Raw genomic sequence first — 141,957 nt, 5'->3', positions numbered from 1 at the left:
CTAAAAATTAATTTTAAATAAAAATCGATCAATATGACTGGTATGGTTCAATTGAAAATCGACTGGTATGACCGGTTTCGACCAATATGATTGTATGACCAGTATAATTATTATACTGTAGTGGTATTTGTGACTGATTTATCGGTTGAACCAACTGACACGAACCAGTTTTTACAACACTAATGTTAAATATGACAATGATCATTTATTACAACTTAACGGAGAAACTAAAATTCAAGTTTCATTGAACCAAACAACATGTTTTCTATCTAATTATTATTATATCTTAAACATTTTCAAAATGTATTAATAATAGAGGATAACAAATATTTGAATAATAAGATAAGTAAAATGTTTTATTGTTTCTTAACAATGATATTTTAATATAAAATACACCATTCCTACATTATTTATAATATTACCAGATTTTATACAAAATACAATTTTTTTATGATATCGAGTTGTCTAATGAATCTTCTATCATCTCTAATAAATTTTAAAATAATGATGATGAAATGACTATACATGTTGTATTGGTTTATTTAAACCATTTATTGATTCTAGCTTTATATTGTTAGTGAACCATTATTTATTGACTTTGAGTTTTTAGGTATTTATGAACCATCATTTATTTTACAAACAAATATATTTTACAATGATCATCGAGAAGAAACGATACATATTTGTATAATGCTACATAAGATTTTTGCAAAATATTCCAAATAGTATAAGATTCATGTATCTTCATTATTTTTCTTTATTACAATATACATCAACAATTATAAGGAGATGTTACTTAAATTAGGGGTGAGTAAGACCCGGTCCGACCCGTATACTCGTCTCAACCCGATGACTTAGAGATGAGTCTGACCCGTCCAAATAAATAAATAAAGACATACCTGATTAAAATGGATAGACCCGTTGTTAAAAATGATGGGCTCAGGTCTATGTCCGGGTCATCCGGCCAGCCCCTTATAATTATATATCAAGAATAGTTGAATATGTACATATCAATATCAATTGTGTTCAGCCCACATAACTCAAATACCTACAAGCTCACACAACATATCCACATCACTTATCATATGATCCTTATTATTTCCCATTTTTTTCACTGTTTAATTCTCCTCGATAGTAAATGACTGCTGCAATGAGAGTGAAGGACATTGCGGCGCTTAAGAGTTAGTTATTTTTCTCATCCATTGTTTGTTTTTCTTCTTTGAAGTTGTTTATGCTTATGCTATTGCCTTTGATTGTATTCATCTTTGAGTATAGTTGCGTTGTTGTCATTTCAGTTCTCATATGTTTTTATCATTTATAAAAACACTTCAGCTTATGTTGACAATTTAAATTGTTCTAAAATTTTCAATGTCTTCTATGATTTTCAGTCTTGTGATTGTGATAATTAAGGACGGGAAAAAAAATATACGTTTGTTATTTCATCATTTTCCAACCCGGACTCGTCCCTATCTTGATCCGTCTTATTTTAGACTCGTCCCACTCTAATTAAGGACGGGTTCAGATTCAAAAATTGACCTGATCAATATTTAGGGATGAGTGAAAAATATATTTAACATGTCTCAACTCGTCTCATGCTCACCTTTAATAGTTTAAATACATAAGAGAATAGTGATTTCATAATAAACTTGTATATGCAAATTAACAATAATCAATTTATCTTAACTGATCTATAATTACTTAAGAGTGATTACATCGGCACTAATTAGAGTTTAACTTAAATTACATTAACCACGACTTTTTCTTCAAAAGATTACAACTCATTTGAAAAATGAACATAATATATAGAGGGGAATTCTACTTAATTCACATCTCAGTCTTCAATTATAGAAAAATTCAATGATTTAGATATACTTACTAACTCAAACTATTATATTTTCTTAATATTGATGATTAAGATGTGAAGTTAAACTTATTCTAGAGTAAGTGGACTCCCTCATATTATATATAGGGATTAACTCAAGTGAAAATAATTCTCCTATAAAACTTGTGAGAACAATAAATTTAAGCCCCACAACTCATAATGGATGATTAAAATTAAAAGTTAGTTATTGACTATGTGATAGTCATTGCATGTATTTTTTAACATTGACTATTCAAATAAAATTCGATGGGCTATATTAATTATTCTTTATTTCTCTTAATTGTGTAATATTTTCACATTAGTAACTCACTGTATATATATAATCTAGAAATGAGTAAATAAAGGAGAGGGTGTGACTTTTATAATTTTATTGCAATCCAAAAAGCATAATTTAGTCATTATACAATGATATATCCATTTTTATCGGGAAAAAATGTATACACTAATATTATTTGTGTTTTATACATTATTATTATATCATCACCAATTTATATTAAATTATCATTAATTTATAATTTTTAAAATAAATAGTAGATGTATATAAAACTTTTGAGTTTTTACTCCTAGTAATAATAATGATAGGTAGCTGTGTAGCTGACAAATCTTACATAACCATAATGGTAAAAAAAGAATGAAGTGTAGAGAAGAAGACTTGAAACACGGAGAAAGAGAAGAGAGAGATCGCGAGGTGGAAACTACCGATCACCGTGTCAAACACTTCCGAATCTCAATTCAATCTCCTTCTCTTTCTCCACGATCACAATTTTAATATATAATATCACACTCTCTACCATCAAATTCATATCTATCAACTTTTCATCTTTCAAAATGTCGCTAAACATGAAAACCCTAACCCAAGCATTAGCCAAAACCGCCGCAGTCATCGAGAAAACCGTCACAACCACCGTACACGAAGTCACCGGACCCAAGCCCCTCCATGATTACGACCTCCTCGACCAGATCGGTTCCGCGGGACCCGGTCTCGCGTGGAGGTTATACTCCGCGAGAGCGCGTGATCCTTCTCGTAAGCATCAGTATCCGGTTGTGTGCGTTTGGGTGCTGGATAAGCGTGCTTTATCGGAGGCGCGATTGCGTGCTGGATTGACGAAGGCAGCGGAGGATTCGTTCTTGGATTTGATTCGGACCGATGCGGCGAAGCTTGTTAGATTGAGGCATCCTGGTGTGGTGCATGTGGTTCAGGGGTTGGATGAGAGTAAGAATGCGATGGCGATGGTTACTGAACCGTTGTTTGCTTCGGTTGCGAATACGCTTGGGATTTTGGATAATGTTGCTAATGTTCCTAAAGAGCTTAGGGGAATGGTATTTGATCTGAGCTTTCGTTCATTTTGTTATGTGATCTAGTCATTGTATTTGGATTTATATGCCTCATGTTTGTAGAATGTTATGTTATTTGAATTCACTAGTTGGAGATAGTGATGGAAAATGTATTGTTTTGCAGCAAATGGGACTTTTGGAGGTGAAACATGGTTTACTTCAGATAGCAGAATCCTTGGACTTTCTCCACAACCATGCTCATCTTATTCATCGAGCAATATCACCTGAGGTAACAAATTTTCTTTATATATTATGAGGGGATTTGGAAGAGCTTACATAGAGCTTATTTGAGTTTATGAGAACAAGTTATGAAGCTAAATAATGGAAAAATAGTTTATACTTCATATAAGTTTTTATAGCTTATTAAAAAATATATTGAATAAGTGCCTGATTAAGCTGTTTGCCCGAACACAACCATGGCCTTGGAAAAATACATGGAATGATTATATATTAAGGACTGGTTGAAGAATTAAAGATAAACATTTTTATTGGAAAGTGGCGTATTGACTATATTGAAAATTCAGTTGTAAATATAATTAATAAAATCAAGTGCTGCAATTGAATAATACTACCAGTGAGTGGCATCTAATTAAAATTGTTTAGAACACTTAATTGTTTTGGAGGTTTACTTGTAGTTAGTGGCATATATTTGTATGTGAATTTCATCTAATCTAACAATTATTTGTCTCTTTGGAACTTTCGCTGTTGTATCATGTTGCACCTATCACTGTTGATACACATTCCTTTTTTGGTTTGCCAGTTAACCTTTGATATTAATCCTTTTGTACTCCTCTATCATAACGTTTCAGTTAAATACAAATTTTATACTTTGCAGAATGTTTTTATCACCTATAGTGGAGCCTGGAAACTCGGTGGATTTGGTTTTGCAATTTCAGCTTCTCAGACCACTTCTGACGCATCTAATTTCCATTATGCTGTGAGTGGAACATTGCATAAGATTAGGATTTACTATATTGACTTTTTAGTTGACATCTTTAATGCTTTACATGCCCTAATATTGACATTGCCAGATAGTTGCATATATTGGGTCATCATTTTTTATTAAATATTAGCTCATCTCTACAAATCTATGTATTTGGTTGACATGGCACAAAGTCACCAATTACATAACCTTGTATAGAGCACTTCTATTAAATATTAGAAAGAGCGAAGATTATAAGGAAAAGGGCGGCCCAATGTACTAGGCTCTCACCTTGTGGGGTAATAGGGGTAGATGTACGGAACCTTACCCTCGCAAGCAAAAATGTTTACAGGAATTTATGATTCTCTTGATAATAATACTTGCATCTCGGCTATGGTTTTTAAGAAGGCCAGAGAAGCCATTATTCCTAAGTGGTTACCCAAAATTATTCTATTGTATATTTGTATTTTATTCTCATGCTCTGGAGCAAAGTAAATTTTGCTTAAAGGACCTGTATCTTATTTCACTATGACTCCTGTACAGGAATATGATGTCGAGGACTCAATTTTGCCAGTTCAGCCATCACTTAATTACTCTGCTCCTGAGCTGGTGAGGAGCACTGCGCCTTCAGCTGGGCCCTCTTCTGATATTTTCAGTTTTGGATGCCTTGCCTACCATTTAATTGCTCGGAAGCCTCTGTTTGATTGCCACAACAACGTGAAGATGGTATTAATAGATCCTTTTACTTTCCAATTCCATTTTCATAGGCTTCAGCTTACTTGTTGCTCTGAATTAACTTGTCGAAAAAGATTAATAAAGGGTTTGACATTTGTCTAAGTATTTGGGATATCTGGTGATCAATAATCAATAATCTATGAATTATGTCAAATGCTTGACTTGGTGTGAAGTTGCTGCACTGGAGTCTATTTGACCTTTCATTTTTCTCTGAGGGTTCTTCAATTAAATTTGATGGTGATATGATTGTTTAATGATATAATCATACTTCTCTGTGTAAAAAAGGACATAACTGTCCATATCTTCTGCCCTGTTCTTTCTTGTTTAATTGTAACTTATAAGGCAAAGTGATTAGTTATTAAGAACTTTTGGTTCATAGTGCTGATTTCCTGATATACTCTTAATATTCATTCCTTGTCAAATTATACTTTATCTGTAGCTTTCACTTAATACATAGTAAAAGGGTAGGTTCTTGAAGAATGTCTAGTGGTTCTTAAACTGGATTTTGCAGCTTTGTATCAGTACTCTGCATCCTGAATATTATGCATGTCCATAGATTAGCATTAGATCTACTTTGAGCTTGAAATTAGGGAAGTGTTGAAGAAACTGATAGTGGCATCTAAAACCAATGAGCTTGATATCTGGAAAAGAAACTTGAACCTGCACAACTTATGGAAAGAGATTTATTAATGATGGCCTAAATTGAATCTTGTTATATTTTTATATGCAGGACTTGAATGTGTAATAAGATGTTCTCCATATGATGATTTTTTTAAGCTTCTGTTACATGCAGTTTAGGTTTTTATAAGTAGCATAACTGAGTAGAGACATAATGGTAGTATCATGTATTTTAGGTGAATCAATTTCAATCTTGGAACTAAAAAAATGATATACTGCAAAAGTTAAAGTGAATGCTAAAATACTGAAAATAAGTTACTACATGTTTGAAGTTATCCGCGTTCTTTCAAAATTTCCTAAATAGGCATTTATTGCAATGAGAGGGTGAACGCGGCACAATGGTAATGTTCTGCTTAGTGACTAAGAGGTCACGTTTTCAAATCCCGAAAACAACCTCTTCGTTTGCTGGGGTAGTACTGCATACATCTGCCATTCCCAGACCCCACTAGGTGGGAGCCTTGTGTACCAGACCTTTTTTTGGAATTCATTGCAATGGTTGCATGTGTTTAATCTCTAAAAGAAAGAATGTATTTTTGTCAACGATTGAAGACATTTCACTGGATGCCACACATGCAATTGAATATACATACATCACCATTGCAAAAGTAACGGTTCACTTTTTTCTTTACTAATTAGATTTTTGTAAGTTGTACTTTATATAGTTTAATGAAAAGAAGGAAAAGAAAACAATTAGAATTTGTTAGTTATTACTTGATGATAATAATGCAGGCTATACGGTTTCATTCATTAGGAAGTAAATGAAATTCTGGTTTTCTATTTATGCAGTTCACAAATACCTTGACCTACTTATCAAGTGATGCTTTCTCATCTATCCCACCGGAACTCATTCCAGACTTGCAAAGGATGCTCTCTCCAAACGAGTCTTCCAGACCAACAGCGATGGATTTTACAGGTTAAGGTTTTTATTTATTTTTGTTAAAATAAATTACAGGTAAAAGGTGGCTTGGTGAATTCAAATGGTTTTTTCATTTCCTTTGATGAAAAATAGGAGGCAGCAGGCACCAAAAAAACGATGAAAAGATTTGGTTGAAGAGTAATGGGTGTTCATTAAAAAAACTTTTGATGTGTGATCTGAAGAGAAAGGTCATTATGACATTATCTACTAATCATGTTACATTTTACAATTCATGACTCATGAATTAGCTACCTAGGCCACCTTGACACTTGACAAGCAACCGTTAGGAGCTGTTTGAACATAGAATTTTAGAATATTTTACTATGCAGGTGTTTTGTTAGGTTATTATTTTTACAGGATATATGCCCCCTTTTATTTGCAGGCTCACCATTTTTTCGGACTGATACTAGGTTGCGTGCTCTGCGCTTCCTCGATCACATGCTTGTAAGAATTTGTGCTTTGCTTGTTAGCACCACAAAGGTGAAAACTTGCAGAATTAGAGTTGTAGTTCTTGATTATGTTTTCTTTTCCTTTAGGAAAGAGATAACATGCAGAAGTCGGAGTTCTTAAAAGCATTGTCAGATATGTGGAAAGATTTCGATTCCAGAGTATTGCGTTACAAGGTATGATGTTTGGCTATGTAATTTATGTGTGGTTTCGTCTTTTATCTCAGCTAGATAATTTTATGTCGACTCTCTTTCTCTGTACATAATTCAGTACACTCTGTCAAATGCTAGCTTTGTGTCCGAGCTTTTATGATTATGGGTTTGACCCAAGTTGAGTATGAGAATATGGTCTCACAAGTCTTTCATGCAATTCGAAATAATATTGCATATGTCAATACTCATGTCACGTATTTCTTCCTTGTTTCATTTTTAGCTTATTTTTCCCTAATATGTGATTAACTTCTGATGCTTGAGTTTGAGGTATTCTTTTAATATTATTGTCTTGAAAGTAATTTATTTCACATAAATTTTCATGCAGGTCCTTCCTCCACTTTGTGCAGAACTTAGGAATGTGGTGATACAGCCCATGATTCTACCGATGGTTCTAACTATTGCTGAGTCTCAGGTAGCAATCTGTCTGTTTTTTTCGTCACTTGCCTTGAATGCCCGAAATACTAGTCATTATGCTCGTGTTTACAGCAGTGTATGCCAAAACCAACGTTGCACCAACAAAAATGTTTTTTTAGGGTGAATATTTCACATAATCCACCATTGTGTTGAATGTATACATCATGCACTGGATGTTGAAATTAAACACAGTGCCGTTTTTTCTTATATAAACTCATAGATTATGTAAATTTACATATTTATTTATTCTTCAACAATTGTTCATGTTTAGATATATTATTTAACAACTGTACATATTGATGATCTTTTATCTTTTGCTTTTTTGAATCTATATTTATTTTGAAGTTCAGATTTCAATTTATTAGCTAGATAACGAGTTGATGCTAGTTGTAACAATGGATTTCTTTTTGGTTTGTTTGATTAGTAAGGATAGAGTATAACTAGTATAATAAATCATATAAGGACAAAAGGGAATCCTATTTTAAGGTTTTTTTGGTAACAAAAATTAAGTTCATTGAAACGAATATGATAGAATATATGATATATAAGTTTTTTTTCCAGGACAAGAATGATTTTGAGCAATCAACACTTCCAGCCCTTGTGCCTGTCCTGAGTACTGCTTCTGGTGAGACACTGTTACTACTTGTGAAGCATGCTGATCATATAATAAATAAGGTAACTGTAAGTTTATATGCAGTTCCTTTATTTGGATGATTGGCAGATCTTTTGTATCTAGTATTTATGTTTCTTCTAACTTTTGTACTGTCGTCATTGTTCATTTAGACCACTCAAGAGGATTTAGTTTCACATGTTCTTCCTATGGTTGTGCGGGCCTATGATGATAATGATGCTCGTTTACAAGAAGAAGCCCTGAAAAGATCTGTATCCCTTGCCAAACAACTTGATTCCCAGGTGAGTGCTATACTCCTGCTAGACTTATAGAGTAGGTATGAGTTGTTTTAAAATAGCAGACGTTTGCTATAGATTTCTGTGTGAACTTCGATTCACACTTTACGTGCCATTGTTTGAAGTTGTGTGGATTTCTGATAATCATAAACTGTGAAACTATTTTCTTTTATGGATTGAAGTCATTTATTTTGATAATTGAAAATTCTAACAGTAATGGTTTGTGCATCCATTATTGGGTTTGAAACATTGGTAAAATTCTATTGTTCTCCTATAAAATTTCTGTTGCTAGACTATTATAAGAATTGGGGAAATCCTGATAATCCCATGCGTTTTGGTCCATTTTCACTTTACGTTCCTCTTTTATAGATTAGGAAGCTGTTACAACCTAAGGTTCATTTGCTAGCTTATCACCCCTTGAGCTTTATATTATCATACAACCCTGCTGTTGTTCAGGCTAGCCCATTATCAGACAACCCTTGTGTGGTTGGGCTTATCATTTCTTTCGGTTAAATATTAGTCTAACTAAAGATAGCCAATGTTTTTTTGTTATAAAATGTGGAAAACAACCTCTTCGTTTGTCATGATAAGGCAATGTACACCTACCCTCCCTAGACCCCACTAAGTGAGAGACTCATGCACTAAACCACCTTTTTTATAGGTTCTGGACTTCTGGTTACTTAAATACTTGGTCTTAAAGCAGCAAATATCCATCACATTTCTAATATTCGTGTATAATGTATTTTCATTTCAGCTGGTGAAACAAGTGGTTTTGCCCCGTGTGCATGGCTTAGCACTTAAAACGACAGTTGCTTCGGTAAGTTAGTATTTTGTTTTAACTTTTACCTTTGGTTGCAATGCATCAGGTTAATGCGGTGTATTTGATGTCGTTCAATAATCAATACACAAAGTTCCTCTTGGCCAAAATAACTAGAGCTTTAGTTTACTTAGAGCAATATAAGAAACTAGTTGGTAGACTTAACTATATCATATGATTACATGAGACTTTATTTTGTATCACCACACGAAATGGATGCTGCACCACTCTACTTATGCTAACTGTTTTGCACAATATGCTGATCTTAGGATATATAACTTCTTTCTAATCTTGAATTATTTTATACAATAAAATATAATTTATGAAATGATTTCATTTTTCTACTAAATCCATACTTGTTACTGAAATTGTAACAGTAAAAAAACGAAGATTTACTTTGTTCATGTCCCAAGAATTCTGCTGAGTTCTTTTTTTTTTGAGTTCCACATGCTAAACAACTATATTCGGTTCCACATGATTTCTGCTACACATTAAGAAATACCCACTCTGCTCCTAATCGTTGATTATTCCAGGGGCCCCTGCTCCCTGCTCCCCACTGGGAACACTGTGGTTGTAAACCTGTAATCTTTATGTTCCTCTTTGGTTTGACAGGTTAGAGTCAATGCTTTACTGTGCCTAGGAGACATGATTAACCGGCTTGATAAGAATGCTGTCGTGGACATCTTGCACACTATTCAGCGATGTACTGCAGTTGACCGCTCTCCGCCAACTCTTATGTGCACACTTGGGGTCGCAAATTCTATTTATAAGCAGGTAATATTCACAAGTACGGGCCAGACACATGAATTGCAGTATGTTTGATTATTGCCTCCTGCAGTAGATGATATATGGAATTGTAGCTAAGTTTTGTTTGATTTCTTTTGTTCAGTATGGAGTAGAATTTGTTGCTGAGCATGTTCTTCCATTGCTTATGCCCCTCCTGACCGCTCAACAACTGAATGTCCAGCAGTTTGCAAAATATATGCTCTTCGTCAAGGACATGCTCCAGTAATTTTCTTATTACACCCTGTCTTTTGTCATTACCTCTATCTCCCCCTCCCAAACCCTCTCTTTGAATTAATTTCTTAAGTGTTGTTCATACAGGAAGATAGAAGAGAAGCGAGGAGTAGCTGTGACAGATTCTGGAATCCCAAAGGTACAAATGTCTCCTGCGGTTAATGGACTTCAAAATGAAGCCCCTGGGACAAGAAACAGCACTGTCGCTTCAGCAAAAAATAGTGCCTCTTGGGATGAAGATTGGGGGCCTGCAACAAAGGGTACTGCCACTTCTGTCCAGAATTCTATTCATACAACCAATCAATCTGTGCCAGGCAACCCTGTTGGTCAAGTAACATCTTTACAAAACCATGTGTCGTTATCTGGTGTATCTAATCAGCAGGCTACCAAATCATGCCCCTCCGTGGATTTAGAGTGGCCACCTCGTGCACCTGTTGGTGTCACCCTGCAGTATGGTCATGCTGAAAAGCATACGGTAGCAACAGGAACCTTATCCACATCTAACCTTCAAGGTGGTGATCCTTTTGCTGATTGGCCTCCACGTCCTACTGCCTCATTATCAGGTGGATCTGGAACTTCCATGAATGGTAATTTTTTAATGCCACTAAACAACTCTGGGTTTAATTCAATGACTAGCACTTCAAACAATATCAGTCTCCAACCCAGCAACAATTGGTCTGTTAATTCTCAAAGTTCTGCACAGTCTCTCAGTTTCAACCAAGGGAATGGTAGTTCAACCACCGGTAACCTGAATATTGGTCTCAAACCTTCAAATTCTCTTGCATCTGTCAAACAGGGTCACCAGTTTCCATCATCAAATGGTTCATATAATAGCGTCAACTCAACAGATCTTGGATCAATCTTTGCTTCCAACAAGAATGAACAGATTGCACCCAAACTCGCACCACCACCTTCAACCACAGTGGGTAGAGGAAGAGGAAGAGGGAGGGGAGCTGGCTCAACCACCCGGTCCTCTAATACCAAGTCACATTCTGAGCAACCACCCCTTATGGATTTGTTGGGGTAGCTTCCTTTTTATCACTGTTCAAGTGTATCAGGGTGATGAGTTACTGCTGAGATTGTATATTTTTGTAACATCCATCCTATGGCGTGTGTTTGGATTCATTTATTGCGAAGGGAGAGATTACAGAAAATATTGCCAGACAACATTTGCTGTAAGGGACCGCTACACTATGTAAAGGTTTTGTTATATGTTTAGCCTATAGTGATCTTGCAAAAGTTTGGTTTAATTTTTTAATTTTTATCCTTAGCACATCAGGCAAAGTGTATTCATAGAAGTCCTGGTAACTGTGACTGGGTTGAAAATAATAAAGGCAAAACTATGATGTTTCTCCTGAAGGAATGATTTGAATTCCACGATTTGAAGGTTGAGGAAAGACCGTGGGGGTGAAGAATCATCTATTTATTTCTATCTTGCCTTTTATTGCGTTCAACTGTTGGAATCAAAATGGAAAGGTTCTGTTTTGTCACTATTAAAGTTGACTTCAGCCTTTTTGTAACTGTAAGTACTTATATAATGTTACTTCCCCCCTATGGCATAGGATACGGAGTCAGCACTTGGGAGTGAATAAGTTGCGTATTTTTTTGTCTTCTAATCTAAGCTGAGTAAATGTAAATTCTACAAGATATTGCATAAAAGTGATCAAGCCACTTTAAGAAAAAATGATTTAGCCACTTGTAAAATAATTGTCAACTTGTATACATTAAAGCAAAAGAGAGCAAATATTTGAACTCTGAAGTATTTTTTAATTCATCTTTTAAACTTGTCTTTTAATTCATATTTGAACACATTCGGCTAAAAGAACAAATATTATTTTTAGTTTCTGTGTTCATAGGAAACCCATAAATATCGTGGAAGCACATTGGTCAAAGAATGTGTTCGGACACTAGATTTTAGCTGGCATGGTTGTTTTCTTAAAGACACCTATTTTGGTGTTATCATTAAAATGTTGCTAGAACTTGCACGCTGGTTGGTTTCCCAACAATTGGAGCACTGTAAGAGGAATTCTAGTTTCTAATTTTATAGACCGTATCATTAATTTAATCATGATAATATTTTCTCCGGGTTAAGGAGTATATGTAAGAAAATTCTCTGTTATCAAATTGAGTGTGGCGCACTTGAATTGACACAATGCATAAATTCAAGTGTTTGCTGCTATCAAAGACTGGAGTTATCAAACACTGGAGCAATGCATGGTTGATGTTTTCAACATTTGATGTCTAAAATATGTGATTTTTAAATTATCTCGTCATCTTGGATTGTTTTGGAATTTAGAGGTGGAGCACTCAGCCGCTTAAAGCTTTATACAGTCATCTAAAAATTAAAAAAATTACCATTAAAACTTGATTGGAATTTATAAGTTACAGAAGCAAGATTGTTGGAAACCTAACAATAACTTCACTGATTCAAGCTACCTAATTCAATTTGATCGATTCAACAATATTTGGGATTCTAAAAGCCTAAATTTGTAGTCCAATCTTCAGCATAGCAGAACAGTTGATAATGGTTAGTGCTCATCTGTAACTATGTGTAAAACTGGGTTTTGCAACTTCATTCGATTGAAAGAAAGTTTGTGATAATTGATGTATGTTTTGATGTTTGCTAGAAGTAGTTTTGATGGAGTAAATATGGTTTGAATCTTATGCCCCTCCTGACCGCTCAACAACTGAATGTCCAGCAGTTTGCAAAATATATGCTCTTCGTCAAGGACATGCTCCAGTAATTTTCTTATTACACCCTGTCTTTTGTCATTACCTCTATCTCCCCCTCCCAAACCCTCTCTTTGAATTAATTTCTTAAGTGTTGTTCATACAGGAAGATAGAAGAGAAGCGAGGAGTAGCTGTGACAGATTCTGGAATCCCAAAGGTACAAATGTCTCCTGCGGTTAATGGACTTCAAAATGAAGCCCCTGGGACAAGAAACAGCACTGTCGCTTCAGCAAAAAATAGTGCCTCTTGGGATGAAGATTGGGGGCCTGCAACAAAGGGTACTGCCACTTCTGTCCAGAATTCTATTCATACAACCAATCAATCTGTGCCAGGCAACCCTGTTGGTCAAGTAACATCTTTACAAAACCATGTGTCGTTATCTGGTGTATCTAATCAGCAGGCTACCAAATCATGCCCCTCCGTGGATTTAGAGTGGCCACCTCGTGCACCTGTTGGTGTCACCCTGCAGTATGGTCATGCTGAAAAGCATACGGTAGCAACAGGAACCTTATCCACATCTAACCTTCAAGGTGGTGATCCTTTTGCTGATTGGCCTCCACGTCCTACTGCCTCATTATCAGGTGGATCTGGAACTTCCATGAATGGTAATTTTTTAATGCCACTAAACAACTCTGGGTTTAATTCAATGACTAGCACTTCAAACAATATCAGTCTCCAACCCAGCAACAATTGGTCTGTTAATTCTCAAAGTTCTGCACAGTCTCTCAGTTTCAACCAAGGGAATGGTAGTTCAACCACCGGTAACCTGAATATTGGTCTCAAACCTTCAAATTCTCTTGCATCTGTCAAACAGGGTCACCAGTTTCCATCATCAAATGGTTCATATAATAGCGTCAACTCAACAGATCTTGGATCAATCTTTGCTTCCAACAAGAATGAACAGATTGCACCCAAACTCGCACCACCACCTTCAACCACAGTGGGTAGAGGAAGAGGAAGAGGGAGGGGAGCTGGCTCAACCACCCGGTCCTCTAATACCAAGTCACATTCTGAGCAACCACCCCTTATGGATTTGTTGGGGTAGCTTCCTTTTTATCACTGTTCAAGTGTATCAGGGTGATGAGTTACTGCTGAGATTGTATATTTTTGTAACATCCATCCTATGGCGTGTGTTTGGATTCATTTATTGCGAAGGGAGAGATTACAGAAAATATTGCCAGACAACATTTGCTGTAAGGGACCGCTACACTATGTAAAGGTTTTGTTATATGTTTAGCCTATAGTGATCTTGCAAAAGTTTGGTTTAATTTTTTAATTTTTATCCTTAGCACATCAGGCAAAGTGTATTCATAGAAGTCCTGGTAACTGTGACTGGGTTGAAAATAATAAAGGCAAAACTATGATGTTTCTCCTGAAGGAATGATTTGAATTCCACGATTTGAAGGTTGAGGAAAGACCGTGGGGGTGAAGAATCATCTATTTATTTCTATCTTGCCTTTTATTGCGTTCAACTGTTGGAATCAAAATGGAAAGGTTCTGTTTTGTCACTATTAAAGTTGACTTCAGCCTTTTTGTAACTGTAAGTACTTATATAATGTTACTTCCCCCCTATGGCATAGGATACGGAGTCAGCACTTGGGAGTGAATAAGTTGCGTATTTTTTTGTCTTCTAATCTAAGCTGAGTAAATGTAAATTCTACAAGATATTGCATAAAAGTGATCAAGCCACTTTAAGAAAAAATGATTTAGCCACTTGTAAAATAATTGTCAACTTGTATACATTAAAGCAAAAGAGAGCAAATATTTGAACTCTGAAGTATTTTTTAATTCATCTTTTAAACTTGTCTTTTAATTCATATTTGAACACATTCGGCTAAAAGAACAAATATTATTTTTAGTTTCTGTGTTCATAGGAAACCCATAAATATCGTGGAAGCACATTGGTCAAAGAATGTGTTCGGACACTAGATTTTAGCTGGCATGGTTGTTTTCTTAAAGACACCTATTTTGGTGTTATCATTAAAATGTTGCTAGAACTTGCACGCTGGTTGGTTTCCCAACAATTGGAGCACTGTAAGAGGAATTCTAGTTTCTAATTTTATAGACCGTATCATTAATTTAATCATGATAATATTTTCTCCGGGTTAAGGAGTATATGTAAGAAAATTCTCTGTTATCAAATTGAGTGTGGCGCACTTGAATTGACACAATGCATAAATTCAAGTGTTTGCTGCTATCAAAGACTGGAGTTATCAAACACTGGAGCAATGCATGGTTGATGTTTTCAACATTTGATGTCTAAAATATGTGATTTTTAAATTATCTCGTCATCTTGGATTGTTTTGGAATTTAGAGGTGGAGCACTCAGCCGCTTAAAGCTTTATACAGTCATCTAAAAATTAAAAAAATTACCATTAAAACTTGATTGGAATTTATAAGTTACAGAAGCAAGATTGTTGGAAACCTAACAATAACTTCACTGATTCAAGCTACCTAATTCAATTTGATCGATTCAACAATATTTGGGATTCTAAAAGCCTAAATTTGTAGTCCAATCTTCAGCATAGCAGAACAGTTGATAATGGTTAGTGCTCATCTGTAACTATGTGTAAAACTGGGTTTTGCAACTTCATTCGATTGAAAGAAAGTTTGTGATAATTGATGTATGTTTTGATGTTTGCTAGAAGTAGTTTTGATGGAGTAAATATGGTTTGAATTAGTCCCCATTAAAAAGGTGATAGTTCATTAACTTTTTGTGCCCTTTCCGAGTCATTCGAGGTGGTTGTGGAGAATGTAAGCTCCTGAAAAAAGTAAAAGTTTTGTGCTGATTATAAGAGGAACATGACAATTACTTCTGCCTGTAGTCACTGCAAGAATGCTATTGAAGGCCTACTCCATACCATTAAAGACTGGACAACTCTACTCTCTTATGATATCATTTGAGCTTTAACGATCAAGTTTTTTGGGATAATCAATCCTTTATGTCTTGGGTGGGGGAGAATAATTGTTTAGGAATAGTCTAGACGGTTTCTGGTGGATTTGGAGGTGGCCCAACAATATGATATTTGATACCATTACTTGGGGCTAGCCTATATCACTAGAAACAACCATTTTGATTTCGGGATTTGTGTTCCAGATACATGTTTTCAAATGAAGTTTTCATGCCCAACATTAAGTGGTGCACATTAGGAATTGGATGGTTAATGTGAATAGAAGCTATAACTTGGGAGACAAAACTATTGAAGGTAAAAAAGTTATCAACGATTACGAGGGTCATTGGTTATTAGGATTCGCATTGGAACTCCCATTCTAGTGGAACTTTTGGCTATTGAACATGAGTTAAGGTTAATTTGGAGTTTGGGTCACCAGAAGGTAATTTTGGAGAGTGACTGTCTGAAGGTGATCGGCATTATTTTAGACAGGTTTGCATATTCATTTGGAGTACTTATGTTAAGTTATTCGTAACATCAATGATTTGCTTAATAAAATTTGGGATGCGTCCAATATATATTCAAAGAGAGAAACATGCTGACATACTACATCTCTAACTTTAATTTCAAGATACATGATATTTGAAATTATGGGACTCTCTACCTATAGGAGCGCTCAATATCTTGTAGATGGATCTCACCTCAATATTTTGACCTTTTTCTTCTGTCTTTTTTCCACTGCAGCAAAAAAAATAACCACTAACATAAAATTATGAATCATAGTAAAAAATTACATAATTTATACAAATAATAAAGAATGAAGTGAAAAAAGAAAGTATTTAATGAAAGGTACTTTTACTTTGACCATAATTATTATTTTTTATAATGTGATTATTAAGTTATGTATTATAACTACATCAACCAAACATTTTCATAGCTTAAAACATTATTCAAATTATAAAAAAGTAAAAGTCACATTAAGTAGTTTCCTTCATTCCATATTAGGAAGAACCATATTAGGTAGTTGAAGATTTATATTACATTTTTTAATTAATTTTTTTAGTCGTTGAATTTTCAATCTTCCTACTCTTTTATGTTAGGAATAATCATTAAGTAGTTGAAGACTTATATTACATTTTTCAATTTACACAAAAAATATTTTATTTTTTCATTAATTAATTTTGTGAATCTCTGAATTATTACTCCACTCAATGATCAACATGAGTATTAGAATTGAGAAAAAGATGTATATACTAACAGTATATGAGTTACACTGTCATTTTATATACTATTCATTTCCAATTATATTTGATTTTTCAGAAAAAGTAATCTAAATGAAATGGGTATAATGCACTAATTGTGTATAATTCTTTATACTATTAATACATCAATATTACATTTATTAGAATAATATAGAATCTACCGGTTACTAAGTTAAAATTTAATTAGTAAGTATTTTTTAGAAAAAAATTATAAAAAAGAAAATCAACTCTCGAATCTATATATGAGATTTACAATTATATCATATTAGCACATTATACATTTAAACTAGATTTAGATTTATTATTAGATATTTCGTTTATATCATAATGTAGTTCTTCTTTTGTTTTATTGTTTTTTCCCCTCTTAATTCCATTGTACCAAAAAAAGTGAAGTTAACTTTTATTTGTCTCATTAGTCATTAATATTAAATGTCCTATACAAAACGAAACGGGTGCCGTTTACTTCAGCAGCTATCACTCCCCACTTCTCTTCTCTCAGCGTTTATACTTTATAGAGAACCCATTCATTATTCATCAATGCCCATGCTTCAACGACACCGTTTCAAGCATTAATTCATAATGACCAAAATGACCCTCCCCGTCCGTTACCTAATCGTGCTCCTAACCTTCATCTGCACCTCCGTCTGCTACATCGAACGCGTCGGTTTCTCAATCGCCTACACCGTCGCCGCCGACGCCGTCTCCGTCAACCAATCCACGAAGGGCGCCATCCTCTCCACCTTCTACTACGGCTACGCCTGCTCCCAAGTCCCCGGCGGTTACGTCGCTCAGAAAATCGGGGGCAGAAAGGTCCTTTTACTCTCCTTCCTCTTATGGTCTTTCACCTGTGCACTCCTTCCTCTAGATCCAAACCGTGTTTCAATTCTCATCATCGCTCGTCTACTCGTTGGTGTAGCGCAAGGTTTCATATTCCCTTCAATCCACACCGTTCTTGCTCAGTGGGTCCCACCTCATGAACGGTCCAGATCCGTTTCGTTGACTACTTCTGGAATGTACCTTGGTGCTGCACTTGGTATGCTTCTTATTCCAACTTTGGTTAAGTTTAAAGGTCCACAATCTGTTTTTGTTGCTGAAGCTGGTTTAGGTCTTGTTTGGTCTTTGCTTTGGTTTAAATATGCTTCTGATCCTAAAGGAGAATCACTTTTACCTGTTAATAAGAAAATTGATATTGTCAGTAAGGATAGTAATGTAGTGTCTCCTTCGAATTCGGCGAAATCGGGGAGTATACCTTGGCTGAAGATTTTAACCAGTTTACCTGTTTGGGCTATTGTGGTTAATAATTTCACATTTCATTATGCTTTATATGTGTTGATGAATTGGTTGCCTACTTACTTTGAGTTGGGGCTTAAGCTTAGTCTTCAAGATATGGGATCGTCGAAAATGTTGCCTTATCTCAACATGTTTGTGTTCTCGAATATTGGTGGTGTGGTTGCGGATTATTTCATTACCAGGAGGATTTTGTCGGTTACGATGACGAGGAAGTTTCTGAACACGGTTGGGTTTTTGGTTGCCTCGCTTGCGCTGGTTGTGATTCCGAGTTTTAGGACTTCTGGTGGTGCGGTGTTTTGTTCGTCTGTGGCGCTTGGTTTCTTGGCGCTGGGAAGGGCTGGGTTTGCGGTGAACCATATGGATATTGCGCCGAGGTATGCTGGGATTGTGATGGGTGTTTCAAACACTGCTGGCACGTTGGCTGGTATAGTTGGAGTTGATTTGACTGGGAGACTTCTGGAGGCTGCTAAAGTTGCTAACTCTGATCTTTCGACTCCTGAAAGCTGGAAAGCGGTGTTTTTAATTCCTGGGTTATTATGTGTTTTTAGTTCTTTCATATTCTTGCTATTTTCGACCGGGGAGAGGATTTTTGAATGAGGTTGGCTTGTTTGATTCATGAGCCTTATTATCTGTGGGGATTTAATTTTTATTATATCTCCCACATTGTATCATTCTTGGAAAGGAGAGATTACCACTGTTGATAGTGGTTTGTCATTACTGGACTTGAAATTTTAATTATTTCTCCAACTTGTACCATTGCTAGTTAGTAAAAGGAACAACTCATATTGTATTAGAAATTATTATCCCGTGTTTCTTTTTGCCTCATATTTTAGTAATGATTACCTAATTATACATGTTCTGATTTTTACACATTAGATGGACTAAATTGGTAAACGTGGTTTAACAAGCATTTCCCCCACTTCCTTCTTACCTCTTTTCTCCCTTCCCCACATTTATTGAATGTTTTTTTAATCACTAGTTTTTGTTGGATGGATTTTCCCCTTCCCTTTGTTGGATTTTCTTAATCAGTTATCAGATTAAGATTGCTGGCAGTTATTAGCAAAACATGCAGTTGAAATTTGAGTCTTTGACTCTAGGAAAAAATTGGGTGCACAGTAGTCAATAAAACAGGGAAGCTTTGCTCTTCAAAGAGAGATGGATTATTGGTGACGTTTGGCGGTGTATGCTCAGGATACGGGGATATGTAATGGAAAGGGAAATGATTGGTGAATGTGGTTATATAGCCTGCAGGTGTAAGAAAGGGAGCAATCGAAGCAGGACTTGGATATGTAAGCATGATGTAGGAAATGCTAGGCTGCTATGTGGGTGAAATGTGAATGATGCTGCCACTATGGTAATTATCCATATCATGAACTGTAAGTTAGGCATAGAATAATGGCATTGTTCCTTAGACCGGAGGTGTGTGACTATGATATGATGGTCCTAAAAAAATGTATGCTTTCTAGTAGTTGTATTTTTATGTTGCTTGGCAAGTTATTTGGTACATGATGCATAAAAACTCATGAAGAGCTGCATTAAAATATACATTTCAAGGTTAAATTCTTTTTGCTGAATTACTCTCCTTTGAGTTATTTTGTGGAACACACTAGATTGCACAAAATGATCACCAAGACAGCATCATTACTCATAGTTTATGACACAAACCAGAAGTGGTAATGGCAATGTTTCCATATGTAATAATAGTTTCTCTTGTTGGTTCATTTTTTGTGCTGATACTGTGATTTCTGTGCTTGACTTTGGTGTATGCTAATGTAATGGTATTGTTTGTCTTCTTCAGTCCTATTGCTCTATCTCTTTTAATTTTATTTTTTTCCTAAAAAATATATCTGTTGATGCTATTGCTAGTCAGTAATGACTGCAATGAGCTCATGGAGGATCAGGATATTAGAAAACAATGGCTTAGTTTGCCTGAATAAAGGTGATGACCACTTTATTCGCCTTCACTTTATTTTTGCAATGTTTTATTCTTCTGAGTTTCAACTTTTTATGACTTTTCTGTAACTATTTACTATTAACATATCAAGCTCTTGTTGAAAAGTACTAAGTTTTCCTAGTAATATTTACATTTTTTGGAATTTTTATAATATATCTCAGATGCTCCATATAATATCTGTAGTTCTGTACTATACATCCAAACCAAAGGAATTCAGCATCATTTTTATGCATCCCATCCTAAGACATTATAATGGAAATGATTTCAATGCACCTAAAAAATATTGGTGCATAATGGTGTTGGAAAACAATTTTTTTAACAGGATGCACTATCAGCCTCTGATTATGATGAAATTTAGATCAATGACTCAAACTCTTCACATGCAACTTGTTGAATAGGTTATCCATTTACAAGAATCTTTCAATATCTTTGCTTGGTTTTAATTTTTTTTATTTTAACTTTTAGTTTGGTGGGTGGAGTAGAGTGAGTTTTTTTGCTCTTGAAATGCCAGTTTCTAATCTCCTGTTGATGTAGTTGATACATAATCAGCTGCTCAAACAGGGAAGGGTTTCATGATCAATTTGAATCCACTGATAAGGAGAGTATTTAGGAAGGCATTGGCTTGTTTCTGAAACATTGTACTGAGTTGTTGCAGTGGATCCAGCAAGATTACCAATTGAATCTAACTATCTCAATTTACTGTGTCACTCAAATGACTGGTTATATATTATTATGAGTAATATTATATCTTTTTACTAATCCTTTTGCCCATAAGAAAGTGACACATGTCACTTGTAAACCAATCATTAATAAATAAAGTATTTCCTTATGATATATGTCATTTTCTTGTGAGTAAAAAGATTAATAAAAGAATGTAGTAGGATGATATACCATTTTCCATAAGTTATAGATTTCACGGGATCAATTGTAAAACTTTCTCTAGTCCAGTGTCTAGGCTTTAGCCAATAGGACAAGACAAAGAGGGCCAATCAGCATTAAGGGGGAGGAAGGGATGTGCAACAGCTAAGGAATAATGATGAATTCACCTTATAAATTAATTATTAATTAATGATGTGTAAATAATGCTGTGCAACACATGTCATCCAATCCGGAATACTAAATTAATCACCTCTCTTTTTTATAAATAAAAAATGTATACTGAATAATACATTGATTGTATAAAAAATTTATATTGTTAATGCATATATATATATATATATATATATATATTTAAATTTAGGATTAATACCTCATGGGGCCGACAGTCTCGATTATTACAAAGAATGATGCAACATGGAGACCAATTTTTCTTATTTTTTATCTAATTTTAGTAGTTTTTATTTTTTTATTTATGAGTTTAACTTTGTAATGAAATTAATTTTTCCAGGTATTCTTCATTTTTTGAGGTATGTGGTGTACCACCTGATAATTAGTGGTTTATATATATATATGATATTTTTTTTAAATGTATTAACTTACAGCTCCATAATACATCCTCAATATATCAATTTAAATTCCAAATGCAATTATTATATGAATGCATGTATTTATGGAAGTGTAATTTCTTTTAAAAATGTCACGTATTTGCATTCTCACATATAACATTATATTTTCATATATTAGTATTTTCGTTCTTAGCCTAATACCTTCACTTTTTATGGATGTGATTAATTTTATTGTGATGCAAGTTTGGGAAAAGTTAAGACCAAACTCACCTTATATCATCTATTCTATTCACATATCTAAGCATAGAACAACAGAACACATTATATATTCTAAAATAAGTTATGCCACATAAGTCTTATAAACACATAGGTTATATATTTTATATCATATATATAGAATCATTGTTATTCAACATAAAACATCATCTATATTATTGCTACATATATGATCCTTCTCTATTTAGAGTCTCAAGCAGCAAATGAGAGTGGCGATGATTAACCACCCTGCAATTTCTCCTAACCTCTCCAAGCTTATCAGATTTCAAGTCACCCATTTTCAACATCCCTTCAGCAAATGCTTTAAAAAACTCACTTTGATTCATACTATATAACTTCACAAACTCCTTTGTCTCAGGGAAAGTGAAAAGAGTTTGATCAGAGTTAAGAAATCCCCTTCCACCAACCAAGTCCTTGAAATATTGGTTATCAAACACCACCGGCGTGGCATCGAGGTTCCCGGTTACATTCTGGTCTACATCAAGAGGACATAGCTTGTTGAGTTCTCTTCTGTAGTCTGGGTCAATAGCAGGGTCAGGTTTTCCAGTTCCAGATTGATTGTATAGCCTAAACATGATGGAAAAACAACGAGCTTTGCCTATAGAGTGTGACCCTGAGAGTGCTACAAGGTCTTTGACACTAAGGTTATATTTTTGGAAGAGGTTAATAAGTGCACTTGCATTGGCTCTTGGGCTAGGCATTATGTTGTTTGAGTCTTCTTGATTAGCAATTAAGCTATCTAATCTTCCCAACCTCACCTTCCAAAAGGGTCCTCCTGTCTGCAATATAGAAGTAAATAAATACGTTATGAGTATAATATTTATGTATTATTGGTGTAAAAAAATTTTATGGTCAATATATCATTCATCATTTATTTGTAGGAACTGAATTGGAGGAAAATATTACAACATTACACAAAGGTAAATAAATGAAGTCACTATGTTATTGTTAGAGATGAGAGAGTACAAACCAGTGCAACAGCATCTCTAGAAGCCATGATTATGATATCAGCACAAGAAACAATTCCAGGGCATGCCTTCTCTAGAGCCTCCTTTACTTCATCAATAACTTCAAATGATCTAAGTGAATTTATATTTGAGAGTGCTAGTTTCTCACCAAGCATGGTTGGTGTATCATCAAGCAACATAGATGCATCACAACCCTACACCAATCCAAAAAAAGACATATACATGTGCATTTAATAGGAGATTTATTTCAATACTAACATTGGTTGAGTAACTCTTATTAGTTAGTTGGTGTTAGAGTGAAATATTTTTATGACATGTGAAATTACACTCACATGTGAAATTATATAGATTATTGTCCATTTTTTAACCTACAAAAAACCCTTCATTTTTATACATATATTATATTATTATATTGACTATGATTGTATGAGAAATAAGTGTGAATTTTTAAACAAAAAATAATGATAAATATAATTAAGTTAAACAAAGTATGGTATATTATGGAAACAAATACAAATAGTATATGGGCCAATACATTTTCATTATTTTTTTTGTTCAATACAATATATAAAAGTGATTTAAATAATATCTTCTTAAAATTATTGATGTATTTTGTAATGAACCAAAAATAAAGAAAATGTATTGACTGGTTTACTATTTGGATTTGTTCCTACAGTGTATTATATTTTGTTTAGTTTAATTACATTTATCGTTTTTTCTTTAAAAAATCACACTTATTTCTTTTACAAGAGAAGTCAGTATAATATATGTATAAAGATCAGATGTTTTTTGTAGGTGTAAAAATGAATGAGTGATTTATATAGTGAATATAATTTACTCTATTTTTATTGACATGGTGGTATATGATTACTTGAGCGAGAAAAACTTGTGAAGAAATATACAACACACTTTAAAAACAAATGTATCTGTGATGTGTGCTTCTATTATTTATGACAAAAAAATTATTTAGAATTACATTTTTAATATATTGTCAAAATTTATTAGTTCTCTCCGCATTTAGCACAAGTATTGGTGTGATTCTTTTTTGGCTGTGGTGCATGAAAATTAAATTCCAACTTAATAATCATGAAATTGAATTTGATAGAAACAGTAAAATAACTTACATTGACAAAACAGTCATGGAACTGGAAGCGCATAATAGAGGCAACACTTCTGGGTTCTCTTATGAGGGCCTTCTTCATGACATTTCGGACTATGGATTCAGCTTTTGGACATGTATTTGAGTAAAACCCAGTTCGGAGATCCGATGATGCAAAATAAGGTATGTGTATAAGGAAGATCAGTGACATGAACATAGTCATGAGTTTGTTAGAAGTGGCCATGTCAAAAAATGGTCCTAAAATTTCACTCTACAGCTTCACCAACAAATGCTCTCCACTCTGTTAAATACTCTGAAAAGTGATGAGAATTAATAAATGAGAATTAAAGAGTACCTCTAGAAAATATAAATTTAGATACATGTATATAGAAATTACCTTTAAACTAGAAAATACATGAATCTTTTTTATAAAGAGATATATACATGAATGTTAAATTGATTAAATAAACATATTGTATTTACATGCTTTTCATCCTACATGATGACTTAGTCCCATAAAAATCATATATCCATGTATCTATAGCTAATTAAATTCCAAAAAGTAACATAAAAATGTAGTTTATGACTTTTATAATTATTTGAGTGTCACTTTCTTATTGGAAGGTGATACAATTGGGGACACATGATCTCAATTAAGTGTGAGCAGGAATCGGTCCTACCCGCTCACCTGATACGGTCTGATCATAATCGGGCCCAAATAGGGTCAGATTTGATTGGGTCTATGACCATGTTCAGGTTCAAGAAATAGACCCGGTCAATATTTAGGGTCGGGTAAGGACCAAACATGACTCGTCCCGTCCCGTCCCATTGTGGCTCATTCATCATGTTTGTATGTGTTTCTAGTCAAATATGTATAGACTAATAATATCTTTTGGTCGAAAATATCATTGATTATATAACTTTTAATCATGTGTACATCATTAATAATATATATATATATATATATATATATATATTATATGTCAAATAATAATAAATAATATTGAGAAGTCTTTGTCTAAAATGAGTGTGTTTTATATTTAATCGGGTCTAGCGACGGTCGAGTTTAAATGTCGATCCGATCGATATTTTGGGTCGGGTGTAAGGCTGGGTCTGGATTCAAAAAAATGACTCAGCCAATATTTAGGGCGAGTAAGGACAAGCCTTAACCCGACCCTACCCAGCCCATGTTCGCCCCTAATCCTTATCCTTTATCCCATTGGTCATGTATTAAAAGTTCGACTCGATCTGTTTAAATATAAAACAAATGATTCAAGTGGTTGAACGGTTTCAGTCGGGAAGTTTAATCATTTTTAAAAATATGATGTTGTTTTGAGTTAAACCTTTTAGTATTTTCAACTTATTTGTAATTATGTTTATTATTATTATAGTTTTATTTTGTTATACTATAACAAAGCATTAATTGTTTATGTAAAAAAAAGCATTAATTGTTTATGTACACAAAAAAAACATTAATTGTTGAATTAAGTTTTAAATATATTTGTGCACCTTTGTACCGATTAAAACATAAAAGTTATCTTATTTAATAATATTTTCAATAAATTGGTGATACTTTTTGGTGTACTACATTCCTCATTGGTTTTTTTTTATTAAATACATGTATAATAGTATATTTAAAATAAGTGAAATATATATGCATTATAGTGTAATGATTTATATACAATTAATATATCATTCATTTGAATTATTTTTTTGAATAGTCAATAATAATTAAATATAAATGACAAATGATGAAATGACAATATATAAAACTCATACACTGTCTGTGTATAATTTTTTTCTCATTTAAAATTTAAAGTAAAAGTTATTAAGTAATATTAAATAATAATTTTTTAATGTATATTGGATAAATGATGGAGCTAATGACCCACTGGCCGAATAGATATCCTAATCAAAATTAGCTAAAATTAAAAGGCTTATTTTTAATTTCAAAATTAAAACAGTTCTAACATGATTGTAAGAATTAATAAATGGGGTTACATGATAAACAAGTTTTCGCTTTCTATTTCATTCGGAATCTAGCTAAAATTATTTTATTCAAACACGACTATAAATCAACAAAGTATCAATCTATTAATATAAAGTTTTGTTAAATCCTAAGAATAAGTAAAATGTCAACGATTCAATTTCTGATATAATAAAAAAAATACCTTTGGAGCACACTTAATATAATCACTTAACTCTATAAACAAATTTAAATATTTTAAATTGCACTCCAATAATGTAGTTTTGAGATTTTTTAGAAAGGCATCATGAATATAAGTGTGACCACATCAACCATATATTACAACAATTCCCCCCTATTACACTTAATACAATGTAACTGCAGTTACCATTTAAAACAATATTCAAAGTAAAAAACACGGGACACATTTGTTGTCTCACAATGCATATCATCTCATATATCATGGGCTTGTGATTGATCGAAAAATATTTAATAATTAAATTTTAACTTAAATATATTTGTTATGATTAATCACAATAGCACATGGAGTGACAAAAACTATATATGATAAAAGATGTGATCCGGGAAAACATGGCTAGTATATTTCTAAAAGCAAGCGAAGTTCTGCAATTCAAGTGAATAATAATAAGACCACCTCCTCAGCTTGACCAGAAGTACTTTCTTAGTGAGATTCAAACAAAAATTCTAATAGAGTAAAGAACCTTCTACTCTATGATTATGATGTTTGAGTAGTTGATTCAAGTGAGAAATATTTGTTTATCTAAGACAAAAAAATAGACTACTGATATGCATGAGGCTGTCATAAATACAAAAAATACGACTCAGTGCACGAGACTATCAAATACTCGAGGTGTTACTAATTAATGAAAACAACTATAATGAAAACATGAAACACAGTAACAGCACCTTGAAGAGTTATTGTTGTGTAGAGAGAGGAAGAAATTGTTTCATCAAACTGGAATGGTGGGTTGGTGGAAAAGAAGCAGCACCTTAAAGTCCTGTTTGATTTGGTTAAAATTTCATTGAGAGAGGTTATGTTTGTTTGGAGGTATAGAAATAGTGTATGCTTAATGCTTGCAATGATAGCAGAAGAAGGAGGGGGACAAGTGCGTTTGGTAAATGTCAACTTCTCTTTCTATTAACAGCAAGAGAAAATTATGCTTTTGAGTGAGGAATATTACCTTTTTTATACAAATCTTATTTTTGGTAAATGACATTCCAATTGTTGCTCTTAAGAATTAAACTTTTGATTTTTTTGTTATTAAGAATTTAATGAAAATAAGACCTCATATTACTAAACCAAACATTTTTTTTTTATGAATACAAATATTGTTTTTGACATATAGCTGGTGAGAAGACAAGCAAACAAGTAAAATTGTTAAATATTAAAAAATAAAGATTAAAGTGATACATTTTTATTGGGGTAAATAAAAACAAGATAAAGGGTAAAATAATATTTTAAGCTACATTAAAAACTGATGAATTCAAAATTAAATGTTGTCTTTTAATTGATAAATTTTCCATTGAATGATTATTATTCTTAAAGAAAGAAAGGGAAAGGAAAGGTAAGAAAAAAACGATACAGAGAATAGGTAAAGTTTTGTGATGGTAGGGACAAATTTTATTCTGTCAGCAAATTACATGTCTTCATTTATTCTGTCTAAGTGTGGAAAGCAACACGATTGGTGAAGGAAGGAAAGGGTAACAAATAATATCTCGTCCATCAAAGTGTTCCCCACCCTTGTCGTGTTCTACAATTCGTCTATCATTTTCGATTCTTACCATATATATGCCATACTGATTTATAGTTCGGATGGATATGACTAGTGTTGCTAGGGACACACATCTATCTCATCTTCTAAAATCATAAAATAACATATTTGTATTATTTGGAGAAATCTTATTAGATAGGGACATTAGAATAAACTCATTTTAGGATAGGATCTCATTCGTGTTGCTGCACTCATGAAAGCAACTAGACTCAGAATAAAAAATCATCATCCAAACTAAATTAGTTATTTAACTTTTGTAAATCTGACTTATTATAAATGAGTTGAATTTTAGTCAAAGATAATTTGATGTGTTAGATTTATAAGCTGACTAGATTAATTGTGACTATACATGAGAGTGACTCAAATAAAAAAAGTCGTCCAAAATTTATAAAAACATTGCATACAAATATACATAGGTGATTGAGATTAAAAGTTAGTTAATAATCATATGATTACTTAAAAAAAGTTATGTATACTTAAATTTTAATACTAAAAATTTGTTTTTACTCGAGTGACTTTATTTATTTATATATATATATATATAATCTTTACTATATAAACTTTAATTGGTAGTTATATTTATAAGTAAATTAGACTGACACCCCAGAGTTTTAGTGAAATTACACAACCTACCTCTTACTTTTCTACACCTACATAAATCCCTAATTTTTATACTTTCATTACACTAACCACCACTGCATGAGAAATAAGTGTAATTTTATGAACAAAAAATGTGATAAATGTAATTAAGTTAAACAAAACATGATATATGGTGGAGACAAATCCAAATAATATATTAGTCGATATCTCTTTATTATTTTTGGTTCGTTACAATATAGTATAAGAACGATTTAAACAATATCTATTTAGAATTGTTGATGCATTTTGTAACCAAAATAATAAAGATACATTGATTTGCATAATATTTGCACTTTTCCTCACACTATACCATATTTTGTTTAACTTAATTACATTTATCACATTTTTTGTTTAAAATATTACACTTATTTCTCATATTGGGGTGGTCCGTGTAATGAAAGTATAAAAAACTAAGGATGTTTGTGTAGGTGTAAAAAAATGAAGGATGATTTATGTAATTTCACTAAAACTCAATGAGTGTTAGTGTAATTAAATCTATATTTATTATTAACATTCATAAATTGTTTTATATGTATATATATAATCCACTAATACTTTGTACTTCCTTTAAATTTATGATGATGGACAACATAAATTTGAACTCATTAACTTACTTGAAAATTCATGAATTTAATTGAGTCGAACTTTAACTAGAAAAATAGTTTGACATTAAACTTGACTCATGTTAATCTTTAACGAGTCGTGCTGATCTAACTCAAGTTTGACTTGACTTGTTTTCACCCATAGATAGACATGGCAAAACGGGTCGCCCGACCCGTTTAGCCCGTGCCCGCAATAATTTAAACGGGTCGGGCATGCCCACATTGGCTTAATGGACAAAATTCAATGCACTGCTCGTTTTAAAACGGACTAACAGGCTTGCGGGCGGCCCATGGGCATAGCTGAATAATTAAAAAAATTAAAAATTTCATATAATAAATAAAATAAAGTAGTTGAAGATAAAAAATAACAAAAACTTTGATATTTTTTATATAAAGTTGATCAAATCATACTATATTACAACTTTGTAGGGATTAAAAATCACATTACATAGTAGTTTATTTAAAATTTTCTTAATTTTTCCTTAAATATTAAATATTGTTTGTGGGCCACCTGCGGGACGCCCACATTGCCCAGTGGAAATGCACGCAGACTTGGCGGACAAAACGGACATGGCGAAATAGGTAAATAGACAAAATTTGTATGCCTTGTCCGCAAAAAATGCGGACTACGTGGGCACGCCCATAGACAATGCATATTTTGCCATCTCTACCCGTAGAGGCATCTCACCCTTTCAATTTTGATATGTATTTTCACTTATTGAATTTAATGTGAGAATTAAACATTCTCAAGCTATTCTATAGGAATAAAAAACATTGAAGTATGAGAATAAGAATATTTTTTACAACTTGAAATAAACACATGTATATATTATTCCTGGGAATATTTTTTATAAACTAAAATAGCCCCTAAATGTTCAGTAATTAAATTGCATGCCGGTTAAATAAGACATATATGTTTATATTTATATATATAAACATATAACAGTTTTTTTAAATAGGTAGATACTCAAATTTATAATTCATATTCATAATCTACTCAAAATTCACATAAACAAACAACTTTAAGTCTTCAACAAATTAAAGGTCTAAATTACAAAACATATATCAATCTAACACTTAACAACCGCAAAATATAAATAAATGACACAAGTTCACAACTCATTATATAAAATAAATAAATTTGAAGTTTTAACATTTAATATTAAAGAGTCAAAGTTGTCTCATATCGAGATTATAATTTTGCACCAAATCCTATATCAGACAGTACTCCAAGATTACACAAATATGTCAGTGAGATTACACACGAACGTTAGGAACCAAAAGGTGTAATCTAAATATATCTTGGAAGCATGTGTCTTGAAGTGTTGAAGAAGAGTTGGAAAGATGAGTCACCTTGTAATGAGTTTTTAAGTTTTTAAAAAAAAAATATATGTGTATAAACCGACCGGTTTAGTCAAATATCGATCGGTTCATCAGTTTTGACCGATTTTAATACTTGACCGGTTCAATATCTATAATGTGCTGGTTAGGGGTCCATTTTATTTTTCGGTTGAACTGATTGGTAGAGTACATTGTTTACATCATTGGATGAAACTAATAATAAGTGCAATATTTGAAAGCGTGTGCAAGAATGAATCAAAACCCAACAACAAATTTTCTCGTTCTTCTAATGTGTTCTTAAGAACATATTTTAACTTATCTAAAAAATAAATTTGCATTAAGAATTTATAAACACTTTTATTATAATATCATTATATTGATGTACAATAATGTAAAAAGATGTCATCATTAAGTACTATATATGAGAAATAATGTAATAGTATATCACATTTAAAAAACAAAATGTAGTTTTCTATTTTAAATAAGTAACATATATGAGAAATATACAATTGGTCTATCAACAAGACGTTGATATAGTGATATAAGACTTAGCTAGGTCTCAAAAATAATTAAAAATGTTAAAATTTTGATTCATAAAAGAAATATTTGTTGAAAGAGACATTTACACACCCTAAAAAGATTAGTTATTCACATTATATACAAGAGGAGAGGATGTAATATAAAAAAAACAATACATGTCTAACCTTTAATTAACAAATGTCTTCTTATTTAAAACTTTAATTAGATGATTTTATTTAATAAATGACTTGATGAATCATTTATCTTTTTAAGTTTTGCCATATCCATCAATTTTTGCTATAATAATATATTACAATTAGGAAAATGGAACCAATGGTTGTGATTGAGTGGGTTGCTGGGATATGTCTCCATCATTTACCTTAAAACATTACCCAATTCATTGAACTTGACCCTCATAGGGAATATAATATTCATTTTTAATTTAAAGTAACTTCACCTTCTCTTTCTCTCTATTCTTCTGCTTTTCTCTTCTCCCTCACTTCCTCTCTCATCACCATCACCCTGTTTCATTCCATGTAAGTACTACATTCATATATCACACTAATACTTATCTTTTCTATTTTCAATTATATATTTTTATCCATAGAAAAAAAAACCATATACCCATATCTATTTCTTCATATTTTGACTACTATGGAGTTTCTTTATTTGCTATAGCTGATAAAAATTGTTGCTTTACATGATGTATATGTAAAAGGGAGTTTTTAGTATTAGAGTGTTCCAAAGCTTTCAAATTTACTTATCTGGGTAAGGCCTATGTTATAAAGCATATAACTTTGTTCATATGAATCAATTTCCAATTACATGATCAATCCTGTAAAGGTTCTACATAACTTCATTCAGATTTAATCGATTTTTTCAAGGATGTATCATTGCCCATAGCCCCATTTGTTCATAATGTGATAGGATTGTCTTCAGCATTTTTCTTAGTGCTATGATCATGATTGTTTGAAGTGAACTTATAGTATTTGTAAATGCTATGCGTAGTTGTTGGACAATATTTTTATTGGGCATGCTGTTTTTTATTTTCTTATTCTTCTTTTATCAATAGTAGTAAAGATTGGTATGGATTGATTGAATGACTCATCTTCATAAATTTCATTCTGTATATAAACAACAGTGGAAACTCTTTAGATGGTATAACCTGTAGTACTAAAATTGCATTTTGTTTCCTCTCTTTAAAAAGGGAACATTGAAGCTAAGTAGTCAATAGCAGCGTTATAGCGGTTTAGGGGTGTGATGGAGGGGGTTTCATGATGCTATACATCCAGGGTCGCCAAACCTAATACTATTAGGGTTAGAAATTGAGAATGGTTCAACACTTTCCCCCTTCTCACGAAAACACAGCCGCCACACTTTCTCCCTCACTCTCTTCTGCTCTCCGCCCTTCAACATTCCGTATCGAATTTTAGGCCATTTTCTGGTGACCTTGACCTAGCAGTGACATTTTCTGTTTACTCCCTATGTTTTCTTTCTATTTTTCAGTTTGTGCACTCTTTCCTTTGAATTAAGTTTATCTACATATTTTGAATTAAATCTATGTAATTACTTGAATGCTTAATAGACTAGCCACTTTTAAGCCTCGGAGGTGTAATCTTATTTGACTTATAGTTTAGACTTGGAGCTATATTGGATTTGAGTTATATTATTATTGGAATTGACCATTGAGTTATGTCAATGATAATGAGCTTGAGTTATAATTTTGATTATTTGGGTTGTATATTAGATTTGAGTTATGATTTGATTTTTGTGTATTTTTATATTTTGAGACTTAATATATCATATATGTATAGTATAAATGAGTTTTTTTGTTTCCCTAAATTTTCTAATAGCAGTCATCCCACTATGGCACTACATGCTATCCTGCTATAATGTTTTTGAGGTCGGATGCTCCACCCTGCTATGTGGGATTGACTACTTAGGAAAGAAGGAAGATAGACATTTTGTTTCTTCATTGTAGTTTATGTTACACTTAAATCTTGTATTTTTTTTTACTTTTCTCTTTTATCTCTGTTTTGAATCATAGATGAAAAAATTATAGGGGGGGATTAAAGGAATGAATGTTCTGATATCAATATTTAGTTGACAGTTGTTTTCTCTCTGTTATTAGTTTTTTATTCTGTTTCATTCCCATCTTTCCGATGCTTTAATTTTCCATCTTTTAATGTAGTTATGTAAAGGAGGAAGAACAGGCTAAGGTGGTTTAACCAATATGGAGTCCTGCAACTGTGTTGAGCCACAATTGCCAGCTGATGAATTGTTGATGAAATACCAATATATCTCTGATTTCTTCATCGCTGTTGCTTATTTCTCAATCCCTCTGGAGCTTATCTACTTCGTTAAGAAATCAGCAGTATTTCCATATAGATGGGTCCTCGTTCAGTTTGGTGCTTTCATTGTTCTATGTGGAGCAACACATCTAATTAGTTTGTGGACCTTTACAATGCATTCAAGAACTGTGGCAATAGTAATGACCACTGCTAAGATTTTAACTGCTGTGGTATCGTGTGCGACGGCCCTTATGCTTGTACATATTATTCCCGATTTATTAAGTGTTAAAACTAGAGAATTATTTTTGAAGAACAAGGCTGCAGAGCTTGATAGAGAAATGGGACTGATTCGCACACAGGAAGAAACTGGACGACATGTAAGGATGCTAACTCATGAGATTAGAAGCACTCTTGATAGACACACGATACTCAAAACGACTCTTGTTGAACTGGGTAGAACTTTGGCACTGGAGGAGTGTGCTTTATGGATGCCGACACATACCGGGTTGGAGCTTCAACTCTCTTACACATTGCGACAGCAAAACCCAGTCGGCCACACAGTACCCATACATCATCCTGTGATCAACAAAGTATTTAGTAGCAATTGTGCGCTACCAATTTCACCAAATTGCCCAGTTGCTAGATTACGTCCTCATGGTGGAAAATTCATGCCTGGGGAAGTGGTCGCTGTTCGGGTCCCTCTCCTACATCTTTCTAATTTCCAAATATATGATTGGCCAGAGGTTTCAACAAGAAACTATGCTTTGATGGTCTTGATGCTTCCATCAGATAGTGCCAGACAATGGCATGTACATGAGTTAGAGCTGGTTGAGGTCGTTGCCGACCAGGTTAGCAATTTGCCATTTTATTAAATAACCTTTCTAACATATTTCTTTTCTAGTTCCCTTACACTCAATTGTTATGTGTTTATGTTTATCAATTATCATCATTACCTTTAGGTTTCTAGGTTTTGTACCTGTGAGAAAGGATTTTAATATTTTTTGTTATTATTTCTAATTGACAAACTTAAGTTCTTTGTATACTTCTCTGAACTTGAATGTGTTAGGTTTCAATATTTTTATAAATGGTTAAACTCATAGTTTCTTGTCATTTTTATAAATGGTTAAACTCCTATAACAGGTAGCTGTTGCTCTTTCACATGCTGCAATCCTAGAAGAGTCAATGAGGGCAAGGGATATGCTTATGGAACAGAATGTTGCACTTGATCTGGCTAGAAGAGAAGCAGAAACTGCAATTCGTACTCGCAATGACTTCTTGGCTGTTATGAATCACGAGATGAGAACACCCATGCATGCAACTATTGCACTCTCTTCGTTGTTACAGGAAACGGAGCTGACAGCTGAGCAACGTCTGATGGTGGAAACAATATTAAAAAGCAGCAATTTGTTGGCTACTCTTATCAATGATGTTTTGGATCTTTCACGGCTTGAAGATGGAAGTCTCCAACTCGAAGAGGCAACATTTAACCTTCATTCTGTGTTCAGAGAGGTAAAGTTTTCATTATAGATCCGAAGATTCAATTCTCTAAATCTGATTTGTAGCTAATGATCCTGAGTTTAAGAAATTAATTTTGTGAGATCTGTTGTTCTGATTGCAGGCCCTTAACTTGATTAAGCCCGTTGCATCTGTGAAAAAATTGTCACTCACTTTACAGATAGCTGCAGATCTGCCAGCGTATGCCATTGGTGATGAAAAACGTCTCATGCAAATTCTTCTGAATGTTGTTGGTAATGCTGTGAAGTTCTCAAAAGAGGGCAGCATTTCCGTCACTACTTTTGTTGCAAAGCCTGAATCCTTCAAGGATGCCAGAATTCCCGACTTTCATCCAGTGCCTAGTGATGGCCATTTTTATTTGCAAGTACAGGTTTGTTTCTTCAACTTCAATTAGTAGTCTTCAATCTTGTGGCATTGAAACTTTGTTACCTGATTTCAAAGATGGAGTATAATTTTCCCCCTGTTATAGGTAAAAGATTCAGGAGCAGGAATTAATCCACAAGATATCCCAAAGTTATTTACTAAGTTTGCACAAAGCCAAACACTAGCAACTAGAAATCCTGTTGGAAGTGGACTTGGCCTTGCAATATGTAAAAGGTATATTCTTGTTTATTTGCCACCTTAAACTAGGATGCCAATGCGAAGCATAATAGTTTGTTTGCTATTCCTTGGAACCTTTCTTGCAAATTTAAATTAGGCTCTCTCTAGAATTCCTGTTTTTGATTTCGTTGTTGATCATGTACTATTGTTTTAAATTGTAAGCAGATTTGTAAATCTCATGGACGGGGAAATTTGGATTGAAAGTGAAGGTACTGGCAAAGGATGTACGGTTACTTTTATGGTAAAACTTGGAATACCAGACCAATCAAATGAATCTAAGCTACCTTTTGCTCCTAAAAATATGGGAAGTCATGTATCTACAAACTTTCCTGGGCTCAAGGTTCTTGTCATGGATGATAATGGGTCAGTCACAGTTTTATTTTTTTGTACCTTCAGCTCTAGAATTTGTTACTATGTCCTAATAATTAGTATTATGGTGATTTCATAGAAAAATTTAAATTTTGTCAGAGTTCTTATGTTAAACCCCCAACTTCTTGGGTCCCTGGTATTAAAAGCATGATGCAGTTGGATGCTAATATTGCTTGTTTCTAACCCATGAGAGATAAGGCTAAACATCTAGGTTTATGTTGTTAAGCTTTATAGTTTGCAACCTCAATTTGTTATTCTTTGTTCATTTTAGATATTTTTCTATTGTGGCTTAGTTTATAGGACTTCAGCTGAACATTGCATGGGTTTATTGTGGAAGATGTAGGCTCACACATAGATTTCTAAAATCAAACTTTTTTGACTACCTTCAAAGTGTACACGGTCCTTCTTTTTTAGTTATTATGTTGTAAGGATTGAATAGCCAAATTTATCACATTCATGGCAGTAGCCACATCACATGCCTATGTGCATATCCTATGCACTTATTGTTAATTTTCAATTAAGATCTAAGACATAAGGATGTGTATTTGTTAAAATTGTTTTCTCAATGGCATATTTGTGTGTAAAGCAAATTAAGTGGTTCATGTTTTTACTGTTTTGTTTTAATTCTTATGACTGATGGTGAAACTTAAAATGCAGGATTAGCAGGTCAGTAACAAAGGGTCTTCTAATGCATTTAGGATGTGCTGTCACAACCGTAAGCTCGAGTGAAGAGTGCTTGCGTGTTGTTTCTCTCGAACACAAAGTGGTCTTCATGGATGTCTGTACAGGGTTGGATGGTTATGAACTGGCAGCACGTATACATGAGAAGTTCACGAATCGTCTAGACAGGCCACTAATAGTAGCTCTTACCGGAAATACCAACAAGGTAACCAAAGACAAGTGTATGAGGGTTGGCATGAATGGCCTGATATTGAAACCAGTTTCTGTTGAGAAAATGAGGGGTGTGTTATCAAAACTCCTAGAGCGCCAAGTTCTATTTGAAACCGTTTAACAAGCCGCATGACTGGCTTCATTTTCTTGTGTACATAGCCAAATTAAATTGGGAGAAATACAGAACTTAGGAAACAATGAGGCAATTGGCATGAATTGTCATCCTTATTGCAGTTATGAAGTCCAGGCAAAAGGAACAGTGGTTGAGTTTGCACCGATAAATCCATTTTTTGGAACAGAATTTGTTCTATACTCTGAATTTTTATGCCATTTCAGACTCTTGATGTTTTACAGTGGAGGCAAAATTCAATATATGGTCCTAGATTGTTTCAAGCTATGAACAAGTTTTTTTCTTTTGGTGAAACCAGGAGTTAGGTGTTTCACTACTAATTAGCTTACATGTTTAACTTGTATAGGGCCAATGCCTATTTAACATTTTCAACATGTTTTCTACAAGGGCAATAATATATAGTGAGTGCTCTATGATTCATTACACATGAGTGGGTTCAGTTTCTTGCTGCACAAATGTACAAAGAGTTATTCCTAGTTAATTGTTTTCACTGGTATTTATATTCCTTGTCACATTTTTTTAAGATGTTGAGGTTTGGTGCTAGTCTTCACTATTTTTTTTTGTACTACCAAGGTATCCCTTATCTTTTTTAGGTAAGGAACTAATCCATCTTAAAATTCGTGGCTGTATCTTCCAACAAGTGTCGCTTCCAAATATCGAACCCTCAATTTTGTGATCCAGTGGAGTCTTACCCTACAAGACCGACGTCTTGTTGGATGTATTATTATTATCCGTTGTTTTTAATGGAAATTATTGCAGATATTGTACTAAATCAGCAATGTGAATTGTATTAAGTTTATTCAACAAGGACATATACTATATTTTCAAAAAGTACGTCAGACGTATTGATGCTTTTTGGCATGCACCATGTGGAACGTTTAAGTTGAACAATTATAAGAGGCCAGTTGGTATTATAACATGCAAAAAAATAAAGAAAAAAACTAGTCACATGGTTTGATTTTGAGATTCGGTATGCCTCACGTTTCTTTTATCTTTTTCTGTGCCTAACATTTGTTAACCAAATAAATAAAGGATTTTTTAATGTTACTCCCTAACATTATATTAAAAATGTCATTACACAATAAGACTAATTGAGGTTAAAAGTGGAAGAAAGAAAATAGAGACCTAATAAAAAATGGTGAGTTTCTCTACTTTTTAAAGGAGCACATCATCATAAAAGTGTGTCATTTCAGGTATCGCTGTTTGTAATTGGTTGAAAAATATATTTAAGTTAAAAGTTTAATAATTAAGTATTTTTCTAACCAATCACAAGTATCTTCCTTTTTACATTCCCCACTCTCATGAGTTAAAAGGAGAAAAAGTGAATGAGTTATAAGGGCTTTAACTTTTAAAAAAACTAATGTGTTACAAAGGTGGCTAAACTCCTTGAAATTTGAAAAAAATGACACTCATAATAATGTTATCATTTTTTTTCTTTAAACTATCTTTTCCTGTTAATTTCTTTCTTTATTATATTAAATAACTAAAAAATAATATCATCTTCAATGTTTTTATTTTCATAATAATTTTTTTCTTATCTCACTCCAACCAAATACACAACATAAATGTTTAATACTCTTTCTATATCTTTCTCCATGGATCCTTTACTCATACTAAAAAATTTTGGATTATGGATCCAATTCCAAAAAGTTATGTTTCATAATTTGTAAATTAAATTTGTCAATTTAGAATTGATTTTTTTGGATACAAATTACAATAATGAATATTTCTTCTTACTCTTTTTCAAATTTGATAAATATTAGTTGATCGTGTATTTCATTATAGTTCTATGATTCAGAGTATCATTTTCTATTTGATATTCAAAGTTAAGGATATAACAAGTATTCTCCTAAATAAATTATTCATATAAGAAGAAAAAGAAGTAATAATGGGTAAGAAGAAAGAGGAAATGTAATCAACCGAGTAACAACTCCCTCCAAAGTTGACAAAACTTGATTCAAATACCCATCTTTACAACCTGAGACAGATAGATACATTGATAGATACGATCTCTTTCCATATTCAGCAGAGTAAAATAAAGGAAACGTTTAAACACAGATCTGATCTACATTATTAGTTACGTCAAAAACCAGAAACATAGTCAATAATATTATGCGACTGAAAACAACGCAGATTTGTTCTTTCTTGTGTGAGAGGAAAGAATAGAAAAACGTTTCTTCCTCCGTCACTCACTCTTTTTCCTTTATTTCCTTCACCCTCTTTTTCAGATCTGCTCTCTCTGTAGAGCGGTTATCATTTTCTCACATCATATATATAATAAGTTAGATTATTCATTATTATTAAGAAGAAGAAGAAGAAATAGAAATTGTGTTGTGTTTTGGAAATGGAGAACGAAAAGAAAACATCGTCGATTTCAAATGTAGGAGCATGGGGCATGAACATTGTCAGCTCCGTTGGTATTATCATGGCTAACAAACAACTCATGTCAAATGGTGGCTACGCTTTCACCTTCGGTTAGTTACTTCGCCCTCTAGATAGTCGGGTCTGGGGAGGGTAGATGTATGCATGCTTACCTTACAAGCCGAGATATATTTTTAATACATATTCGATCTCTGGCTTTTTAAAAGCACCTATTGTTTTGTTTGTTTTATTTTATTTTATATAGAATTAAACTATGTGTTATTGTTGTTGCAGCTACTACGTTAACTGGGTTCCACTTTGCTGTAACTGCTCTGGTGGGTCTGGTGTCGAATGCCACGGGTTATTCGGCGTCAAAGCATGTCCCTATGTGGGAGCTTCTTTGGTTCTCACTTGTTGCTAATACTTCTATCACTGGCATGAACTTGAGCCTCATGCTTAACTCTGTTGGATTCTACCAAGTATGACCATCAATTTCTCCCTAACTATTTGTTTGATTCATGAGTTATATAATTAGCATATCATGTTTTTTGTCGAATTGGTAAATGTGTGTACCTGATCTACACTTAAGTTACATGCTTTTTGGATTGATTCGCGTAGTGATAGCTTAGAGGTTTCGATTTAAGAAGATGGTGAGATGAGTGAGTGTTGGTCATACAAAAGTGCATATCCTCTTCGCGATAATTTGCATGGTCTAGATTAAAAGTTAGTTGAAGATCATGTGATTTGAGCATCTAATCCTTCGAATGTATTTATCTTCTAGTATTGATTATTCAATGCTTCTAATTTTGAAGTTTTAATTCTCCTATTGCATATGTGCACAGATATCAAAACTAAGCATGATTCCAGTGGTTTGTGTGATGGAATGGATCCTTCACAGCAAGCACTACTCAAAGGAAGTGAAAATTGCAGTCATGGTTGTGGTTGTTGGTGTAGGGGTCTGCACTGTAACTGATGTGAAAGTTAATCTTAAAGGTTTCGTGTGCGCTTGTGTAGCAGTTTTGTCGACATCTTTACAGCAAATTGTAAGTGTCATATAATGTTTCTGCTCAACTAGGCCGTCAATATTGAATTTACTTTGATTTTTGTCATGATTTTCTTTTTCCATGTCATTTTATATATTATGAGTTTGAGTAATTGAAGGTGAGTGTTGGATGGGATTTAATTAGATGTAGAGTCATAACTGAAAGCATCGTTTAATTCTTTGAAGATCTTGTAACTTGTGTTTTGCCTATGATTGTTCAAGTTTTAGACCATATAGACTTCATTAACGAACAGAGAGTGTGAAGAACATTCTTTCTAATATAAAAGCACTTCTTCTGTTATATTCTGGTGATTATGCTATTTGTGAGATTGATTCTTTTCTTTACCTCACTTTCTTCTTCCATTGCTGTGACAGTCGATAGGTTCTCTACAAAAGAAATATTCAATTGGATCTTTTGAATTGCTGAGTAAGACTGCTCCTATTCAAGCCATCTCTCTTCTTGTTTTTGGTCCATTTGCTGATTACTACCTTACTGGCAAATTGATAACCAACTATAAGTTATCTTCTGGTGTCATTGTAAGTGACCACCCTTTTTACCCTGTTGAATCTAATTTGTTTCTCTCTCTATTTGTCTTTAATTATACAAATAGTGTTGGGTGGTTTATTTAGTGTTTTTGTATATCTCTGCAGTTCTTTATTCTTCTTTCATGCTCCCTAGCTGTATTTTGCAATGTGAGCCAGTACCTCTGCATTGGACGCTTCTCGGCTGTTTCGTTCCAGGTTTTGGGCCACATGAAAACAGTATGCGTGTTGACTTTGGGGTGGCTGCTATTTGATTCGGAGCTAACTCTCAAGAATATCATGGGAATGGTTATAGCAGTTGCTGGCATGGTAATTTACAGTTGGGCTGTGGAGCGTGAAAAACATGCAAATGCCAAGACCCATTCTCATGCGAAAAACAGCTTAACAGAAGAAGAAATCAGACTATTGCAAGAACGAATAGAAAAGAATCCTTTGAAGGATGTTGAACTTGCTGAGGCTAGAAGTTAGGTTGACTCAGGTGGTTAAATTTGATGAGAAATGATAAAGTGGATTCTAATGTGCATTACTTCAATTCGATTTGTTCGTTTGTTCCTTCGTGTCTAGTTTACTGGGTGTAAAACTTGTCTATCTGCTTAGATTGGCAATAATCCATTTTAGTTGAGGTTATTTATTTGGGTTATTGCTAGATGAAGAATATGATTGTGGTTTTAAGGTAAAAAATGTGTAAACAGACGAGAGATGGTATCAATACCCTCCCATGATTTCTTCTTCTCCTTTGCTTTATATAAAATTCCATGATCTATCTTTGATTAAATGCCTTTTGTTAATACTTAAACATATGGATTTAGGTTACCCTCATTTCGGTACATGATCTCTCCAAACTGTGAGTTCAAATCCTCTTCTGCATCTATTATGCTGTATTTGACTTTCTTTTTTGGTTCATGAAGAGGGGTAACAAAGAAAGCAACAGAGAAATAAAACTACTGCTTTAAGTAAGATAAACCTATGGTATCTGCATACATCTAATCAGAAAAACAAATCAAGCTTCATATTCTCCTATCCCAAACAATATTCATGTCATGTAGTATTGCAAGAAGTTCCACATGAAGGATATGGAAATGCCGAAAATAACCCGCAAAACCAAACACATAGATGCCATAAGTGTGCTGGATAAGACCCCATAACCAGTCCTTTGTGAAACCTGAGACCTGTGACTGTGAGGATTCTGACTGACTTTTAGGAATACACTTACCATTGTTGATGCAAGGTGAAATATGTTGCTACCATCGAACAGCGGAGATGGAATAACGCGCTGCAGTATACTATAATTTTCTCCCTAATCCAACCTCGAGCTTTCGCAACTAGGAAAAACCTTGAGCCCGAAACCACACTGCCTTAGTGATGGGTCCTATATGCAGTGCAGGAACATGTTGTCCATTACATCTTATGCAAGAACTGACAGTAGATAAACCTTTGTGAGCTCAAAGAATTGATAGTGATGAAGACATATAAGCCAAATGAGAAAGCATATTTTCTCAGGAGCTTTAATCTTCAAAATCCAATCTTATCTTCCAACATTATTAATATCCCCCTTCTAGATGATTTTCATAAATAATCGTGATAACTTGTTCTCCTTAAATGGACACTTAGGTTTACTACCACCATTATCTACTCAAACACGAAGTCACGAATACCAAGATCACCATGTTTATTTCATGTCTAATGATGGTGTTCCAATTAACCAAGTGGGGTCCTTAATCGATGTTGTTGTTCCAAATAAAATGCATAACACTATGAGGGATCCACAAAATCTGCATGGGGTGACTAGGAATAAAAGCTAGGATAGACTTAGCTGAAGTAAGATGTTAATGCTTGTTCAACATTTTATTCCTTCCTGGTTCTAGCTTTTAATGTACCTAAATTAGGAGTAAAATAGATTTTATATATATAAATGTGTGTGAGAGAGAGAGAATTTGTCTTGCTTTCTTGGACAAGTCCCAAAAGAACAAAAAGCTTTATCAATAGGAAGGTTTATATTTGCAAATACCTATATTTTGAGGACAGTGGCATTATCATAATCAATTCCAATGCTACATTAGTAACATCCCAAATCGAGAATTCTCATTGTTGAAAAGATGACAAATATGCAAATTAATTAGGATTTACCGCAACCATTTCATATTAAGGAACATCTCAGCCATAACACTATTTTTAGGATGAATTATTGGGGAGAGAAATCATTCGTAAAATATCAAATATTTAATGATTAACAGCAAATTCTAACATCAAAAAATGACTATAGTGAATTGAGGTGCCTAAGCTACACTAAAATAAATTATTATCTCCGATAAAATCTTAAGATACATTTATGGCACCATATTTGTATCTAATTTATAAGAACTTTTATTAAATTATAACTACCAATGATTTAAAATATTCGGGAGCTCATATTTATTACGATCTAGTATATCGAAATTTATTTGATCACATGCATATTTATGTTTATCTCTTGCATATTTTTATTTTCTTTGTCTACATATTTACCTAAAATACATGGAGAAAATATTGGACACTGTTAAGACAATTTCCTATAAAAATTAGTTGTTTTTTTTTTGTCTCAAGAAACATTAAAGGCATGATATTATATAATTTATAAATATTACAATTATATTTATAACTACTAGAGTAGGAGATCGGTACTCCCAGCAGGTTACTTTTCTTTTGAATGAGTAAAAACAGGTGTTGAATATTGGACTTTTTAGTCTAACTCATAAGGCCTTGCACTACTAAATTTATCTATTGTTGGTATTTTCAAATAATTTGAATGTACTACGTCTACTAATATTAGGTGTCTGTAAATTCTAAAAAACTAAAATATTAAATATTCAATTTGTGAGAACAATATTTATTGAGAGAGATAATTATATCTTAAAAAACAATTAGTTTTTTATCTAAAAAAGATAAAGAAGTAAACTTAATAGTACAAAAAAGACGTTAAGACAATAGGAAGAAAAATTCAATTCAAAATAAAATAAAATATAGATGTGATAATAATATATTTAATTAAAAATATATTTAGTTCTCATTATCAATAAAAACAAAAATACTTGTAAAAAAACCTTTTCTAAACTTTATATTTAACTAGTGTGTACAGACACTTCGTGTTTGCCGGTAAACATTGTATGATATTACATATTCAATTTTTATATATTTCATTTTTTAGAATTATAATGTATTTGTTGTATTCAGTGTACTTTATATTATATTTTGTGTGTTTATGATAATATTTAATTTAAGGTGAGATATGTGGTTAATTAAGATTTTTTTGTAAAAATTAAATAATATCAATGGCAAAACAGGAAATGAAAATTACACCGTGATAAAAATTATTTCAAGTTTTGACTTTATATATAGTATAGATAATGAAATTTTATTCTTAAAGATATAACTAATTACCTTTAATTCAATTTCCTTAAAAAATATTATTATTGAGTGCTAAAAATAATGATTATAAATATTCTGAAATTTTAAAAAATATTTATTCAAAATTATTAAACATAATTATCATTGAATTTCCATTTTAGTATATTCTATATATTATTGAATAATAAATACCAAATATTTATTTATATATATAATTAGAACATATAAGATACTTAAAGTCTTAAAGTATAGTTTAAGAAGCTTGGCTCACTTTTTCAGATTTTAACATTAATATATAAATATATATGACAAAGTATATGAGTCTAATTTTTAAATAATAAGTTTAATGAATATGCATTGATCATATAGATGTATTTCATATTATTAGTATATAATTAACTACTCATTTATAAAAATATTAAATTTTAAATAAAAATCACACATTGTAAATGATAAATAATGTATTTATAAGGAAAAATCTTACACATAAATCTCCAGTCTCTTTTCTCTATTTTAGTGTGTCTCAAAGATTATCTTTCCTAGCATTTAAATACTAAGTTTAATAAATGAATAAGTATATATAATAAAGTATATGACTGTAATTTTTAATAATAACATTGACAAATATGCCTTGATCGTGTAAATAATTTTTATACTGAGTCTGTATATTATTTACTATGAAAAACAATGTATTTACGAACAAAAATCTTACACATAAATGTCTAAATTCTTTTCTCTATTAGAGACGGTGAAGTTAGGATGCCATAGTTCAAGTATAAAATCCATTTTTATTATTTTATATCAAACTTTATATATTAATTATGTAATAATTAAATTACACTTAATAATCGAATGAACAATCTCAATACCCATATGTTTACCTACCAACTGACATCAACATGAGAAAATATTTGCATTCTAAAATGCAAATATCACCATTGACTAGAAAATCAGCCGTTGAAATTATGATAAAACAATACCATGCACATGCATGATAAATTATAAATTATAAATTATCAAAATCCCAATAATTAATGAGAAAAAAGTATGTATTTATGGACTAGAAGTTTTTTCTAGAAGGATTTAATATGTATACATTAACATTATCATTTTTATACTATCAAATAATCATTTACTATTTATATCTTAACTACTATTTATATGATGAATGATATATAAATAGTATAAAAACTTTATATATGGACACTAACATTTATAAATTTTAAACTTTTTTTTACAATAGTACTATATTAGCTGACCTTTATATTTTAATTATTATTAACTTTTAAATAAACATAAATATTGAATAATAAATTGATCTTATATAAAATTATTACACCGTTAGTATAAATATTATTCTTACTAGTGTGTCTGTCGACGAATATTGTGTGATACTACATATTCAATTTTTATATATTTCATTTTTTCTGAATTAAAATGTATTGTGTGATTATGATAATGTTTAATTTAAGGTGAGATATGTGGTTAATTAATGTATTGGTGATAGTTACTTAGGATTATATAGTTTTTTTGTAAAAATTAAATAATGTTAAGGACAATATATGAAATGAAAATTACACCATGAGAGAATTTATTTCAAGTTTTGACTTTATATATATAGTATAGATAATTAATTATTAAATTCAAATTATAAGCAAAATCTTAAGCTATGTATGTGTACTTCTACTAGTTTTCCCTTCTTATCCTCTAAATTTTTCCGTGTCCCTTTTTTCTTTCTATATCTTCATCAACCTGAATCCTTTTTCTCTTTTGTGATTAAATTGTTTTACTTTTCTGACATAAATTAAATTAATTAATTCCCTAATGTTCTCCTTCTTCTCCTCTCTTAACATCAAAACTTCCATTTCCTTATTATGGTGTCACGTTTTGAAGAAAGAAATGTTATTGAGTTAGTGTGAAGAGAAGAACAAAAAAAAAGATTTATCTTGTGTTGCTTATTTAAGCTTATTGAGAGTGTAACAACGATTCTTCAAAAGCTATTATCCTCATCTAAATGGGTTCTGAGCAAAATCGATTCCCTCAACAGCATGAAAGGGTATATCTTTTTTATCTCTCTCACTTCCTCTCTGCATCATTTTATTTAATTTTTGTTTATAAATGACTCAAAATTGTGCCTTTGTATGAAAGTTATTTGCTATGTGACTGAAAGATTGTGTTTTTGGTGTTAGATCTGAGGTGCCTTGCACATAACCTAACTGGGTATCACCAATTTTCTTTGTGTTTGTTTTTATGTTCATGTCTCTTTCTCAGATCTCACATAAAAAACAACCTTAATTGCTTACTGGGTTTCTGTTATCACTTTTGTATGTTTGTTTTTTACTACATTATGGTTTCAGGATTTGATCTTGTTGTTGTACCTTAGACATATGTAGTGGTCCATTTGTAACATAACTTGGTTGGATCTGATGGCCCAATTATTAGTTTTTACAAATTTGCCACATTTGATCATCAAATTGAAGCTTTTTAGAGAAATTCTTTCCAGTGAAGAAAGAGGGATCTACTTTAATTCCCTTGGTACCAGTTAATCACTTTTTCGGTTTAATTTCAAGTTTTTGGTTATAATCTATATCCGTAGTACTTAAAACATATAAAACAATTTTCATTAGTAATGCTTTCAGTCAGCTTGTGTTGTATTTTCATATGTAACCACTTTTTCTTGTATTAGCAATCTCCCGCCAGAATTGTTAGTAACATCTCGTTCACAATAACGAACTCGTGAGAATACCACTGCTGTGCTATATTGTGCAAGGTAAACCTCGAGTTTTTTATGCCATCGAGAATCCTCTATGTCGAAGCCATGTGTACCGTTATTAGTCTTGTGCGTATCAGAGTTTGATATCCACTATGTGATAGACATAAAAGGCAAACCTATTATTTTTGTAACTACTAAATAGAGTTTCTGTATCTTTGTTTGGCATAGTGTTTTAAATTGCGGTTGTGGTTACCACAATTGTGGGAAATTGCGGGAAAATGTGGCAGTAGTTGCATTTGTTGAGAACAATTTAAAACACTGGGTTGGCATATAGAGAAAACCTGCCACTTATTATAACTGATAGAATATTTAATTTTATTTATTTATTTTAATAGCCAATGGTTTTATTTTGTACTTTTAAAAAAATTCTGCTTTTTCTTCCTTTGTGTTTGAGGGAGGTTTGTCACAACCCAATAACCTGGATTTCGCATTATGATATGGTAAATCTCATTTTATGGTATGTCATGAATACCTAATTTAGTTCGGTCATGGAATGGTTAGCCGATACTGTTAAAATTTAATAAAATAATAATGATTGTTATGTGCATGGAAAAGAGCAAAAATGTGTAAAGATTTTTGGAAGGTTGAATTATTATTACAAGCTCAAATTTCCATTCAGATGCTATTGTTTCCTTTTGTATCTACCTGTCATTGATTTCCTTTTTCCTTTGAGTAACTCTATATTGCTGGACTTGACAGCGAAAGAGATGGGGAGGATGTTTGGGTCCATTTTCCTGTTTTGGTTCACAGAAAGGAGGTGGGAAGCGCATTGTACCTGCATCTCGCATTCCCGAGAATAACGGGTCGGCCACTCAGCCAAATAGGCCTCAAGTGGTTGGATTGGCCAATCAGGGTGCAGGAGTCACTCCCTCTCTCTTAGCTCCACCTTCTTCACCAGCATCCTTCACACAATCTCCCCTTCCTTCAACTGCACAATCACCTAATTCTTACTTGTCACTATCTGCTAATTCGCCTGGCGGTCCTTCGTCTACAATGTTTGCCACCGGCCCATATGCTCATGAAACACAACTGGTCTCTCCTCCAGTCTTCTCAAACTTCACTACCGAACCATCTACTGCTCCTCTCACTCCCCCGCCAGAGTTGGCTCACCTAACAACTCCCTCATCCCCTGACGTACCTTACGCCCGGTTTCTTTCACTATCTCTCGAGAATGGAAAATATGGAAGGACTGGGTCTGGGAGGCTGTCTGGGCATGACACAAATGGTAGCACGATAGCATCCCAAGACACAAATTTCTTCTGCCCTGCTACCTATGCACAATTCTATTTAGAACAAAATCCATTCCCTCATAATGGTGGGAGATTAAGTGTTTCGAAAGATTCCGATGCTCAATCTACTGGTGGAAATGGACATCAGAATAGGCACACCAGAAGTCCTAAGCAAGATGTGGAAGAAATAGAAGCCTACCGAGCATCATTTGGCTTCAGCGCAGATGAGGTTATCACTACCACACAATATGTGGAGATTTCTGACGTAACTGAAGACTCATTTACTATGCTGCCCTTCACTGCTGGTAAGTCGACAGTGGAAGAAAACATAGACCCTTCATTGATGAAAGAAGGATTCAAAGCTCAGGAGATGCAAATGGCATTCCCGAGTTTGAAAAGCCTTAGATTAGATCCAGGTCCCGCTGGCAAGGAAGCCTACAATCAGGTCGCAGTATGTCACAGATATGAAGGTATGCGGTAAACAGATGATCTGAAATATGATTTGTTTCACTACATGCTGCGAAATCACGAAAATAGAGAGAAACTAGAGAAGCTCACTATTAAATATTTATAATTTGGTTTTGAAACATACATATATAGAGGGTTTGCCAACATGACTCTACCTGATATTTAGAAAGTGTATGTACGCAAACATGTGCCCATGCTTTTGGACAAAACATCACGTTAGCAATATATATCAACTGTTTTGGACCAAAAACAAAAACTTTTTTTCACATAAACTACTTTCGGGGTATTTTTATCTATTAAATTTTAAAACTTGCATTTTTCAGTCTACCCTCCTACCAGCCCACCCCTTCACTCGCCTATTTTCTCTTTCACGCATATTTCGTTTTATTCTCTCTCCTCCATTTCATTGCTGCGCCACCCTATAGTTGCACCCACTGTGTTGCCATTCAGTGCCTATGTGTAAATATTTTGATCTCCTGCATTGTTGTATATTTGCTTTAATGATCTGCATGTTTATACGATACATTGTTTTATTTTACGGGGAAGTGAAATAACGGTGCTCTGTTGTTTCTTATTGATAACATCAACCAGTTGATGTATGAATGTTTAGCTAAACAAAGTTCCTGAAGGTAGTGTCTGTGTTAAGAGTTCATGATGAGGCCAGAGTGCCAAAAATCTGAAAATCCAGTAATTCTTGGAAGAGTTCAAATCTTCACATGCTTTGTTCAGCTTCATTTATAGTAACTGGTTTGAAGAATGAGAAATAGAGCAGTCATTTCACTTCCCGAGAAAGAGAGAGAAAAAGGACTTATGTAGGGGTGATGCTAGGAGAGGAAATAGAAATGTGAGTTTTTTTGTGAAGTCGAGTTGTGTCAGCAATACAAAATAAGTTACATAAGTTGTATGATTTTTTGTTTCAATGTGAGCTTTTTGGTCTAAAAATCATGGTTTAAGTTGCTAACATACATCAAGTGGGAGTATGTTAAATCACAGTTACTGCTTAGATCGAAATGTAAATACTTGCTCCTCACTCGATACATTGTATGTATATATCTGTGTGTGTGGGTCTTGCTAACTACTGCCCTAAGGGTAATTTTTAAGGAACCCGAAATGTAAAGTTGAACCTGGAAAACTTACATATGGTTGTCTTATCCGTTCGAATTTTTCTCAATATGTAAATGAAACTAGAACCTCGGTTTGCTGTACATACATTGAATGGGTTAAGAAACTTATAACATTGTTTTCGTCTGGTAAGACTTAAGAAATATTGGTCATTTTTCCGTTCAAGACTTTATAATAATAGAAAGAAGACTGGAAATTTTGGAGGGTAATTTTGTTTATAATAGTTCTAATGTTTTGCTATGTAGGATATGTCCAATCTATACATAAATGTTTTCATGCTGTTATTTAATCTGGCTGTAATGAAGTATTTTCTATTCTTGCACCTCTCAGATAATAAATCACAAGGGCATTGTAGCAACAGCTCTGGATTAAGTACACCAACCCTCACAGATGAAGAGGAGATATTCTCAAAAATGAGTTCATCCAGAAGCTGCAAGAAATATAAGACAGGGTTATCGTGCTCTGATGCCGAGGTCGAATATAGGAGGGGAAGAAGCTTAAGAGAATGTGTGATTTGGCATGACTAAAAGGTAGTGAATCAGTGCAAGAACATATTGTCTCTTATGTGTATTAATTTGCAAGCTTCCTTCAAAGAAAAGGGAAGAAAGAAAACTCATTACTCGGGGTTCTCTAATAGATGGAATGGTCTAACCGTAGATCTAACCGATTCTGTGTCCCTCGAATTTGACCAGATCATAGTGATCAATGAATGTAATCTCTTATATTTTCTTGAAACTGAATCCAGATTCATGTTTTGAGTGAATGAAGTTTGGTTTTAACAAAGGGCTAGTAGTGGCCTGTGAACTAATGCAAAACCCATGTCATTGTAACCTGGTGTATCAGATGTATCTTTTGCATTATACAAATCTTATTTTCATATTGTGCATATGTTTGAAGATACTTTGTAAGAATAATATTTTGTAAGGAGTGTTAGGTAATTACCATTTTCTTCCCAATGAATATGAATTGAAATATCTATAGAAAGTGATTTTGAAGAGAGAGAAAAAGTAGAGGCTAGATAGAAGCAAAGAGTTGCTAAGAGAGACTTCTGTTAATGTGAAATTGGTGATATTGTGTTATTGCAAGTTTTGCACTAAGCATGTGGAAAGTCACTTTTTAGTGCCTTATTTGGATTTCATTTGGTCGTACGAAAACTTTTTTCTTGTTTTCAGAATTATCATATCGGATTGCCATGGGTTAACAACAAAATAACAGAGAAGTGAGTGCAATAATACGAATATAGGTTTTATGATAGTGCAAAAACTATTGATTTTATCATAAAATAATCACTATATATATACATATAATGACAGTGTGCAATGCAATTCAATAAAATAGTATGAGAAAAAGATGTATCCATGTGTAAAAGTAATATAAATAAATCTTTACATTATATATTAGCCTCATAATATATCTTATAATTCGATTCACCTCATCTATCCTATCCCAAAAAATGGTGATACCACTTCAGTTGAACCGATTGGACAATGAATCAATTGTCTCTAGTTCAACACTGAATGCAACAACTCTTTACAATGTATGATCCAAGAATCTGACCGATTCAATCTTCATTTTAATTTTTCAAATGTCGCTTTCTTGACAATCTTTGGGGAGCTCACAATCTAAATTGTTCATCCACATTTCCTAATAATCAATCATATATAAAAAGTTATTGCCTTAGTTAATAAAGAATATTATAAAGTTTAAGGAACAATTAACTAGAAAATAGATTATAGTATCTTTTTGAAAAACTGGACACAATTTGTGTAAACCATCTTGTATGTGGACATCATAGAGCATCAACTAAATATCTCCTTACTAGATATATAAAATGGTTGCATACCCAAAGTATTTGTTTGAGAGTTAAGTTTTAGAAGGGAAGGAAAACAAAACGAATACTTCAGAGTTATCTCAGTGTGTATTTCACTGCTTCTGAACCTTCTATTTTTCTTCATTCCCATGCATTTATACACATATAGGCTTTTTATAACTGTGTTCCCTCCCTGGTTATAGCTTATCTGAAGTTCTTGGATACTTAACGTTCTAAGCTTTCCTATTTTCCCTGTGTCATCATACTATAAAGGGCGTAACCAAGACTTCATATGATATTTATTAAAGCATTCTATCATGTTATAAAAAAAGGCAAGAACAGATTTTCAACCATTAAATTGCAAAATAGCCCTTCTTAATATGAAGCAAAATTCTGAAACACTAGAAGAATATATCAGAAAAGTCAATGAAAATCGAAACTGCTGTAAGTGGACACTATTTTACATGTGAGCACACACTAGTTGTGAGGACAGGTGACCGATGCTTGTCACTTCATCTTAGCCGCTGATCGGAAAGGTCCTTTGAATTGTCCTGCTCCTCCTTGATGGATGGTTCATCCACTGCCATTGGAACCACTACTGGCACCTGAAAACAGGATTTTAACACCTCCTAAGTAATATGAAACAATGAAGTTATTTTGAAAGAGGAAAAAAATATTCAACCTTGGAGCTTGCATTCTCCTTGAAAGGCATATCAGAATCTCTACCACGGTCTAGATGTTTATGATAACTTCCCTGAAATTTAACACAAGTTCCCAGTTTGTCACCCTTGAAGGAACAAATTCCTCTTAAATTGGTGGAACTCGACAAATCATTGTATAAGCATCGTGAGCCATAAGCATTAATCATATTAAAAGTTTGTACTACAAACTTTAGAGTTATAACCCTATCTTCTAACCATTTTACATTCATGTCATCATTCTTCTGGTACTTATCTACAATTATGTCTACCTCATTTCTCAAATTTGCATTGTCATGTGCCGAAGCTTAAAATCCGAAATGTCTCCTTTGCCTTTTCTCGTGACCAATTAGTTTCTTGAAGGTGCATAAATTGAATCTCCTAATCATGGTGTCTATCATTTCCATTGATTTACCCGTAAGTGTGTCTACATTCCAAAGTGAATCCTACCCTTGTGAGCTAACTTTCCAACCCATGCTCTTTTGATGCAGGAACTCTTGTTTATTTTTCACTTACATCTAAGGGTGGATATAGCAGCTCTTACTCATGTGACGTTGTAGTGACAAACTTTTATGTGGCTATCAACTGCCTATTACAACCCTCCTCCATTACCTAGGCTTGGGATCAGCTACGTAACAATTCACAAGGAAGCACAACATAGACAAAAAAAAAGTATTAAAGCTTAAAAAAAAATAAAGGTATACAAGCTTATCCCCCCTTCCTATATCTGTCCCATGCACGGTGCACCCCACAATTATAAATTGCTAATAACCACATGTAGAAAGGGAACCAATTGCCTCCTAGAATCTCATGACAGAATAGATTTCTTGTACAGTAAACATGGAAAATCTGAAAAGGATAACCGCCCAATATGTTTAAGACAGTGCAACTGATCATATGTACATTGTGCACACACTGAGCGTTTCATGCAAGACATATATTTTGACTTATTTCAAAAAGATGCAAATGTAATGTACATCATAAAGCTATAGTTTTATAAAGGTGAATCTAAGATGAGAGGTCCAATGGGGTTTAGAATAAACATTTTTCATGGCTGTAAACTGTAGAGTTCATTGACATAACGGCGTTTAGCAAAGGCATTCAAAAATGTATTAAGATAAACTATCAGACTCATTATCATCATATAATGTACAAAATACTTTTTACTGATGTTCAGTTTGTCGTATTTCAAGCCCATGGTAATTAGATGATTATTTTGAAGAACATTTCTTATGTTGTTGCAAAGCAAAGATGACAGGTTGGGGACATACTGAATCATTCCGCTCCACTTCAACGTATTCTCTTTTCACCCTACCAGCGACAGGATTGCTGTAAAATAAAAGTAGACATTTGTAAGGAGACTCAAAAGAAAGAAATTCAATAAGTGACTTCGAAAACACAAGGATACCTATAATCATCAAACTCTGTGTCAGAATCCGGACCCCATCTTTCATCTTTGTCATCCTGATCTTCATCTCTCTAAATATGAAAAGGAAGTAAATAAGTTATCAGCAACTATGGAGACAGAGAATCAGAAGAATCTTGCAACTCATTTCATAATGGCAAATAAGAGAAATTGAGAATCACATCTAAACAAAACAATGGGAAAAAGGTAATGGATCGTTCAAACCAGTCCTTAGCTGTCAAAGAACAGGAGTTTTTATTTTTTATGTTTTGAGACAGAAGACATATATATAATTTCAACATAAAACCCGATTTGCTTAGCCATATCTACCCTATCAGGCTCTTAATGCATGTCAATAGTTTGCCCAACTATATAACTGCTATATACTTATTGATCAACACATATTTATAGCCTGACCAAGCATATAATTGCTATAAACTTACTGAAAATCATCATGATTGATTTTTCCTGACAAGCAGCCACATCAAAGTCAAAAGTCTAGATGGTAGTCTAAGACTTTCACCCTAGAAACAAAACTTTGCCATTTTAAATTTAACAATGACAGTTTGGGGTGTGTGTGTGTGTGTGTGTGTGTGTGTGTGTGTGTGTGTGTGTGTGTGTGTGTGTGTGTGTGTGTGTGTGTGTGTGTGTGTGTGTGTGTGTGTGTGTGTGTGTGTGTGTGTGTGTGTGTGTGTGTGTGTGTGTGTGTGTGTGTGTGTGTGTGTGTGTGTGTGTGTGTGTGTGTGTAGCTTCTCAAGTCAGAACACTTCACTATTATCAGAAATGAGAAAATTCGTTAACAGCCATTTGATCAAAATTAATGGTTTAGATTAGATACACATTAAAATTATGTCATGTGCAGAACTGTTACCAGCAAGTTCTTCCAAAGCCATCTCTTTTTCTGTATTCCACCATTCATCTAAGGCTTCCTCACATGATAGAAATTTCAAACTCTTTCTTCAATTTTCTATTTGCAAACATTATTTCTTTCTCCTTGAAAATTGAAGCGTAAGTCCTTTTTATAAACCACATTCATCTCTTTATTTCAATTCCCGTGAAACCATATATGTAATAGGTTTTTATATGATCCATTGAACCCTTTAAAAAAGTATAAAGTTTTATCACTAGGTTCTGATTCATGAATGCAAGAAAAATTCTGCTGTTTGATTAAAAACGATGAGGTTTTTTCCTACTTCATTTAGAGATCATAATCAAGAAGGGAACTATTTGCGGGCGGTGGTGAAAGGGGAATAGCAGAAAATTTTGGTCTTCACTCTAACACAGGAATAGTTTTGATACTATTCGACCTTAAGAATATCAGAGACATATTATAAGGAGACCATTGATGAATGGCAGCAACGAAACAGCCAGGGAAGCATGTTGTGCAGTGGAGTAAACTCCTGGGAGAAGTTGAGAGCATGTGACATTTTTTTAATACAAATCTAATTTGTATCATTAATTTTAATTTAATGGCTATCATTGAATGTTCTGATTGTTCTCATTTCTCACAATACTCAAGTGTTCTCACTTGAGTCACTCCCTATATATATATATACTTTGAGGTAATTGATTTAGTAAGTTATTAAGAGAAAATTATCTACTTAAGAGAAAAGCAAAATTGGAAAAGAGCAATATAATGTCAGTGGATGCCAAGACAACCTCATGAAGCTCAGTGTCAGGTGGTCGCTCCTGGAATGGCACACTTGGCGCATGCTGAAGCTTAGATAGATTATCAAGAAGTTTTGATCGTATGTCATCCAATAAATCTCGGAAGTTCTTGTTTTCCATGTTACTTGGAGCAACGTGAAGAGTATAGTCAGGACCAAAATATTCATAGTACTCATGTTGAGGCATCTTATCTTCTAGTTCCATCCCAAGAGCAACACCAGTCTGATTGACAACAAATAGAAATTTATTAAACTGACAGGAACAGTTTCATGCTTAGAAAATATAATATTTTATTTCAATTTGACCACATTCAGCTTACATTTTCAATTTAAATAGTGCTAGTAAATGTTGATTTGCATGTTGCATTCAATAGGACCAATAAAACCACAGAAAAACATATGCTCATTTTTGTTCTGCTGTGTAGGAATTTCTAAGCAAGCCTCTCCCACAGTCATACAACTAATGTCTACCACTGGCTATGAGAACCGAAGGGAATCTTTCATGCTTAATTCGAAGTGTAGGCATAAGCTATTGTTCAATCATTTACAGCATTTTAGTGTCTGTATTCATCTCCATTTTACCTATGTCCAAACAAGCAATACAAATATTGTATTTACTAGTCATTTGCTAATCTAAGATGATTACCAGATTCTAATATTATTGTTGAGCACTTAAATTTTCAGGCCAATACTCACCCTTTGAAGGGAGCAATGACAAAAATGATCAACAAATAGGAAAACTACAGTAGGAGTGCACAATACCTCATAACACCAGCAACGTGCCACATTTCGTATTGTATAACCACCTCCACCGAGCAACAGAAGTGGAACATTAAAAGATCTCATATATTTGACACACTCTGCATGACCTTTGATAGACAGATTGAAACAGCCTAATCTGTCCCCAGATAAAGAATCAGCACCACATTGTAATACCACTGCACCAGGCCTGAAAATTTCCATCACCTTTCCCATTATTGGCTTAAACAAGGACATGTAGCTCTCATCATCAATGCCATCATCCAGGGGAACATTTAATGAATAATATTTCCCTTTACCATAACCAATATCACGAATATCGCCTGTTCCAGGAAAGTAATCACCAAATTTATGAAATGAGACAGTCATGACCCTATCGGTGGCATAGAAGGCCTCCTCTACACCATCACCATGGTGTATATCAATGTCTACATATAGAACACGCTGCACAACAATAAAAAGGACTCAATGTTACATGAAAGAGTACTTAAAACAAAATAATTAGTATAAAACAATATATGCTTATCGAATTTAGCAAGCAGTCTTTCAAAATGCTGCATCTCAATTCTCAAAGATGGTCTAACTAGCCAGCCACATTTGGTCTATCAATCAATATCTACTTCACCAAATCCAAGAAAAAATGACAACTGAAATCTGGCAACAGGATTATCCATTAGTGGCAACTACTAAAACACACCAAGTGTGTTAAGCATGTGCTATTGTGTATGCTGTGGAATTGTAACATGTATTGGTCATGTGAAGATTCAATTCAAATTATAACACAGCCATATATTGATAGGATACTGTAAGGGAATTAAATTTGGCAAACCTCGTGCACTTTAAGAAGTTCCAAAATAGCCAGCACAATATCATTGACATAGCAGAATCCAGATGCCTCACACTTCTTTGCATGATGTAGCCCACCAGCCCAATTTATCGCAATATCAGATACTCCATGGTTCAATTTGACAGCACCACCAACTGAACCTCCAGCGTATGTCTGACAGAAAGAGTAAAGACCATCAAATACAGGGCAGTCTTCACCGACATTAAACCTCTTCAGCTGCCTCAACTGATCTTGCTGTGCTTCAGGGGTGATGCCCCTCAGAAAAGCCACATAATCGTCAGCATGGAACTTGCAGAGATCCCTGTCTTTAGCAGGAGCAGGCTTCAGGACCTGCATGTGTTGAAGCAACCCGTAGTGGGCTAGAAGAGCATGTGTCATACGAATCCTATGTGGTTTCATCGGATGACCCTGCCCATAATAATAATTTCCAACCTCTGGGTCATAGAAATATGAAACCTTTCTCTTCACACCATCTGGCCCCGATGGAAGGGAGTTCCCTCCACTTTCCATCACTTAATCTGTAAAAAATCCACAGATAATGTTAACCAGTTAACATCATAATAGTAGTAATAGTAGTAGTAGTAGTAGTAGAAATGCAGATAAACATATATCACATTATTACAAAAAATAACAGGACTTGGCATAATTCATGAGTACGTAACAAATTAAGAGCATGATAAAAAGCAAAGGGCATTCACTAAACCCTAATACCATAGATTGCTTAACTAAAAGCAATAGAATCGACATCGTTTACAATAGCAATTGTAATATCGTTACGTTTACCACAGTTGCTTACAATAGGAAATGCGGCCACAATTATGATAGCAAATAATGTTGCAAAGCCTAACATAACTACAATATTACAACTGCAATTACGGCTGCAGATCGTGACTTCAAATCTTAGCTGAAGTGATGACAAGTCCAAACTTAAGAGAACTAATAAATTATTACAAATGAATCGAAGTAATCATTCTAGCCAGCATGTTAAGTTGAAAGTTAAAATGGAGCAAATACCAAAAATGCACATTATTCATTTTTTTTTATCTCTGGCTAGATAGATATATTATCGTGTAAACAAAATTTGGATTGATTAATGGTGGAGAAATAAACAACAGTTGAAGTTCCGAATAACAATTTTCATAATAAGAAATTCAAAAATGAATTATTACTCACTAACTAAAACAGAAAGAAAGTAAAAATTATTGTAACCTAGTTTTTTTGCGGAAAAGCTCAGAAAGAGAAAATAAGATCTGAACAAGAAACATACAAAACAGTAACACTTAATTTTTAAAATGAATAGGTTAGCGCTTAATAAGCACAATGCTATAATAAGATAAATTTGGAAGAGAAATAAAGTAAAGATTGGAATCAATAACGCATAATACTATGTTCTATTACGATAAGAGATAAATATAAATGTACTAGATCCGTGAAAAATACGAGAAGAGAGAGATAAACACAGAATTCTCACGTTCTTCAGTGTCGCAGCGAGAAAGAATGAATAGAATGAAAGACTCAACCTCCGAAATTTCTAGTCTCGTTATGGTTAAATAGTACGAGTGAGATGGCCTACTTCGAAAACAATTATATAGTCTAATTTATTTTCTTTTGAAAAATATTTGCTTTAATTAGATATTGGTTTAGTTGTGTAATATATTGCTAGATTAAAAAGTCAATAGTTAAATTCTTTACTCGAAAAATGTATGTAAGGAATACTTTTGGTAACAAAAAAAAATTGTTTTATATTTATACTACTAAGTTTAAGAACGCATATTACATATGCATTCATATGGTTAAGAACACATATGTTATTTTCATGATTCACATGGTTAAAAACACATTTGTTATCCGTACATTCACACATGTGACACATGCATTCGTATGATTAAAAACACACATGTTACTTTACATTCTCATTGCTAATAACAAATAATAAACCTGTGCATTTGCATGGTTAAGAACGTATGTGTTACTTGTGTATTTGACTGTTCAAACACGTAAGAAAAATAAATGATAATTTCGAATTTTAATTTTCTAATGAAAATAGGAAACCAAAACATGATACTGTGATTTTTTTTTTAATAAACATTTTAAAAGTTGTAGAAAATTAAATGATTTTTTCAATTTCTTATTGAAAATAAGAAAATCAAATCGTAATACTATAAGAGTCTTTTTTATTAAAAATATATTTAAAAGTTACAAAAAAAACTTTAATTTCGAATTTGATTTTTTCAATTATAGTAGAAAAAAATTAAAATTCAATGAATCTGAATTGTGATATTAAAATTCAGAGGGAAAAGTATCACAAATCTTTGATGAGTTAAAAAGTACAGTAATTCTTACAATAATACATGTTTTTTTGTTTTAAAATTATTAAGAAATGCAATAATGAATTTAATATTACTATAATAAAGAAATGAAATATATAGTGTAACTATCATATATAATGTTTCAATGACATATTTTTTGTTTTGAAATTATTAAGAAATATAATAATAGATTTAATACTATTATATTATTACAATAAGGAAATGAAATATATAGTGTGAGAGTGTACACATGAAAGAGGTGTAATCATTTTGGAGGGGGGAAATGAATGAGAAGTTGATATGCAGCAATAGATGATGTGAGAAAACCATTTTTTATTATATAGTTAATAGATGAATCAGTTTGTATCAACTCTCACCTCCAACTGTTGTTAGATCATGCACCTTCAAACTTCCACATTCCATTTTTTAGGGATTCTTCTGCCTTGTTCATTTGTGAAAAAATTATTTATACATGATTATAGCAAAATAATAAATAGATGAAGTAACGTACAAAAAATTTATAATCAAATTTCAATACTTATCCTAATCTTAATTATTATCATTATTGTTTCTTCTTTTTCCTTGCATTGAATGCCCATAATTCTATGTAACTCCTCACCTCTTCTTATTTTCGTTTTCATTATTATACTCCTTACATTTCAAATCATCTTTTATTATTTCTAAAAGATATATTATTGTATGACACAAGGAAAGGAAATGATTTTTCAAATACAATTTTTATTTAACAAATTAGCCTCTTCTTTTGACAGTTGTCACAAATATAGGATGTTTAGTTTAGTTTTTTGTCACTCTTTCAATTCATATAAGAACATATCTACAATGATGAAGATTGAGTAGTATGATACATAATCCATAAGATTAGGTTTAACATAAATGTGTACACGTGTTTTTATGATGATGATGACCAAGTAAATTCGACGAATGGAACATTAGATTGTAGATATGTAAGAGAATAATAGAGAAATATGAAACGGAATGGGAGAGTAAGAAAGTGGAGATATGAAACGATAATGGAGAGATTGGATTAATTCAAACCTGAAAAGAGATCCAATCCCCTTTAATGTGAGGTGTAATTTCTACAAAGAATATAAAAAAAAGATCAATAAATTATTAGTATTAAAATATACAATGCATAAAAGGGAAGATATAACGTTGGAAGGTACATAGAATTAGCATGGACATGTTTTGGATGAAAAGTTTTGATTGAGAGATTGACACATGCATGTCATTATAGACCTTTTTTTCTTATATAGGTAATAGACTATAACCGCTTATCTATTAGTCTTTATACAAGATAGTTACTAGAAAATGAATGAGAGATTGACATATAGCAATAGATGATGTGAGATGACCTTCTTTTTATTATATAGTTAATAGATTTGTTTTTCTTTATTGAAAGTAAGGAAATAAAATCATGATACTATAGGAGTATTTTTTATTAAAAAATACTTAAAAGTTAAAAAAACTTCAATTTCGAATTTGAATTTTTCAATTATAATAGGACAAAATTAAAATCTGAATCTAAAATGTGATATTAAAATTCAGTAGAAAAAGTATCGCAAAGCTTTGATGAGTTGAAAAGTACAATAATTCTTAGAATAATACATGTTTTTTGTTTTAAAATTATTAAAAAATACAATAATGAATTTAATATTATTATAATAAAGAAAGGAAATATATAGTACAACCATCATAGATAATGTCTCAATGACATATTTTTTTGTTTTGAAATTATTAAGAAATGTAATAATAGACTTAATATTATTATATTATTATAATAGGAAATAAAATATATAGTGTGAGAATATACACATAAAGGAGGTGTAACCATTTTGGAAGAAAGAATGAAAAGTTGACATACAACGATAGATGATGTGAGAGAACTTTTTTAATATATAATTAATATATGAATCAAGTGTTACGATTCATTACAAAATTTCACACTCCCAACTGTTGTTAGATCATCAACCTTCAAACTTCCACACCCTATTTTATAGGATTATTTTTTCCTCATCTCTTTCGAAGAATAAGAAATAATAAGTAAATTAGTAAATAGCGAAAAAATCATTTATGCATAATTATAGCTAAATAATAAATAGATGAAGTAACGTAAGAGAATTTTCTAATCAAATTTAAATATTTATCTTAATCTTAATTATTATGATTATTGTTTCTTATTTTTCCTTACATTGAAAGCCCATAATTCCAGGTAACTCCTCACCTCTTCTTATTTTTGCTTTTATTATTATTATATTCCTTACATTTGAAATCATTTTATCTTTCTTTTTTTATTAATTCTAAAAGATATATTATTGTATAACATGAAGAAAGGAAATTACTTTCTAAATATAATTTTTATTTGACAAAAATAACATATTCTTTTGACAATTGTCACAAATATAGGATGTTTAGTTTAGTCTTTTCCTCGCTCATTTCAATTCATATAAGAACAGGTCTACAATGATGAAAATTGAGTAATCTGATACATAAGCCATTGGATTAGGTTTGACATAAATGGGTACACATGTTTTTGTGATGATGTCGGAGTAAATTTGATGAATGAAACATTGGATTGTAAATATGTAAGAGAAGAAGAGAGAAATATGAAACAAAATGGGGAACAAAAGAAGGTGGAGATATGAAACTGTAATTGAGAGAGTTGATTAATTCAAACGTGAAAAGAGATCCAATCCCCTTTAATGTGAGGTGTAGTTTCTACAAAGAATAAACATAATGGACAAATCAATTATTAGTATTAAAAAATACAATGCATAAAAGGGAAGATATAATGTTAGAAAGTACATTGGATTAACATGGATATATTTTGGAAGAAAAGTTTTAATTTAGAGATTAACACATGTCATGAGAGACATTTTTTCTTATATAGGTAATAAATTTGGTTCATTTTAGTTTTGGGGTTTACTTCAATTTTAGAGGCGTCTTATTGAATCGTTCTATTAGGTTGTAGTCAACTACCAAAAAAATAGTATAAAATAAGAATGTTATATGGGTAGAATGTAAAAACATACCTTTCAATTTTAGGTCATGTTGATATATGATTTGATCTTTTAATTTTAAAATGGCTCACTTCATTAATTAAAAAACTTCAAAAAATATAAGAGAAAATTAACCCCAATTTTTTCCTCATAATTTCCATTCCTTAAAAATAAGTTATTTTATTCCCTAAAGTTTTTATATATTAGATTAGAAGAGTAAATCATTTTGTCGCTCTCACTAATCAATATCTAACTGACCCCTCAATAATCAAAACACATTATGTGATTAACTCTTTGTATAGAAAAAACACTTTCATTTTTATGAAATTAAAACAATGTTAGTACTTGATATTAATACATATGCGATATTATTTCTAGATATATACTCGATAAGTATATTATATTTCCATTTTTAATTATTTTTATCCAGTACCTTTTAAATACTCCATCGCTATAGTTAGATATGACTTAAGATATGTTTGACCTTTCTAAAATATTCTTTTTTGTCCTATATACATAAGATGGCAACGGGCATGGATGAGTTTTTCGTGAGTATTTTTGGATACCCGTAAGTAAAATGGGTATCCGTGGATTTCCTATATTTTTATTGAATTTCTAATTTTCTACTTCTATTATGTTTCAAATGAGATAAAACTTAATTATTTTTGTGTTTTTTGATTGAATTTTTAGCAAAAATATTAAATCTACTAAAGTTTTCTGTTTTTGTGATTTACTATTCTCATTTTCTTAACAAAAAATATATATTTTTTCTTTAATTTTCAAGATATGTATGTTTTTACACATGGAATAATATTTGTAGGGTGTTTCACTACCAAATTCAATAAAAGATGTCAGCAATGTAAAAAGATGTAAACAAAGTAAAAGGAAAACATGTACATAATGTAACAAAGATTATGATAGTATACTTTTTATTTTAAGTAAATGTAGTATTGTAATCATATACATAACAGGTACCCGCATGCACAAATACCATAATACCAATACCTGCTATTGTGTACTACGAGTATTTTTAAAAACCTGTTTTTAAAATCCATGGGTACCTGTTTGTAACTCGTGCCCGTACGGGTTTTACCTGTGGGTACCCACATGTACGAGTTTTTTTTTGCCATCCCGACCTATACAATATCCTTATCATCATTGAGTAACTAGATTGATTTTGATTTGTAAGTAGTTAAAAATAGCTGAGCCTTGTTTTAAATTGTACAAAAATTGTGTTAGTTGACAATTTGACATAAAAGAAAGAGTTTGGTATGATATGGACAAAAATTATGCTATTTGGTTATAATCGCAAGCATTTTTTTTCAAATTGTGAGAAATGACTAATACCTATAAAAAACATTTTGCATCTATATCATCTGTGTTTTTTAATAATATCCTAAATTTATGCTTATATACGTGTTAACGATATATATCATACCATATCTACTATGTGATGGAATAAATAATCATTATTAGAATGGTAAAGAGTTTAGTGAGGATGAGGCCATCACAATAGGGGTAGAGAGACTAAAGAGGCAGGATGATTAGTATTTGCCATACTCGCTCACCCGGTTTGGTTTGATCGTGATCGGACCCAAATAGGATTGAGTATCATTAGGTTTAGGGTCAGGTTCAAAAATTAGACCCAAACAATATTTAGGTGTACAAACATGATTCAGTCCTGATTTGTCTCCCATGACCACTCACTTATTATGTTTCTATGTGTCTATATTAGAGATGCCAAAATGGGCTACCCGGATGGATTTGGGCCAGCCCACATCGGGTTCGGGCTAAACCAGGTCGGGCTAAAAATTCTAAATACAATTTATGCATATCAAATTGTAGCCCAAACTTGCCCTAAGTGAGTTACGGGTTGTGGCGGGCCGACCCGCATAAACTAAAAAAAAATTAATTTTTTTTGACATATTTACCTTTTTAACACATTTGTTATACCAAATGCAACCAAACTTATAGATTTAATATCTTGTGTTTGAGTTAAGACGTGATGTTAAGTCCATGTGTATGATTTTTAACATAACTGTTTTTTTAAATCTCTCATTTCTATTGACTCTCTAACACAATATTAATTTGTAACTTCTCTTTAATATGTAAACATTTGGATACTATCAAAAGTATTATTTTTGTATGTTCTTTGTCAACACTTTCATTATGAACTATTATATTAAATTTGGTTGTGTAGAGTTCTCTATGATAAACAATTTATGTCGATTTTAGTTTTGTTGTAAACGTTATTTTCTTTATTATGTTTTTGTGGTAAAAGTTAAATCGAATTAAATACACAATAACATAATACTTATTATCTATTTTTTTATTATAAGTTGTTTTGTAAATTTTCATTTAGTGCTTATTACCAATAGGGATGACAAAAAAACCCGACTCGTGAGTACTCGTGGAAATACCCGCAATGGGTACCTGCAATAATAGCTTATAGGCGGGAGCAGGTTTTGTGATACTCGCCCCACGGGTACCTGCAAATTTATATATTTAGTTTTTAGTTAAATTTTTATATATATTTATTATTATTTTAAGATTATATATCATATACTTTATTATTACTTCATAATAAATTACACATATTTGACTATAATAATAAACTTATCATATAAATATCATATTATACATGTAACAATTATTTTTACATATTTATTATTACAAATTATATAAATATATAATTAAAATTAAAAATCCGTAAATACCCGCTACCTGCACGAGTACCCGCAAATATTGCGGGTTTGGGTATGGGAAAGCACTACCCGCGTCCGCTCACGCCAGTTGCCATCCCTAATTACCAATTCAAAGGTTTATAAAAGATTAAAATAAATAAGTAAGACGGGTAGCCTGAACCCGCCCGGGTAAGCCCGGCCCAAACCCGGATTTAAAATACCCCGGTCGGGCCGGGCTAAAAGGTCCGAATTCTATAAAAAGTGTCTAAAATGATACCCAAGCCCTATAAATTTTTGGGCTTTAGCGTGCCGGCCCGTTTTGACAACTCTAGTCTTTATTGTGTATAAAGTAATTACATTTTTTGGTCAAAAGTATATTATTTCTCTAACTTCATCATATATACATGATTAAGAATATATATATATATATACATATATCATTTTATATGTCAAATTACATATTCATAATACTAAGTAAAATATTGATAGGATTTTATCTAGAAGAGATACACATTATATTTAATGAGGTCTATGGTTGGATACAGGTTCAAATGTTGTCATAGTCAATATCCATAATACTAAGTAAAATATTGATAGGATTTTATCTAGAAGAGATACACATTATATTTAATGAGGTCTGTAGTTGGATACAAGTTCAAATGTTGTCCTAGTCAATATTTGGAGTTGGTTTAGCTTCGAGTCTAGGATCGGATCTCAGTTAAAAAAATAATCCTAAAAATATTTCATGCCGGGTTAGAAACAAACCTTATTGGCCCAATCCAACCTATGCTCACCCCTACTATCGAGTTGAGAAGACAGTAATGACATATGGCTTTGTTTTGATGCTAAAAACATTTTTTCTTCTTCTAAAAGTCTTCCCACAAAACAAATTAAGAATTAGTTTAAATATTGAATAAAAAAGAACCTTGTAAGCAAGTTAAATAAAAACCTCTCATAAAGATATATGAAAAAGTGTTAATTTTGATCATCAATTCATTCATGAAGTTGAGAATAAAAGTAATACCATCACTTAAAAAATCATAATAGAGAGAAATATGTCTCTTAAAATGAATCGAAAATGTAATTCGTAATAACACACAATCAAACAATTTAATTCACTGTTTATTTTCTTTTATATTGAAAGAAAGGTGAAAAGAAAAAGAGCATTACCTATGTAGAGTCGATGCTCAATTGCTCAATGCTAGCTGGAAAAACACTTGTATTTCTGGAAAGCAAACAGACTAATTATTTTAATTGGATTGTTTAGAGGTCAAAGATTATATGTCCCTAACGTTGTCTCATTCTCTATCTCAGGGTGATCATCACATATTGTTATGTAAATAAATAAAAAAGTTTAGAATCTAAAACTAAAATTCTAATTTGCTCGGGACAAGTGATATATGTCCTTACTTAGGGTACATTCCCTGAAATGGTGCACAACAGTATTTATTAATTTACTATTGAATCCTTCCTTGAATAGACTAATTGATAGAATAATTGGCTCCCACCAAATTTGTCTAAGAATACTATCCTCTGCTGAGAGATTATAAGCAATCCTTAATGCTAAACATGGTTAGTGTATGGTTATTAATAATATTTTCTATTACCCATAAATCAAAATAAGAGTATACTCTAAACAATTAAGCAAATGTCACATTAACTATTTAAATGGCACTCTTGCCCACATAATTTACCCGGCACATATCATATCATAGTAAAGTTGTCTCACATCATGTTTGGCTAAGAATAACTCAAATCAAAAGTACTTTGTTCAAAACTAAACAGTAATACATCTTACAAAACAAAAACAACAGTTTCTTCTATACATGATACTTCACTTTTGAATTCCCTCTAGAAACCAAATGGATATAAATTCCTTTCCAATATTACAACACTACTTTCATGAAGTTGAGTGAACTCAGCAAGTTATTGTGGAAAGGATCAGAGATGTGCTCGACAAGATTTCGTACAGGACCTTTACCGGTCAGAGCCGCTTGAACGTAAAAGCCTAACCAAGCAGCCATTGCCAAGCGCCCATTTTTTATTTCTTTCACCTTCAGCTCCTCAAAAGCTTCAGGATCTTTCGACAGATTTAAGGGATCAAACAATGCTCCTCCAGGATAATTTATATCTCCGGGAAGATATATTCCTAGAGGTTCCAACGCCTCAATCCCACAATATCTAGCATACTCTGGACCAACCTGCATCATATAATACGAACCTAATTAGCACTGGAGTGCCCATATGCAGACACAAATGGCTGTCATACAAGAATAAGGCAATAAGCATTGTAGTTTAAGTAGCTCTTCCGATTATTGAAATTTTTGAATTTGGCCCACGTAAACTTTGGTAATGAACATGAGCATAATTTCTTAAAACTTTGGGCGAGAGATTAATTTAACTTTCAAATTTTGTAGTTGCATCCAAGTACTTGAAGGGAACATCTATGAAGGATTACAGACCAAGGGAAATGTATGAAAAGTTTTTTAACTTGTTCCACTTGTAGAATTAAAATGGGTGGCCTCGTCAGATACAACTTCCGAGTTGGAAATCTGAAATCGTATGTGCTACACCGTGTCAGCACTGAAGCGCATGGAGACTAAAAGCGCTCGACTATATGGAGACAAGCGACATAAAAATAAATCATGTTTGCAGGACTCATAAGACAGGTAAGGTGGATAGCAGATATGGGCATTACCATAAGGAGTGCTTGGCAAATAGCAATCACGATCACGCCCTGACTTCCAGCTAAGTGAAGGCCTGGGATGCCGAGGTAATCTAGAGTATCTCCCTTGTGAAAATTGAAAGATTCATGAGGAATGTCAAAGCATTATCACAATTTTCTTTATCATTTTACTCAATCTAGGAGTATGCATACTCATTATCACAATTTGTTGACCAGCATTTTCAAGAAGAAAAACCTTTCCCCTTTTAGTTGATAATTCAAGGAATGACCAATGGGAAATAATTATCTATTTCATTGCACAAACTTCTATCCGATGAAGCTCACCAAGTTGATAAGCGAGACTGTACAAAAAATGGTCGGAGGGGCAGGACAAGCTAACCTTGAGCTTTGAATAACCAACACGCCACCAGACAGGTTCTACAAAGTGAAAAGCTCCCAATAGGTCTAGTATTTCAGGAACTAGAGCACCAACAGATGCAAGCATAGCCCACCGAGCATGCAATATCTCAAAGCTTAACGATAAACAAGGTTAACATGATCATTTGGCTATCTAAATTCAATAAAGCTTCAAACACTATAAACATATCATTGATAAACATTTGAATAATATATAATGAGCTCCGTTGTCAAAAAAATTGACAATGGTCAATTTTAGATGATATATCAACTATTTGGAAGATATTCTTCACACTACAGGAACTTATTGCTTATATGATAACAATCGACACATTCTACATATGACATCAGTGCTGAATAAACATAGAGAAGTACATAGAAATCATAATTGACAAGCAGCAATAAATACATGGGGAAAAAATTCAAATTATGACATACTTGAAGTATTTCTGCAATGCCACAGGATCCTTGGCAAGGCCAGCAATGTCGAAGCCGTAATCCCCAGGCAGTTCCCCAGTAAGATAAGACGGATAATCATATGAAATAGGACCTAGCCAACGAGGCCGATCTTCTCCATACCAAAAGCTGAAAAATTTAGTGAATGTTTAACCAAAATTAATGAGCACAAAATTTAGACACACAGAACAACATCAATACTAATACTGGAGTTTTACTTTTGATGTATTGTTAGTACAAAGTTTTGGAGAGTGTTCGGGGGCATTGGTTAAGAATTTAAGGATAGAAACTTTCCATTAGAGAATGGTATAATTCAAATATTGAAAATCTTAAAAATATTATTTCTAACGCAAAATTTCTATTTCTTGATTCCTTAACTAATATCCTTACAAGACCCTGAGTTTTTAATACCATCCACCAATCCTATATTATCCCAATTCCCAATCAATAGAAAATAGGCTCATCCAATGAATCAAAACTAATAAAAAATTATAGCAACAATGAAATGATAATTGAAACATCTTTTCATCACTTGCTACACTTATGTATAGTTGCTTACCGGGAATTACCTCTCCTTTCTGGCCTTTTTGGCTAAGGCTTTGAATTTAGCTGAGTTTTGCGAATCGAATTTCTTAGTCTGCTCCATTCTCTTCTGAAGTGATTCCCCTAGCGGACTATTAGCTATAGCTTTCACAGCAGTGAAAGGAATAGCTGAGAATACTAAAACTCCAGCAAGCTTCAATCAATCCCAAACAACACGTTATCATTAAAAAATATATAAGAAAAGCGACCTAATGCACGAAGTTTACCCATAATGTCCGAGGTACGCGTATATGTGTGTATATATATATGACTCAAGTGCAAAAACAGAAGTTATGATTAAAAGTCAGTTCTTGAATCACGTCATGTGGATATGTGTTTTAATATTGATCGTTCAAATAAGATCTAATTATACATATTAAATGTTTTCATTTCAATATCGATTGTTCTTACTTAAGTCAATAAATTTGTCTATAAATATGAGAATGACTTAAATGTTCTCATTTCTCACAAATAAGTCATGTGAATAAAGTATATCCTGGTGTAAGAAGCATGCCACTAAAATCATGATCCTATTTAATTATTTTCTATAAAACTATTTCTAAAACTAAGCAAAATAGTAGCATACTTTTATTGGCTAAATGAGATAATAGTTACTTTAGTGAGAAATAATAAATTTGGGCCTTACAAAAATCATTTGCATGTATCTCTTGGTCATTCAATCAAATGATTCATAGTAATTGTTCTCACTTCTCACAATGACGTCACTCTCTATACTAAGCAACAATCTTATCATTGCGCGGAGTGTTACGCTCTAAACAACGCATTATTAATTTATGAAAATGGTAAATAGAGAAACGAAAAAGAATAAATAGTTATAGGAAGGGACCTCTTGCCATGAAGCATTACATGAGAAAGAGAGACGGTGTCGGTGTGTTACTGATAGAGATGATGGGAAGTGAAGAGAGGTTGTAAGTAAAGAAGAGGAAAATGAAAGAGGAGATAGTTGTGGATGAATTGAAGCCATGATGACCCTTCACCACTTACTACATCTCTATTATTGAATTGGGAAAGGAAACTTATTTCATGGAACAACTAAGAAGCACTACTTATCCACACTCCCACTGTATAACCTTTGTTTGGTTCTCTTAAATTGTCTGGTTGACTGAACCATTATATAACTCATTAGAAAAAATATATTTAATTTAAAATTTGATTATTAAATATTTTTTTAACCATTCATATACATGGAATGACACAAAGTATAGGAGCAGATGTCATATCTCAAGTTAATTATATACCATTAAATAATATAAATATAAAAATGTTATTTTGTGTTTCTTTTGTTTTTCTTTTTAAGCATGTATCAATTTTCTATTGGACTGAAACACAATGACATAGAAAAATGAGACAATTAATCCTCGTTCTTGTTTAAATTCTTATAATTAACTCTTTTATTACTTTATTTTAGACAAATAAGAATATAATATTTCAACATACAGTAGTGTAGTTTCTTAATATATAGTAATTAATAAATATGTAAATAATGGATAATGTAGCGGGTATATAATTTCTTTTACACAAATGTGTGAATATTAAATTCAATAGGCACCTTTTCTTTAACTTATTTTATTTTCTTAATTTGGTTTTAAATCTTTCTTCTCAACTTTGTTTCCATTTGTAGTTTTGTACTTCAACTATATGTGTAATTTCTTCTTAAGGTGACACAATTAGGAAGAGACATAAGACACGCTTAAAGTAATGAAGGGGCTGCTAACATAATAATAGCTCCAAAATTAAGTGACTGAATAAGAAAGTAAAGTAAATTAAGTTAGAAAAGAGGAATTGTGGTTGAAAAAAGTAACTCAAATCACATATTATCTCCTAAGTCCTAACTGTTATTAGTGAAAAAAATATATTTAAATTAAAAAATTAATAATTAATTATTTTTTGAACTAATTACATAAAGTAGTATATTTTTTAGACTAAATATATTCACCTTCAGTAACTAAAGGATGGTTCTTGATAAGGGAATGGGTATAGTTTCATCCGATAATAAAGATTAATTGCAAGGTTTACCATTCAATTCCTTTGGTTGTAATTTAATGGAGCACATATATTCTATTAAAAGGTAAATTAGGTATAAAATAGTGTAATATTTATATTCACTATATAAAGATGTATAGTTTGATCGTGTTAGTTTTTTTACATTGTCATTGTATAAATATTATACTTTGTATATATTATGTTAAGTATATATATATATTGACAATGTAAAAAAAATTTATATTGTTATTGTATTATTTATCATTTATTTTTAATTATTGTTGATTGTTAAAAAGAGTAATTCAAATAAATGATGAGTGATATATTGTGTATACATCTTTAAATATATTATAGAGAGGATTAAATATGTTTTTGACCACTATAATTATATAATTATGGGTGGAGTTGATTTTATTTCCTCTATTTTTAACTATTTATTCCTTTATTTGAGTTGGCGTTTGTTTTTCTTTCTCGTCTTGGGTGTAATATTATTCGATGAAAGGACGAAATACTTTAAAAAACACGTGAATGTAACGCATTTATTGTCATATATGTATATTGGTTGTAGTGATTTTAGTCCAAGTATTTTTTCCTTTTAAATATTTCTTTCTACATTAATATTTTCCATCTAAAATTAATCACAAAAATCAACATCAGCTCAAAACAGATGAATCTACAAAAGACATGTTTAAATAATAATAAAAAATTGAAAAATAATGGAAAATGATAACAAAAATGAAAAAAAGGAATAAATACAAATATAATAATTAATTATTTCCAATTATTACAATCTAGAATCACCCTTGTTTATCTACTCACATTCTTATTTTCTGATATTGAGTATTTATTTTTTATATATTTTATTTTTAGAATTATATCTTATTTTTTATTTTGAGTATATATGATATTATAATTTTTGTTATGAAAAATGAACCGTCTATTATTGAGATTTGTCATTAAAAACATATATAATGTCATTTGTATTGAATATTCTCTTATTCAATGGGTAAATAACTTTCTCATTTTGGAGTGTACAAGTATCAATCTCAAGAACTGAACAATTGACTTTTTAGTCATCATGTGGATCTAGTAGAACTAACATTTTTTTATGGTTCTCACATGTTTTGACTTTATATATTATATTATTAGTGTGTCCTATCTTCTTATTTTATGGTATTAGGTATATTATTTTTATATATTTCATTTTGAAAAATTGAAAAATCCTTTTTTGTCATTGTACTTTGTATTATAATTTTTTTGTCTTTATTATAATTTCTAACTTTTTTGTATGAGTGATTTCAAATTACAATTAATGTGTTTGTAGTTGCACTATGGTGTCATTTTTATTCTCTCTTTTTATTTTATTATTATTATTTAAGATCATATGATTTTTTTTGTAGAAATTAAAAATATTAAAGATAAAATAGGAAAACATAACTTACCCATGGTTGCCCTAGTAGATAAAATAGGAAAATATACTTTGTCTTTTTAGATAGATAGTAGCGTGGCGACAGACACTTCGTATCTGCCAACCCGCATTCTTATTTCCTAGTATTAAATATTTAAGAGAATTGTATTATATTTTTTGTGATAAAAGAAATATGAAAATGAATTGTAATTCTTTTAAAAAACTACATATGATAATATGATATTTTTAGGTATGTAACTTTCTCTAACTACTATTAATATTTTTTATTATGTATACAAATATTGTAATAATAATTAATTAGAATGGTAAAATAGGCAATAAGAAATTACACCATATTAGATAATTATAAGATGTTTTGACTTTATATATAGTATAGATATAGATATAGATATAAATGATAGAAGTATACATATAAATTAATATAAGAGAAGAAAATATATGTATTGAAAATATAAAATTTTATATATTATCAATATATTATCTACTATTCATATTTAATTATTATTGTCTTTCAAAATAATACAAATGTACTGTAGATATGTAGATATTAGTAGTATTTAATATCAATAGCTAACTTGGTGAATGAAAATAAAAAGAGTAAATTACACACCCCCTGAGTTTTAATGAAATTATATAAACCACCCCTCACTTTTCTACATCTACACAAACCTCCCCTAATTTTATACTTTCATTATACTAATCACCCATGTATAAGAAATAAGTGTAATCTTTTAAGCAAAAAATGTGATAAATGCAATTAAGTTAAATAAAACATGATATATTGTGTAGACAAGTCTAAATAATATACAAATCAATATATATTTATTATTTTTGGTTCGTTACACTACATTATAAGAGTGATTTAAACAAAAAATAATAAAGATACATCGATTTGTATATTATTTGGACTTGTCTCTATAATATATCATGTTTTGTTTAACTTAATTGCATTTATCACATTTTTTGTTTAAAAGATTACACTTATTTCTTATACAAGGGTGGTCAGTGTAATGAAAGTACAAAACTAGGGGATGTTTGTGTAAGTGTAGAAAATAGAGAGGTAATTTGTGTAATTTCACTAAAACTCATGGGTGTCAGTGTAGTTTACTCAAATAAAAATAATTTTTTTCCATTTTTATTACAAAGGCAACTCCTTATTACAATATTTGGTGAATGACACTGAAAATCCGATAGAAGTAAAAAGAGGAAGGAGCGGTTGATTTGAAATTCAAAAAACAAGTAGCCGTTACTTCAACCTAATCGCCATTACTATATAGACATTAACCCAATTCTCATTTTTTTCAGTCCCTTCTTCTTCACGATCGAGAAAGAGAAGAGAGAGAAAGAGAAATGGAGAAATCAATAGGAGCAGAATCCACAGTGTTATCAGTGAAGGAAGCATTTGAGAAGTTAGAGAAAGTTGGAGAAGGAACCTATGGAAAAGTCTACAGAGCAAGAGAAAAAGCCACTGGCAAAATCGTCGCTCTCAAGAAAACTCGTCTTCACGAGGATGATGAAGGTGTTCCTCCCACTACTCTCCGCGAGGTTTCAATTCTTCGCATGCTTTCACGCGATCCACATGTTGTCAGGTATTTAATTTAGGGTTTCGATTTTGATCCAATTACTTTAATCAAATGTGTTATTAACACTATAAATTGTTTATTGTATGCAATGCGATTCAGGTTGATGGATGTAAAACAAGGGCAGAATAAGGAAGGGAAGACGGTGTTGTATTTGGTGTTTGAGTACATGGAAACGGATCTCAAGAAATTTATTCGATCTTTTCGTGCAACTGGACAAAATATTCCACCTGCAACCGTCAAAGTAAATTTAATTTTTGTTTATTTATTAATTTTATTTTTAAATAAACCAATTTATAGAGGAAGATGATGGTCAAGAAAAAACAGCCAAAATTTTAAGAAATACTAAGAGATGCTTTGTTAAGCATAATTTATAATAGATGGATAGAACGTTATGAGCTTATGATCGTTCTATCTGCCTGTGTGATTGATTGTTGTTGTTGTGTTAATTTTATTTTTACGGGGTATGGTGATTGGGTTTTTGATTTAATTGATTTTGTATTTGGTTACTACAGAGCTTGATGTATCAACTTTGCAAGGGTGTTGCTTTCTGCCATGGTCATGGAATCTTGCACAGGTACTTAACTTTCCTTCATTAATTAATTTTTTGATTTCTTTGTTGTTTTATCCCTCTGGGGTGAGTTTGATGCAATGGTAAGATTGTTGCTATGTAAAGTTAATGGTTTAAATTCTGAAAATAGTCTCTCCGCTTATGCTTATGGTGTTAAGACTGCCTACATTTAGTCCCCACGTACCCACTAATTGGGAGCCTCATGCACTTTGCTACGTCTTTTGTTTCTATGTCTCTTGGTAACGTACTAAAGATTGTTGCATTGGTTTGTGAAGGGACTTGAAGCCTCACAATCTGTTGATGGACCGAACAACAATGATGCTTAAAATTGCTGATCTTGGACTTGCTCGAGCATTTACTGTTCCAATTAAGAAATACACTCATGAGGTATAATCATCATAGCATAAGACACGGCCTATCCTTTATGTTTTGTACTGTTCTCGTTAGACTAGTATTATTCTGAACAACTAATTTGTACAATTTCATGTTATACCTGATTGCCTTATACTGCAAGCATGCCTATAATACAGGTCATAAACTGTTAAGTGAGACGTCAGAAATAATTTTTCAAATCACATTTTTGTTTATTGTATGACATCAACATATATTCATAATTAGTTTGTAGTCATGTAATATCATGTTTATATTTGAATTTCAGATACTGACCCTTTGGTATAGAGCTCCTGAAGTCCTTCTGGGAGCTACACACTACTCAATGGCCGTGGATATCTGGTCTGTTGGCTGCATATTTGGTAAACTATCTTATCTTGTTTGCTTCCAATTTTTTTAGTGTGTTCTTATTTGAACAAATGATACAGATAATTACCCTCCACACCAAGTAGTTTTATGTACACAAACTTGTAAACTATAGGTTGACAAGAAGTTATTTGAATTAGTTATTCAAATCATATCTTCAATTTGCTAATGTTTTAATCTCCTACTTTTATAGAGCAGTATTACTTTCTCAATTGAACGGCTTTTCGAGACCCCTAATGTTTTATGTGCAAACTATGTTCATAAACTGTATTGACACCAAACGTTATCTGAATTCATTGCTCAAATCACATTCTCAACTTGTTTTAATCTTCTTAAACTTATTTCATGGGGTCTCAATTGTAGCTGAACTTGTCACGAAGACAGCACTCTTTCCCGGTGATTCTGAGCTGCAACAACTCCTTAATATATTCAGGCTTTTGGGAACTCCTAATGAAACAATGTGGCCTGGGGTTAGTAAACTAATGAACTGGCATGAGTACCCACAGTGGAACCCTCAGAGTCTGTCAACTGCTGTTCCTGGATTGGATGAGCTCGGACTCGATCTACTAGCTGTAAGTTACTTAGTTGACCTTCACTGCTATAACTCTCCCTTGAAATAGTGTTGGTTTTGCTTCTACATTTATTGTTGACTCTCTCTCTTGTTTTCAGAACATGTTGAAATATGAGCCTGCAAGCCGAATTTCTGCAAAGAAAGCTATGGAACATGCTTACTTTGATGACTTGGACAAGACCCATCTTTGAGGAACTATTTTAAATTTGGCTGTGTTAGGATTTTATGACTCTTAAGGATTTATTATGCTTTTCTCGAGCCCATATCAAAATCTGTCTTATGGTGATTAACAACAACCTTTGCCATTTTATTTTTTATACTGGAGATATTATGGATGATTCCCCTTCTAGGGAATTTGGTTGTGCACCCATCCTTCAATGTTACCATCATTGGTTACACCTAGTCTTACTGTGTTTTAACAAGTTATAACTCATTCTGTAATGTGTTCACATTATTCTTAGAAGAAATGTTAACCAATTACGATATAGGGTGTTTAAACACAACTTTGACAAACATATCTCACTCTACATTGTTTTCTACTCCATAAACTCTGATTCTGCACCACATAAGCAGAATCTGTTGTGAGAGACACATTATGGAAATGATATGTATCTAGCATTCTCTTTTACTTTTTGTGACGTAGCAAAGTCACCGTGTGAGGGTACAGAAAAGAAAGCACCTTAAGGATCAGATGTAATTAAATCATACCAACAATATATAGACGGAAACATCCTCTTCCCTTAATGAGGATAAAACTACGTACAATACCCCTAGATCCTACCATTCTTGAAGTTAATTTGAATTAAAGTTAATGAGTTCAAATGCATTCGTAGTATTATTCATCATCCAACCACATAACATACAATACTCTTTTCTATCTGCTTCAATTCTCACCAACTACTAAGTTGATGGAGATCACCTATTCCTAACAGTATACTCTATTCCAAATCAATCATATATTAACACGTGGATAAAATAAAAATAAAATATAATAAAATAGAGCATTCTGATTGATTTTAGATATAAAGTGAGATACTATTTGGGATAGATGATCTTTCATCCTACCAATAAAACTTTAAATATGATGTGTACCTGTCTTGGCAAGAGCTAATGTTTCCCCACCCGTTCAAAATTCCAACTAGATTGCACCTCCCAATATTATAATTATACACATTTAATATTGTAGATTAATATTGAAAATAACAAAAAGTAGAGATAATGAAGATCTCTAATAGGGTGGTTTACCTGTTACGGATAAATGATATATTGACTGTGTATAAATATTTATACTCCTAATAAATAAATATTACATTTCTTGCTTTATGGTGAGAAAAACCTATTCAGACATTTTTAATTTTTATGTTATCAGTGTTGAGAATTGAGGACTGCATCATGATAGTTGTAATATTGTAATTACAATAACAACATCGTCCTGTAATTTAATATGACACTGAAATTATAATAAAGTTAAGGATTTAATATGTATTTATTCATGGTATAAACATTTTTATAATATTAATATATTATTCATTATCTATATCTTAATTATTTTGAACTCTTTATAATTAATACAAATTAATGATGATACCAATAATATAAAAAACTTCACACATATATATTAAAAACTAAGTTAATATGTCACATTAGAACATCACCCCACATTCTATTGCATGAGGTTTAAAAAATATTTCCAATCTCTATATTTTCGATAACATAACAATATCAATACACCTCAATAACCAGACGAACAATTTAAAACTTCATTAGTCAAAAAAAAAAAAGAATTGAATTATTAAAATTTTAATTTAAAAATATCACTTTTCTAACTAATAAAAAATGATTAATATAAATGTTGTGAGACGGAAAATATATTTCGGACACAAAGAGTAAGAACATCCACCGTTAATAGAAGATGAAAAGGACAAGATAATTGTTTTCAACCATGTTTTCTACATCAACAAGTAGAATGACTCACAATTCTAATCCTTTTCCCCAGCGGCTTGTTCTTCACATCCTCATGGTTACTTATTATTCTGGACAAATCTTAATAATGTCACTGACTCTTCTAATTCTTTCCAATAATAGATCGTTAAGATCATGGTTGTGTAGCCTAAATCAATCAAAATTGAAATATTATAATCTTGAACAAATTAATTATGGATCAAATTTTATGCAAATTATTCAATTACCATTGGTTGATTTATTCTGCACAATGTGGGTAACTAAAAAAGTATACAAGTATTTCTCCACCTTATAATATACACCACATCTCCCAAATGTGGATATAGCTAGCCTAGTAGGGATATTATTTATTTTTCTTCAATTCCTTCTTTTTAAAACACATTATCACATGAACAAAGATGCATCCTTCAAACTTATAATAAGGGGTCAGTAATCTGTGGCTAAGAATATGAAATTCAACACCAACATTCAAACATCATCTTATCTTATTTGTTTTTTTTCTATTATGTTCACCACTCATTCCTCACCAGCCATAATTTTCAAACAAGTGGAGGAAAAATAAACAATTCAAATTATTGTATATATATTATGTTCACACAACATAAGTACTTGCTCTACATCTTTAGTTGCAACTATGGCTACCCATGCAGCTCTAGCTTCTACAAGGATCCCAACAAATAGCAGGGTTCCATCCAAGACCTCTCACTATTTCTCAACCCAATGTGCCTCAAAGGTTACAATATTTTTTTATTTATTGCAAATGTATGATGACTAGCTAGCCGATCCCCACCTAGTGGAATAAAAACTCGGTTGTTGTTGTATGATGACCAAGTAGCCGATCCCACCTAGTGGGATAAATGCTCGGTTGTTGTTGTATCATAACCAGCTATGAAGCATCGACACTTCAATAACCTTCACGTTTCGTATCTGATACTTCGTCGATACATACTCATAGCGTGTCGAAATTATATTTTAGAAAAATAACAATGATTATATGTTTACTATGTTATATGAATTTTATGGGCATATTTTTTATGTTGTATCCCAAACGTATCGTATCATGCATTTTCAAGAATATGTGTATCGACGTATCGAATATGTATCGTATCCGATTCACGTACGGATGTCATGCTTCATAGATGACCAGGCCCAACAGTGTGGCATGGCTTGCATGGGGTGGTTTATGTAAGCTTATAAGGGTCTTATGTAATTTTGATTATGCAGAGAATTGATGTTGGAGAATTCTCTGGTTTAAGGTCCAGTTCATGCGTGACATATGCTAATCATGCTAGAGAGTCTTCCTTCTTTGATGTTGTAGCTGCTCAACTCACTCCCAAGGTACAGTTTTTATCTATCATGTGATTCAATGAGTTTTATCCCTTGAGTATTATATTAGTACAATTTTTTTGCATTATCCTATAATATATGCTTAAATTTATACATTAAGCCTAGTGATGATTAGTACAATTAATCAACTATTAGTTATCATAATTTATGATAATGAACAATGTAATGGCCTAGCTTGTACCAAGTACAACACAGATGTTTCACGTTTACACAAGAGTTTCTTATTAGCATCCTATAGTGTAAGGTAATCATGGTGCAATGGTAAGGTTGTTGCTTAGTGACCATGAGATCATAAATTCAAATCCTGAAAACAGTTTTTATAATTATAGAAGTAATGTTGCCTATACTTATCCCCCTCCCCAAATCTCACTAAATGGGAGTCTCATGTACCGAAGTGCCCTTTTATTATCCCTCTAGTGTAGGTTAGAATCATGAACATATTAGCTAAGAAACTATGAAAACTTGAAATACTATAATCTTGTATAACTGTAAGTCTAAGAAACTATGAAGAATTGAAATACTATAGTCTTGTATAACTGTAAGTCTGGGACTATGATAATGAAGCTAAATAAGTGCACTTTTTAATCTGCAAATTGAAATCAGACCGTGGGATCAGTTGCTGTGAGGGGAGAAACAGTGGCAAAATTGAAGGTAGCAATCAATGGTTTTGGACGCATTGGTAGAAACTTCCTCCGGTGTTGGCATGGCAGAAAAGACTCTCCCTTGGAAGTTATTGTCGTCAACGACAGCGGCGGTGTCAAAAATGTAAAGTTTCTAATGAGTTTGTTATTGTAATTGTTAGTACCTAGTACAACACAAATGAATTGTTTTCAGACTCACTGAATTGAATGGTATATGCTGTTTTACATATACAGGCTTCACACCTGCTGAAATATGATTCAACGTTGGGAACATTCAAAGCAGATGTAAAAATACTAAATAATGAGACCATTACAGTTGATGGTAAACCCATCAAGGTTGTCTCAAGCAGGGACCCTCTTAAGCTTCCTTGGGCTGAACTTGGAATTGACATTGTTATTGAGGTAACTAACTCTTTAGTCCTGACTAATATTAACTAATACTATTATTGCAAACATTATTCACTAGAGAATGAAAATGCTATCTTTATACCTAGATAAGTGTACAACTATAAACTCATCAATATGCATTGGTTTGGTTTTGATGTGCAGGGAACAGGGGTGTTTGTGGATGGCCCTGGTGCTGGGAAACACATCCAAGCAGGTGCCAAGAAAGTTATTATCACAGCTCCTGCAAAGGGTGCTGATATTCCAACTTATGTTGTTGGAGTAAATGAACAGGACTATGACCATGAAGTTGCTAACATTATAAGGTTTGTGGCACTCACAATTGAGACTATGTTGTGTGTTAGACTGATTATATAGTTGATATGTATAAATAATTAAGAGTGTATACACTTTCGATGTAAAGATTTACACAGTCACTACAACATCCATCATTCATCATTTCGATTACTTTTTTTGAAGAGTCAATGATAATTAAATATGAATAGTCGATGATGCAGTGACAGTGTAAAAAACTCGTACATCATTTTCTCAATAGTTAAATACACAAGTCCATACCTGTAGACTCAAGTGGTTGAATTTCTTTTTTCCTATGTAATGTCCAGCAATGCTTCTTGCACCACAAACTGTCTTGCTCCCTTTGTGAAGATCTTGGATGAAGAGTTTGGTAAGCACTCTCTTAAACAGTGATTAATATTTAAGAGGGACACTCCATGCTGAAGCTTACTCTTATCTTTGTTGTATATTATATTTGCAGGCATTGTGAAGGGAACCATGACAACCACTCACTCCTACACAGGAGATCAGGTAAAATCAGTGGCGGAGCCACTTGTTGGTCACTGTGTGCGCCGCCGCACACCCTGAAAAAATTGTATATATTACCCTCATAGTTAATATTTCTTGCACTCATAATTATATAAAATTGTACTCATGTCACTCCCTTGGTTCTATCATGATAAATTTTAGACCATTCACAACAATTTGCACCTCATGTCCTTGAGTCCTAGATATGCCGGTGGGTACAACTTTGGCCACACAACCTTTATCGGGATAGCCATATGTTGGAACTTAATACTAGTTTAATTTGGCAAGAGACACATTAATCTCTTGGAAATTGAAACACCACCATGGCCGAAATGAAACCAAGGTAGCATTTGGTGAACACATAGAATAGGATATAACAAGATGTCTTATCTTATTCTCTTGAGGACTAATGTAATGAACATTTGTGGCTTCTTATGAGCTGTAGTATAGTTTTTTGTTTGTTTATTTCTCAAGTACTAATGTTCGAAGCCACCAAAATTTTCACATAATTTGATGGTTTACTCCAAATTTAAGTTTTGCATGATCAAGTATGTCTAAACAACATTTACCATATCATCAACAAAACGTACATAAGAAAATGGCAACAAGTTATAGCTAACATTATCCTTATGCAGAGGCTTTTAGATGCTTCACACAGGGACTTGAGAAGGGCTAGAGCTGCAGCATTGAACATAGTCCCCACAAGCACCGGAGCAGCGAAAGCCGTGTCTCTAGTGCTGCCTCAGCTGAAAGGAAAGCTTAACGGAATCGCGCTCCGTGTGCCTACACCGAATGTTTCTGTTGTTGACCTTGTTGTGAATGTTGCAAAGAAGGGTATCTCAGCTGAAGATGTCAATGCAGCTTTCAGGAAAGCAGCTGAGGGTCCATTAAAAGGTGTATTGGATGTATGTGATATTCCACTTGTCTCTGTCGACTTTCGCTTAACTGATGTTTCTTCCACAATTGATTCTTCCCTCACTATGGTGGTGGGAGATGATATGGTGAAGGTTGTTGCTTGGTATGACAATGAATGGGGTTACAGGTTAGGCCACTCTCCACATATAATTAAGTTTCTCCATACTTGTCCCTCACTTTTTTGTTAAAGTAAGGTTAATGATTAATATTTATGCACATTTTATCTTACATCATGCAATATTTACTATATTTGAATATTTGATTATAGTTTGTTGCACTATATGATTTATGATAAAACATTTTGTCGTTGTTTGATCCATCTAGCCGGCCCCAATTAATGAGATAAAAACTTGGTTGTTGTTGTAGTTTGCCACACTATGCCTAATGTGAGGATAGGTGCTTTTAAAAGATGTGTAACCACATGCATTTCCTTTTTAAGTCTGTCCTAAAAATTTTGTAAGATTAAACATAACCTGTACAGTTCAAATTCTCAATAAAGAGTGGTGTCATGAGTTTAATTGTCATGTTTGTTCATGTAAAAGATTTTTATATTGTCATCCTAATAAGTGTTATCATATTATTATAAATGTTTGAGTGTCACAATAATTCTCTCAAAACCCACAAATATTATAAGTTGATAGTGTAAAAAAACTTTATAGTAACAATGTACCAAATAGTACTTGTAATTGGGTTATCTAGTGATGAATTATGTGTCCTTCAAACTTCCAATGGTTCATGTTATTGAGTGCTACATTATTGATGATTGCAGCCAAAGAGTGGTGGATTTGGCACATTTAGTGGCAAGTAAGTGGCCAGGTTCCCCTACAGTGGGAAGTGGAGATGCATTGGAAGATTTCTGCAAGACAAACCCAGCTGCTGAAGAATGCAAAGTTTATGAAGCTTAAGAAGCACCATATCATACTTCATTTTCATTTTCTATAGCTGTATTGTATGTATCTAATAGAGGATGAGGTTTTTCATCAGACTTTTGTTAACACAAGGTTAAGACCAAACCATTTTATTCATTTCCAAGTTCAAATGTGTCACTTGAATTTAATGTTCTTATTATTATAAAAATTTCCTCAATATTATGACTTGTCCATAATAGTTTCACTTTGATTTTTTTAGTAATGTATTTCATCACCCTTTTTTTTTGTCTGTAAGAAACTAACTCATTTAGGAGTGTGTGACTGATATTACCAATAAATATTGTTCTTATGAATTAAACATTTAATATTTTAGTGATAAGAATCTAGCGCATAGTTTTACACCATATAATCAACACCTTGTTGATAGTTACACTTGTATTTATATTCATGGAGCTCATTCTCTACGGGATATGTATAAGTAAATTACAAGGACAAATGTTATAGAGGAAAAAAATGTACTTAAGAAATCTATATACAATAAATCTATCATTCATTATTTATTTTTAATTATTATTGTCAGTTTAAAAAAATATTAATATAAATGTCTAATAAATAATATATTGAATATATATAAGCAATTGATAAATATTTATAATAAAATTTTATAAGTACAAGTGAGATCATTAATTGAACTAGTATGTGACTATGAGGAGATACTAATTTAGTTGAACCGTACATAAATAGTATCCAATCCATGATGCTAATAATAATTGATGCACATTAATGCTAAATAATATGCCCTAAAAGAACGTGGGTCCACACCCAGTAAAATATTTATTTTTTATTTATTGATATATATTCCAAATTTTGAAGAAAACAAAAATAAGTTATTCATATTTTGAAATTTGAAGTTGAAGAGTTTTTTTCAATTTCTAATTAAAAATGATATATTGTCCTACTAATTTTTTTTATTAATCCTCATACTACAAAAAGTAACATATATCAGAAAATAATACTTTATTTATTAGTAATCAATTTCTAAGTGATATATGTCATTTTTTGTAAGTATAAAAATTAATAGGATAATTTAATAAGAAGATGTAGCATTACTTATTTCTAATTTAGCTATATTCCACAATTATATAGGATGGATATGATAATGGCCTTAATGGGACTCTACAAATTCAACCACTCATCATTTGGAAATCCTTTTTTTTAGAAACAATACATAAGTACACAAAATTATATATATTTGTAATTACTCTTTTACTGAAGACAAAATCTAGATTAAAACATTATTAACCAAAGTCTAAGAGCGTTGAATTTTTTTTGGTCGCAATTAGCCTTCTCTTTGTCAAAATTTTAATGAGCGAATGCCAGTGACAATTTATTAGTCTAATTAGCCTTTTCTTTCTCAAAATTTAAATGAATTATGAATGGGTCCAATTTGTATAAAAACTTAAATTTAGTTATTATTACACATTTTAGAAGTCTTAAATTAAATTACATAAATTCTTTTTAGAATCCTTCTTACACTTTAAACAAATTAATCCAATCCAATTTGAGCATACTTGTCCCAAAAAATTTAATAAATAAATATTTTTTTAACCCATCACAACTAATTGTGCATGGAGTAAGAGGGGAAAAACTTATATAAAAAACGTGTTTATGTAGATACAACTAATCATATTGACAACACAACAAAAATTGAATTTAATTAAAATTTATTACTAAATGATAACACTAACAAATATAAATGTATGTGAAGAAATACTTGCATGAAGACAAAACCATGTAGAAACAACATATTAATATTTTAATTTTAATGTTAAATAATAGTATAAAACCATAAAATACACTTATCTCCTAATATGATGTGTTACATGTGTCTTTTCTCATGTATGCCTTCAAAATATGACGTGTTGGTTACCGCTTTTTAATACGACAAATATACTCCTGAAGGAAAAAGCGATAAAAATAAATATAGAAATATAATATCCAAAAACTAAACCATCTTAAAAGGAAATAATATGATTGTGAATCAAATTTTTTTAGCGCCTAGTAAAATTCAGAACCCCAATTTCCCGCCCAAAGAGTATAAAATACAGAATCTGTACTTGTACAATCTCATTCGACGCATCAGTAGCAGCAGTAGTAGTAACTCAACAAAAATGGTTTCATCAACAAACCCTACGAAGAACCCTAAAAATCTTTATCACATTGGAGGACTTCAAGTTGAATTTCCATACAAACCCTACGGTTCTCAATTTGCATTCATGGGAAGAGTTATCTCCACTCTCGATCGCGCTCTGAGGGAAGGTCATTCTCACGCGCTGTTGGAATCTCCAACTGGTACTGGAAAATCGCTTTCACTTTTGTGTTCTTCTTTAGCTTGGCAGCAAAACTATAAATCCAAACATAAACAGCAGCATGAACCTGCTCCTGAGGCTGCGATTGATGCTCTTGGTTATGGTGGTGGTTTTGTTCCTGATGAGGAGGTTTCGTCTGGTAATTTATTTTTAGTTTAGTTTGTTTGTGTTTGAAAATACGTTGTGATAAAAATGGTTATCGGAGTTTACAGCAATAATAACCATGCCTTATGAAAGTTACATTTATCTCCGAGTGTACAACAACAACCAAGCCTTATTCCGTTGTCGGGAATCGAAAATATAACAAAAATGGGCATCAGTGGGATTCTAAAGTGATATTTTTTAAGTGGAAGAATAGAGCTTCTAAAACAAGATGAAATTTGTAAAATCTGTTTTTTCTCAATCAAACAAAAGTGGTATGTTTTTTTAAGTTTATTTTACAAATGGCAAAACTGAATTTCTGAGAAGCTGAAAAATATAGCTTCCCGATTCCCAAAGAAACTGAATTTCAGCTATTGTTCGTAGTTATGCTAAGCTGTTAAAGCCTTAACCAATTGAATATGCAAGTTTGGGAAGTGATTTTTTAAATCAAAATAATCACTTTTATTTTGTGAAAGAAGCTTAAGCAAACATGCTTTAAAATAAAATATGATGATTATTTCCTTTGTTTTGATATTATGTTATGTTCTCATGCAAATTAAGATCATCCTGATTTCAGCATCAGACAATGTTGAGCAGACAGAACCTGAGGCCAATGACAAAAAGCAGAAGAAAAAGGAAGCACCAACTATAATATATGCCTCGTAAGTTTCATTATGCAGTTGGGTTATTATATGCTTTTCTCCTTCATTTTTTGTGTCTAATTAATTGTTAGGTAAAAGTACTCGATAATATTATGATTTATTGTTACTGTTTCATGCAATTCACATAACTTGCAATGCTGTATAGCAAACAGTTAATTCCAAGACTGTATGTTTGTATCATTGGAGCAATTGTCTGCTATTAACTGACGAGTTTAAGTGATCAGGGCTACAACTGTTCTGATATGCATATGAAGATTAAATGAAAGTGGATCATAGTCATGGTTGAAGTTTTAATACATTTATACAATAAACTAATGTTTTAGATATCAATTATTTGTTTAACCATGACTAGTCTAGATGGTTTTAAGTTTCAATGCTGCTCCCTTTATCTTAATGCACCAGCATCATCACTTAACTAAGTCATTTGTTGTTCTCTTTTATAAGGAGAACACACTCTCAGATTTCTCAAGTGGTTCGTGAATTGCGGAAAACTTCATACAGGGTGCCAATGACTGTGTTGGTAGGTTGGATAGGCTGCTTTGGTTTTAATTGTCTTTTTCAAATTTTGGTTTCCTGATTCGTTGTGGGTTTACATGAGTAAAATGCATTATGTTTTTCATTTTTCATTCACTATTAAGGAAACCATTTGGTAGCCTTTTGAAGAATGAGATTATTCACCAATCCCATACACTCCTCATCATGAATATTAAATTTCTAATGATGTTATTTTTCAAACTCATTTTTAATGTAAGCTGATACTTACATATTGGTCAGATATTAATCAATATCCAATTTTTACATTAAGTATTCCAATATAACAAAAGGTGTTCGTAAAAATGTGTTATACAAGGTCCATATGACATTATCACATTTTTACTATCATCCTTGTATATGTGAAGACACATGCTACTTTTTGTATCATATCATATTTGAAAAGTGATATATGTTTTCAGCTCTGAATATTTCCTCCCTCTTATTTTGGCAGGCTTCACGGAAACATTACTGCACCAATAAAAATGTACTCGGCAAAGAGACCATTGATGAAGAATGGTTAAATTTACCTCAACAATTTTTACTTTATGAGAATTTCCTCTTGATCTTCATACTGATATATTTCATTAAATGTTCCCAGTAAATTACTTCTGAAAGACCAAAATGTCGGGTGTCCAGAATTCAAGTGAGTGTATGCTTATCCACCCATGCTTAATATCTGTTCTTATATTACACTTCTTGAAGTAACATGAATCAGAAACTTATAATCTGAGCAGAAATGCACATAAAGTCAAACATCATCCATCACTTCAGAAAGGAGGATGCAATGAGGTACATGACATAGAAGATCTTGTAAAAGTAGGACTAGGGGTGAAAGGTTTGGCTTCTTGTAATTTTCTTATTTTGAAATTATTTTCCTTTACACTAATTTTTGTTTAGCACAAGACTTACGCTGTCTCTACTTTCAGGCTGCTCTTACTATGCTGCTCGTAATATGGCAGATGATGCACAGTTGATATTTTGTCCATATAGCTACATCGTAAATCCAGTCATTCGGGGAGCAATGGATGTAGATATTAAAGGAGCCATTGTGATTCTTGATGAAGCTCAGTAAGTTGTTCAGTTCTTTCTATTAGTTTCGAAATGCTAAGTCAGCAAGGCAGTTCTATGAGTACATCTGTGCAGTAAAATTGGACTGTTTTTTTAATAGATTGTATATAGATTAAAGATGTCTTTTGCATGCCATCAGTTGTTTGCAAGCCAATCTAGCAATGAATGACAAGTTTTAGACTTTGGTTGTAGTTTATAGTTGTTTTTCTTTATATAACCGGCTTACATGTTTTCACTCTGCAGCAATATAGAGGACACTACACGTGATGCTGGCAGTGTGGATATTGAAGATGATGTTTTGGATAGTAAGTTAGGAATCTTATACCTTTTGTTTTCATCCTGAGTAAAAGTGATTCTAATTTGGTCATACCTTTGGCAGAATTACAAATGGAGCTCCAATATCTCTGTTCTGAAAATGCTGCAATTTACCAACCACTGTATGAAATGTCACAGGTAACTCAGTTAACGTTTGGGTTTAGAATATTTCAATTATTAGTATATCCTTAGTGATCATATATCTTCAGTGAGTATTATAATGGTGCAGGGACTTACTAGTTGGATAGAGAGGAACAAAAATAAACTAGAAAAGCGTGATTTTCAGCATTATGTGTCGTGGTGAGTTAATGCTCTAATCATTCATGAATTCTGCATGCCTCTGTTGATTCGTATTCTATGACATACATGTATATTTTGTGTCATGAGACTCCAAGTCCCAGGTATTATTAAGTTGGTGTGCTATAGATTTAGTATAAACATGGTTTGTAGATAACATTACAACTATAAGAAGGTTGGAAGTTCAAATAGTCAGGAGACTATTTTGTGTTCACCCATCATGATTTTCTTTTCCACATATTCATTATTCTTTCTATCCTGAGTACTGTTAACTGTAATCTTATAAGGAACATGATGCTTTCTTTCCCCCAAGTAATATATATTTATTTAATCTGCTGGGAAATTACTTTTTGGTTTTTTTCTTGTCAACCTTTGAAGACACTTTATTTGTGAAGAAATTTATTTCCTTATTTGTCATCTATGAAATTTATGTTTTTACTATATGAAAATTACAGGGTTGCTTTGAGCTATGTACTTGCAATTTAACTTTTCTTTCCTCTGCTGCAATTGAATTGATATCTTGAGAAGTTATTCAGCCTTTGCAATCTATATCTGAGATTTAAAGACATAAGACTTTTGCGTGTATAGTTGGACAGGTGATAAGGCTTTAAGAGAGCTTGAAGAAGCAAATATTTCAAAACAGTGCTTCCCTATCTTGGTAGAATGCGCTACTAAGGTATCTCATTTGTATGAAATTTTCGATTTGGATTATACTTATGTTTGTATACCTTTCATCAACTTGATCATTTGTTGAAGGCAATCAAAATTGCTACGGATTTGGAGGTGAAAGTACCACATTTAAGTGGCCTGTCAGTTTTAACATTGGAAGGTCTGGAATTGTGGTATTAGAAATGTTCTCATAGCTATTGCCCTCAATATTTGGAACTAATTATCTTCTTTATCAATCTCATTTTTCCAGGTTTATTCTCATCACTAACTTATTTCTTCTCAAGAAATGGCGCCCACATGTTGGATTACCAGCTTGCTCTGCAGCAATGTGTTAGAAAAGATACTGGTAGGTAGTCGATAAACAACCAATATTAACTACAAGAACCCCAAATGACAATGTTGTCATCCATATGTAACCGAGTGGAAAATTGTCTGGAAACCTTTTGGGTATATGAATGGATTTTAATTTTTTTGGGGTGTCTTATTTTTACTATACTAGAATGCAAATAACAATTTTAAAACATTTATTGTTTTATACTAAACATATAGTATTACGTTGTTTCTAATCTTTTCACCCTTGTAGTGATAATGAAACTGGTTGTTTTAAAGTTTTCCATTTTCCCATGACTGTATATATTAATTGCTCTGTAAAAGGTTCTAATCTTTTCATACCAAAAAAAGAATAAGGTTTTAATAGTTGGTATGCATCTACTATTTCTGTGTGAGATATTATGATATTTTAATCACATTCATTTGTTCTGTCAGGAAGAGTTGTTGGAAACTGGATGTACACTTTTAGTTTGTGGTGCTTGAATCCAGCAGTTGTGTTTAGAGATGTTGCTGATCTTTCTTTATCAGTCATTTTGACTTCTGGGTAAGCGAAGTGCATTAGCACGCCACCTGAGGGCCAAGTTTATACATTTTCAGGACATCTTTAAATGTAGTACTTAGTTGCATTTGCCTCTTGAATGCAACCGTTTCTGGACATTCTTACTGAAAAATAGAGGACTAGCTGGATTTTATAGGCTAACAGATTCTACAGACTGATGATTTAGCCAGTTTGGCTCATGCCAATTAAATGTTGTTTTTCGGACCTATAGACAGATCCCATGGACCTGGTCCTGGTCTTTTTTGACTCCTTTTACCAAAACCATGTTTTTTTCGTACTATTTTTCTGAACTTCTGGGAATACATGTTCACTATGCCAGTATTTTATTGCTCTCTCAAACATTAATGTTAAAACCACCCTAAATAACATAATTGTTGTAGAAATTACATCATTGATATCAAATTTGAATCTCACGACTTATGTCTAAATGTATTTCTGAGTGGTGGATGTAACCTGTTTACTATCATAATGTTCTGTTACAAGCATAAGATGGAATACAGTTCCAGTTCAGTATTGTTATCTCAAATATTCATGGAAAGGTATATAATTTATATATATACATGTTAGATCAATATCACACACTGCTTGGGGTAGGAGTCTTCTATTTGTTTTCTTAGTTGCTACAATACCCAGAATATGGGCCCCAAAGTTTCAGAGGATTGAGTTTAGATCTGCAGTACATCTCTGCTTCCCACCCCCCTCTAATTAGTGCCACCTATCTATGGATTTGGGTTTTTTAGGACGCTGTCACCAATGGCTTCCTTTTCTTCTGAGCTTGGAGTTCAGTTTGAAACTAGTCTTGAAGCTCCACATGTCATTGATGTTGACTCACAGGTACTGGCTACTTCTCTTTTATCCTTAAAGTTCATTAGTTCTTTTAGTTGTATAAGAGCCACTTCAACAGGCTATAACCTCTTGAATACAGGCATGGTCTGCTGTAATCTCAACTGGTCCTGGCAATTATCCTTTGAATGCAAGTTATAAAACAGCAGATGTATATGCATTCCAGGTGTGCTAAATAGACATGTTTCATTTTTTATGAACTTTTCATGCCTCTATGAATGCCTGTTTATTGTAAGTTATGGTTTAGGATGCAGTTGGAAGATCTTTGGAGGAAATATTCAAGATTGTTCCAGGCGGATGTCTTGTATTCTTTCCAAGTTATAAATTGATGGATAAATTATGTAGGCGTTGGTCTGAAACAGGTCAATGGTCCCGCCTTACTGCTGAAAAGTCTGTTTTTGTTGGTGAGCAACCTTTCCCCCTTCCAGAAGATACGCTTTAGAATTATGCAGTAGTTTTATGTTTAAGATGAGTTTCTTTTGATTTCTTTGCCTTTTCTTTTCTTCTTCCTTTTTCTGCAAGTATTAAAGCTGAGAGAACTTTACTTTGGTATTAATATCTGAAAATCTTGTTCTTTTGAAAGCATTTAGAATCTGTATCATGTTGGTAATTGGTATGCAGAACCAAGAGGAGGAAATCAAGACGACTTTGAACTTGCATTAAAGGGGTATTATGACTCAATTCACCAGGGCAAAACACCTGCTTCTGGAAGGAAAAGAAGGATCAAGAAAGTTGATATAAATCACTTCTATGCAGCAGCTGATTCCCAAGAGAATTCTAAGAAAGGAGGAGCTGCTTTACTTGGTGTTTGTCGAGGAAAGGTGCATTACAATTTTACTTATCCATATTTTAGATACTGCTATCAGGCAAAAATCAGACAATGGCAATTTGGCAGTGAAATTTTGTTATACTTTAGTAGTACTAGTTATATCAGATGGTCATGTAGTTTTTCTTTTCAGATAACTGTGCATGCACTTGGTCTATTTTCATTTCATCGTGATTACTATCTTAATGTATGTCATGCATGCTAATGTGTATAAATATAAATATGCATAGCTGTTGTAATTGTGTCTTATTTAATTGAAATAAAACGTGATGAAGATACATTTGTAAAATAATTATGAAGATTTTATTTATAATGGCAAAATAATTAAATTTCTGCTTCTCCAGTTTGAAAGATAAAACTCATATCACACTGAGTGTTTGTGTTGATTAAAGTCATCCAGTATTCAGTAATGTAGCCACTGATTTTATGTTAGGCTACCATCTTCACTATAAGCTGTCAGAACAGAACTGTTTTGTCATAGGTTCTCAAACCTAGCTTTTTCGCTATCAATTTTAGCGTAATGGAATTTGCTTACCTGTAGGAGATTCCACTTTCTTCTCATGCATAATGGATATAGTTTTTGTTGTTTAAATTATCAGTAACTTCTAAGATGAAGACAAGTGGGAGTTTGTAATAATGTGATTTTCCTCTGCAGTAGTCTATTAGATAGTGAGAGCATGGGATATCTGTAAGACTGCAAGCTTTTCATGAAATAAAGTTTCTGAAACACTGGCATTATATATTGGTTGTAGTGGATATTGGCACTCACTATTGTTTACTCATACTTCTCCTTAAATTTTATTTTTAATTTCCTATATTGCCCTCTTTTGAATGATGTTCTGAATGTTAAAATATTTTATTTATTTGTATGTTAACATTTAATTAAGGGCAATTAACAATATTTAAATCAAGGTATCTTGTAGTGAGTATTAGTAAACAATTTGTAGTGCCAGCACCATTGCTATCACCTTACTCAAACTGTTGCTTTAATCTGAGTTAATGATATCATATGACCTCTTAAAGATGTATGAATTCATTCTGTCTTTAGCATTATTGTTCGTGCATATGACCTCAATATATGATCATATTTATTCATTTTATATAATGCTTGCAGGTTTCTGAAGGAATTGATTTCACTGATGATAATGCCAGAGTAGTTGTATCCTTATTTCTTATAAACTTAATTTGGTGGGGTAATGATCTATGTATCCCATGTAGTCGTGGCCTATATCTTGTGAGTATTGAAAGATTGTACCTTCTTGGATTATTAACATAAACAATAACTCTTATACTTTAGAAAGGGATCAAATTAAAGCTAGCCTATAATGGGTTTGGTTACGGACTTTCCATATTGTAAATAAAGTATAAAAACAGTTAAATACAGATTGTGTTTTCTTGACAATCTCAGATTATTGTTGGTATTCCATTTCCGAATATGTAAGAATCCTTCCTCTTTTCTTATAAATTTTATTGGAGGATGCATCCTATAATGGGATATATTTCTGATTGCCTGATTTGTTGCAACTTTTTATCAGAAATGACATTCAGATTGCACTAAAGAAGAAATATAATGACACATACAAATCATCCAAAAATCTTCTCAGTGGAAGTGAGTGGTACTGCCACCAAACATTCCGAGCTTTAAATCAAGCAGCAGGTAAAATCTTGCTTGTCATACTGTAATCCAAGCAATTTTGTTTTCCAATATTTTATATGTTCCCCTCTTTGTGTAGTCTTTTATAGTGTATTTTTTCCTAAACTTTGTGTATATATGCTTGTTCATTTATGCCTCATGCTTTTTTTTAATGTTTATAATGATTACCTTTTACTTTCTGCAGGGCGTTGTATACGGCACAAACTTGATTATGGAGCAATCATCCTGTTGGGTAATTCTCCTGTTAATTTCAGTTCTCATCTATTCTCTATCTTTTGTCTCCTTTTTTATTCAGACTTTAGAAACTGATTCAGGGAAATCTTTCCTCCCCTCTTTATGTGTGTTTGAATATATGTAATATAAATAATATGTATGTGTATATGTTTGTGGTTTGTGTGTGTACATAGGTGGTTGCAACATAAGGGGGCCACATACTCATGTCTAGTTGATATAGCAGCACTGGGCAGAAACATAAAATGCTGTCTTTTCTGTCAGTTTGTTTGGAATTGGCTCCTTTAAGTATATTTTGAATTAGTGTAATAACCCATATTACTGGGAAATATTCTCCACAGGAACACAAAAAACATCATGACAGCTACTTCCATGGTGCAACCATGAAAGCAGGCAGTTCTGTCTGGCAAACCACATTCAATTTACAAACAAGTGACCTTTTCCTTATTTGTCTTCTGTTATGTCTTTGTAGTGCATTTTATTCTTGAACAAGGGTTTATTTTTCATTATTCTTTGAATTACCATCACATCTACACTCTCGACCAGCTTTTCCTTTAATCATTGGTGCAACCATTCTTGTGGAATTAGATGAACGTTTTCGGGAAGAAAGAAATCGAGCATTCATTTCGAAGTGGCTAAGAAGAACCTTGAGGGTGTATGACAGCTTTGACGTATCATTAGATGGACTAAAATCATTCTTTAAGGATGCCAAGGTACATGGCTTGTTGGCTTAATTTTACCTTAATCCTCTGCAGGAACTTAGTGGAAAATATTTAATATATTACCCACTGGCTGCAGGAACGGTATGGCATGAATATGGCGAGTATCACACAGAATTTAGGCTCTGATGGTGATCAAAACATGGATCAGAATAAGTGGGTCACAGTAAAGAAAAATACAAAATCTAAAAAGTCAGGGAATGAAGAGAAAGAAACATCAATGGTTGAGGATAATGGCTCTTTTCCCACACTAAGCTGTCAAGATCTTGCTGAGAGTAAGCCATCACCTCAAAGGAATAGAAACAAGTACGATTGTAATGACCATATCAACCCCCAATGCTCTAATCAAATAGAGCCAAGGTAATTGTATTCTCGTGTTGCACTCAACACCATTTTATGTTTTTGGTATGTTTACCTAGTGAGATAAAGTCTTGGTTGTTGTTTTTTTGGGTGACTAAACCCGAGCTACAAATTTATGTCTGATTTGAGGAATCATTCAAGTGGGAACATGTGATCCTTCTTTGGCAATATCACTTAAGCTGTGTATTTTCACCTCTTTAATTTTCATACATATGCAAGGGACATTAATCTTCTATTCAAGTATTCAGTACAACTTGAAGTGCAGACCACCAAGCTGATTATGTGATTGACTTAAAAAATATGTGATTGTACTGTAGCTTGTTCTCTTTAGGGTGAATAAATAAAACAGTAATGAACCTGTTCCAATTTTATGTTCATGAAAAACTGCTCTATGCTCTTGCTCTATGCTCTATGCTCTTCTATTCAAGTATTCAGTTCAAGTATCTCTTTAGGGTGAATAAATACAAATTGATGTTGGCCTACTTACAAGACTTGATCAGTTTGAGGGTAGCCTCATAATTAGAGGGAGTAGATGACCAAGAAAGTCCAGGTGACACTATTTTTGAAGGTGATAAGTACTGATAGGAAAAGTAAAAAAATAGCAAAACCAAGGAGCCACGCTCCAATTACAGTGATAGGAGATAGAAACTGTAAGGACAGACCAACAGGAGTCAAGCAACAGTATTAAAGAAAATCAGAAAGCTATGTGCTTTCTCTTCCCAATGATCTGAGAGCCACCTCTAAACCTTTCCAAGTTCCAGAGTATCTGAGTCATTCCTCCTCATCCTTTACAGAACCTTAAAAGGATTTGGACCTAAATGACCTATTGAAAGATTTGTTTTTTCCTTTTTTGGTAGAACATAATGGTGTTGCTTGATCCGAATAGCTGATGACATAAAATAGCAACTGTGTTTAAATCATTAAACTGTTATAATACCATTACTAGCTGAAAGATATTTCTCTTACAGGTTCACTGGGGAATTATCGGTGGCTATGACAAAAGAAGAAATCTCCATTGTCAAGGAATCCCCTTGTATAGATGTAAACATTTATCCTGGTAGCCCTGGTAGTAAGGATGACAACTGTGGTTCCACCATAATTGAGCCCCCTGCTCATTTTCTAGATCATTTACCAAGCCATTCAATCTCTTTTTGTGGACAGAAAAGTTCAAGGGCTCAATCTTTAATAACAGTTACCCCCGAGAAGAGTGTGGTTGCAAATAATATTCCAGAAATGGAATCATCTTTTAATTTGAGTGTTAATTCTCATAACCAGAAAAGGAGAAAGCCCATTCTCACACCATTTGTAAACCTCATTGATGACGAACAATATATTGCTCCTTGTGCCAGCACTCTTACAAGGCATTCAAATTCTCATGGAGCTGAAAATGGATTTGAGAGAAATTTTGAGTCAAATTCTCCTCATTTATTGACTACCAGCCTAGCTGGTGCATGTTCATCAACTGCCCCTCTAATGAACAAAAGGTTGCAGATATTTTGTTCACACTGCAAAAATCCATTGGGCCGATCTGAAAACCGTCTATATCTTACATGCTCCTTGGTTTCATCATCAAAAGTTCACTTAAGATCCCTTTTACAACAGAATCTGGAAACTGTTCATGCAGATACATTAGAAAGTGTATCAATTATTATTACTGATTCTTCATTTGTTGATCAACGGATTTGCAATAGAATACCTAAAAGTGCACCAGAACAGGGTATTTGGTGCCCTGAAGATGGGTGTGTCTTCAGCACTATTTTCTGTCCCTGCTGCACTAATGCCAACAAGTTGTTAGGAGTTCAGGTCATGGCAACGAATTCATCAAATACTCAGTTACTTGACAAGGTGACTTTTACAGCTAGTGTGTCTTGCTACTGTTTCACTTGTGCCTGAATAGTAAAGTTCTGTTTTGTTTGGTTCTTTGCTGTTGCAGCTGGTCTTGCTCCAACTGTCAACTTTTTCCATTACTGCTCTTTTAATTGTCTTCTTTGCTTTCATTTCTTTTCCAGGTATTGTTTTTCTTTGATTGTTTGCACGTGAAGAACAATGAGGAATCATGGAAAGGTGCTTCTGAGAAATTGGTAAGGTTAAAACCATATGGCTCTGTAAAGCAAATACTTCATTAATTTTGACTGACAATGGTCTATTTGTTATCTAGCATAATGCTAAACAGTTTTATGACTAGGAATAAGATTTTAAAACTTATGCATAATTTGAATGGAAGATATGGAGCAAAAAAATTTGGTAAAACACTATTTTGTACCCCCAGTATCTTTTTTATTTATATTTTTTTGGGGAATATGAGAAAGTGATTGTTGTTATAGATGAGTAGGGTATTCTTCCTAGAACATATGATAACCTTTTTAGCATATCTTTAGGATTTGTTGCTAGTTAATGACTCCGACAATGGTGGTATTGTTTTCTCCAATTCCATTGACAAATATGCTTATCATCCCCAACCTGAGAAATCAGAAGTCTGGAAGAGTAGAAAATCAAAGGTGAGAATTTAATTAATGCTGCAAGTATTGTTGTTGATAAGCATAGTGCTGCTTGACACTTTCTTTGTAAATGATACAGCAGAGGCTAAATGGATTGACTTGTGCAAAACACCAAAGTTGAAGCTAATAAGATTGGAGTTATAGTGCCGTTTTGGTAACCATGTTGTGAACACAAACGGAGGTAGAGTCAGTAGATTGCAAAAGTTGGGAAACACCAAATATTCTGGACCTTTCTTTCATGTGCAATTGGTTGACCCCCGGCATCGAGTGAATATTAAGGTGGAGCACATCTGAGAGTTATTCATTGAGCCAAATTATCCATCTAACCACATCATAATTTGCACTGTACTTTGATTTATTACTGTCTGTACATGACATTTTAAAATTTTGTAATATATATCAACTATGAAGATGCAGAGCTCATTATGGTATTTGGATATTTTGGGGTCAATTTGTAAAACAAATTTCCTGACCTTCAAGATTTGCCACCACTTCTCACTACCAGCAATATATTGATACCAACCTGTTTTGGTGGCTCAAAAGGATGTTAAAGTTACTGCAGTGTAGTTTCATTCAATAGTTAGTTATGCAACCTGACTCATTATGGTTTAACTTTCTTGTACAGTTAAGAGAATTTTCCATGCTAATTTATTAGTATGATATGACATGTCTCTTGTTATAGGGGTTGTTGTTGAAAGAAGAGATGGATGGTGCTATTAAATGAGTATTTTAAAGCCATTTGACAATATATGGTAGATGATATGAATGTGCGTTTCTCATGTGGTATTCAAATCAATACATAAGCAAATTAGTAGGTGAATTAACTAAACTTTTTCAGCATTAAGAAAATGTGAGCAAGGTTTAATATTAGCAAAAATTCTTTATTAATACCATATTGGTCATGAAATCGGTTAGGGTATTGATATAGTAGTATAGCGGTTCAACTCGTGGTTCACTAATTAAACTGTATACCGGCGATATTAGATATACATATATAATATATTAACATTAATGTTGAAAATGAATAAAAAACCAATATGTTTTTTATTTTCATTAAAAAATTAATTTTAAATAAAAACTAGTAGTGTGCTTAGTACGGTTCAATTGAAAACCGGCTGGTATGATTGGTACGGTTCAATTGAAAATTGACTAGTATGATTGGTTTTGATTAGTTTTAGCTGGGTTTAACCGGTATGATTGCATGACTAATATAATCTTATACCATATTCAATTGGCTGGTATGAAAAGATTTTAAACACTGCTGAATTTTACACGGTCCTTGGCTTCATCTAAAAAATGCTAACTTGACATCCCTTTTCAACAGAAACTGAAAACTTACAACTGATACATTAGAAAGTGTATAAGTTATTATTACTGATTAGGAGTTCAGGTTATGGCAACCAATTCATTACTTGACAATGTAACTTTTACAACCTACTTCTCATGCAACGTTGTTGCTCTTGTGCTTGAATGAGAATAGCAGAGTTCCTTTATGTTTGTTCTTTCTGTTTTCTAGCATAATACATGACAGCTTTACCACTAGGAATAAGATTTTAAAACTTGTGCATAATTGGAGCAGAAGATATGAACAAGAAAACTTCAAAACCTACTACTTTTCACCTTTTTCTTTCCTGACTTTCATTTAACATATTTTTGCTTCTTTGTGCATGAATCCAATATATGTACTGTGATTATTCACAAAGGGGAAATACCTGACTTTCAACACGACTAGTAAGGATTTTTGTTTGCGAGTTAATTTTGGAGAAGAAAGAATGAAATAATATTTTAAATTTCGAAAATGATCACGTGGAAACTTGGATTTTACTGAGCCTACTTGAACACCTCCAAGTCGATAAATTGTTCAACCATTTTTAGATGAACACCACCATAATAATGTTAAATAATCACAATTCGCATATGGATGGTGGTTAAAATCAGAAAAAAAATGTTTGTTATATGGACACAGAAAAATGGTGGTTAAAATCATATGGACACAGTGTCGGGGCAATTACTTGGTAAAAAATAATCAGAGAAGCTCATTTTTATTCTATACTACCCCAATTTTATTATATTTAGTTTATTGATTTATTTTTGGGTTTCTCTAAGTATATTCTAATTTTCTAGATGAGAGAACAATGCTTGGATATGATGAGACTCTTAAGTGAGGATTTTTCCTGTTAACCATGCTTAATTGATCAATTTCCTTTCTCTTCAATGACACATATTAAAATTTTTAATTTTATAATGTAACTTATGACATGTCATAGATTTTACTGTGTTAGAGATTGAATGTAAATATACTACATTTTTTCATAGATTTTATTAATATATTTTTTTCTAAATTAAGGACCATAACTTTTTTCCACCCTGTACGATAGGACCTGGCCTGTGGCCACAACCAACCAAATGTCACTAGTTGTATCACATGATAAGATTGTGTACTAATTAAGTTTGTGAAGTGAGTAAGAAGAAGAAGATGTTGGTAACTAACACCAAAACACAATGACAGAAAAAGAAAATGAAGAGGTTATGCCCCTCCTCACCCCATACAACATGGGAAACTTTAATCTATCTCATAGGTAATAATTTACTCATTATAACCCTTCATTTAAATCATCTTTAATTATTTCTTCAATTTATTTTTATGGAAGTGCTTTATAATTGGTACGTTGTTCACTTTTGACATGCATGTTTTTATATATGTGTGACTACTTTTCATTTTTTTTTTAACTACACTTGATCAATAAGATAGGATAATATTAGCACCGTTGTCAAGATCGAGATCTTACAATTTCGTCGCTCAGCCACATGCTGCATTATATTATTCTCAAAGAACAACCAAAGGTGGCTTCTTAATTGGAGAAGCATCTGGGGTGTCTGAAACAGCACAAGGGTAATCTTAATTGAGCCCAATTTTTGTATTCATTAATTTGAACAAAAGAACATAATATAATAATATATATTTTGAGCCTAAGATATCTCTTTTTTGGGTCTTGTTTTTGGATGAAAAAGGTACCCTAATACACCTGGAATATGGACAAGAGAACAAGTAGAAGGGTGGAAACCAATTGTGAGTGCAGTTCATGAAAAGGGAGGCACATTTTTCTGTCAACTTTGGCATGCTGGAAGAGTCTCTGATCATAGTAATTTAAATAAACTTTACTCTCAAATTTTCTCCAAAATATATAAGTATAGTATGTGTGGCAGGTCTAGAAATATAAAGTTAATTAGATATTCAATATTATAATTTTTTAACAATCATATTTTGATATATGGAAATATGGAATGGCATAAAGTGTGAAAATCATTTTTTAACAATCATTTTTTTTAACAATCATATTTTAAACAATGAAACATATGAAAATGGAAGGTAACGATTGGATTGGAATGAAGCAGTAAAGATTGACATGTTAAAATCATGATACATTTTTAGATTTTTATTTATTTACTAGATTTTCAAAACATCACACGTGATAAATAAGAATATTCTTAATGCACACTATATTTTTTGTCAACAATCACCATGCAAATGCACACTATATTTTGTGTTCATCATATAACTGTATATATGTACTTACTTCTCTGTGATTAAACATGACAATTCATTCTTCACATCTCATTTCTAATACATAAACACTGGATGTACTAGTAGTAATTAACTCCCATATTCAATCACTATAAGATACACGTTCATCATTACTTTTTTGCTTATAAAAATTATATGTACAATTTGATGTATGAATATATTGTTCCAAATAAATAACACTTAAGTTTTCATTTTGTTCAGGTTTCCAACCTGATGGACAAGCACCAATATCTTGCACAGACAAGCGAATTCAGAAAGATATCAGTAACAGTGCTGCTGCAACTAATAGATACACACCTCCTCGCCCTCTCAGAACCAATGAAATTCCCATGATTGTCAATGACTTCAGAATTGCAGCAAAAAATGCCATAGAAGCTGGTATCATTTAATTCAATATGAATACATATAGTAATTCATTTTTGTTGCTAAAAAGTTACTATACTGGTAGAATACAGAAATACACCACAAAACGAGCGATTCAGTGCACGAGACTCCCACATAGCGAAGTCCAGGGAGGGTAGATATACGCAGACTTAACACTGCAAGCGAAAAGGCGTGAAAATACTATAAGATATTGTTAATAAAACAAAATAGTTGAACTACTTCAAAGTAGCAGTTGTTCCTCTCTCTAGTGAAGTTAGTTACATTTTACAGGTTTTGATGGAGTAGAGATACATGGAGCCAACGGGTACTTGCTAGATCAGTTCCTAAAGGACAAAGTGAACGACAGGGACGACGAATACGGAGGCAACATCCAAAACCGTTGCCGATTTCCATTGCAAGTAGTGAAGGCCATAGTTGATGAGATAGGAGCTGACAAAGTTGGTGTTAGGCTCTCCCCATTTGCTGATTACAATGATTGTGGAGACTCTGACCCTCAAGCATTGGGTATTTACATGGCTCAATCATTGAGTCAATTAGGCATTCTATATTGTCATGTGATTGAACCAAGGATGGTTACACAGTTTCAAAAGTTTGACACCAAATGGTCTCTAATGCCAATAAGAAAGGCTTTCAATGGAACCTTTATTGTTGCTGGTGGTTACAATAGGAGTGAAGGGAACCAAGTTATTGCAAGTGGTGATGCTGACTTGGTGGCTTATGGAAGGTTATTTTTGGCTAATCCTGATCTTCCTACAAGATTTGAGGTTGATGCTGAGTTGAATGAGCCTGACCCAAACACCTTTTATACACATGACCCTGTTATTGGATATACTGATTATCCATTTCTTCAAAGTGCTAGCTAGAGACAATGGAATAGGTTTAACTATTCATATTATGCTTGTATTATGAGTCCATGAACGTGCACAAATAATCAGTATTGTTTCGGGTGTGTCAATATTAATAACAAAACCACTTTGAAGTATAAGATATTTTCGTGTACATTCCCTCCTAGCGTTTTACACTTTTCTTATTATATTAAAATACAAATTTCGTGGTTGTATGACGTAAGTTTCAGAAGCATACAGGCTCGATACTTGGATCCATATATGTATATATAAGTTTAGGTCAGTTCTAAGTTTGCTTCCAAGGGAATTGTGAGCATGGCCGTTAGAAAAAATGATAAATCTTATCCGTCCACTTTTCACTAGTTACCAATTTTAGTGGGAAACAATTGCATGAAAAGAAGTTATGATTATAATGTAAGACTTCTGTAAGTGAATATAAAAAGAATATAATTTTCAAAAACACTTAGAGAAGTTGAATAGTGGTTTCACTACTTTTATGCAGAAGTTAGATAGTCGTTCCATGACTTCTGTAAATATAGAGGTGATGTTGCCATATTATAACTTCTATGAATATAATGAACAAAATGCATTACAAATCACATGATAAATAACAAAGCTTTTTAAGTATTTGTCTGTGTTTATCATGTGATTTGTAAAACATTTTATTTATTATATTCATAGAAGTCATAATATGCCAACACGATTTTTGCATTTGCAGAAGTTGTGGAATCACTATCCGACTTTATGTGTTATAGAAGTCATAAGATGGTAAAACAACTTCTGCATAGAAATCGTGAAACCACTATCCCACTTCTTTACGTGTTTTTTAAAAATACATTTCTTTTATATTCACTTAGAGAAGTCTTATGCTACAATCACAACTTCTCTGCATACAATTATTTCATACCAAAATTGATAACCGGTGAGAAATGGACTGACAAGATTTTTTATTTTTAATCAAACGGTCATGCTGACAGTTCGCAACTTGCACTTCACAAGTCATAAATTTATGTATTACTAATGTGACACGAAGTGCCTGCCGGCGAATATTGCGTGATACTACATATTCAATTTTTATATTTTTTGTGTGTTTATGATAATGTTTAATTTAAGGTGAGATATGTGGTTAATTAATGTATAGGTGGTAGTTGCTTAGGATTACAGTTTTTTTGTAAAAATTAAATAATGTTAAGGGCAATATAAGAAATGAAAATTACACCATGAGAGAAGTTATTTCAAGTTTTGGCTTTATATATAGTATAGAAGTATAGATGTATAGGAAGGGAAAGAAAAAATACTTGGAGGAAATTCTCACTTGGATGCTTATCCTAAGATATTAGTCTATCAAGTATTGATAGGAACATGCCATGGGAAAAACTAACATTAAACACTGATAAATTTATTTCTTGGTATTAGGTTCTATTGGACCTGGGAGGACTCACACTGAGATGGGACCTAAGAGTGCCCTATGGGGTCCCAAGGAAAAAGGAAGGGAAGGGGTGATGGTGGAAGAGGAAATATAATAGAATTATCCTCTTCTCAATACCATTTCACTCCCAATAGCATCAAAACTTAAAACCTCATGGGCAACATTTATGTATATCTACTAAAAAGCAAAAACACCCATATCTGTGTAACTAGCCAACCCAGATCTGGGTCAGCAGAAGTTCGACTTGGTCATGCTGTCACTGGAAAGTGGTCTCTAATCATGGGAAGACGGAGGCACTTGAGCCAGAGGGGCATCTGAGATAGTGGTTTCTCATAAAGATTCCTAATTTGTTTTTTTCATAGTGAAGAGTATACTAACACTTTTTAGATATATGATTGTCCCTCTCAACAGCAGAAAATAAAATAAATATTTTGAAGATTGGTTTTGTAACTTGTAAAGGTGATTCTGTACCTTGCAATTGCCAATCCAAACCTGAGCTAAATAATACTTATACTTAACCTTAGGGCCTACTATAAGTCTATAAAAAAACCTTATAATTTCATGCTTCTTTATCCTATGAACCAGATGGTAAATATATCACATTGGATAGTGGAATGGGACTAATTTTTTTTGGCCACAGGAACCAAGATAACGGAAAACTGGTGCGGACATCACTGATAAAATTAAAATATAGTCAAAGTAGTATATCCAAAATCAATTGATCTAAAAGCACAACACTTTGACCCAAGAAATTACCTACTAAAAAGTAAAAAGAAAGACAAGCAAAAGAGGGGGGAAAACCACCATAAAAATATACCAAGGAAAAGCAAAACAGAGATTAAATGCAAGAGGAAAATGAAGATTCATGCATCAAAGGCCAATTCATACCAAATGTTTCAACTTCACATCTACAAAAGTCAATGAAGGGCATATTTAAATGGTTAAAATATTCTGAAACCTTTAAAATATGGGAAAATTTTATATAAACATAAAAAGAATCACACAAAGACAATCCTTTTCTTTCTTCGCCCTACTTAAAAAAACAAGTTTGAAGTAAAACGTTTGAAATCTCCTCTTCATCTTCCAAGCATGACATAAGCTAGGGGACTAATATTCAAAAACAAGGATCACAAACCAAAATTATAGCCAATCCATTGTAATGACATTCATACCAAAACAATCACAAAAGTCCACAGAGATTCTTCTAATGGAAACAAAAGAAACATCCATCACATATATTCATTAGATAATAATAGGCATGGAAAGATAAGCTAATAATATATTGATACAGAACTAATCAGAATTCATCAAGAACTAAATCTAAATGAAAGCTCTACAAGACACAAACACCCCTTAGCTAAAAACATGATGTTAAATGTACAAATAAAGGTGAGCTCCCTTACTATTCACTTTTGGAAGTTCAAAACAAGTTTACAGAGGTAGTATGGGAATGTATTTGCTAGGAGCCGGAAATGTTTATCAGAAAAGGATCAGATCATCACAACATAGGATGATCAAATAATTATAAAATCCAAAATAAATGTTAAAGTAAATTACACTGACACTACTCCTTGAGATTTAATGAAACTACATAAATCACCCCTCCTTTTTTACAATTACACAAACCACTCCTAATTTATATACATATATAATACACTGGGTACCCTTGCAGGGGAGGTGAGTGTAATGTTTTAAATTGGAGGGGTGATTAGTGTAATTAAGCTAAACCTTAGGGAGTATCAATATAATTTACTCTAAAATGTTATCCTTAGTCCAGCCACTACTCATCATCATCCTCATCCTGCACACAAGAATTCAATGAATAACTAAGATTCAAAGCATTGAAGGCCATAAACCTAATACAAAAGACATAATACTGAAGCAAACCTCGTCACTTTCATCATCATCATCTCCGTCATCCTCATCATTCACCTCTGAAATTGATTTCTCAGATTCTTCTTCCTCCTCCGCGGCAGCAGGACCTGCAGCCTGAAAAGTCATTAAAAAAATCATGAAAGACATTAGTTGCACAAGTTCCACGCATAAAAACAAATAATAGGAATGATAATTCATAAAGATGTGCAAACCTGTTTGTTGTTATAGGCTCTCATATTCTTCTCATACTCGACCTTCCGTTTCTCTGCCTTCGCCACATATGGTGCTTTCTCCTAAAACATTCAACATGGCTTCAATACCAACATCAAATTAATTAGTAATCCAAACATAACTTAAGGCTTAAATACTTACAGCTTCAGACAAAGACTTCCATTTGGCTCCAGCAGCCTTTCCAACCTGAAATTACACATCAATTGAGAGCTACACAAGTATAACAGATTTCGTGCGATTAATTTCCGATAAAAGCAACACAAATAGAGACTTACAGCAGAGACAGCTTTGTTGTCAGGATTTTCTTTACTGAATTGCTTCCTAAACTCCTCCCTTTAATAACCACACAAGTTTAAGAAAATAACAAAACATAAAACAAATAAATTACACACGACATGAAGATAGTAGTGTTCAGCACAGAAACTGAAAAAACAATGTTATGATCTATTCTCTTGAAGCAAAATGTTAATGTTAATGTTAATCTCATATCTTGTTCCACTGTACTTATAAAATCCATCAAACACACTTCAATAATTGGCTATTTATCTATTCATGATCCAAAACAATAGGAAACAAGCTTATCAAATTTTTTCCACATGCAATTGATAATGAAATAGATGCAAAAATGAACCAAAAATGAAGCAATATATACCTTAGTAATAAAAAAATAGGGTTTAAAAAAATGATAATAAATTACATGAAAACGAAGAATGCACTTGCAGGCCTCTTAGGCTTGTTAGGGTCTTTAGCGGCTTTTCCCTTAGCCGGTTTCCTTGTCGGTTTGGTTGCACCAGAACCCTTCTTATTCACAGAAAGCCTGAAACCGCAAAAAATAAATAAATAAATATAATCGTAATAATAAATTCTTCAATTTTCAGATCTCATATATGAAGAGGTCATGATCATAGCATGAAATATTGTTATTTTTTAATTATTATTACTTGGGATCAGCTTTTTTTGTTTCAGTTTTGGATTTTCCACCCTTCATGATGAAAGCTGGAGTTAAAAAAGGAGAAATTGGATTAGGATTTTTGGTTTTGCAGCGTAAGAGGAAATGATAATTGAGGAATGATATTTGTGAAAAGCGAGGTATTTTAAGTTAAAATAAAAGGCAGGGGTTTAAGCGGGATTTAATAAAATTTAGTTACACGTACCACCCATTCTTTAGGGTACTAACGTATTTAGGACATGTTTATTCTTCATTAAGTGTTTCAAATATAATTTTGAAAGACATGTTTATTTTTTTGACCACAAATTTGAAAGAGATTAGTTTCTTATCCAAGAATATATATTTAGTAGTACAACAAAATTAAATTACACTTTTGTCATAAAAAATAAGAAAAATGTGCATTTATCTCTCTATTAATGAAGATGATCATTTTTCATTCTATGTAATGTTATTTTTTTAACAAGGAAATTAATTAATTTATTTAAATTCATTAATGACAACATAATTTATTTTATTAAAACATTAATTTTTGAGAGTTATAGATGATGAATTGATTAGGATGAAAGATTTAAGGAATGAAATCATAATGATATTAAAGACTATAAATACTAATATACTAACGTTTTATTTATAAAGAAACATCAATTTTCAAGATCAACTTTTCAATTTAATTTTTTTAAAAGCAATGATCTAAAGATACTTGATAACATTTTTTGGAAAATTTACAGATGTGGTGCACCTTGACCGAAAAATTACGGTTTTGGTGTATCTTTTAGAAATATTACAAAACTAGTGTAACTTTATAGAAATCGGCAATTCCATTGCCGATTTCTGTATATTTTTTTTCTCTCTCCTCCCCCAAAATCAGCACTGGGGAGGGAGTTTTACTAAAATATAATTTTTTTACACTCCCCCTAAATCGTCAATAGGGGGAGTTTTATACTTTTTTTATTTATTTTATTTTTTTCTCCCTTAAATCGGCAACCGGAGAGTTTTTGATTTTTTTTTAACTTGTGAGAGTTATATTATTAGTTTTAGAGTTTCATTTTTCAAACACAAATCCTAACAACACACAACATAATAAATTTTGTCAACTCTAACCCTAATAACAGAACACAATAATGAAAAACACACATAATATATTATTAGTTTTATAATGTGTGTTTTTCATTATTGTGTTCTGTTATTAGGGTTAGAGTTGACAAAATTTATTACGTTGTGTGTTGTTAGGATTTGTGTTTGAAAAATTAAACCACAAAACTAATAATATAACTCCCACAAGTTAAAAAAAGATAAAAAACTCTCCGGTTGTCGATTTAGGGGAGAGAAAAAAAATAAAAAAAAAGTATAAAACTCCCCCTATTGACGATTTAGGGGGAGTGTAAAAAAATTATATTTTAGTAAAACTCCCTCCCCAGTGCTGATTTTGGGGAGGAGAGAAAAAAAAATACAGAAATCGGCAATGGAATTGCCGATTTCTATAAAGTTACACTAGTTTTGTAATATTTCTAAAAGGTGCACCAAAACCGTAATTTTTCGGTCAAGGTACACCACATCTGTAAATTTTCCAACATTTTCCTTATTTTTAATATTTCTCAATTGCCTATGATTGCTCTTATTTTTAACAAAATTTATCATGTCACGCTTACAATTGTTTGGATGAATTATCCTAATTTCTTATACTTTGTTTGGGAGTATGATTTTGGAGGGGAAGTGAAGGAAATGAATGACTTTAGAAAACATTATCTTATTTAGAAGTTGGATGAAGAAGAATGAAAGATTTTAAAGCCCTCTAAAACCTTTCGTATATCTATTTTATAATTCCTTAATTTGTATTTTTTTGAAGAAAAATGTAAAAATACATAAACAATTTTAGTAAAATTATATAATTATATATTATTACTCATTTCTCATTATTAATTACATTTTTAAATAAAAAAATATTATAACATTATCTTTAATTTACTCTTTCTGTCTAAATTTCATATTTTTAAACAAAGAATATTGTTGTCTTCATTTTCCATTCCCTTTTATCGGTCTTCCGAGCCCTTTGATACAACATGTTCCATAACTCCTATAGGTTAAAGAACACACTCTCAACCTAACCAAATTACGAATATTCCAAGTCAAAGTGTGAAGAACATTACCTAGCATTGTCAATGAGTCAACCCTCATAGAATAGGTTAATATCCTTATAAGTGGCCAGGAATAACTTTTTACCGGACAAGTAACTTCTGTAACCTTCTTAGGACAAATTTAGTGAGAGTGTTACGTACTTCAATCTCCATCCTCTCCTATGCATAGCTGACACTGAACAGAAATGATTATTGTACACTATTTTTTCCAAAATAAAATAACACCGTTTTAGTTTTTCCAAAATAAAATAAATTTGGTGAAAGCCAATTTTGTTTTAATTTTTTGGGGGGTCACAACTATGTATCTATGCTATATATAATATGAAAGATAAGAGAATATCAACATATTCATTATTTTACATGTTAATACTTAATAGAAAGGAATGAATAATCAGTTTCAAATAGGTGTTATTTTAAGGAGATGGTTTGGTTGTTGTACATCACATGCAACTAAATTAGTATCGATTATTATTCTATATTTAGCGTTGAGGGATACATATATTATATAGCCAAATGCTGCAACGCCTAGTTTCTATCTCCATTTCATTAGTTTTCATCAAAATTGACACATTGAAATATTTCTGAGTTCCATTATTTTGCAATATTTTCAACCAGGAAAAAGCTTTTGATAATTGATCATTTATATCATTGAGTGGGAGATGTATTAGAATATATGAAAGTATACTATCATATATTCTAATAAAATGAGTTGCTTTTATTGTCTTGCTTCACGTCAAAAGGATTTCAATGGAGTAGATGAAAGAGATAGAGAAAGCTTAGGGGCTTCAAGTTTCAGTTTCTATGAGCTTTCAATGGCAACAAAGGGTTTTAAGGAAGAAAATTTGATTGGAGAAGGAGGTTTTGGAAAAGTTTACAAGGGTCACCTCTCATCAGGCCAGGCAAGAAATTAAAATTATATTATAAAATAACTTGTATTTATATCAATTATTACACAAACCTTATGGTAAATATATATTTTTTCTTGTATATAGGTTGTTGCTATAAAACAATTAAACCTTGATGGTCAACAAGGTTCTCATGAATTTGTTACTGAGGTTATTATGTTAAGCCTCTTCGACCATTCTAATCTTGTTAAGTTATTTGGTTATTGCACTGATGGAGATCAGAGACTTTTGGTTTATGAATACATGCCTATGGGTAGCCTTGAACATCACCTTTTTGGTAACCTCTCTATACTTTATCTCCTTATTCAGCTATGTCAACTTTATTTAAAATGTTGGTTTTGTTACTGGGAAATTCTTAATTAACTACACCCATTGTTGAATATTGCAAAATATTTACAAATAAATTTTAATTTTAATATATTCTCAATGTAAAAGTATTTCAGATTTGCATCTAATCATGCGTTGCCATGTTATTAGAAGTATTTGACTTCATAATGATTAATATTGATATTAATATTTGGGTAACTATTACACCATAAAATATCTATCAATAAATCAAAATTATATATCTCAGAATCAATGACTACCCTATTTCTATGTCTATGCTCAGATCCAGAGAGAAAAACACTAAGTTGGAATATTCGAATGAAGATAGCTGTTGGAGCTGCTAGAGGCGTTGAATATCTTCAATGCAGAGCATACCCACCAGTTATATACCGTGACTTGAAATCTGCCAACATATTATTGGACCATGATTTTAACCCAAAACTCTCAGATTTTGGACTTGCTAAACTTGGACCTATCGGAGACAAAACACATGTTTCAACAAGAGTGATGGGAACTTATGGTTATTGTGCACCTGAGTATGCCATGAGTGGCAAATTAACTCTTAAATCTGATATATACAGCTTTGGTGTGGTCTTGTTAGAGTTGATCACTGGACATAAGGCTTTAGACTTGAGCAGAAAATCTGGCCACCAAAACTTAGTTGCATGGGTAAGTTTTTGTTTCTTTAAATTATTATTTATATACCTTCCTCTTCCTTAGCCAAATGCTTTCATTTGCAACATTTTATTTTCGGACAAGAATTTGTTGTTCCAAACTATGTCTCAAACCCATGATATTAAAGCAAAAAATATTGAATATTTAATTTTTTTAATTGACATTGCATATTTTCATTAATCCAGAACATAGTTTGTGATACAGTTTAAGACAATGTAACTTATTTCCTAACAAGAATATACTTTAGAGCCCCTAGTGGAAAATTTGGTAAATAATTTGTGCAAAAAGCAATTGTATTCTATAAATCTTATCATGTTAACTTGCTAGTTTTACTTTGTGTAATTAAAGTACTCTCCACTTCAATCATACGATTCTTAAAAAAATCATCAAATTGATAAATAAAAATTTAATTAATTTATGATTTCGGTTGTGAAAACATTAATGAACTTTTAGAGTCGGACCCAATATGAGAATCATTGTACTATGCCCAACAATTGCTTGGCTATGCAAATGTTATTATGCAATTGTTGCATATAGCTTATAATTAAATCATTCTAGATCTTATAATACTAGACCCTCCAATATTGGAGTCTGATCCCAATTGAACATATTCTTATAATTTATTTGAGGCCTAAATATTTTATTGCAAAGGTTCTCCATGTTTGTCTTCTCAATAAATCAGAATAATCTATTCCAAGTTTTTTTATGACTATCTTGATTTTCGATTTGTTCATTTGTAATAACTTCTTATACAATTGTTTGTGATTTTCCAGTTTCGTCCATATTTCAATGAGAGAAGAAAATATTCAAAAATGGTTGACCCACGTTTGCAAGGAAACTACCCTTTACGTAGTTTGCACCATGCAATTGCTATTACTGCAATGTGTCTCCAGGAGGATGCAAATCGTCGTCCACTTATTCGTGATATTGTTATTGCACTCGAATACATAGCTTCTAAGAGTAATTGTGATTTCAACACTTGTCAACAACAAGAACCAGAAACGGATATCAACTAATTTTCAGAAAACCAGAACTTTGATTGAGTTCAAGTAGGGTAAAAGTTCGGTTTGATTTTTAATGCAATTCAAGAACAGAATGGAAAGAAGGATATGGTTGAGTTCAATCTGATTAATGTGAATTTATGTTTAGGAAGTAAACCGACTATGAATAGTTATGTTCTTTTTTTATGGAAGTGTTTAAAATCAGTTTGTTGTTCTAATGATTCAAGAATAGGTCCAACCAAACTGATCACGTATTAAAAAAACGTTTTCATTATTTCTTATAATGAAAAGGAATAAACGGAATGTCATATTCACTGAAATATATTTTAAATTTGAAGTCTACTTCTTCAAATGTATTACCTTACTATTGATATACTATTGGGAACTTTATTTATTTCTAGTTAGCATTGTTGTCTTACCATTATAAAAACTGAATTTGTTCTCACTATTGTAATTATATGTGACTCATTAGCTATGTGATTTTGCAATTATTGGAAGTTAAGATTTTTCATTTTAAAAAAATAAATATGTTCATGAGTTTGGTTACTTCCTAAAGAAGTAGACATATTAATATAATATGTTCCATAACTTTTTCCTATAACATAAGAGAAAAATAGTTTTCTTTTCTCTTCACGAATTATATGATTTGAAATTCATATATTTAAGAACTTGAATAAAAATGTTTAACATGCTTAAAATTGATATTCACTCGTATAATACGAAATAATATAGGATTTATTTAAAAAAAAACAAATAAATTGGACCATGAACTAACTTGAAGTATAATTTGAAACAATTTGAACCAAATTGTTCACAATCGACTAGATTTGATATAGTTCCTAACAAAGATCGAACCATAAACATTAACTATATTATTAAATTGGACCATATTGTTCTATTTGGTTCATGAATTATACAAAAAACTGAACCAAATTGAATTATTACACCCCTACAAATAATAAAAATATATTTTAGTGTATAGTTCGGTTTGTGCAGTATTTGAATCTCTGATACTATGAATTAGATGATCTTAAATGAATCCTTAAAAAAAAGACATGAACTGCAAAATCAAACCAAAACATGTCTTTTGGTTCAATTCGATCCTACTAATTTTATAAATCGCTTACGTCCCTTTTAAGTATGTCCAACTTATAATTTACGGTTACATGGATTAATCACTTTAAGATACTAACTTGCCTACATTGAAACACATTACTTAACCAACCATTAGCGTGAATAAACTTGTAGTCATTTTTTAAAAGGAAAAATAAACTTATGGCCATACCAATAAAAACTGCTAGTTAGGAGAAAAAATATGACTTTATACATCTAATTGGACTTAATTCAAGTTAGTTTTAGATGGTTATTTGCTTATGTAGATTATAGTAGGTATAACTTTACTTAATAGTATACAAATCTTATTGTTTGTTTGGAAGAGACCATCATTTGTAACCTTTAATTTTGTTTTAATTCTTTGTTGTCTATAAGTTTAGCACCCCTTGCCCCCATTCAATAGGTTTTACTTATAAAAAAACTTAATAGCTATGGTAACAACCTTGCTGTGTTACACTACCATTATAGTAGCGGAAAATTTTTATTGCCGTATCAGAATTGGAAAGAAGAAAAACATACTTCCATTATAGTATATATATGCACCCCAAAAAAAAAAGATGAAAGGTGTATATAATTTAATTAGTGTTATATCCACATAACAGATTATCCAAATATCCTCTTAATTACATGTTACATTTAACTAACATGAAATTGACATATATTAATTTAAGTAGGGATAGAGCTGCATGCACTAGTGTGGGTGCAAGTGCCCCACTATTTTATGAACATCCTTTTTTTATAAATTATATATACATATAAAGTTTGGGCCAAAATAGGTAAAGAAAAATAATATATAAATGACCACTTTATTCCACAATTTTTCCTTTAATCTTGTGGGCCCTACTCCCCTTGACCCTTTTTCATTCTTTTCCTCTTATCTTCCTTCCATGTATCTCTATGTAAAGGTTAGACCGGGCCTAAGAGCACAATACTCAACAATTTCATGTTTTCTCGTGTCTTGTGTGGTTAGTGATTCTCATATTACTACATATACAAATTAATAGATACACTCATACATGTATAATAATATTAACATAGGAATATTTATATCATATTAAATAGTCATATTTTAGAGTTAAAGAATTTTCTTTAATATGTATATCTGATATGAAAATATATGAAGGATGAATGGTAAAATGACTATTTAGTTAGAGAAATATATTTAATTAATATTACTCAATACATTTTATGGTGTAATATTTATACATTTATAATATAAAAAATTATTTACTATTAGTGTATTATCCGCCTGTAATGAAGGGAAAGAGCCAACATCTTCTAGAAGATGGTGAGTCAGTAAAAGAGGACCACATGGAGCAGAAGGACAATAAAAAAAATCTGTTCACGAAAAAGAAAAACAGAAACCAAGATGTGGAGAGAGGGTGAAGATTCATAATTCTCACCTCAGGTATTACGTGAGTGGCTAATGACTATTTAAGAATAATGAGGAGAATGAGAAGGGTGTGAAATATGACCAATCATCTATGTTCTTCTTCTCTAAAATTCTAGCACTGTTTTTCCTTCCAGTATTTTCCTTTCATGTACTCATGCAGACTTGAGTTCTGCATATCTAATAATACATCATTTCCTTACTTTCTTCTTTAAGCATTACATTTGTGCTTTCATCTCACCATGGTAGACAACACTAGAGTGAAGGACATGAGCAGTGAGATCAAACGTAATGCTGATTCCATTCAAGCAATCCATGACGATTTCCTAAATCAAATGCAATGTTTGGAAACCACAACAGATTCCAGATTCGAAAGAGCAGAGGCATGATAAAGAGGGGCAGATCGCACCTTACATCAAATCAGTGAAGCTTTGAATCAATTAGTACAGAAACAACAACATCAACCCTTCCATGGTGCATGTAACTCAAGCATAACACCATTTCAGGTTAGGAATGTAAAACTAGAGTTTCTTCGTTTTGATGGGAAGAATGTGCATGATTGGATCTTTAAGGCAAAACAATTTTTTGGGTATTATGATACTCCAGATGGTGACAAATTAACCATAACCTCAGTACACTTGGATCAAGAAGTGGTGCCTTGGTTTTAAATGATGCAGAGAACACAACCTTTCACCTCATGGATGGAATTTATTAGAGCTTTAGAGTTGGATTTTGGATCTTCAATATATGAATGTCCTAGAGCCACTCTATTCAAATTAGCTCAGCCGGGTATAGTGAATGAGTATTATTTGCAATTCACAGCTTTAGCAAATAGAGTTTATGGAATCAACAATGATGCCTTAGTTGATTGTTTCATTAGTAGATTAAAACCAAACATTCGTAGAAATGTCATGATTCATACTCCAATTTCAATTGTAAAAATTGTGTCATTATATATATATTTTTCTCTTACATTATTGTTATATATATTTTTCTCTCAACATTTTAATGAGTGGATTAAGAATTTGTTGGGTTAGACTTGTCTGGTTGTCTCTGTCATACTTGATTGATGCATCAAGCATGCACATATGGTCCAATAACCATTCAGGGAAATTGAGGCAATTACATTAATTTATGAGCAACTCCAACATTTATTACTTTGAAAAATCATGCACCTAATAGAGTCGATATGTATAATTTTTTATATCTAATTATGATATAGTACTTCCCTTTCTTTCTTAATATCTTTCTAGGAAACAATTTGTTCTTACTTAAGTGTTTTCTACAACAACAAAAAATCACATTTATTACCATGTTTACTGATTTACGCTAACCTTGTTAATTGGAGTGGATAATGAGATATCATAATGAAATAATATAGGATAAATTAGATATATGATACATTAATTTAATGAAGATAGATACATTTGTTAAACAGAGCTATAACATTAAAAGAAATGTAGTGGTTTGGTTGGTTCTATACATTTTAGTGGTTTCTATACAATTTTCCTCAACCATAAATGATATATGCATTAAAGAATATATTGCTAAATTTGTTCAATTGAGATAAAGAAGCAAATGAGAGTATCTATTGGGCTAGACTCCTCTTTAATAACAGAGGTAAAAATGCAATTAGAGTTTAAATAAAAAAATATAAATGTCAATGCATATTTTTTTTATATTCCATAGTATTTCCCTCTTGAGTAATGAAAATGAATCTAACTTATATCTATTACAAAAATGATATATATAATCTAACATTTGGCTCAAAATTAGTAGTTATTATATTTGTAAAATAGTTACAATGTCTAGCTTTTTAACATTTTATCTTTAGGATAGAAGAGTTCCTAACTAGATAGAATTACCTTTTAAGATAGTAGTGTGTGTGAGACAATTCAATTCCAAGTGTAAGATGCCATGGTGATGGAAAGGAGTAAAGAATCATAATATTGTTTAGTGTGAAATCCAAGAAGACTGTCCGGAATGACAAAAGAGCCCCTGAACACTATCAAAGTCTACATTTAATGATTTAAGACCTGCTAAATTACTGAACGACATTTGTTAGAGAAGCAGTTAAATAGATGAATTTATTACAAAAAAAAAAAGTAAAAAAATATCATTAGTAATACAAAAAATATGATAATGTTTCCCTCCAAACCTGCCATCACGTAACAAATACGTTTTCCTACTCATTTTCTAATTTTCTATTGTGGTGGTGTTCCATCTTCATCATAATAATAATACCTGAAACTGAATCAGAAACATATCAACACGCATTCCCCTGTAACCACTCCTTCACTTTTTTTCTTGTTATTTTATTCTATTTCTTATTATTGAGGGAACTCTGACACAGGCAATGCTAGAGTCATTAACACTCCATTCCTTCGTGTCGTTTTTACAAATCATTACAACTGCTCAATAATTTCAATTTTCTCTTCTCTCATCAAAGACGTGGTGGTCGATGGCATCTCAGCGGCGGCGCCACCACCATTGCCACAAACGCTTCCGCCTTATGGCTCCTGTCATTTCCGGAATCGCTGCCGCTCTACTGGTTCTATTCTCTCTCCTTTCTATACTAGCTCCTTCTCCAAACGACACCGTTTATCTTCACTCTCACTCCTCGGTACTACTACTAATCTTTCTCTATTTACCTCATTAATATGTTACTCTTGTTTTCTACTGAATTAGTAATATTATTACTATGCTAATTACTCTCATATTCTATTTATTTGTTTTCTTCGTGATGAGTTCTGTTTGTACAGTTTGATGTTGAAAAGAGTGATGCAATTGGAACTCCAGTGTTCCTCGTTCCGGTTAGGGTTCTTATCTTTTATTTTTCATTTTTCTTTTGTTTTGCAAATTAGCTTCTACTTGTGTTTCTTGGTTTGATCTGAATTCAATTTAATTTTATTGACCAGAGCAGTGGAGGAAAGTCGGATCGTCATGTTTGGAGTTCAAAAAATGCAGAGCACTTCCATGGCTGCAGTGATGCCAACAACAAGTTTCTAAGTGCGTATTTCATTTCGGTATACTCATCAGTTCACTAATCAAGTATTGCTATGTACCCTGAGTACAATTCGCTCACCTATAGATGGGTATCATCAGTTAGGTGACTTTGGTCATTAAAGATTTGTGTCACCAAATTACTCCCCAAAAGCTTAAACTCCATCGGCATAAGTCCTTCTACGACTTAATCATTGACATTTTTAATCTTCCAGAGGCTTATTTCTTGACACAAATCTTTCTAGGGGTCCGACTGGTGACATGTTTATGTTTGGAGGATTGAATTGGCCATTTACTCTTTTGACAGTATGCCTTTGATTTACCTTCTGATTCTTGAGCTCTTAAGTGCTATTTAGAATTCAAAACATATAATCGTTATAGATAAATATGCCTATGCTTTACATATTGCAGAAGCTGAAGCCATAACAAAACCTAATCGATATTTGGGGATTGCAACAAGTGGAGGATTGAATCAACAGAGAACTGGGGTACTTCTCTATACTCTTGTCATTATTATAGTCGAGTTCAGTGTTAGATGTCTTGTTTTTGTTTCAATAACAAAATGCATGTTTCTAACCTTTTGATTTTCGTACTCAAAATAATCATGTACTTGACAGTTTGAAGAGAAAAAAAAGTGAAATGGACTCAACATAAACAAAAATCTGCATATGCCTCTATTTGAAAGTGATGGCAGAAGCCTGAATAGTTTACTGCAATATATGATAACTGCTGTGAGTGTTTGTTGGTTGCAAAGTATCAACATACTCAGCTGTTGATGACAACTTTTCCATTTCTGCATCTGGCAGATTACAGATGCTGTTGTTGCTGCTCGCATCTTGAATGCTACTCTTGTTATTCCGAAATTGGATCAGAAATCTTTCTGGAAAGATTCTAGGTCAGTTATGGAAGGAACATATCTATTGTCTGGCATGATTGTGCAGTTTTACTGTTATAATTTGACTGGGCCATCCGAAGGTTGTGCTATCTTAGTGATGAATTGCTTAAATTGTGAAATGATGTCATACTTTGCCTTTCGCAGTAACTTCTCAGAGATCTTTGATGTTGATTGGTTTATCTCCTATTTGTCAAAAGATGTCAAAATCATCAAGCAACTTCCAAGAAAGGGTGGGAAAACATTATCTGCATACTCAATGCGTGTTCCAAGGAAGTGTAATGAAAGGTGCTACATAAATCGTATATTACCTGTACTCATGAAAAAGCATGTGAGTTTTTATTACTCGGCTTAAACTACTGGTGCCAATATATTGTGCAACTAATTTGATTATCTTTTTAATTGGAAGTAGTCATCTTCATCCCTTAGTTTGATTGTTATTCATTGATCTATGTCACAATTGAAGAGGATCAAATAGGGGCTCCAACGAGAAAGATGGATCGAATGGAAGAGAGCCCGATTAAAATTGGTAGAAGAAGGCCTAAGTAAATAGTAGGAGAAACTTGTAGAAATAGACCTTGCTCAAAATGGTTTTACTAAAAAAGTTGGTTTTTGATTTACTTCAGCTGGTTGCTATGTCTTGGTTGTTTGATGCCTTAAATCCTCGTGTGTTTTATGCCTAAACTACCATTTCAGTTTAAAGTATTATCTAAATCTTTTCTGCCAGTCAGACCATCTTTAGCATTGTTTGCAAGATCTACAACCTTGTTTTCACCCTTGCTTGAGTTTGACTCAACAATTTCAGACTATGAAGATACAGTTGAATCTGCCTTAAGAGTCAAGATACGAACGATCCTTGGTACCCTATGCCGAATAAGATTGCCATACATTCATTAGATCTTCAAACTAGTAGTTCCCAAATTTGAATTACCCTATGTTTATCCTAGTAAAACAGCAGCAGCAGCAAAAGCTTTTTTCCCAATAATTTGGGGCTAGACAAATTGCATAAAATTTCAAAATTTAGTATATATTATATTTTCTCAAATTTTTGAGTGATCTTTGTTTAACCAAACTGGGATGTGTTACATGCTTGAAACTTACAGAAATTTGAGAAAATTCATGAATATATGAGAGCAATAGTCAGAATCGTGTCTTTTATTGCTATAATAACCCCGGTTCTTTTGGATGGAACACAGTTTTATAACTTACTAAACTTCTCTATCATTTTGTATTTCTTCACCCTATCAGAATTATTTGAATATTTAAGTTTAGGTATGTTTATATTGTACGAAACTAAGTCTAAGTAATTTATGTGTGAATATGCAATTAATACTTAAAGTTGTGATGAAAAATTATCAGCATAATATATGGATAATTGTTTGAATAATCATCCATGGAAAATATTTAGTTAACTTCATATTGTGACAGGCTGTTCAGCTCAACAAGTTTGACTACAGGCTTGCAAACAGATTGGACACAGAGTATCAGAAGCTCAGATGTAGAGTTAACTACCATGCGTTAAGATTTACGAATCCAATACTTGCAATGGGTAAAAAATTGGTCCGTCGAATGAGGATGAATAGCAAACATTATATTGCACTGCACCTGAGGTAATCTAATTGATTTGTGGTCCTTGATAACCTGGTTATACATCCTATTCAATTCACACACTCTGGTCTCTTTTATAAATTAGATTCATCTAAGTGACCAGCACCTAAACTATGGATTGCAGCGCTACAAAAAAGTGGATCCATGTTACCAGAAACATTTTTGTCATGTATATTGGACATGAAACAATGGCTTTTACATTTAAGATGAAGTTAGCAAGGCAGAATAACTATTGAGAACTTAAGATAGTACTTAAGTATTATTACTTGATCTTCTTTCACAGATTTGAACCTGATATGCTTGCATTTTCTGGATGTGATTATGGTGGAGGAGAGAAGGAGCAGAAGGAACTAGGCGCAATAAGGAGGAGGTGGAAGACACTACATGTAAGGCTTACATGTTTAATGTTATTACTAACCTTTATACCGAAAATTTCATCATGTCATATTCAATTTTTAGTTAGTTTGTATGCTTCAGGGAACATGTAAAGACGTGGTATTTAATACTTATTTCTGTTACTGGTGCGTTTGTTTGAGATTATTTCTCAACAAAGCCAATTAATTTTTTTTAAATCACTTAGTACTGGCATATGTTTGGTAAGATTAGTTTCAATAACTAGAATATCAAAATAATCAGATTTCTTATTATGATTATAAGCTACTTTACACCAGTTGCTTTTCAAGTAAAAATGGATTATTATAATTTTAAATAAGCAGAATTGTAATTGCCTTTTTAAACAACCTATTTTTCTTCAAGCTTAAACAAACAGACTCATAATCACATTGGGCATGTAGACCTAACTGGATGTTTTCATAGAATGAATATCAGCAACAGCTTTCGCATCAGAATAATATTCCAGCAGCGAAGTGCTGACAAAATAGACATTCTAATATGAAGATTTAATTTACCTATTTCTGCATATGAATTTGAAAGCTAATTGTAAAAACAAATATAGATTAGTGAATAATGTTGTAAAATACTGATATGCAGAGAAGCAATCCTGATAAGGCAAGGAGACAGGGAAAATGCCCCTTAACCCCAGAAGAAGTTGGTCTAATGCTAAGAGCATTGGGATATGGTTCTGATGTTCATATATATGTTGCATCAGGGGAAGTATATGGAGGGGAAGAAACATTGGCACCTCTCAAAGCGTTTTTTCCTAACTTCCATTCAAAAGATACTATTGCTACCAAAGAAGAATTAGAACCGTTCTCTAAATTTTCTTCTCGCATGGCTGCTCTTGACTTCATTGTTTGTGATGAAAGTGATGTATTTGTAACAAATAACAATGGTAATATGGCTAAAATATTAGCTGGGAGAAGGTATGCCGTGTTTCATTTGCGTCCATCTTCTCTTTTCATATTGATCACTGTTACCTATATGACTATACTCCCCTTAACATTTTAAGCACTTTCTTGTAGGAAATACTTTGGGCACAAACCAACCATTCGTCCAAATGCTAAAAAGCTCTATCGATTGTTCTTGAGCAGAAGCAATTTAACTTGGGAAGTTTTTGCTTCTAATGTCCGCACTTTCCAGAGAGGCTTCATGGGGGAGCCAAAGGAGGTTAGACCAGGTAGAAGTGGGTTTCATGAGAATCCATCTACCTGCATATGTGAAGATTCCGTGGCCAAAGTGGAGAGAAGTCCTTTACGTAGAAAATATGGGAAGGATATTGCAACCAAGAAAAATGTAACAAATGATGGCCCAGATGTTGATGACGAGTCTGAATGGCCTGATATGGATGATGATGATGATCTAAGTGATGAAAAGGACATGTCCAATGAAACCATTTTGGACTATGACACTCTGAACTTTGAGGATACTGAGTTGGAAGAATTTCTTTCAGATTAGTAAAGGCGTAAAGCTGCCCAGATACTGCACTGTTGTACAAGTTGACTCTTCCATTGTGATTCTTTGCTTCCTCATGTTGTCCCCTTAAGCATTGAGCTGCTGCTTGAGCTATATGTTGCACATAAAACCCAAACATAGGAAATCAAAGAAAAGCAAATGCACGTCTCTTTGTCAGCACTGTCTGAAGCACAAGTGGCTGAAGTTAGAAATCTCGAAAATTTAATTACAGGTACATCTTGTGAATTATAACGACATAATTGCCGGAGTTTGATGGTGAATGGGGTGTTAGTACGTTTAGTTGAACCTTTAAAGAGGTTACAATGTCAGAAGTGAGCAATAACCAATATGAGTGAATTTGGAGGATAACTAACCAGGCATAGATAGCTGCATACAATGTTGAGTTTGCATGTCTTTTATAAGTAGGAAAATTTATGCACTTGATAGGTGGTGTATATCTTCATTCAGGAAATTTATTATACTGTGATTTTTAGGTTGTAGTCAGCTGATTTTCACTTGGAATAGGATACCAATGAAAGATTTTTACTCATTTTGCCTCAAGGAAACAGCAATAGTAACGGATATAGTTAATCTGACTTTAAAACTGTTCAAACCTTCCTTCTATCTATTTAAAAGTCACTTTGTCTAGTGAGCACAAGACACACTAACTTTGAATTCATAAAATTAAGGGGAAAAGGGAAGAAATGGTGCAATAACATGCTATAATCGTTACTATATTCTGTTCGTGGTTATTCTATGTGTGGCTGTAGTTATTACTGGTGGTGTTGATTGTGAATGCAGTTATGTTACGTTTGTCACGGTTACGAAAATGGGAAATGTGGCTGATGTAGTCGTGAGTTGGAGTGATTCCCAAACCCGTAATATTATGATCAATTATAGATGTGATTGCAGTTTAAAACACTAGTTATTATATTAGTCAATCATGCCTTCTAATCATTTACAAGTGGGGTGACTCGGTGTCACTATGAATTCCACTTTCAAACCTATATTCCCTCTATACTTGTGTGCACTGGGTTTCGGTTATACCACGGAATGCAAAATAACATAAAACATTAAAACTAGTTTTGGTTTCTGCAATTTGTATATGCTTTTAGCTACCACCGTTGATATTATAATATGTTATCTTGTGTGTAAAGTTCGAATTATGGTTGTTTGACTAAGACTAAGACTATTCTAGTTGCTAATAATGAAAACCAATTTGCTAAACATGCCGAACTGTCATGTCTGGTTTCTAAATATCTAATTCTTGAATTCTAATTTTTGAAAGCAACTGAATATAATTATTTTACTCATTAGCTGTTACTTTTCTTAAGTCATTGATGGAAGATGGATACAATAATAAATGAAGAATATACCCCTGGATGGAGATCACTAGTCCCAAATGATATTTTACTCTATGTCCTAAGCAAATCAGAGTACGATTTTATTAATTTTTACTTTCAATTTTTTTTATTTCATCCACGTGCTAATATATGATTGACTTGGGATAGAAAATGTGAATTGTTAAGGACATATGATCCCATCCTTTCCATTACTACTAGTTATTTATTTCTTTCAATACAAAAAAACATGTTGATAAGAAAATTAATAATTATACTGAACTATTAAATTTATTGTGATTTTTTAATACATCATTTGTCTCTATAATTAGTAATTTATTTTCGTAGCCTACATAAATCAAGAGAATATTAAATGAGTAAATTTAATGACAATATCATTAATAATTTCTTGAAGTTATAAAGGGAATATGTAAAGAAAAGGAAAAAAAACAAAACAGATAAATGTATATGAATGGAGTAATTCTCATACATATTAGGTATAGATTAGTATTGGTAGGTGGCAAATAATAATTTGACTCAATGGAATTTGTTTTACATTACAATATTCTTGCCCTCCCGTGTGGTAGTTGCAAGCACACTTATTATATACTCGTTTAATACTATATAGAATCAGATAAGAATTTTTTAATCACTCCTGTAGTTATTTGGTCATGATTTGCACAACATTTATTTACGAATTGGAGTCTATTAAATCCCCCTATCCCAGAGGACTCAAACTCATCTTCATTAATTAATGGAGATAAAAATTTTAAGAGTAAAAATGTAATTTTAATTTAAATTAACAAATACATGTATTATTGTTATTTTTTTTTATGTATTTCCATATAATTGTCCTATATAGAATACATATCACTTGTCCCAGTGATATTTCATTGTCAGATATTGACACATAAACAAAAAGAAATTTTTTAAAAAACATATGATGAGATATCTTGGAAATATGTGATCTCTCCACATATATATATATATATATAGTAGTAATGAGTGATGTCTACCTGACAGTAATATGAAATGGTAATTTCGTTGGAAAATTAAATTAAATTTCTTAAAAATATGTTATCGAAACTTTTAATGAGATACATGTTATTAAAGAAAGTAAATAGTAGATAATAATGAGATTTTTCCAAAGAAATATTATAGCTTATGTATGTGTTTTACTTCTCATAATACTTTAGCTCATATTAGTTAGATTTATTGTTGGAGAACATACATGATAAGGAGTAGAGAAATAAAGGGATTTAAAAACTAAATTTTTACTATATACCTTTTAGTTAATACTATTCACATTCTAATCATATTTTAACTATGACAATACACGTTTGACAGTTAATTTGTAAACCAGTATAAAGTTCAAATTAACGAGTAGTAAAGCATGTATCCAGGCATATAACTTTAACTACCACCGGAAAACTTGCTAGGTTTAGTATATTTTACAGTATTATACAATCAAAAAGCAAATGCCAAAAGCTGGGAAATCTTATCATCAAACATTGATAGCAATTGTGTCGGATAATTAAGGAAACCTTTTCACATCTTTTATTGGGTGATCATGGTTCGGTTAAGATTTGTCTCTTACTCAGACTTAAATATTTGTTGAGTTATTTTTTGAATTTGGACCTAATTATAGATGTGAAACTAACCCGACCCTAAATATCGACTGAGTTAGCCTTTAAACATGGACTCAATCTTAGACTCGGTTAAATATAATGTATATTCATTTTAGATAAAATTTTCTCAATATTACTTATTATTATGAGTATGTAATTCAACATATAAAATAATACATGTATATACTATTAATCATGTATATGTGATAAAAATAGATAATAATGATACTTTTAACCAAAAAATGTATCATTACTTTGTACAAAATTGGATAGAGACACGTATAAACATGATAAGTTAGTAGCCATGGAACAGGTCAGCCTGGTTCATATTTGGTCTCTATCCGATCCTAAATATTAATTGGTCTAATTTTTTAACTTGAACTCAACCCTAAACCCGATGAGACCCAACCCTTTTCTAGCTCGACCATTATTGTGGCATACTAGATGAATGAGTTGGGTAGAGTTTTACTCACTAATTGTTGATGTCCTATGTTATCCGGAGGCTTATCTAAGCAAGTATTGGATTGGAATCTGGCTTATCCAATAAATGTGGAGACCACTTCAGTGAACATAGTACTCTCCAGTATTAAATTAGGACGATTGATGACATGTGCCACATAAAATATATAATGGTCCTCAATTTAATTTTTTAAAAATTAAAATTAAATTTATTTTGTAAAAGCATTTTCATTGTATTCCAGAGGAGTTGTACTAATGGTTAACTAGTAATGATTTCAATCAAATTTATTCCAAATGAACAATGTAGATGTTGTTAATAGTAATACTATTTGTCCTAGAACATGTCTTAAAGGAGATGTGTGTTACTTCTGGTTAGGAATGTTTTCTGCTATATTCTTTAGTACTAGAATATGAGGTAAAAAACAATTTTTGGAATTTTTAAATTTTTATTAAAACTAATTAAAATCTATGTTAGATGATAGGATATTTACTTAGTAATGTAAGATTCTGCTACATCTTTAAAATGATCGAAAAATGTAATGTTCAACTCATGCGAGCGATACTTATAGGGAGGATGAGGATCACCTGTCTCCAGCAGTGTCTTCCTGTCCCAATCCAATTATATATTAACACGTGAATAAAATAAAAATTTTAAAAACAATAGGTAATAAAATGGAGCACTCTAATTGGTTTGGAACATAAAGTGAGACATCATATGAGACAAGTGATCTTCATCCCTTACAGGACTGAGTAGTCAGCATCCCAAACGAGATTAATTTCTTACTTATAGGTGAATGAATATCCTTCATAGTACCAAAAATAATATTCATCTAATACTTGAGGACCTATGTCAGGGGTCAAGATCCTGGTAGTACTTAAACCATATTTTAATATGTGGCACACAAAAAATTGAGGTCTAAATTTTATTATTTTTTAGGGTACAAATTAATTATATTATCTCTCACATTCAGGTAGAGAAATCACTCCCCTAGGGATATCTACTCGTATTATTCCCTCCCTCCCATTTTTGGGTTCTGCGATTGCATTAGGTCAATAAAGGAGGTGCTTTTATGTTATGGGTTGCTAGTATATATGTTGTGTCTGCAGCCTCTCATGGAAGAGCTTGCAACCAAAGTCTGCGTGGTCCACGATATCCACCCTGTCATTTTTGTCACTTTATAAAATTTGTTCATAATAGTGCTGAATGTTGAATCTTAAAGGACAGTGATTAATTAAGAAGAACCAGGGTGTTAAACTCACATGGTGTCACCTTTCCACAGGAAATGGAACCAAGACTACTGCATGCCTTCAATTATCCACATATCGCTTGTGATCAGATGCATTTATTCTCGGATCAAGTCCCCTTCTTTCCCCATCTCTCACCACTTATTCAAAAGTTTAGAATATTAGAGCAACCACGATCGCAAACAACATATTCATTTTTATTTGAATCTCACATATTATTTTTATAATTTTATTATAACTTTTCATGAAATAAGAATAATATCTCATTTTTTCTTATAATAACAAATATCATTCTTAATCTTATTTAGGTCCCACAATATCTACCTCGTTTTCCCTTGAATAAGAACAACCAACAATTGTTCTTGTTTAAGAACAAAAGTCATAAATAAGATTGACATAATGGACAACAAAGTATGAATATTCTTATTCCATTAAGAACTAAGCTATTGTTAGATATTTGTGGAACGGCAAGCGCACTATATCATCTAAGTAGTGAAATCCGGTAAAGTATTAGGATATCGACATCAGGGAGCAAAATGAATTTACACTAATTCCTACAAGAATTAATTGAGCAACTATTTACACGAATGTGTTTAATAATGTGATAATGATTTTGTAACAATGTTGAATTAAAATAAAATGTTAACCACGAATTTAAAAGAGTTGTGATCGAAATTCATCATCTTTCCCTTTTGACATCCATAGATTCAATTCTAAGCAACTTGCGAAGTTACTGATTTTGATGCACATTTTCGACAATTCATTTACATCAATTCCTTGAGTGTAAAATCCTTAGATAATCACTCAGTTACCAATTCATTGGCTAATTGACTAAATAACTAGCATTAAAAACTATGTAAAAACAATTCATATATCATTATCCATTCGTGAAATAATGATGTATGAAGGAAGATAATATAAATCATATGTCAAATTTTAACTTTTGAACCCAAAAACAAGAATTCAGTAGCTAATTAAACTCATGCATTAAGAACGGGATAAACTTCCCAAAAACAAATAACAATTACATTAGAATTGAATCCAGGAGGACAAGGTAAGAAAATTACATTTCAAATCCCAACAACGAAGATCTAGTCACTCCTCCTCGCTAATATAACACTCTAATCATGAAAGTATATAAGAAAATCTGATTTAGATTCGTTCCCACGACTTCAACTTCTTTCCTTTGTTTTCTCTCTGTTTTTTGTGCCTCAAAGCTTTTGAAAAGTGAAATGGAATCTCTTTCTGACTTCCGAAACCGCCAATATCAATTCTAACTTCTAAGCCCTCGCCCAAGCTAGAGATTCTCGCTTGGGTGAGAAAATAAGAGGCTTTTAGACCGGAGTACCTCGCTTGGGCGAGACATCCCTCGCTTGGGCAAGGATCCTTCTCTTAGGCGAGGATCAGGACCTTTTTAGCTCCAATTGTTGCTTGGGCGACAGTCCCGACAATAGTGATTTCTAGTAATTTTTCTCCTATTTGTGGCTTGGGCGACCTCTCCTGGCTTTGGGGGAGGCTTGCAATGCTTAGAAGCACCAATCTTCTCATTTTCTCATTTTCTTATTAAATTTTATCCTGAAACAACATAAACACATAAAATTTCTTACACAAAATAAGATTACTAAGTTATCATGAATCTTACATCGTTATAGCATAAATACGCACTGCCCCAAAAGCATATGAATTTTCCTTAACAATTTGGCACTTAACAGCTATATATATTTAAACACTTAAAAGTATATTACTTTTACTTTGCTATATATATTTATACCAAAGATTTTTTTTATGCAAGATTTATTTTCATGCAAAGTATCTACAATACTTTATCTTAAGCTTGAACTCAACTTAAGATGGACAAAGATTTTCTATATCATTATATTGCGCTAATAAATATATATTATGTCAATTACAAATTTTAAATTTTTATTATCATTATGTTTTTATTTTATTATCATCCATACATGACATCTTATAAAATAAGATCTGAGACAGCATATAAAACACAATTTGAGATAACATAAAATACCTAAATATTTTTTTCCATGATCTTTTATCATCTATTTCACTCTTTGAACTCACTTACCATCTCAAGTTATCAACAATATTGGTGTATAATATAATGTTTTGAACATGTGCACATGTTAATAATGTAGTTACTATTATTTCCCTTTATCATGTTCATAATCGGTGTTAAGGGATGGAAGACATTCCATCCTACCTGTCTTTGTTCTCTCCCCTTTGTAAGAATCCATGTGCATATAACTCTATATATAAGCTTCCAACTATGTTTCCAACATGCTCTAACCAAAGCAAAAGAAAGCTCTATTTCTCTCTCTCTATATCTCCAACCTCACAACTACATAGTAGAAAAAACAAAATCTCAGATCACAAAAAATGGTAGGTGTTTTCAGAAGAACCCTTTCTTTTCCAAACAAACCACCACATAACAATAAACCACACCTATCACACCACATTAGATCCATAAGTCTTCCATGTAGATCTCACCCTCTAATCTCTCACATCAAAGATGAGGTCAATAACCTCACCACTATTACTACTACACCATCATCTTCAAACCTTTCTCAATGCTTGAACCATCTCAAAGATGTACATGATACCCTTCATCATATACTCCAACTCCCTCAAACACAAGAGTCTCTCCGCCGCCACCCCCTCTTCTTCGAGAAGCTTCTAGAAGATTTCCTCCGGTTTGTCGAGGTTTATGGAATGTTCCAAACGTCAATTTTGTCCTTCAAAGAAGAGCTCTCGGCTGTTCAAGTGGGTATAAGAAAACGAGATAGCACAAAGGTTGTTCTCTATGTTAAAGCTAAGAAGAAAATGGTAAAAGAAATGAAGAAATTAGTGTCTTGCATTAGAAACGTTGTTACACAACATGAAATCATGTTTAGAGTACCCATGTTTGGGGATGCTGAACTCGTCGGAATCATAGAAGATGTCATCAATGTCACGGTGTCTGTTTCGGTTGTTGTTTTCAACCGCATAATGGTGTTGTTTGCATCGAAAAAGTTGACATGGACACAAATAGTGAAGATAACAAGAACAAAGAAGGGAATGAAAACTGATGAAGAAATAGTTGAAGAACTTCAGGATCAAGATGATGGGGTTGAAAGCTTCATTGAGAATATGAAGAAGATTGAAATTGAAGAAATGAGATCAGTTTTAAAAAGGGTTAAGGATTTGGAAGAATGTATTTGTGGCATCGAAATTGTGAGCCACAAAGTGTTGAGGGCTTTCATCAATTCTAGGGTTGCACTACTCAACACTCTTTCACAGTAACAAGAAAGAAATCATGCAACGATTTAATTTTTGGTTTATTTATGTAACATTTTATCTTATTTTTTTAAATATATACCCAACTCTAAATATCGAATAATACTGTATAGATATTTTTTTCTAATCATTGGTTAACTGGTTGTAATAATAAAATTATTCTTCATTGTGTGCTTCACAAATTTTATTTATATATGCTTATGTGAATTATAAGAGAATAAAATATATCATAATATAATGAAATAAATTATCTCATTCAGCCATTAAAATCATAACATGTGTCATATTTAATTATTTTTTATAAAAATATTTTTAAACTAAACAAAACATTTCATATATCATATTTTTAGTAACTGTAGAATATAAGTTATCTGTATAGAGGTTTGAGAAGCAGAGTTAATAACCATTTACAATGAATTATAAAATTCTCCATTGATGAACTTAGCTTTTTGAGATTAAGTTGATCCATCGTTTTAACAAACTTCGGTAATATGATTTATAATGAAATGGACAAATTAATATAACCTAAAAATGCCCTTTCTCTAGTCAAGTCATATAGATATACCCCACTTTTATCTTTTATAAACAATATTGAAGAAGACTTAAATTAAAGTACAAAAGAGTGGCACATGCAACATTCAAGATGTTTACAAAAAGAAGGTTAGAGTTGTGATTTAAAATGGTTGCAAATAAAGTTTTTTTGTGATATAAAGTGGTTGCGAAATATATTCTTTCCTTCAAGTAGGGAATATTATAATGCGACATGGCAATTGTAAAATGTAATTTCTTTCTTTTCCCCTTTTTATTGTTAATTTATTTCTTAACATGGGCGATTTTTGTTTCTTTCTCTTTGAAATATGATAGAATTTATTTTTTTATTGTAAAAAATTTTATAAATGATCTTGTGATGGTTAGCATTATTGTCCAAAATCTTATATAATTTAAATAAAAAATTTCGATGTGCATCAATTATTGTATAATTACTTAAAATTGATATTTCATTACCAAGATTGTGATGTGTTATGCTAAACTTTATTTCCTTATACTTCTCTAATTTTAAATTTCAATTAGATGTATCATTCATGCTACCTTTTACCTATGAGTACCTTTGACGATTGGTAATGATCATAAGTGTTCCACCTTTACTTAGTTTAATTAATTACTATGTAACATATACTGTAATTACAAATACTTTCTTTTATATATTAAATGAATAAGTCTCCTTGTGCCAAAGGACAATTTCTCAAAGGAGATAGAACTTAGTGACTCAATGATGCACATGTCCATTACCAGTTCTCAAATCATATGGTATATTATTGGTGGATATAATATTCAGGGTAAGGTGTTAATCATTTACTTAACATCAATTTTATAATAAATAATATATAATCAAACAAATATATAACAAATTATATATTAAATGAAATACCTATATAAAAAATTGGTATGACAACTTTGAACATGATGACAACTAAACAGTGCCACTAGAGGAATAGAAAGAGTTGAGTCAGAAAAAGATAAAGGGATAACACGTTAGCCCTAACATTACCAACTGAAATAATTATAGTACAGCTTATCTTTGCTCATGTATGAGTTAGTTCTGTCATGTCAATTTCCCAATCACAAAGCTGTGACCTTTGTTATGTTGGTTTTAATTTGCAACTCCATTAATGTTTCTTCCTTAGTTTAAATATAGTTTATTATATAGATAAAGTGTTGGTTTAATAATATAAAGTCTCATTAAATCTTTAAGATAATCTAAAGGTCAATAATTAGATTTCTTATAGTGATATTTGTTAGAATGAATAATCACGCACTCTAGAATTAGTTAATTCTACAAAAAATAGTTCTAGCATATATCAATGTTTCTAATTTCCAAATAAATATTTTTATAATGTTTTGTGCGTCCATGATATACATGAAGATATCACTAAATTATATGTTGTAATTGTTTCTTCCAATCATTTTATAATATCCTTTAAAATTGGAGAACATTTTGTCAGCATCACTGAATTGTTAATTATGTTGTCCTCTGCCCTTTTTATGTATTTTAAATTAAATAGAAAGAATTATACAGAAAAACAGGTAATTGTTGTATAATGTATGCGCGTTTGATAATTTGATGTTCAAATAATCATCCGTTATTATCAAATATCAAGTTAAGTTGGTAACAAGAGGGGTTTTGTGGAATCGTGAGAATAAAAATAATATGGTTGCAAGTTGATAGAGACAGCATCTTGGCTGCATCAATTTTAAAGTGAGAGGCTGCTAACCGTGAGATATAGACCCACTTCAATATAAAATCATGAATTTGCAAAAGAGTTTAGATTTAAATATAAAGCAATATTTCCAAACTCCAAGGTTTATTCCAAATTTCATATCCCATCTAATAATAAATTGTCACTAAATTAAAAAAATTATAAAAAATAGAAATTGGCATATTTATATTACTTGTATGAATTTGATTAATTTGGTATATAAGGATATACTCATTTTATGATAGAGGATCCTAGTTCTTTAAAGAGAGCTTAATCAATTAACTAGATATTGGTCTAATGATGTAATGTCTTTGTAAACACTTAAATATTATATTAGGTGAAAAGTCAAAGATTTAACTTATAAAAATAGTATTTGTTGAGAATAACATCTACAAACAGTAAAAAGAGGCCTCAAGGTTAATGAAATACCTTATTTATAAAAAACAAACTTAATTGTATATATTCCACACATTCTTATTCTTACTTATATGCACATATTCAATATTGTGCTTTGTTTTCCAAAAACAAAAGCATTCATAAATTTACCTATGTGCGTACTAACAAGCTTATAGCAATCACAATGGTTGTTCTTAGCTTATGTGCGTACTTACTCTATTTTCTATTGTGTCGTTCTTATTTTTTTACTTTTGTTTTTAAATAAGAACAATTTTTTGTTGTTCTTAACCAAGGGAAAGGGAGGAGAAAGGTAGATTTTATGGGGAAATGTAGATATTGTGGAACTCAAATAAGAATAAGAATGATGTTTGTCATTGTGAGAAAAAAATAGATGTTTTTTCTTATTTCATGGGGAGTTGTAATAAATTATAAAATAGTGTGCGAAACTTATATAATAATGAATATGTTGTTTACCATTGTGGATGCTCTTAATAAGGTGTTCTCCAAAAAATTGAGATTTTTTTTATAATAAAAAATATCTCTCACTTTATGAGTTAAAAACTAATTTTGGTTAGAGTATGTGATTACTCATTCCAATGAGTAATACTCACAGGAATCAAAATTTTAGCATATTACAATATTTAGGAATCTAATAGGTCCTTACACTATCTTATTATGCCTCATTAGTATAAAAAATGGATTGAAAGCTGCTATTTTATACTTAAATCTAATTTCTATTTCCAAGAGGTTGGGCTTACTAAACATGGTGTTAATATTATCCATTGAAAAGACCAAAAAAATATGAGAATCTTTTAGCATTGCACCACATTTTATTTATCACCATATTCCTTCTTTAAGTACTTAGAATACCCTTGCACTTCCAAAACCTTATTAATATTTCTTTCCTTGTCTCCATAATAATTGCGACCCATAATCGTCCTCTCATTTATCATTCCAATACGTTAGATGGTTCGTATATCTTACTTCGGAATTTCGTGTAACTTATGATTGTTGATAGTTTTTTTTTTGGTTTCCTTTTGAGATAACTACTAGCTAGTTCTTCATCATAATCATTTTGTGTGATATATTTGTGAAGAAGATCTTTGCTCATAACCTTAGCACAGTTTTGATAAAGATATTAACATCATTAAAAAGAAGAAAAAAAAGAATATTTATGAAGACAATGAAGATCCAAGCTTCAAGATATTCAAGACTTTTAGTCTAAGTCTAAAATAGGTACTTCTATCATATACTCTTAATTATACAATAGTAGTAATACTCAAACTATTTTAAAAAAAAATTGAAACACTTTAAAATACTTAAAACAATTTTAAAAAATAGTATGTAACCAGTTACTTCATCTAAGTAACAGGTTACGAGTTTGAGAAAAGAGTTATCCAACTTAAAACTGATGAGAGTAATTCATTACTATCTTTGAGTAACAGATTACTAGTGTTATTAAGTTGAGTAACTGATTACTCAACTTGTTGTAATCGATTACTCTAATTCGAAAATAAATATTCAGTAGACAGAACATTTGGGTAATCGATTACTCAATACTGTAATCGATTACTCAGAGTTGTTGTATCAGTTTTTCAAATTCAAAGTGAATGAGTTTCAACCCAAAAGACATGTTTTCATTTCAATCAATTTCTACTCTTTCAAAGAGACATTTTGACTGATTGGAAAGCATATATAAAGGCATTGCAATTCACAATCACCACACACAACTTTCATATAACTCTCACACAAATTTTGAAAATTCTCTCACTATTTTTCTGCACTTTTGCACACAGTTCTTAAACTTTCAAAAGAGAATTTTCTGAGTTACTCGAAGTAATTGTTTCAAAGTTTTACAAACATATTGAGCATTATTACTAAGTATACGAAAGAGTTGTTTGGATTACAAGTTACATCACTTTCATAATTGTAAAGACAATTCCGCCATTGTTGAACATTCTTCATTATTATTGCATAATACTTTCTTTCACGGATGTAATAAGAAAGGGGATTAGAATCACTTGGAAATGTGTTTTCTAAAGGGGAATACTGATTAAGGAGTGCGTTAGGCACATAGAGATCTCGGGGTTATATATAGTAATTGTAACTCATAATCTTTAGTGGAAAAATCTCTTGTGCTGCAAGAGTGCTGGATGTAGCCTTCAGTGGACAAGAAGGTGAACCAGTATCAAAATCTTTGTGTATTCTCTTCTCCCTTATCTCTTTGATTTTACTTATTAATTTTCTGCATATATTTTCCATTGCACTTTAACTCTTGATTTTGCAGAAAAAGTGGACATTATTTTAAGTCAACTAATTCACCCCCCTCTTAGTTGCAATCTCAGTCTTACAATTGGCACCAAAGCTATTTTTGAGTAAGATATTCTCATATATGATCATATATCAAAGATGGTCTCAAGATCATTCATAGGATAAGGTTCCAACATCAACTGTCCTCCAAGCTTTGTTGGAGAGTACTATGACTTTTGGAAAATCAGTATGAGAATCTTCATAGATTCTCAAGACTTGGACATATGAAATACAATTGAAGAAGGACCATATGAACCCTTCACCATTATCAACAGTGTAAGGGAAGTAAATCCAAAATCTTCATGGAATGATGAAGACAAGAAGAAAGTGCAATACGACCTTAAAGCCAAAAACATTCGTGTGTCGGGTCTAGAATAAAAAGAATTCCTTAGAGTGTCAAGTTGCAAAACGTCGAAGGAAATTTGGTACACCCTAGAAAGGATATATGGAGCCAAAGAAGTACAAAGGTCTACAACAAATGGTGAAGTATCAACATCAAAGCAAAAATCTATATGCTCAATATGCAGAAAACCATATCATCTAAAATGTGATTGTTCAGCCCAAGAAAAGCATCACACTTTCAAAAGAAAAAAGGACAAGAAGCGTAGAAGAACAAATGTTATATCATAAGATAAAGATGATGGTTCAAATGCAGAACTTAGAATTAAGGAGCAAACACATATTTCATTTATGGCATCACACAATTCAAATGACGATTATGAGGTTAGTAACTCTGAACCAAACGATTTTGTGAATTACATGTAGAATTTATTAGACTCTCTAAAATGTGCATAAATCAGAAAAACACTATAGAACTTCTTGAGAGTCAAAATAAAATTCTAAAAAAAGATTTGGATGCTTTAAAATCCAAATCAAATGACAAGTGAATTGATTGTCCAAAATGTGATACTTTTGAAACTAAAATTGTTTCATTAAATCAAAATATAAATATGTTCAAGAAGAGTACTCATAAGTGGGACAATATTTTAAATACTCAAAAACATATCAATGATCGAAGAGGTCTAGGCTACACAAATAGCCGAAAAACTAATGGTATGACAAAGAGTTCTTTTGTGAAAACTAAGAATGATTGCATGCATAATATTTCTAAAGAAAATCTTGATCAACATTCTTACTACAAGTCTAAACAAAAGATGCATCAACATCAACCTTTATTGTAAAAAAATGTTGGTCATACTCCTAATTCATGTCATATTAGAAAAGTTGGTATTCCAACTGGCCAATATGTTTGGGTTGAGAAATGTGCTAACCCCGTAGGACCCAAATCACATTGGGTACCTAGAAAATATTTTTAATTTCTTTTGCAGGAGTGTTTGAAAGCCATAAGCATAAATGTATTATCATGGCAACTGTTGTTCAAAGCACATAGCACGAGGAGATTCAAAATTGTCATTTATTCAAGCAATAAAGGTCTTGTTACCTATGCATAGAACATCAAAATAAAAATCATTCGTATAGGTAACATTGTTATTATATTTATCTAAGTGCATAGTATGATCGTCTAACTAATTTTTACTTGAAAAAGGTTTCAACAAAGGAAATGTCGACACTACACTCTTTATAAAAAGAATAAATCATCATACTCTACTTGTTCAAATTTATGTATATGATATTATTTTTTGTTCTACTAATGAGGTTTTGTGTAGTAAATTTGGCAAAATGATGCAAGGAGGGTTTGAAATGTCCATGATAGGGAAGTTAAATTACTTCCTTGGACTTCAAATCAAACAACTTGACAATGGCATTTTCGTAAGTTAATCCAAGTATTGCAGAGACTTGCTAAAAAGATTTGACATGGATGGTTGCAAGCCAATAGCTACTCATATGGGATTCGATACTTATATTGATACGGATGAAGCAGGATGAAATATCAAAGTAATGAGGTATGATTGGATCTCTTTTATATTTAACTGCCAGTAGACCTGATATTATGTTTAGTGTATGTTTGTGTGGATGTTATCAATCTAAACCAAAGGAATCACACTTAGTTGCAGTTAAGAGAATCATGAAATATCTTAAGGATACATCTAACATCGAGTTATGGTATCCAAAAGGAAGTATATGTGATTGGGTTAGATATTCGAATTCAGATTTTGCTGGGTGCAAATCTGAGAGGAAAAGTACAAGTGGTACTTGCCATATTTTGGGAAATGCTTTAGTCTCTTGATCTTGCAAGAAACAAGCATGTGTTGTCCTAAGCACGGTTGAAGCTGAATATATAGCAACATGTAGTTGTTGTGCCCAAGAGTTGTGGCTTAAACAACAATTACGAGATTATGGCTTAGACTTAGGGTGCATTCCTTTAAAATGTGACAATAAAAGTGCTATAAATCTCACAAAGAATCATGTTATGCATTCTAGAATCAAACACATTGATATAAGGCATCACTTCCTTAGGGACCATGTCCAAAAGAAGGATGTGTCTATAGAATTTGTTGATACTCACAACTAACAAGTAGATATATTCACTAAACCATTGGCAAAAGAACCTTTCTATAAAATTAGACGAGAATTAGGCATTCTTGATGAAACATACTTATCTTAAATGTTGATATATGATTATATGTATGCTTCATTATATCTATTTCATGTCTACTTGAACTTAAATATGTTTAGTTATGTTTAATATTTCAAATTTTGGGTTAAAAATCTTTTTCATAGCTTAATTTTTCCTAAAAATAAGTTTTTCGGGGGTCAGTAATCAATTACACTGAAAAGTAACCGATTACAAGGTTGAACAGCGTGTTTCAGTAAACGATAACTCAATGCTATTGTTTGAAATTCTTAATTTTTTTTAAAATTGAGTAACCAATTACTTAAATGTGAGTAACCGATTACTCTGTGCAGGTATTTATATGAAATTTCCATTTTTTTGTCACTTCTCTTCCTCATTTCAAACCCTCTTCGTGGCCACCATTCTCTCTATAAAATCTTCATTTTTGATCCGTTTTGGGTGATTTTTGTGTCTATTCATATCATATTTTCAATTCTAAACACTTCTACACCATCATTTTCGTGTTTAGTGACCTAAATCAAAAAACCCCAAATCTCCAAAAACCCAAAAACCTAAAAACCTCAATCCATGGCTTCCTCTTATAAATCAAAGAAGCAACGCACAAATGTGACTCAAAGGAACCAAGGAACTTCATCTTTGGAGTCCAACCCTCTTGACTTAACGCGACTTCTACCAAATGATGAGCAACATAAAATCTTTGAGGAGCATTTCCATAGTCGCATTATCTTTACTCTCAAATATGGTAATCTCGGGAACTTTGAGTTTGAAGATTTTCTATTTCCTTATCTCTTGAGACAACAAAACCTTTTCGATTTATGTTGTGAATCAAATGAAATTTATCCTGAACTGATTAGAGTATTTTATTATAACAAGAACTTTAGGAAAAACCGTCTTACTTCCTATGTAAAAGGCCAAGACATTACTTTGGATTTGAAAACCATGAGTTCATTATGTTGTAACATACCCTATCAGGGGAGTATTGCAGGTTTCGGCATTGTATACGAATGGGAAAACTATGATCGAAAATATTTTTATTATTCTCTCTGTAGAATTATTAAAGAGGAAATAGAAACGCTTAAGCAATAGGATTATGGTGAAACTTTTAAAAATAGAGATATCATTTATATTGGACATCTCAAACTAGAAGACCTTTTGCTTCATTATTTTCTGAGCTATGTCATCTTACCAAAATTTTCAAACCACTCTCAAATAAGTGACATAGAACTCCAATTGATGTATGCTATGAAATTTAATCTGAAAATTAATTGGACTCTGATGATAATGACACAAATGTGGTCTGTAAGAGGAATCCAAAGCCATTTGCCATATGCAATCTTCATAACAAAAATCCTTGAGCATTTCGGTGTTTCTACTACTGGACAAACTAAGGTCCCGACCCTCGTGAAAGCCATATTGATGTGGATGTAATCCACAAAATGGGCTTCACATTTGATCTTCGTGACCGGACGTACAAGCATAAGAAAGATAGACCTCCTGCTCTTGAACCGGAACCTACCCGTGCTAATCCTTCTGAACCTCAACCTTCTGAATTTCATGCACAATCTTCCTCATTTTTGTCATGCATTCAAATCAGATTATTATGGATGATTTGATTTCTCTTCGACGCTACATCACTAACCAGATGGATGCCTTTGATTCACAAAATCAACAAATCAAGTTTGAACTCCATCGTCTCTCTTCTAAGCTGAGTAGCATGGACGTTGATGAAGACAGTTCTGAGCCTGAGTCTTAGACCTTATCCGTTGTTAGGATTTTCTGATTGTAATGTTAATTTCTCTTGGTTTCGGACAAATTTCTATTATGTTGTTTGTATTGTTGTTTGCATTGTTAATGCTTGAACATTTTTTTTTTTACTTTTATGATATTGCTCAAATTTCGTTATATCTTGATATCCATATTATTATATGTTATATATATCCTATTGCATGTATTCTATATATATATTGTGTTGGAAAACTCTTGGCTTTTCTACTTTTGATGAAGTCAAAAGGGGGAGAAAAGTTGAGAGAGTGTATTTTCTGTTTAAAACATTTCAGGCACATAACTCCAAATGAAAGGGGGAATACTCAAGACAAGTCAAGAATATCACAAAGTATGCTGCTCTCATAAAACTACATTGTTAAAGAGATATTGGTTTGTCATTATCAAAAGGGGGGAGATTATGAAGAAGATCTTTGCCCCTGACCTTGGCACGATTTTAATGAAGACGCCAACATCACTAAAAAGATGAAAATGAAGAATACCTATGAAGACAATGAAGATTCAAGCTTCAAGATATTCAAGACTTTTGGTCTAAGTCTAAAATAGGTACTTCTATCTTATACTCTTGATTATATAATAATAGTAATGCTCAAACTATTTTTAAAAGAAAATTGAAACACTTTAAAATACTTCAAACAATTTTCAAAAATAGTGTGTAACGGGTTATTCATCTAAGTAACAGGTTATGAGTGTGAGAAAAGCGTTATCCAACTAAAAACTGATCAGAGTAAGTCATTACTGTCTTTGAGTAACATATTATCAGTGTTATTAAAGTTGAGTAACCGATTACTCAACTTGTTGTAATCGATTACTCTAATTCGAAAATAAATGTTCAATGGACATAACATTTGGGAAATCGATTACTCAATGTTGTAATCGATTACTGAGAGTTGTTGCATCAGTTTTTCAAATTCAAAGTGAATGAGTTTCAACCCAAAAGACATGTTTTCACTCCAATCAATATCTACCCTTTTAAAGAGATATTTTGGTCGATTGGAAAGCCTATATAAAAGCATTGAAACTTACAATCACTACACACAACTTTCATACAACTCTCACACAAATTCTGAAAATTTTCTCACTATTTTTCTGCACTTTTGCACTCAATTCTTATACTTTCAAAAGAGAATTTTCTTAGTTACTTGAAGTAATTGTTTCAAAGTTTTACAAACATATTGAGCATTATTACTAAGTATACAAAAGAGTTGTTTGGATTGCAAGTTACATCACTTTCATACTTGTAAAAGAAATTCCACCATTGTTGATTATTCTTCAATATTATTGCAGAATACTTTCTTTCAGGGGTGTGATAAGAAAAGGGATTAGAATCACTTGGAAATGTGTTTTCCAAAAGTGAATAAGGATTAAGGAGTGTGTAAGGTACATAGATCGGGGTGAGATATTGTAATTGCAACTCATAATCTTTAGTGGAAAAATCTCTTGTGTTGCAAGAGTAGTGGACGTAGCTTTAGGTAGACAAGATGGTGAACCAATATAAAAATCCTTGTGTATTCTTTTTTCTCTTATCTCTTTGATTTTACTTATTAATCTTCTGCATATATTTTTCGCTGCACTTTAATTCTTGATTTTGTAGAAAAAGTTGACATTATTTTAAGTCAATTAATTCAGTCTCTCTTAGTTGCAATCTCAGTCTTACAATATTCTTACCCATAAATGTATTTTCAAGCACGTGTGTTCTTGCCTTGATTAATTTTTTGCTCATCTCGTAATGTGTTTCTTGTTGGACTTTTTGTTCATCCTAAATGTAATTCCATACACATGTTTTCATGTTTCTAAGTATGAATGAAAAATAAAATATAGAGTAAATTACACTCATATCTCTTGAGTTTTAGTAAAATTATATAAATTATTCCTTCATTTTTTAAACTTATAAAGATACATCTAATTATATACATATGTTACACTGATTACTTTTGAAGAAGAGATAATTGTAGTTTCTTAAACAAAAAATGATGATAAGTGTAATTAAGTCAAATAAAATATGGTATAATGTGAAGGCAAATTCAAATAGCATAAGAATTAATGTTTATTCACTATTTTTGGTTCGTTACAAACTGTATTAATAATATGACTTACATGCTTGAGATCAATAATTAAGTTAGAACAACTTCTGTAAATTGACTTACATGCTTGTTAGTTATTTTGTTGTTTTCATGTTATCTTACATGCTTCTTAGTTATTTTGTTGCTTTCATGTTATCAAACTAAGAACAATAACAAAAACAATTACTATTATAATAAATAAGAACAATTAACTTGAATTATTGTATAAATGGTTAAGATTAAAAAAATTATATGAATTTTTAAGTGATCATTAGCTAACTAATAATCACTCATATATAGTTGAATGATCTAAATTTATGTTAATCGTAATTTTTAAGTGATTTTTTTTTTAAATTGCAAGAAGAGTTTAATATACTGGATTCAATTAGGATTCCTTCTTTCTTGTAGCATTGTGGGGCATTTTTTAAAATTGTATGGTTCGTAAATTTAGATATAGACCCATCATATCATACTCAAACGAAATAGAGGTGAGCTAATTCTGCCTCAAAGTATGAATAAATTGAGAGGTATACGATTAGTTTGTAAGAGAATTATACATTATGGTGCATAGTTATTGTTGTATGTTAAAACACCTCATTCCTTGCCATGATTGAAAATACATGAAAAATAAAACACTTGACCCTATTACTACGACCCACCAAACAGAATCATGTCTCCTCCTTAAAAAATTCACCTTCCAAATTAGATTTCTGCTGTTTATCACATAATCCTACGTAGACATCAGTCTTGCTTTACTTTAAATTTTTATGCTATAGTTTACAAGATTGATGGTATATGGTTCTGTATTAATTTTAACATAGGTCTCTACCATGATTTAAGACATGCAAACACAATCATAAATGAAAACATATTACCAATAAGGTATTGGTCTAGTGGTGTAAGACATTACTAGATCCATATGATGACCAAAATGTCAAATGTTTGGATTCTTGGAGCGATATTTGTTAGGAATGACAGTCACACATTCCAAAAGGGATTAGTTCCTTACATGATAGAGGGGATACCATTGATAGTACAAAAAAATGAAAACATGTTGATACATTATGAGAACGACACTTGTTGGAATGAGCAGTCATACACCCTGAAAGGGATTAGTTTTTTACCAAAAAATGATGAATAAATACTCTTGATATTACAAAAAAAAATGAAAATATATTCGTCCATTATTCGTCGATAATAGGTAGATATGAGTTACTTAAACTTTTACCCAATCCCATTGTAAGTAGGAAAGAATTTTTTTTTTTTTTTATAATAAAAATAAGAGTGAAATTCACTTTGCACCTTATAAATTTTTGTGCATACTAATTTGTTCCAAAAATGAAGATGAAATTGATGCTCAAAGATTATGAAAGTAAGTCAAAATAATTTCTATTAAGGATCATAAAAAATAATAAATTTGACCCAAATTTGAT

At 32.1% G+C, this 141,957-nt stretch overlaps 17 protein-coding genes across 45 annotated transcripts; 13 read left to right on the top strand and 4 right to left on the bottom strand.

The window, feature by feature from the left end:
• On the top strand, positions 2,495-11,645 carry LOC109352152 (SCY1-like protein 2). Its single transcript, XM_019594005.1, has 14 exons — positions 2,495-3,202; positions 3,342-3,446; positions 4,053-4,154; positions 4,683-4,865; positions 6,339-6,465; positions 6,851-6,912; positions 7,005-7,091; positions 7,453-7,539; positions 8,103-8,216; positions 8,325-8,453; positions 9,202-9,264; positions 9,877-10,038; positions 10,154-10,272; positions 10,369-11,645. The coding sequence occupies exons 1-14, from the start codon at positions 2,711-2,713 to the stop codon at positions 11,306-11,308; spliced, it is 2,772 nt and encodes a 923-aa protein (XP_019449550.1). The 5' UTR covers positions 2,495-2,710; the 3' UTR covers positions 11,309-11,645.
• Positions 12,946-14,394, top strand: LOC109352151 (protein rtoA-like). The gene is made up of 2 exons (XM_019594004.1): positions 12,946-13,021; positions 13,118-14,394. Exons 1-2 carry the CDS (start codon positions 12,996-12,998, stop codon positions 14,055-14,057), a joined length of 966 nt encoding a protein of 321 aa, XP_019449549.1. The 5' UTR covers positions 12,946-12,995; the 3' UTR covers positions 14,058-14,394.
• On the top strand, positions 17,618-19,299 carry LOC109352150 (probable anion transporter 5). Its single transcript, XM_019594002.1, has one exon. The coding sequence runs from the start codon at positions 17,745-17,747 to the stop codon at positions 19,050-19,052; it is 1,308 nt and encodes a 435-aa protein (XP_019449547.1). The 5' UTR covers positions 17,618-17,744; the 3' UTR covers positions 19,053-19,299.
• LOC109352149 (peroxidase 17-like) lies at positions 22,165-27,252 on the bottom strand. 2 transcript variants are annotated; one of them, XM_019594000.1, is made up of 4 exons: positions 27,091-27,252; positions 24,223-24,510; positions 23,101-23,292; positions 22,165-22,909 (listed from the first exon to the last, which is right to left on the bottom strand). In XM_019594000.1, exons 2-4 carry the CDS (start codon positions 24,439-24,441, stop codon positions 22,292-22,294), a joined length of 1,029 nt encoding a protein of 342 aa, XP_019449545.1. In that variant the 5' UTR covers positions 24,442-24,510; positions 27,091-27,252; the 3' UTR covers positions 22,165-22,291. The 2 variants fall into 2 exon arrangements, with proteins under 2 accessions (XP_019449545.1, XP_019449546.1); XM_019594001.1 differs by having other exon boundaries at positions 24,223-24,498.
• On the top strand, positions 31,493-37,283 carry LOC109352146 (ethylene receptor-like). 5 transcript variants are annotated; one of them, XR_002108331.1, is made up of 8 exons: positions 31,493-31,593; positions 33,249-34,196; positions 34,489-34,857; positions 34,967-35,233; positions 35,333-35,460; positions 35,629-35,826; positions 36,490-36,924; positions 36,962-37,283. XR_002108331.1 is itself a non-coding variant. In XM_019593994.1 (8 exons), exons 3-8 carry the CDS (start codon positions 33,291-33,293, stop codon positions 36,842-36,844), a joined length of 2,223 nt encoding a protein of 740 aa, XP_019449539.1. In that variant the 5' UTR covers positions 31,558-31,593; positions 32,914-33,012; positions 33,249-33,290; the 3' UTR covers positions 36,845-36,906. The 5 variants fall into 5 exon arrangements, 4 of the variants coding, with proteins under 4 accessions (XP_019449542.1, XP_019449541.1, XP_019449539.1 ...); XM_019593994.1 differs by lacking the exon at positions 36,962-37,283 and adding an exon at positions 32,914-33,012 and having other exon boundaries at positions 31,558-31,593; positions 36,490-36,906; XM_019593995.1 differs by lacking the exon at positions 36,962-37,283 and adding an exon at positions 32,911-33,012 and having other exon boundaries at positions 31,576-31,593; positions 36,490-36,906.
• LOC109352147 (UDP-galactose transporter 2-like) lies at positions 39,034-41,574 on the top strand. 2 transcript variants are annotated; one of them, XM_019593998.1, is made up of 6 exons: positions 39,034-39,123; positions 39,162-39,327; positions 39,509-39,693; positions 40,057-40,257; positions 40,632-40,793; positions 40,908-41,574. In XM_019593998.1, the coding sequence occupies exons 2-6, from the start codon at positions 39,198-39,200 to the stop codon at positions 41,265-41,267; spliced, it is 1,038 nt and encodes a 345-aa protein (XP_019449543.1). In that variant the 5' UTR covers positions 39,034-39,123; positions 39,162-39,197; the 3' UTR covers positions 41,268-41,574. The 2 variants fall into 2 exon arrangements, with proteins under 2 accessions (XP_019449543.1, XP_019449544.1); XM_019593999.1 differs by having other exon boundaries at positions 39,057-39,134; positions 39,165-39,327.
• Positions 45,957-50,652, top strand: LOC109352145 (uncharacterized protein At1g76660-like). 2 transcript variants are annotated; one of them, XR_002108330.1, is made up of 4 exons: positions 45,957-46,239; positions 47,656-48,655; positions 50,106-50,420; positions 50,468-50,652. XR_002108330.1 is itself a non-coding variant. In XM_019593993.1 (3 exons), the coding sequence occupies exons 1-3, from the start codon at positions 46,198-46,200 to the stop codon at positions 50,300-50,302; spliced, it is 1,239 nt and encodes a 412-aa protein (XP_019449538.1). In that variant the 5' UTR covers positions 45,957-46,197; the 3' UTR covers positions 50,303-50,652. The 2 variants fall into 2 exon arrangements, 1 of the variants encoding a protein (XP_019449538.1); XM_019593993.1 differs by having other exon boundaries at positions 50,106-50,652.
• LOC109352144 (histone deacetylase 19-like) lies at positions 51,863-58,532 on the bottom strand. Of its 5 annotated transcripts, none has more exons than XM_019593987.1 (8): positions 58,433-58,532; positions 56,944-57,479; positions 56,118-56,558; positions 55,348-55,578; positions 53,692-53,762; positions 53,555-53,612; positions 52,268-52,339; positions 51,863-52,190 (listed from the first exon to the last, which is right to left on the bottom strand). In XM_019593987.1, the coding sequence occupies exons 2-8, from the start codon at positions 57,469-57,471 to the stop codon at positions 52,098-52,100; spliced, it is 1,494 nt and encodes a 497-aa protein (XP_019449532.1). In that variant the 5' UTR covers positions 57,472-57,479; positions 58,433-58,532; the 3' UTR covers positions 51,863-52,097. The 5 variants fall into 5 exon arrangements, with proteins under 5 accessions (XP_019449532.1, XP_019449533.1, XP_019449534.1 ...); XM_019593988.1 differs by having other exon boundaries at positions 58,360-58,445; XM_019593989.1 differs by lacking the exon at positions 58,433-58,532 and adding an exon at positions 58,384-58,401.
• On the bottom strand, positions 66,633-70,163 carry LOC109352143 (chlorophyll a-b binding protein of LHCII type 1). The gene is made up of 6 exons (XM_019593986.1): positions 69,939-70,163; positions 69,079-69,245; positions 68,492-68,638; positions 68,037-68,169; positions 67,670-67,762; positions 66,633-67,172 (listed from the first exon to the last, which is right to left on the bottom strand). Exons 1-6 carry the CDS (start codon positions 70,074-70,076, stop codon positions 66,858-66,860), a joined length of 993 nt encoding a protein of 330 aa, XP_019449531.1. The 5' UTR covers positions 70,077-70,163; the 3' UTR covers positions 66,633-66,857.
• Positions 73,830-76,399, top strand: LOC109352141 (cell division control protein 2 homolog D-like). Its single transcript, XM_019593985.1, has 7 exons — positions 73,830-74,113; positions 74,207-74,348; positions 74,620-74,681; positions 74,951-75,062; positions 75,334-75,427; positions 75,795-76,003; positions 76,101-76,399. Exons 1-7 carry the CDS (start codon positions 73,875-73,877, stop codon positions 76,191-76,193), a joined length of 951 nt encoding a protein of 316 aa, XP_019449530.1. The 5' UTR covers positions 73,830-73,874; the 3' UTR covers positions 76,194-76,399.
• On the top strand, positions 78,558-83,149 carry LOC109352140 (glyceraldehyde-3-phosphate dehydrogenase B, chloroplastic). The gene is made up of 9 exons (XM_019593984.1): positions 78,558-78,697; positions 79,189-79,302; positions 79,915-80,076; positions 80,187-80,354; positions 80,502-80,662; positions 80,960-81,021; positions 81,112-81,161; positions 81,794-82,200; positions 82,843-83,149. Exons 1-9 carry the CDS (start codon positions 78,599-78,601, stop codon positions 82,976-82,978), a joined length of 1,359 nt encoding a protein of 452 aa, XP_019449529.1. The 5' UTR covers positions 78,558-78,598; the 3' UTR covers positions 82,979-83,149.
• LOC109352134 (Fanconi anemia group J protein homolog) lies at positions 85,043-97,719 on the top strand. 8 transcript variants are annotated; one of them, XR_002108329.1, is made up of 29 exons: positions 85,044-85,450; positions 86,030-86,114; positions 86,559-86,634; positions 87,100-87,164; positions 87,247-87,291; positions 87,383-87,483; positions 87,575-87,716; positions 87,960-88,021; positions 88,096-88,169; positions 88,261-88,331; positions 88,917-89,004; positions 89,085-89,157; positions 89,248-89,343; positions 89,763-89,871; positions 90,627-90,720; positions 90,812-90,895; positions 90,977-91,133; positions 91,351-91,550; positions 92,670-92,714; positions 92,964-92,992; positions 93,091-93,212; positions 93,394-93,436; positions 94,024-94,153; positions 94,239-94,519; positions 95,488-96,364; positions 96,529-96,600; positions 96,898-97,014; positions 97,098-97,185; positions 97,228-97,719. XR_002108329.1 is itself a non-coding variant. In XM_019593961.1 (29 exons), exons 1-28 carry the CDS (start codon positions 85,114-85,116, stop codon positions 97,136-97,138), a joined length of 3,720 nt encoding a protein of 1,239 aa, XP_019449506.1. In that variant the 5' UTR covers positions 85,044-85,113; the 3' UTR covers positions 97,139-97,185; positions 97,228-97,719. The 8 variants fall into 8 exon arrangements, 7 of the variants coding, with proteins under 7 accessions (XP_019449509.1, XP_019449506.1, XP_019449511.1 ...); XM_019593961.1 differs by having other exon boundaries at positions 96,898-97,017; positions 97,097-97,185; XM_019593967.1 differs by having other exon boundaries at positions 85,045-85,450; positions 95,488-95,657; positions 95,712-96,364; positions 96,898-97,017; positions 97,097-97,719.
• Positions 86,485-106,459, bottom strand: LOC109352139 (HMG1/2-like protein). 8 transcript variants are annotated; one of them, XM_019593981.1, is made up of 9 exons: positions 106,309-106,459; positions 106,065-106,184; positions 105,643-105,700; positions 105,509-105,553; positions 105,349-105,429; positions 105,149-105,250; positions 105,046-105,062; positions 103,932-103,935; positions 95,276-95,305 (listed from the first exon to the last, which is right to left on the bottom strand). In XM_019593981.1, exons 1-9 carry the CDS (start codon positions 106,353-106,355, stop codon positions 95,291-95,293), a joined length of 489 nt encoding a protein of 162 aa, XP_019449526.1. In that variant the 5' UTR covers positions 106,356-106,459; the 3' UTR covers positions 95,276-95,290. The 8 variants fall into 8 exon arrangements, with proteins under 8 accessions (XP_019449524.1, XP_019449526.1, XP_019449525.1 ...); XM_019593980.1 differs by lacking the exon at positions 103,932-103,935 and adding an exon at positions 97,348-97,360 and having other exon boundaries at positions 105,046-105,056; XM_019593979.1 differs by lacking the exons at positions 95,276-95,305; positions 103,932-103,935 and adding an exon at positions 86,485-86,524.
• Positions 99,471-101,961, top strand: LOC109352136 (putative 12-oxophytodienoate reductase 11). Of its 3 annotated transcripts, none has more exons than XM_019593971.1 (5): positions 99,471-99,596; positions 99,770-99,910; positions 100,030-100,160; positions 100,805-100,981; positions 101,258-101,959. In XM_019593971.1, the coding sequence occupies exons 1-5, from the start codon at positions 99,520-99,522 to the stop codon at positions 101,848-101,850; spliced, it is 1,119 nt and encodes a 372-aa protein (XP_019449516.1). In that variant the 5' UTR covers positions 99,471-99,519; the 3' UTR covers positions 101,851-101,959. The 3 variants fall into 3 exon arrangements, with proteins under 3 accessions (XP_019449516.1, XP_019449517.1, XP_019449518.1); XM_019593972.1 differs by having other exon boundaries at positions 99,494-99,596; positions 99,766-99,910; positions 101,258-101,961; XM_019593973.1 differs by lacking the exon at positions 99,770-99,910 and having other exon boundaries at positions 99,502-99,596; positions 101,258-101,958.
• LOC109352138 (probable serine/threonine-protein kinase PBL7) lies at positions 109,063-111,514 on the top strand. The gene is made up of 4 exons (XM_019593974.1): positions 109,063-109,350; positions 109,444-109,633; positions 109,967-110,352; positions 111,132-111,514. The coding sequence occupies exons 1-4, from the start codon at positions 109,156-109,158 to the stop codon at positions 111,372-111,374; spliced, it is 1,014 nt and encodes a 337-aa protein (XP_019449519.1). The 5' UTR covers positions 109,063-109,155; the 3' UTR covers positions 111,375-111,514.
• On the top strand, positions 116,089-121,716 carry LOC109352135 (uncharacterized protein At1g04910-like). 2 transcript variants are annotated; one of them, XM_019593970.1, is made up of 11 exons: positions 116,089-116,485; positions 116,625-116,675; positions 116,781-116,871; positions 117,277-117,353; positions 117,672-117,760; positions 117,905-118,088; positions 119,186-119,367; positions 119,649-119,751; positions 120,356-120,687; positions 120,787-121,258; positions 121,319-121,716. In XM_019593970.1, the coding sequence occupies exons 1-10, from the start codon at positions 116,324-116,326 to the stop codon at positions 121,217-121,219; spliced, it is 1,704 nt and encodes a 567-aa protein (XP_019449515.1). In that variant the 5' UTR covers positions 116,089-116,323; the 3' UTR covers positions 121,220-121,258; positions 121,319-121,716. The 2 variants fall into 2 exon arrangements, with proteins under 2 accessions (XP_019449515.1, XP_019449514.1); XM_019593969.1 differs by having other exon boundaries at positions 116,090-116,485; positions 120,787-121,716.
• On the top strand, positions 128,283-129,185 carry LOC109352882. Its single transcript, XM_019595066.1, has one exon. The coding sequence runs from the start codon at positions 128,283-128,285 to the stop codon at positions 129,183-129,185; it is 903 nt and encodes a 300-aa protein (XP_019450611.1).

The sequence above is a fragment of the Lupinus angustifolius genome, chromosome LG07 (assembly GCF_001865875.1).
Source record: "Lupinus angustifolius cultivar Tanjil chromosome LG07, LupAngTanjil_v1.0, whole genome shotgun sequence".
NCBI classification, from domain to species: Eukaryota; Viridiplantae; Streptophyta; class Magnoliopsida; order Fabales; family Fabaceae; genus Lupinus; species Lupinus angustifolius.
The sequence above is the reverse complement of the archived record's forward strand: the minus strand, read 5'-3'. Positions and strand labels throughout refer to the sequence as shown.

Bases quoted from the DNA above. Each gene is read 5' to 3' on its own strand.
- LOC109352152 (XM_019594005.1), top strand. From the start codon at position 2,711: ATGTCGCTAAACATGAAAACCCTAACCCAAGCATTAGCCAAAACCGCC. The intron at 7,092-7,452 runs GTATGATGTTTG...ATTTTCATGCAG, and splicing joins CCAGAGTATTGCGTTACAAG to GTCCTTCCTCCACTTTGTGC. The intron at 9,265-9,876 runs GTAAGTTAGTAT...TTGGTTTGACAG, and splicing joins TTAAAACGACAGTTGCTTCG to GTTAGAGTCAATGCTTTACT.
- LOC109352151 (XM_019594004.1), top strand. From the start codon at position 12,996: ATGCTCTTCGTCAAGGACATGCTCCA. The intron at 13,022-13,117 runs GTAATTTTCTTA...TTGTTCATACAG, and splicing joins TTCGTCAAGGACATGCTCCA to GAAGATAGAAGAGAAGCGAG.
- LOC109352150 (XM_019594002.1), top strand. From the start codon at position 17,745: ATGACCAAAATGACCCTCCCCGTCCGTTACCTAATCGTGCTCCTAACC.
- LOC109352149 (XM_019594000.1), bottom strand. From the start codon at position 24,441: ATGGCCACTTCTAACAAACTCATGACTATGTTCATGTCACTGATCTTC. The intron at 23,293-24,222 runs GTAAGTTATTTT...GGATTGGTGTAG, and splicing joins TCCATGACTGTTTTGTCAAT to GGTTGTGATGCATCTATGTT. The intron at 22,910-23,100 runs GTTTGTACTCTC...TCTATATTGCAG, and splicing joins CTAGAGATGCTGTTGCACTG to ACAGGAGGACCCTTTTGGAA.
- LOC109352146 (XM_019593997.1), top strand. From the start codon at position 33,291: ATGGAGTCCTGCAACTGTGTTGAGCCACAATTGCCAGCTGATGAATTG. The intron at 35,461-35,628 runs GTATATTCTTGT...AATTGTAAGCAG, and splicing joins GGCCTTGCAATATGTAAAAG to ATTTGTAAATCTCATGGACG. The intron at 35,827-36,489 runs GTCAGTCACAGT...CTTAAAATGCAG, and splicing joins CTTGTCATGGATGATAATGG to GATTAGCAGGTCAGTAACAA.
- LOC109352147 (XM_019593998.1), top strand. From the start codon at position 39,198: ATGGAGAACGAAAAGAAAACATCGTCGATTTCAAATGTAGGAGCATGG. The intron at 39,328-39,508 runs GTTAGTTACTTC...TTGTTGTTGCAG, and splicing joins TGGCTACGCTTTCACCTTCG to CTACTACGTTAACTGGGTTC. The intron at 39,694-40,056 runs GTATGACCATCA...ATATGTGCACAG, and splicing joins ACTCTGTTGGATTCTACCAA to ATATCAAAACTAAGCATGAT.
- LOC109352145 (XM_019593993.1), top strand. From the start codon at position 46,198: ATGGGTTCTGAGCAAAATCGATTCCCTCAACAGCATGAAAGG. The intron at 46,240-47,655 runs GTATATCTTTTT...TGGACTTGACAG, and splicing joins TCCCTCAACAGCATGAAAGG to CGAAAGAGATGGGGAGGATG. The intron at 48,656-50,105 runs GTATGCGGTAAA...TGCACCTCTCAG, and splicing joins AGTATGTCACAGATATGAAG to ATAATAAATCACAAGGGCAT.
- LOC109352144 (XM_019593987.1), bottom strand. From the start codon at position 57,471: ATGGAAAGTGGAGGGAACTCCCTTCCATCGGGGCCAGATGGTGTGAAG. The intron at 55,579-56,117 runs GTATTGTGCACT...GTTGTCAATCAG, and splicing joins CACGTTGCTGGTGTTATGAG to ACTGGTGTTGCTCTTGGGAT. The intron at 53,613-53,691 runs GTATCCTTGTGT...TTTATTTTACAG, and splicing joins ACAGAGTTTGATGATTATAG to CAATCCTGTCGCTGGTAGGG.
- LOC109352143 (XM_019593986.1), bottom strand. From the start codon at position 70,076: ATGGCTTCAATTCATCCACAACTATCTCCTCTTTCATTTTCCTCTTCT. The intron at 68,170-68,491 runs GTATGTCATAAT...TTTATCGTTAAG, and splicing joins GCATTGCAGAAATACTTCAA to CTTTGAGATATTGCATGCTC. The intron at 67,173-67,669 runs GTAATGCCCATA...TATATGATGCAG, and splicing joins TTTGCCAAGCACTCCTTATG to GTTGGTCCAGAGTATGCTAG.
- LOC109352141 (XM_019593985.1), top strand. From the start codon at position 73,875: ATGGAGAAATCAATAGGAGCAGAATCCACAGTGTTATCAGTGAAGGAA. The intron at 74,114-74,206 runs GTATTTAATTTA...AATGCGATTCAG, and splicing joins CGCGATCCACATGTTGTCAG to GTTGATGGATGTAAAACAAG. The intron at 76,004-76,100 runs GTAAGTTACTTA...TCTTGTTTTCAG, and splicing joins TCGGACTCGATCTACTAGCT to AACATGTTGAAATATGAGCC.
- LOC109352140 (XM_019593984.1), top strand. From the start codon at position 78,599: ATGGCTACCCATGCAGCTCTAGCTTCTACAAGGATCCCAACAAATAGC. The intron at 80,663-80,959 runs GTTTGTGGCACT...TGTAATGTCCAG, and splicing joins GAAGTTGCTAACATTATAAG to CAATGCTTCTTGCACCACAA. The intron at 81,162-81,793 runs GTAAAATCAGTG...ATCCTTATGCAG, and splicing joins ACTCCTACACAGGAGATCAG to AGGCTTTTAGATGCTTCACA.
- LOC109352134 (XM_019593964.1), top strand. From the start codon at position 85,114: ATGGTTTCATCAACAAACCCTACGAAGAACCCTAAAAATCTTTATCAC. The intron at 90,721-90,811 runs GTACTGGCTACT...TCTTGAATACAG, and splicing joins TCATTGATGTTGACTCACAG to GCATGGTCTGCTGTAATCTC. The intron at 91,134-91,350 runs GTGAGCAACCTT...ATTGGTATGCAG, and splicing joins TGAAAAGTCTGTTTTTGTTG to AACCAAGAGGAGGAAATCAA.
- LOC109352136 (XM_019593971.1), top strand. From the start codon at position 99,520: ATGACAGAAAAAGAAAATGAAGAGGTTATGCCCCTCCTCACCCCATAC. The intron at 99,911-100,029 runs GTAATCTTAATT...TGGATGAAAAAG, and splicing joins GTGTCTGAAACAGCACAAGG to GTACCCTAATACACCTGGAA. The intron at 100,982-101,257 runs GTATCATTTAAT...TACATTTTACAG, and splicing joins AAAAAATGCCATAGAAGCTG to GTTTTGATGGAGTAGAGATA.
- LOC109352139 (XM_019593975.1), bottom strand. From the start codon at position 106,355: ATGAAGGGTGGAAAATCCAAAACTGAAACAAAAAAAGCTGATCCCAA. The intron at 105,430-105,508 runs GTAAGTATTTAA...TGAATGTTTTAG, and splicing joins GGAAGTCTTTGTCTGAAGCT to GAGAAAGCACCATATGTGGC. The intron at 105,063-105,131 runs GTCTTTTGTATT...TCTTGTGTGCAG, and splicing joins GAGGTTTGCTTCAGTATTAT to GATGAGGATGATGATGAGTA.
- LOC109352138 (XM_019593974.1), top strand. From the start codon at position 109,156: ATGAGTTGCTTTTATTGTCTTGCTTCACGTCAAAAGGATTTCAATGGA. The intron at 109,634-109,966 runs GTAACCTCTCTA...GTCTATGCTCAG, and splicing joins CCTTGAACATCACCTTTTTG to ATCCAGAGAGAAAAACACTA. The intron at 110,353-111,131 runs GTAAGTTTTTGT...GTGATTTTCCAG, and splicing joins ACCAAAACTTAGTTGCATGG to TTTCGTCCATATTTCAATGA.
- LOC109352135 (XM_019593970.1), top strand. From the start codon at position 116,324: ATGGCATCTCAGCGGCGGCGCCACCACCATTGCCACAAACGCTTCCGC. The intron at 116,486-116,624 runs GTACTACTACTA...CTGTTTGTACAG, and splicing joins ATCTTCACTCTCACTCCTCG to TTTGATGTTGAAAAGAGTGA. The intron at 120,688-120,786 runs GTATGCCGTGTT...ACTTTCTTGTAG, and splicing joins AAAATATTAGCTGGGAGAAG to GAAATACTTTGGGCACAAAC.
- LOC109352882 (XM_019595066.1), top strand. From the start codon at position 128,283: ATGGTAGGTGTTTTCAGAAGAACCCTTTCTTTTCCAAACAAACCACCA.